Here is a 144179-nt window from a genome sequence, read left to right as displayed (position 1 = left end):
TGATAACAATTTAGCCAAACTTGAACCCCAGTTTGAACTTACCAGTGCAAAAATTACCATAAAAGATTTACACATATCATTCAGAGGACAGACACATTAGATTACACACTGCAATGACTGCATTAACAAGGTAAACAGACAAATGACAAATGACAAATGACAATTGCAGAATTCCAACCAAAAGCTATTAGATCAACTGAAATTTTAAGAAATCAAACGCATAATGCATTTGGGAGATGGAGCACTCCTGCATGTATGTGCTAATCTAGACTCAAATGGGCCTAGATGTTTTGCACATGCTCCACAGTTCCTGTCCAGGAGAAGAAAAAGCCATTAACAACAAAGAAAAACGACTAGAGACAGTGAGTATCTTTTTGTAAAAACAGTAAAGTGTAAGTGTCAATACCGTAAAATTCTGGTCTAATTCGCATAGTTTTTCTTTCTTTTGTACAACAGCTGAACCTGTCAGAATGTGCAACTGTAAATCAATTATGTGTCAGCTTATAGTCACTTAAAACATTTACATTGTTGCTTTATTCTAATAAAATTCAGATTTTTCAACCACGAGATCTGAAAAAATGACCATCAAGTAACTCACAGACATCCATGCAGTTAATTCAGCTACACTTGTACATTGATCTCACACAGAGAAAGTTAGAAGCAACAGAATGTCTTGAGTGTTATTTTTTAACACAGTCCACAGAGTCGTGGTGTCAGACACACTTAAGTCAAACCGAATACGCTCAAGGACAAGGACAGAGGTCCAATTAAATGATCAAGCTGAGCTGTAGCTATAGCTTGACACAGCTGTACATGTTGCCATGCTGACTGAAATCTATGTCACCAAAAGACTGGTGGTTACAGCTCATATGTGCAAGGTTTTCAAGTATATTTCAGACCGAAATAGTCCCTTTAAGGCCCTTATACGCCAAACTGGTAACCGGCTGTTGCTAACATCTGGTTTTCCCTTAGCATGTACACAGTAAATATCAAAGCCTTATTAATATTTCAGATAAGTGGAGTGCAACTGAGTTACATATTTGACAGCAGATGCAAGTTGTTTTTAAAAGCTGACGACCTCTATGGATGGGGTCATCCACCCTGCCATTTACTAATATAAGAAACTAAGCTTTAACATCCAGACTGAACAGCTGGGTGAGATCCTGGTTCGTGTGTGTTTTCTGTTGGTCTGCATTTGTTGAAAAGTAACATACAGAAATTAGCAAAAAAACTCTTTGTTGTAATAGAGCATGGTAATTCATATTCAGAACTGAGGCACAACTACAGGATTTCATTGTGAATGATTTCATGGCACAATTAGTGCGGAGTGAAATAATTTACGCTTAATCTGAATAAATAAGGAAGTCATCTGTTTCTGTGCAAATATGCATATTTAAGATGACCTAGAAATGAAAAAGAAGAGTGTGTTTTGGCAACAGGTTGACAACATTTCTTTTGTTGTAATGAGCAAACATTTCAGGTCAACGACAACAAACAAAAGATTTAAGTCTTTTTTTTCCTTAATTTATTTGTATTACTTATTTGTATCATAGGTTGCCAAAGAGGTGCAGCTTACTTTGCCCCAATGCTTTAACTGACTGGTTATTGATAGTCAATGATTTATGTGGAGGGGTCCATTGGTATCACTAGATGCTTTTTACTGGGGCACATGCCTGAGCATTGGTCAGTTGTGGCCCAGTAAAATCTCCCAAAGCTGACAGTGTTATTTTTGGAAATGATACAAACTGAGAAAGAACAGTTCATTTATTCCCTTTCCACAATGTCAAACAATGCAGTTGAACTCAAAATACAAGATAAAGTTGGCACAAAGCTCTCTGTCCCATGGAGTTTCATGCCACGTGCATGCCAATGTGCACGTTGCTGCTGCACACAGAAGTCCAGTTCACTGGTGCACTGCATAAAACACACAACAGGGGTGTGGAAGAGACAGACTGTTCGGATGCAGTGTTTGATAGATCATGTTTGATCACTGACGCAATGGCAAGGCCTCATGACTAGAGTAAGTAGGTAACGAGGCTAATGGTTAAGGTCAGAGGGAGTGGATGGGTATTGTTGTCCCTCTGCTTTGCACGCTTGTCATCTAAACAAACTGATGAGCTTTATTATTTTAGTATAAGTTGACTCAATGTGGGTTGTTCTGCTAGAGTTTGACTTTTTTGTATATTCGATGTACAAAAAGTACACGATTTGAAGTAATGACTTAAACCTTTAATCTCTTGACAAGGAGAGGCATTTCTAAACACCGGTCCCAATAATTCACTTTATCCTCCTCTAATATACTCTTAAAAATAAGAAATAGGGGCGACCTTGTCCCAAATGGCCCCCAAAGTCTCAGTTCAAGGAATAGATGTCCACTAATCCTTTATCTCCTAAAAGGAGAGTGTGAGCAATTGTATGAGGTTTTTCTTTTTCCTTTTCTTTTAAGGAATGAGAGAGTAAGGTCAAAGTGATATTACCAGACTGCATTTCAAGGAGCAATTACCACAGTAAAATAGAAGTGTGCTACTTTTTTTTGCCCGAATGGTTTGTCATGTGTTGTATGTGGAAATATGTAAAAAAAATACTGAAATACCAACCTATTTTTTTTTTTACCTTTAACATTTGTTTTAGTTTCAGTTGCAGTTTTAAGATATTAGCATTAATTGTAGACCTAGCAAAGGTCGTTCATGTAACATTTCATACACATGCAAGCCTCAGCAGTAAGAATTTGATGTGAGCGCATGTGTCCCAGTAGAGCCTTATATATCAGCTTTAATGTTTCAGGGCTCTTGTACACCATGTCACGAACCAGCTGTGACAGCAGGGCCCCTTGCTGTGTGTTCACACATCACCAGTGCTTGGGGGGGATTGCATTTGAATGGAGCAGGAGTTTATACATTATTCGATAAGGAAAAAGAAGTAAACAAAACAATCTTTGTGTAAAGTCAGGTCTTTATTGGTTTAATTTTTAGTATCCAGTATTAGGGGTGTTTTTTAATGTGTTTTCCTCAAAAGGCCGTGCTTCAGTTTAAACTCACACATTATATGTATGCTTTTATTAAGCATTTGGCCTCATGCATTGACAGACAACAGTTGCTGTCACATGAACCAACTATAGAGTTCATTCACTACTCTACCAATTCACTGATAGACAGAAAAGGCATTGAGCAGTCACACTGAGCCATTGATGCATCACAATGATGCGTTTACAATGAAAAGACATAGACAATCCCTCGCATTGCAGATCATTTCAAAGCATGATTTTCATCGGTACACGAAGGCCCTAAAACGGACTATTTCTGTCTGAAATATACTTTAAAATCTTACAGATATGAGCTGTTTCCACCAATCTTTTGGTGACATGGATTTTAGAGCTACAGTTACAGCTCAGCTTGGCCATTTAATTGAACCACTTTCCTTGTCCTAGTACACATGTACAGGAGCAGAACTGAACTGTCTAAAGCCAGTCTGATACTGTGACGCTTTGGAGTGTTTATAAAAAATGTTCGAGACATTCTGCCTCTTCCATCGTTCTCTGTGGCAGAGTATCGTACATGTAACTGCATGTAGCTGCATATACTGCACAAGTTACTTGAATGGTGATTTTGTTGGATGATGATGCTATTACAAAATCAAAATTTTATTGGAGACAGCCTGAAAATGGTTTACGCCAACGCTAGTTGACATATGGTCTTAATGCGCTGATTTTCAATCACAACATCTGATGAGTTTCACCATCTGACAAAAGAAACAAAAAAACGTGAATGAGAGCAGGCTGCTGGAAATTAAACTTGACTGATATGAATTACATTTAGAAAATGTAACTTGACAATGCAAAAAGATAGAGCTTCAGAGCATGTACAGAGTAGCGAGGCCTATTTGAGTCGAGTTGATCATGCAGGAGTGACTGAATTCCCAACTATGTTATCTTTGTTTGTTCGGAGCGGAGCTTGATTTTGTACGATATTGATCAGACTAACATGTTTAAATGTTTTTTTAAAAGTCCTTATACAATAATATGATTCTGTTCCAGAGATATGTAAATTTACTCAGTATGATCATTTCTATGTTTATTTATTGTGATTTTGATCAATTTGAAAATGTCTCAGAAACATGTAAATGTGTGCCTGTTTTTGATGTGGTGAACAAGTAAAAAATACACTTTTAAAACAAAAAAGAATGTACAATATATATATTTTTTTCAATCTACATTAAGGATAAAAGCTAAATCAAGAAACCATAGATAAACCTCAACTTAATTCTTAAATGTGGGATTCTAACCAGTGCATGTCACGATTTGTAAACTGGGAGTTCGGTGAGGCAGCCAAAATGCCTTTGAGCTTTTTAATTAAAAATGTCCAGACCTCAAAAGGCCTGAGTCTCCATCTGATTTTCAGGTACAGCAAAGCAAGCACACAACATTCAAGAACACAACAGCCATCCAGCAAACATCATGGTATAAACCCCATTCCTAATAGGGTTATTAATAATAAAAAGGGCATAGTCATGCCAGGCTTTCACAAAGCAGATATGGCGAAAACAACAACCAACTAAATTGAATTGGGATTACGTAACTCCCCAAATGAACAAGGGCTGTACCTCCAAGTGGTTTTGTATTTTAGGCTGTGATGTAACAGAAGGGCCACAGACAACCACGGATGTTTTTTTTCTTCTGGATTCTTTTTAAAGTTGTTTAAGTCAAGCTGCTTTTGTCTGGTAACTTTATCAGACTTAATCCACCGTGGGCCTGATCTCCGAGGGCCCCTGGTTCTGAGCAGCCGTAATCCTGGAGCAGCTCATATCACACAGAAGCAGGAGCAGCAGGTCCAGGGTCAGTGCTCAGGCCCATCAACCCCTATCTCATTCATCCTCTCTGCAGAGAGTCAGGACCAAAATATAAAGTTGCTTCAAACCAAGAGGAAAGTAATCCTCCTTAAAGGCCTGGCCAACGTTTTCTACTTCTGAAGGAAGTGTGTCCTGTCCAACTTCTCTGTTACAATCCCTATTTCCAGGAAATTTGGGATGTTTTCCAAAGTGCAACAAAACCTTAAAGCTGTACTTATTTTGTTTTAACTTTCAGTTATATTCATCTTCACTGACCAACACCATCGTACTTTTAACATGAATTGATTAAATAAAAACTGAATTGAATTTTAAAAACAAATCTATAACTTTATGTCAGCAATTCACTGAAGAGTGGATGTTAGCTGTCATTATGAGACGCCACATCAGTGACATTATCACAAGTCAACACGTGATCGCTAGTGTGTCGAAACACCAATTTACGTATTTCTCATTTTGTGGTGAGATTATGCTGATGAAAGGTCAAACGTTTCACCTAAGACAGCCCAAAGTCCAGCTGTTTCCTGTGTTTCAGTTTCCTGACACTGTTTATTCATCTCCAAATTGTGAGGGTGCATGGTTGTCTTTCTCTGTAGGTTAAAACCCTGTGATGGACTGAAGACTTGTCTACAACATACCTAACATTTCACCCCTATATCAGCAGGGAAATGCTCCAGATGGATTGTTTGTTTAGTTCTAGGTGGGGGAGAGGTAGAGCGGTTGGCACCCTGGTAAATTTTCTTATCTCTCTCCTCGTCCTCTGGGCATTGTAACAATGTTGCTGGTTATTAGCTTGTGTGTTATGCTGTTAATATAACACTTGTCTTTAAATAAGGCCAGTGCTCAGTGTTTTCATCTGGGCGATATGTTTGTGGGTGAAAAATACCTTTTTATTGGTTTATTGTGTGAGTGGCTGCATCAGTGTGTATTTTGACGAAAACATTTGTTGCTCCCCTTCAAATATTGATAGGAGGTTGTTTAGTCACATTGATGCTCTGGAAGCATGAAGCAGTACAATAATTTCTCATCAGCCTGCTTAACTTGGCAGAAGTGAGAGGAAAAGAAGAGAGAAAAAAGAAGGGAATAAGAGAATGAAGGCTGACATGCAGACAGAGACACTGGAAGGAAATAGTTTACATTTTTGACAGCCAAAACATCTGAAATGGCTAAATATTTCAGGATGAATATTTCAAATATATCAACTTTGAGCAGAGTTCAACAGAAGTGCATCATTTCTGAAAGGACATACCGAGCAAGTTTATCTAAAGTCATTCATCTATTTGCTGTACTGTTGTAAAGTCATGATGAAAGATAAAATTCCCTTTGAGTAATGCAAAATCAAAGTCAATGCACAGATACATTGCCTTTGAACATGTTATCACTCATGCACGTATTCTTATGGTTCTGCAGCACACAGTTCATACCGACTGTCAATGCTAAATGCAAGGACTTTATGTCAATTATGTGGTGAGATTTGGAAGAAAGAAAAAGAGTACAGAGGTCAGAAAGGCAGATGATCACAAAGAGTTTCTAACTCCTAAAAGTTGCCTCCTTGACATTATATATCTAAAGTGCCAAACGTTGAAGCTATTAAAATTCATACATTTAGATCAACCAGAAGATAAACTGTGTGGTGTGAAAAGTATCTGAATGACAGACCGGCAGCTGAGGTCACAGCACCCTGAAATACATGTTTCAGCAATAACCTCCAGTCACTGAGTTTCGAGGAGGATTACTATTGGATTTAAATTTACCAGCTGAACAGGACCACAACTCCAGTTGAATAATAATTCACAATTCATGATATAAGGTGGGTAATATTGTGTAATTTCAATGTAATGGTTTAAACAGTGTATACAGCTGTACAACAAATTTGACACAGCTAATATGATGATTTAACCGCAAACTGCCCATCAATAGTCACAAGATGAATAAATGATCTATTAATGCATTTTTTTTAGTGTACATCCTGTCACGCAATTTAGCTTAATACATGAATTCTAATTAATTATTTTTTCTTATTGAAAAAAGGAGGCTTTATGCCCAGGACTATAACCTCCGTTTGGCATTTGGCAGTGTGGTTCTCAGGAATGCTTGGCTGTGGTGTTAGTTACATCATAATACAAGGAGCCCACTGTGAGGGATTTAACACTGATGGCCCAATGCTCACTCTGAGAAATATACAGCAAAAGATACTTAAATCAATCAACACTGCATTTGCAATCTAATCTGCAAAGCCCCTGTGCATTGGGAAAAAGCCCCCATTAACACACTTACAGTACACTAATGGCCAGATGTGAGCACTTATACATACACATGTGCGAATGTCCACACATGGGCTGCACTCATCTGACCAGAGCTTTTAGTTTGAATCGCTAAAACAGCATCTGAATGTGAGATATGCAGGCCCCTTGACTCGATGAAGGATTAAAAGAAACAGGACTTCTCTCAGGTCGTCAGGAAAAGTATAGGTTGATTCAACCCAAACTCAGTCTGTGAGTTTGCAACTTGATAAACGTAATATGAATATATCTGTCTGTGGGTTTTTGTTATGCTTTATGTTCTGTTTTAGTGTTACTTTGTCATTCTGATTTCCATGTTTTCTTTGTTACGTTAATGTTGGGTTTCTGTTTGTTTTATGACTTGTATTCTTGTTTACTGTAATCAGTCTGTTTGTTGGGTCTCGGTCTTGCTTTCTGCTCTCCCTGAACACCTTGATTCCGTTATCTAATGACCACACCTGTCCTTTGTAATTTGCTCTCTCTGTATAAATACTCCCTGGCTTCCTTTGTTCAGTGCCAGGTCCACATTGTAGCTCTCTTACGCCAATTAGTGTTGTGTGCTGACCTCTGCTCAGTTTCTTGGTTTTTGCTGCCTCTGCAGTTCCTTTGGTTTGTTTTGATAAAGTTTTGACGCATCACTTGCTTGCCACCTGTCTATGAAGTCCAGCATTTGGTTCCTCAGTCACCACAGAGCATGACAATTTGATCCAATCAAATCAAATGTTGCTGGAAAGCAATAAATTTTTGGAGCCAAGCTTTTTTCGTGTCCTGACTAGAAAATAGCGTGCAAACTGACAGCTTGGTCAACAAAAGCTGGATATTATAACAACTCTCCCGTCTTTAAGTTGAATTGTGGTAGTTTTTAATTTCCAATAAATAGAGGAGATATCACTTCACACAGATAATGTGTGTGTCTATGTCTGTGTGTGTTCTGTTGGAGCTCATTTAGTAGGAAGGTCACCTTTTCTTTCTTATGCTACAGTTTATGTGGACCTCTGAGAATCACAATATATTGTGTCATACTCAGGAACTTCTGAATTTACCAAGAACCTCTAACCTGCTGAAACCACAAACACAGACGTTTTTTTTTTTCTGGAAACTAATGCTGCCTCATACTTCCGTGAAAGTCAGTAATTGCTGTGGGTCTTCTGACCTTTCCATTATAGTTATGTATCTGTTTCAGGATGTTGCCCAACACTATACCAACTTAAAACTGTAGCTAATGTGAGAGGTGGATGTCATTATTCCAATTACTTCACCTGGGGAACACATAACAAACTTTGTGTTTTCCACTTTGTGGATAAGGGCCTGACATCCTCTCTGAATGTATATGGGTCAGAAATATGTCTGCACCAGATTTAGCAAACTCCTGCTACTGTTTATATATATACAGACAGGATGAGAAGTGATTGAGTGGAGCTTGTTAGAAAGCTTGATGTCTGTGAAGCTCCAGCAAAGTCTTTTGTAAGTCAGAGAGGAGCTTCTCTATAGGAAAAAAAGAAAAAAGAAATGATGATCCTCTCTATTGTTCAAGGACATTGTGGTGTTTACTGCTCCTCGGCAGTTCATTGGACGTACTGTAATTCTGCAAGCTTTCAGTGGGGGTCATATTAACACAGGGTGACAACCATGTCTAATTATTTTTCAGCTTCCTATTGTTAGCAAGCTAATGAGTCTGTATTACACAAAGCTAAATTACACAGTTCTCACAATGATAAGTGGAGGAGAAACAAAGTTTAGAGCAGACTAACAGTTGGGAAGGAGGGTCAACCTTCAGTTAGTCACAATGAATATCCTTCAGTCAGTGATAATGGTGATGAATTATCAACTGAGATCTGGCACGAAAAGCAACATTCTGCAAATCAGGGTTAGGGAGGCCATAAAAACAAAACCCAGTGAAAAAAACAGTTCCAATAAACTTGAAATGATACAGTGATAATCAAAACCCTGAATTGGTTGTGTCTTTGTCTATAGTGTTGGCTCCAACTCAAAGTGGTATTTGCCATTCATGCATAGTGTTATACAATCACCACTAGTATTGCTTAAAAAGACAAAAAAAGAAAATACTTCAGCAAAACTATCTCACCTTTGGCTTCATGAAACAGTCATTCCTCAGCAAGAAATTTAAAACCATCAAACCGTCATTAAGATATTTGCCTGCAGCTGTCAGAGGGAGATTGATAATATCACCCTCAGTTAGTCACTGATACGACAAGAGAACGATTCATCCTCCCACCTGTTTCATCATACTTAAAAGTCCACAATTAAAAATATAGTACCTTTTCCCTTTTTAAATCTTCCTCCTCATATCACAGTGTTGTCACCACTCCCAGTTATATTCTAAAACATGACTCCCTCAGTGGAAACTTTTCAAGGATTTTGCCTCCTTGGCAGCCAAGTCCACCATTGTCCTCTGAACTCAAAACATCTGGTTTATAAAAATACTCTTTTTAATGTCATGTTATTCTTGTTTGGAGCGCATGCTCGATTCAAGGATGATTACTTGGAGTCACAGATAGAAAGATTAGCCTCATATTAAACAATGTATTTTTGTTTTCTGCTGATCTTTTAGGTTACAGTTATAATAATTTTGATTTGATGTGAACGTTAACATTTTTATGTGTGTGAATGAGTGTAAGGGTAAACAGCTAAAACTGACCCCTTTCTAACAATATGCTTAACCAAATGGAGCTAACTCTTTTTGGTCTATATTTATAGGGTAATCCATAATGTTTTTATTCTTTGAAAAGGTGAACAATTATTAATTCATCATTCCTCCCCAAGACGATTTGTGCTCATATGACACGTACTTCCTCCTGTAGTTTCTAGGGGAGTTTCTTTACAGGACTTAGTTATGGGTCGTATTCGAGGGGATGAAGAAAGACCCTAATGGATGTTTAATTGGAGGATTTTATGTGCAAATATCATGGCAGATATTTGAGCTTCAAAAATGATGTGATTCATTAATGTGGTATTTTTGGATATAATTTGATTGACTGTATTGTAGTTTTAATATTACACACAATCATTTCACCCACAAAAGAACATCTTAAAAAAGGTGCCTGTTGTTTTCAACACGAATAAACTGGTGACACTTCATACTGACACCACAATTATACACTTTTCATACTAAAATGACCTTGTTTAAACTATTTATTTTTTAAAAAAGGCTAGCTTGTTAAAAACAAGCCAATGAAATCCTTTTCTACAGTGTGTGGTAGCAAGTTTAGTGTTGTGAGGGCTACAAGTTATCAGTCCCGTACCTTTACCTCCTAGAAGACAGGCGTGCCGCTACAGCAACACGACGGGATCACATTACACTGTATCCTACGGGCTGTTTTATTGAAAATCATGACTCTGAGATAATCAGGCTAGTTTACTAGCTGGTCTACTGCTGACATCAGCCCCACACACCGTAAACTACCTCCTGTCTTGACAACAAGTTTGAAAAAAAAATCAATCAATTAATTGATCAATCTCATCTCTCCTTGTCAGAAAATTGTTGCTGTCAGTTTCAGAGCTTCCATGTGAAACCCTATGGTTATTCAATCATTTTGTGAACGAAAAAAGGGAATTGTACCCCTTTTTCTTGTCTCAACCGCACCATCCTCAGTGAAAATTACCATGAATCCGTTTGCAGATCATATTGGTACCATGCCCAGCTGGAGCCAATAAAAACCTCTGACTACAGCAGAGTTGTTTGACACAGGACTGACTGCTGATTAAACACTTTCACACTTGGCCTAAATAGCCAGATGCTAGCTTTTTTCTAAAAAAAAAAATAAATAATTTTTACCCTTAAATGGGCTGAAGCAGTTTGTTGAAGGGAAAGATTTGGAGAAAGCCTATGACCGTGTCCCTCGCGGTCTCCTGTGGGAGGTGCTCTGGGAGTATGGGATATTGGGCCTGCCTTTACGGGTCATTCAGTCCCTGATTGTATCATCATTACACCGTAGTTGTGAAATACTAATACTAATTCAAATTATGGTGCCACTGAGAGTAACAACACTAACATGCTCCCATTGTTTGTCCCTGTGTATCTCTCTGATGCATGTTTTCATATCTTCACCCACACTCGTCAACAAACCTTAAATAAGCTTTAAATAACTTGACTTGTCCTAAACTGAACAGTGCATTTGTGTTGCAGATTGTGTTGGGGAAATAAATGGCATCAATCAGACTTAACAAGAGCATAATTAATGTTTGGTTACATAACGATCCCTGTTTATTGTGTAAAAACTCAATGGGAAATGATCACAATACTTCTAAAGAAATGCGTTCCTTTGAATTTGAATTACATGTTCTGCAGAAAACAAGTTGATAGACTAATTTGCTTCCATATGTGGTCCCTTAACTTTTGTAGTCTTTTTACATTGTTTTTTTAAAAAAAACACAGCCACAGCTTAATACCTGCTGTGAGGTAGTCTGCACAGAATACTGTTGGTTTAGCAAGGATTAACATCATGCACTCTTATTCGCAGTGGAATGCCTGAAGTTTGTGCAATGAGGAAAATCCAACGCAATTATTAGAGGTTGATTCATAGTCTCATTGTTCTTAGTCTCTCTTAGTTCTAGGGTACATTCACAAAATATGTTAAATTTGCTTTAGTCTTTTTAAAGTGATCTATCTTGTATGAGACTAATCAAATGCAGTAATGCAGCCATGTCTAAAATCTCAGCATCAGTGGCCTAAAACTCCAGAGAATCAACAACTCATTATCAGTTAATTCAAAGAAAATAAATGTGTGTGGCACCCCCATGATTTCTGTCAGAAGACCAGACATGCCATAACATAGTGGATCTGAATGTTACAGAGATGATCTTTTATTATACCTTCTGTGATTATTCATGAACAGTGAGTATTCAACTATGTTCACACTCAATTAGATATTTTTCACCCTAGACTTTCAAAAAAATGTATATGCATTTTTTGTCAGTGTAACACACATAGCTCATGACTCAAATAAGATTATAGAAATAAGGAGACAAGGTTGGTGTAATGAGGGTTCTAGTCAAAGGCCATCCAGAAATCTCCATTTATCCTCATTTTAAGGAGCTTCAGGACAAGTTCAGGGGCTCATTATCTCAGCTGGTGTTGTTGGATGCTGGCTGTGCAACTGGAGATAATGGACGGTGTAACACTGAAAATGTGTAAGTTGCAGCTACAAGCGAGAAATCTCTTTCTGAACTGCTGTTGCACTCTGGATCCACCTTAAAAAATGTTACGTGTTAAAATCAAATTTCGGTGGGATGTGGGACAATAATGACATTTCCTCTCTCACCGTATATTAGGCTTACATTGATTTTGAAGAATGTATGTTTGTTTCCACTCTAATAAAGCCTGAAACATGAACAAATTGTCTGAATGAATGAGACAGCTCATGGTGTTCCAGTCAAAATGGTATGTGCTCAGTGAGTTGTGATGTCAAATCCACATCTAGGTCAAATGCTGTGAGATTTTAACTGAATGTGCTATGTTTTCATGGTATGTTGCCAATGGTAAACAGGCCCCGATGATGTCACCTTTTCTCTGAGAAAACTTTATCAGTGAGGTCAGGTTGAATATCATGTTTGCTGTTTTCCGTCCCAGCTGTCTTTTTCACAGACTTTCAAACACAAAAAATACACAGACCGATGGTCATATCTTTCACTGCTACAGTCCACTTCACAATCTGTGAATGCATTATCATCTTAATCTCGTTGTGAGGATTTTTTTTATTATTGTCCACCCATATGTATCTGAAAATGAATAAAAATAAGGTGGAAAGTAGTGGGAACATTTCAGAAAGCCCCGACCTGAAGATGGTTTATGGGCAGAGTCTCATCTTAGGCTCACCTGGTCAGACATATTATATAAGATGGTGGCAGTCAGGCCCTCTGTCTTCCACTTTATTTGTTGTTGTACTGTTTTTAAATTAAAGGAAACGCACGCTTTGTTTTATCACCATTGACAATATGAGACTGCTTGATAATAACACAAACAAGGCAATGGATGTTGTGAGAAATTTTAATAATATCATCTTTAATAGCATCATTCATCTTTTAGTCACAACTACCCAAACAACCGTGAATATCTCCAGTGCCATCAATTGCATTTGGACAATTTAGCATAACAAAAAATAAGAAAAGAGAAAGTTGAACTGCAGCTTTTCAACAATGCAGGGTGCCTCATTAGCAACATTACTAGGAGAGAAGTTTTCTTCATCCTGTTCTAAATATCTAGGAAGCAACACCATCCACTGCATAACTACGAAACTCCAGACTCTACATTGCAGTGCTTTTCTTGATATCTTCTGTATGTGCTTTTTTATTTCTTTGAAAACCTTGAAAACTTCAGGTATTGTTGAACAAATATTTCAAAGTGAAGTAATTAAAAGAAACAAAACTGTAAATCCTAATTAGTAGTTCTGATTTACAACTCATGTACAGCATGCCTTTCTTTTTCCCCTCCTTGTAACAAAAATATTTAGACTAGTTCCGTTGTATTAATGCAGGCACATGCTAAAGATGGATTTCCAAATGCTAACACAGGCCAGGTGCGAAGTGTTCAACAGCTGAGAACAACTTTAGTTTTTATGTTGCTGGATGCACATAATCCAAGTGGTGCTGCTCGTTAGAAGCTAAAGTGAAGAACTGTGTAAAGTGACATAGCGGTAAGTTAGGCAAGTAAAATTGGCATATGTGGTGACTAATACATAATGATTTCTTTTTTTAAAATGTCCACTATTTTAATGTATCTGCAATATTAACCAGCGAGCAAAATACACGCCAGGAAAAGCGGATGAGACACACACTCTCTTTTTGTGTATTCTTTCAGGATTATCTGTTGTGTTCACAAATGACACACTTGGCATTTTTTCCAGACTTTTTCAGACTATGAATCTGACTGGAAATCTGAAAGTCACATGGTCTGGAGCAAATGTTTGAAGCCATTTGTATTCTCGCATCCAGCCCCTCTGGGGAAGGTTTAGAAAACTTTATGGCTGCAGTGCATGTGTGAAAACAGCTAAAACAAGAAATGTGACTCATTTGCACAAAATAGTCGAATGATATTTAGAAATAAGAAAACAAAAGGAAAAAAGAAACGGCTACATCGAGGCTGCATGTGACCTCTGTAAACTGTAAATTCTTTGGACCATGAAATAAGTGTATTGGATCTTACAGCTACTGGAAATATCAGGCAGTCGATGAACGTGAACAATGATTTTCAGATCTTAATTAATTCTTTCCATCAAATAACGATGAAATGTCTATTTTGTCAGAGCAGGTGTGTGGAGACCCTGTTTTGCTTCAGCAATTTTCAATTTTTTTTCAAGATTTAAATCTAACATTTTATACTGAAAAATAGTGCATGATTGTTTAGCTGTTTTTTAATTAAATTTTTCAAATGAAATACTATTAGTAACCGTGTTTATGGTAGCTCAGAGAAGTGACAAGAAATAAAAATGGTCAACTAAGACCTGAGAATGCAACTTTATTAAAAATAAAATGCTTAAAAACCTCTAGCTTGAGCGGTTTCTTCTCTAAAAGTTACTCCGCTCTGCAGTACTGACAGAAGAGAAATTGACTCCATCTGTCTTCCTCTTCAGTCAACTTTTCTTTCACACCTGCAGTTTTCTGCATCTTATAGCATAGGACAGTACAGCACTTCTATCGTTCAGGAGTTAAATTCCCTTTGGCCTGAGATGCACCTAAACTGCGAATAATATAAAATCACCCCCCCCTCTACATGATCTCATACAGGCCTCTCGTTGGGCCAACCTGAAATTATTTGATCCTCCATATCAAGGCTCTTCAGGCAATCCACTTGAGCTATTTCCACCTTAATAAGGTTCATCTTGCAGCTGTAGCTTTCTTCGGACGGCTGAGAGGTAATCTGACTCTGAGTGATAGAACTGCTCACACTCTGCAGAAGTTCACTTTCATGTTATTATCTCTCTTGGGTAATTTCAGAAGTCAAAAGTTTGTCGGGAAATCCAAAAGTAATGGATGCTCTTCATGAGCAGATATTACTGTAGATCGAGGAGCTCTGTGTGTAACACAGACTCGTGAAGCGTCTGCATGTCAGGAGTTAAGTCAGATTTGGAAATGATACAGTTTAGTTGTGTATTGTAGAATATAAATATTTTTTCTCTTTTCTCACTGAAGATAATTTAATAGAAGAAAACAAAACTGTTGGTGCATTTAAGAAAGAGCCATTTTCAGACTGCCAGGCCAAACACATCATAAATATCAGAGATATACTGAAGAACATCAAACAGCCAAATGAACAAGAGGAAATCACGCCACGTGGACTTTTTCATTAATACTTTTTCATGCTTTGAACATTATAGATCATAAAGCTTACTGCAGCAAAAACTTTATTAAATCATTCTCTCAGACCCTCGACTGACGCTTACAGAGCAACGTGCCAAGCGGATGTTGCTGAGGCTGCTCTCTGTGTAATCAGCTTCCAGCCTATATTCTTCGCAGCTGTCTCATTTACTCACGCCACATCGCGATTGCCATTAGCAGGCTACCTGCCACGTGAAAATGCCATCAGTGGCATTGAAAGGAACGCTCATAGCAACGTGCCGCCTCTAAACGTCTGTAATACCGTTTCCTGCTGTGATGGAACATTGTGTAGCCACAAAATGTACAAGGATAAAGATTAGATGTTCTGTGTCAGACACTTTATCAGTGGAATGGATTTAGACGGTGTGCTAATATCCTTGATTAAAAACATCCCATGTCACTAATTAGACTGAGTGATGCACTGCGTTTTTCCTATCTTGTAAAAGAGTGCTGTTGTCTCAAGAATAGTCATGTTTGCTCGACCTGACTGTGTGTTCATTTGTGTGTGAGTAATCTAAACGGCAGCCGTGATTAAGATGGTGAATGTTGCAATGTACACATTTCATCACGCTGCATTTACCACAACAAAGAATATACATAACCTGTCCTCCTCCTACAGCCTTGAAATTTTGTCCTTTTCCATAAACTATAGAGAGTGCAGAGGTCCTTGAAAAGGAATAAGGTTTAAATCTGCCAAGGGCCAAACACTCAGTGGATGAATGGTGCAGTTACAGAACCGGCCCCAGTCTAGGATTTTTTTTCCCCACTTTTATGTGCCGGGTGACCTTGTCTGTTCCTGAAATCCTGCAGCACCTGATCACTGCCACTGGCATCCAGATCACACTGTCTGGTCACTGTGAGCTTACTGAGACATGCGGTATTGACCCAGAGTGTAATCATTATGAAATTGATTTCTCTTCCTGGGTTTCCAATTTGAGTTAATGTTGATGGAGCCTTTGTGAACGACATGAAACCAAATATCTGTCTTACTGAAAAAATGCACTGTAGCCTCCAGACCGGACACTACAAAAGCAGATACAAACGTTTCAAATAAAGCATTGATGCTTTGACAACAAACCACATCATTACAGTAAAAAAGGAGCTTGATGAAATAATTCATTCATCAAAACATACAGCTATAATGCGATGCAAGACTGCTTATATTCATCTTCTTCAGCCTCATTGGTATTTATGTGCAAATAATAATAATAATAATAATATTCTTAATGAGTCAGTTGTTTTTGTTTTGTTGTATGAGAAAATGATTGTTTCACATCATTCTGTATCAAGCCTGAATATTTGGTTTACTACATGGCTAAAAAGAATGAAAAAAATGTAATCATTGGATTTGAATCTGTAAGAATCTGTAAGAAGTTTTTCAGATTGACTGATTATCAAACGTGTTTTAGATTTATCATCTGTTGATCAGTTCATTTCAGCTCGAGTGCCACAAGGACTTTAGCGTAGCACAGGCGGACGGAACTCACCACTGTATCTGCAGGCGAGTTAGATTTCAAATCATTGATACTGTCACGATGACCTTTACAGCATCACAAATTAGTACAGCCTGGAATAGAAGTGACATAAAGCTCTGCTTGCGGAGATGGTTGGGAGGAAATGGTCATTACCAGATGACTTACTCAAAAAATACTTACGGCTTTCAACCCAAATAATATTTTCAGTCAACCAGCTCACTTTCAGTAAGTCAGTGACTCAAATGGCGACAATCTAACAGCAGGGAATATTCCACTTAGCGTACAGAAAAAAGGACGTTAAAGCAGCAAGCCAAACAATAAGAGATGTCAGCACTGCTGAAGGTAAAACTCATGCTTACGGTCTCTTCTCTCATCTGATTTGACACTGATAGTCGTCTTTTTGACAGTTGTTACAAATGTTAAAGATTCTCTGTGGAACCTGGAAATTGTTTTTAGTACCACCTGTGGTCATTAAAAAAAGAAACTGTAGACAGAATGACAGTATTTACACCAAGAGCTTAGATTTGGAGGTGTAAGGCTGGAGGGAAATAATTTGTGGCAGTTGTAACAAAGAGTATTTACAGCTGTACAAAACAAGATGATACAGGACAAGAAATCAAAACTCTCACCTGGTAAGCTGTCTGTCAGTAGATCGTAACACAAGCAAAAACAGCTGCAACAAACCAGATAAATACAGGGATGTTGAAGATTTTTTCCAACCACAATTCTGCAACTTAGCTTGGTCAAATGCAATTCTATTTGCTTTAGTATATCAGATTATTTAAGATTCTCATAGACATACTTGAAACCAGGAGGAAGGTGAATTACCTTTTCAAAGCACTGTAATGTAGGCGTAACCTTGTGTTTGTTTGCCATTGAATGGGGAAGATATGTAGGCCACAGGAGGATGGGAGCAGTGGTGAATAGATGGGCTGGGGGCATGAAAGAGCTGCTGTATGTGCTGCTCTCTACACACTTCTGTCAGCCTTTATTAGAGTTGACAACTGAAGCAGATGTTGAAATCAGAGGAAGTAATAACTTTTCTCTGTTCCTCTCTCTGTTGAATTAGATCTTTTGGTGTGTTCATTTGGGTAATAGTTACCTGTAGCTTGAGCTTTTCACACGTAAAGTAGATTTAATCACCTGCATATGAGTCAGCCTTGAGTAATGAAGAACACAGTTTGTCCATAGAGCAATATGCTGCATTGGGGCAATAAGAAGCAAACCATTTCATTCCTTTGAAAGGTTTGCATTCATTCCAGTGATCATACAGAATATAAAAAGTGAGAGTGATCTGTCCTTCAGCTGTTCTTTTCTGTTATTTTTCCATTCTTCATCCCCTGTATGTTTTGTCAAATTTGACAAAAAAAGAAGAGTGTCATGCAGTACATTTGATTTCTGCTCATAAAGTATGAAGAGATATTTTCTCTGCCCTGACCCATATTTTTTATTATACTTGGAAACATTACATCAATGTTTTATTATCTATCTAATCTCATTTCCAAAGCAGTTGCCGGTACCTGCACAAGAAATGCATTTAGGAGTTACCCTTATCAACAAACAAGAAAAACAATTTAATTATTTCAACTGTATTTAAACAGATAGCTTTTGTTTGAAAAGGTAACTAAATTGCGATGATGCGCCTGCACGGTTAAATGTGATCTGCTTTTAACTCCCAGGCATTTCTCCTGGTCATTTTATTAAGGCTGGGATTCTCACCTGTTGTAAACTCTTGATGATTCATCTGGAGCTGCGTGCACCATAAATTCAATAACATTTAACATCAAGGACGACATTTATCCCCTCAGTACTCACAGTGAGGCCAAGGCATAGCCAGAAAATGAACGCTGCTGCTAAGGCTAAGTGGGGCAGCCTGACATTAACTCAACAGACGCAGTGACTGACCCTGAGGATAGCAGGTCTGGTGACGTCTATCTGATCTGCTCAGAAGAGAGATGTGTGGCCACTTTGAAGAAGAGAACCTAGTTTATAAGTTAAAAAGATTCACACAGCTGCACGTTTTATTATTCAATTTTAGTATAGTAGTTTTAGTATAAAACACTTCATTTATTATCATACGGCAACACTTAAACATCACTGAACAAATGTGCAATTAATTTGACGAGTTAAACAATAGACTGTGTGTCCTTAATCTTTTACACGTGTTGAAATATTTTTTTCTTTTTTCCAGTGTCATTTGTTTACCAGCCTCAACATCACTGTTATTATGTGAGTCTGTTTGACAGTGTGTGCGTGTCGTGGTACACTGTGCTCTCAGTGGCATTCACATTCGCAGAGACAGTTTTCTGGGTTTTAGCAAGATCACAGAAACACCTACACACTAAAACATCTGCCCTCGTGTCTGCTGCTAGATTTTAAAGACAAATTAGTGGCACAACTGTGCAAGATGCAAAATAGTCCCAAACCTTCTCAGGAGTGTAGTTCAAAATCAAGGTGTTCAAACGTGGGGGTCATCTCCACTGTAATTGCTAAATACTCTTGCATCCAAATTCTTTTGTATTTCTAACTGTAATTTTAACTCGTGAGTAAACAGTGTTGTAAAGGATTGGTGCTGTCTGAGCAGAATTGCCCTCTGGCTGTTGTGATCCCATCACAAAATGGTCTAAAGTTGTTTGTATGTCAAACCAACAACATTCCATCATAAATAAAAACTATCAGATTGAAAATAATAAATTAAATAATTATTTTATATAATGAACAGAAAATGTGGTCCACGGCAGCCAGCATGTTGTTGTATCTTGTTGAGCAGCTTGTGGCTCTCTGAACACTGAACACTACTCCTGTTCTGTGTCAGCCCTTTGTTGGAGCCATCTGCCTGATTAGGATAAAAGAACTACAAGTGGCAATGGGACAAAAAATAATCAGCTTGTTTTAGTTGGCATAACTATCGTTAAAGTACCTGTTCAGACACGCTGCTTTTAGTGTTAAAACAGTATGAGAGAATGCTTTGCTTTGCTTTCCTGAGCTAGATGTGATGAAAAGGAAAAATCCATTTTCTTTCTCAGTTTATTTATCAGTTAACCAATTAAATATAATAAACTCTTTATAAATATGAGCATTACCCATGGTAGATGATGCCATCTTTAATATCCCTTGTAGAAACCTTGTAGATTAAATACAGTTCAAAGACTTTTCACTGGAAGCACTGTGTCCAACAAGGATTGAAAGAAAAAAAAAAGGTATTTTTTATGAGTCAACCGCCATGTGCGGAAATTCCGCTTCATGCTGCTGAGTCTCTCTGCAGATGTTTCCTCTCTCTGTTGTTGTTGTTCTCCCTCAGCACACTGGGGTCCTTGTGGTCAGGCTACCATCTTTTTTTATTTTTTAAAGGAACACAGGTGGTCATGACAAACATAATATACACATAAAGTTGTTCCCTAACATGGTAATGGGAAAGCAACCATCCTCCTCACGCCCCCACAGTACAGGAAGTTACTATCTCGGCATTCCTGGTGGTTCCCTAAAATGTATCAGTAACTTTGTTGCTTATCAAGGAGGTCAAATTTTGGTAACAGAAATGAGGCCAGTCGGTCACCTATCAGCAGGCTCTGATTGGTTACAATCGTTATCTGCCCCGGCGGGTTTTGTGCAGCGTAAAGTAGGTTATCAGAAAAGCATTTTGACAATTATATAAACGAATCAACATTGAAACATTCAAAAACCTTTTTTCCTGCTTTGTTTAACCGCAGGCTAAGTGCAGTTTCACCATGAATATTAGCTGACAGCAAGGTTGTGAAAAAAGTCACTTGATTTTGAATAATGGCTTTGATGGAAAACATGCAAAAAATACCTGATATGAGCGTTCGACCTTCATCTCCTGTTACCGTCTATTCCCTGCAGCAACAAGTCACGTTATGTAAATTCTTGTGTGCACATGTACAAAAGTGATGCATGCTTTGGTGGAGAGGACATGTTGCCCTTTTCCTGCCTCACCTTTCTCTGATTCTTACTATCACGTGGATGGAGCACACAGACGGAAGATAGTCTCGTGCCTAACTGGGCTATGGAAACCAGGATCTGTTTTTAAACTAGGATTCTACGTCTTTGTGGAGGCAAATATACACCAGCTTCAAGTATTTATAGGCGTAATGAATGATTTTCTCCTGAAGCAGCGAGATCACAGGAACACGTGGTTCTAAAGATAGGGTACTCCTACTGTGTTTAACGAGGTGTCCTGATTTCCACCCAGAATAGAAACAGGGACACTCTAAGTGACACCTCAAATGTGTAGAAATTACTGGGATAGGGATATTCTCAAATAACTTTTTCGTTGAAGTAGAAATTATTGAATTTATTTGTCAAACTCATTTCTATTTATATGTATATCACAAGTAGAGAATGAAAAGAATTCTGCATTCACAAAAAAAAAAAGTCAGATGCAAAGCTTCTTGATAAAAGCTTGTTTCAGTTAAATCTTCTTCGTAACAGATGATCGCACTGTGACCAGGAATGAAGACTAATCTTCATTAAATCTTTTAAACTTAATTTGTCAATACAAAAACAATCCATCAGAAGAGGAAAGAAGGAGTTAAGATTAAAGTCTTCACAAGGCAGTAGCTTGAAAATCAAAAGCAATTCATAAAACATATAAAAAAACACAGAGACACATCTGAAAACTCATCTGATCAAGCTGACTTTGATGCATCATTTCCAAATAACTCCTGGTATGCTCTGAGAATAAGAGAGAGTGATCAAATACTTATCCATTTTAGCTTAGTGTTCAGCTAAGTGGACAAATCCAGGCTGAAAAAGCTTCAATTAAATAACAGCTTGCCATTTATGGGTTTGGTATGTTTGGACTTGTGTGTGTTGTGTGTGTGTGTGTGTGTGTGTAGCTTGTCTTGACACAGCAGGGAGTGAGCAGATCAATAAATTCATCACATGATTTCTGAGATGCTCGACACATGCAGCAACACAAATTTTTCATGTCAGATACTAAAATTCCACTGGGGGCAGTGTATTGACTAGCTATAATATACCATAAAGTACAATCAAAATGGCACTGGGGGACTGCAGTTCTTCACCAAACCTAGTGTGCTCTCATGCAGTTCATAGGCATTCTTGTTTTGCCTTTGCTTCACTTCTCCATGAAGTTTCATGAACTTCAGTCCGGTAGTTTTCAGTTATCACACAGACAACAAACCGATTAACCACGGTCACTGTAAACTTCACGAGCCACGTGCTTCCTAGCCCTAGTATTTAGCCTTGGTGGTGGAAAATAGCATGAACTTCAAAGGTGGGGCAACGGAAGCTGTGACAAAGAGGCTGTATGGAAATCCAAAGTTTCAAGTGGTGAAATAAACAAGTCAGCAAACAAACATGCGACCTTAAAACCCACGACACCAGAAGTGGGAATTAGTAAGACTAGTGTTAGTCACAGCTATATCACACCTGTAAAGTTGCTCTATTCTTAAATGACCTAGTTTTTTTTTTGTTTTTTTTTTAAATGCCAGTGTAATTGTGAAAATGTACACGTGTTCCTGTGAATGTGTGCGAGTACCGGTTGAACACTACATGTCAGTTTGCTTGAGCTTCTGTTTGTGTGTCGAAAGATTACGTAACCGTGGTATTTAGCTGATCTTGGCCTCAGGCCCTATTGGTGAAACCTCAAGAAAAGATTCTCTGAGACTAAACCGCACGGTGCGCTTCACTCTGTGGACAGTTGTGACAGTTTGTATTAGACAAAGTCATGTTCATGCAGCACGAATTCCTCCACCCTCAACCTGCACCTTAGAGGCGGAAGTTGCCAAGAGATTAGAGAAGTGACTTGTTTGCCAATAAAGGTCCTTCAACAAAAACCTGGCAGGGAAAGTTTCATACCACAAGTATTTGAATATTTAATCTGCCTGCCAGGGACCAATGATGGGGATTGTTTTTTTTTTTTTTTTTTTATTTCTGCCAACCCATACAGGGAATAAAAGCAGAGCCTATCAAGCAATCACAACTCAGACGTAGCTATTACATTTTTCCCAGAAGACATTTTGACATGTCACTGTAAAAAGTACAGGTCCATAAGTAAAATGGAATGACAGTTAGATTCCATTTATCTGCTTATGTTTGATGGCGTTGTTGTTGTGCATGTGTGCATGACAGCTCAGTTACAGTGTTGATGTTGTAAATGCTATTATTCACAGATGAGTGTGTCTTGTGACAGGTCAAAATGTCAGCGTTGAAGCATAACTGATGCCACTAACCCTAACCCACACACTGCTTCCATTTTGTACACATGACATGAATTTCAAATGTTTAAAACTAATGCGAATGTTTCTGTTGCATAATAACAGGCCTGTATGGAAAGGGACTGTCGCCACATGTGTCCTTAATTTATGACAAGATCCAGATTCACAGTGAAAATATATTTCATAATTCTCATATTTTCATAAATGCTTTCAGAACCTTATGTCTAAAGCTGCTACAATATGAAGCTCTCAGACAAAGCCCACTATTTAAAGGCTGTCTTCTTAATGATGTCCTCCTCTGTCTACATTTACTGGCTTTTCATGTGTTTGAAATAAAGTGATTATAGAGAGTACTTCAAATCCAGCTCTTGAAAAGATGCTTGCCTGGATAAGTCTGTTTGATATATGCTCAAAATTAGTTACTGATACTGACACTTTTTCACGGAGAGCTTTCAGCTCTGTCATAGAATTATAAAAGTGTTGATGTCTTAAATAAGCAAGATGTTGTGGTTGTACAGCAGTCTCAGACGTCTGCGATTTAACCTTGATATAATTTTTTTGTTTACAGTCTAGATCATCTATAACAAGTCGTTTGATTTTTCATGGACGGGTTAGCTGTGTTGTGCACAGTTTGAGTTCTGGCTTACTAGAAGACGTCCTACAGAGTTTGGCTATTTTGCCGCTCAGTATGTTTCCATTGTTTATTTTTGGCTTTGATGTCAGTTCAGAACTGAACTCAGATCAGTGGTCGCACTCATTACAGCAGGGCAAAGATAAACACTGCCAGGGGACTTCTGTGTCATTAAAGTCTCAACAGATGTTTTGATAGCAGATCCTGAACTGGGCTCAGTTTTATTATCCAGTATTCTCTCACAGATGCTGGCTGTGACCTTTCCTACTGTGCTGAGATCTAAAATGGAGCTTTGCTAAGTTAGAAATAGAAAATTACAAATAAGGAGAATTTTTACGGTCATCATTCTCTCCTGCATGCTTTTCATTTTAACCTCAAGTCTTCTCTTCTCAGTCTTCTCTAAGTGTATAATAAGAGCTTTGCTTGGAAGAGGGCTTGAAAACACTATGCCATATGGAGAACAGACCATTCCAAATTTGTTTAAGCCCTATTCTGTCTTTCAGGTTCATCTCAGATTAAATTGAACAAATTTTAGTGTATCACTGTCTTACTTCTGTCCCTCTGGGGCGTTTCTGTGCAGAAAGTGCTTCAGTCACAGGCTGGTTATAGTTAAAGTCTCAGTGGCGGGCATGGTCGGGGGTAAATGAACCCTTAACTGTGTGATTTTAGTGACCTGGGAGAGAAAATTTATTTTCTTCTTTGTATGCTCAACTATTATTGGTCTTAATTATTTTGTTGTTGCTGTGTTTGATTAAAATTTGATTAAAATTAAAATTGTTTGATTCACTTCTTTGTGTGATATTGTCCTTGTATCCCAAAATCTGTGTCTTCTATCAATTTAGCAAGTGATTTTATGATTGAACTTTTCATGTGTTTTGTATCATAGCCTGAGTATTATTAACTGGAGATTGTGCAATGACTGAATAATTCAGGAATGCTTAGACTCCACAATATTTAGAAAATTTAAAGGCTCTCAGCAAAAAGAAATTTTAAAAAGAACTGCTCGGTGCATTATATCAACCTACTGATAAATATTTAATCTATACTGTATCGACTTCCTCAAAAATATACCCATTCCTCTTTTTGGTTCCCATTACTGGACCTGCTGGCTTCCTCAGGTGCAGTTAGTTGATTTCAGCAGATTACATCAGCCAATGCATGGGAGAGGATTTGTATGTGTGGTGTGTTGTACAGGTGGCAGGTACATCCTCAGTGGGTCTTGCAGGCCCATTGCAGATGCTACAATCTGAGGAGTGTGAAACCGTCAGCTAAACAATATTTTTTCTGTCTTCTTCAGTAGCATCCAGATGATGAGGAACCACAGTGCACCCTTTACTCCTTTAATTCGTTTTAACAATAATATGCAGTGTGAGACTAATTTACTGTCAACACCACAATTTCAAGAGTTATTATAACCCTGTGAAGCTGCACACTCTATGTCTCCTTTGCCGTTTCTACACCGTAAGAAGATAAACAGGTTTTGTACTGTTTGTGTTTGCGCACGTTTGTGTGCAATTTGTCATTTTCTTTGCTGCATGTCTTTGTCATGTTAGTCTTCACTTCCCCTCAGGATTAATATTGCCAAGTCTCCCATCTTCGCACCCATTTCCTTGTATCATATATTCGTCCTTGAAGCTTGTTTAGCTTAATGTTTTGTTTTTTTCTTTTGTTCTACCTGCCTCTGTCTTTTGGATCATTTTTGGATTGAGTTTTGGCCCGTGGCATTTGTGCTCACAAGCCCCTTTGATTAACTTGATTTTTCATTAGAATAATTTTTTTGCCCTCTGCCTGGCTTCATGTCAGAAATGAAAGGCAAAAAATTCTATAGCTCCAGAGGTATTATGGTCAAGACTTTTGATTCAGTCCCTAACTTCTCCACTCTGAATGTATCGAACCCTTTGGTAAGATACTGAACATTGCTCCTTGTGTGTTCCTCAGTCATAAATTGCTTGGAAAGAAATTTTAATTTGCTAAATTAATATAATGAAATCCTACAACACTTAAACACAACAAAAAAGGTTTTAGTTATGGTGAACACTGATGCACTTTCTTTGCACAAAATAATTAAGTGAAAGCTGTGAAACAAACATTAAAACATACTAAAAAACTGCTTTCCATTGTTCAGCTGCTATGTTGTGGTTCTCCTATCGCACATAGCTCCTCCATGTCAACAGAATATGCACAGATTAAATACAAGGTTTGTATTTTCTCAATTTATTTTTCTACAAATTTATTCCAATTTGGAAGATGTGAGCCTTAATTCCACATAAAATAGATATTTTTTGGTCTGTTAGATAGTGATTACAATGCAGAAATGTCAGACTCTAGTGAGAATCAAGCTTTAGGCTTGTTAATGTGTTCGTATGAATCTATGATTATAACTGAAAGTCAGGAAAAGTAACTATTTAGACTGAAAAAGTCTCCTTCCCCTGTGTGAGTGATTATTTTAAGGAGGAAATAACAATGATTTCTCTCGGTAAGTATAAACATCTGCTGGATGTTGTGAATGATGCGATTATCAACGTCGCCTAAAATACAATATCATCTGAGTTCATCCACTCAGTTGAAAATTTGGCATTTACATTTTTTATCACTTATATAATTAGTTTATAAATGTTATCATTACTTAAGTTTTCTTTAAATAATAATATTCTACTTCCACTATTTCAGCAGCTATTCTAAAATAGATGACAGATTCTGTGTTGCAAATGATGATTTCAGCACTGACTTCATCATTTCTCACTCTGTTGATTAATTTACTATTTAACTCACTTCTATTTTTATCATTTCTTTTTCGTAACATCTGACCTTCATACATTTTGCCATTTCTAATTTCTGGAACTCCGTAGTTTACAAATGAAGCAGGCGGTAATCCTCACCTGGCTCAAAAACCACAACCTCTTAGAATTTAGTGTCGTTACAGCCAAATCTCACAACAAGACGGTAATACAATGCGTACATTGTCTAAAACGCAGTCGTATCACAACAAGGAACGGAAAATATTAGATGGTAACCATTTATTTTTCCTGTTGTGTATGACAGGGTAGTAGCCTTCTTAGACAAAACTGTGTTGGATGAGGCTCAAATTCTGTTTTCCTGGATTTTTGTATTGCTGTTCCAACTCTGAAAACAGCATAGGCGTGTTCAGTGTTTTTGTTGAAAGGTTTTGTGATGTAAGCACGAACGTGACCACACAGAGTCAGAGACACATGACAGACCGATTCCTGAAAAGGTCTTTCCGTCCTCAGAGAGAAGGCACCACTTCTCATAATATGGCTCATTATTACCCGAAAGTGACATCATTTCTTTGTAAAGCCTGGGGATAAACAGTTGAGAAGTACCAATAAATCTCTCCTCAAGCAATTAAAGGGCTTTTCTTTAAAACCCAATGAAACAGATAGTTAATGCAATTTTCCCCCTGTGTTATAAAATTATACGTGACTGAGTGGACACTAGCAAGGAGAGAAGTTCACATTCTGGATACTAATTAAATTGTTTTCAGGAAAGCAAGCTATTTTTGAAGATTAAATATTATTTTGAGAGCTATTAGCAATCAACAGATGCTTTAATTTTTTCATGTCAAAGAAAGTTTTTGCATTTCCCTCTGATGAAATAATGCACCAAGTGAGAAAAGAACAGACATTATTCACACATAGACTAACAATGTTAAACAGTGTTTGCTCTATCAAAGCTGCAGGCTGCTGTTGTATTCTCTGAATGTACTTGTCCTGTCTCTCCTGTGTGTGTGTGTCTTCTGTTTGATTAGGTGTACAGGTGTAAGACTGACAGCAGTTTCCCATCTCTAATCTCGTCCTCTGCATTGCAGCCAGATCATTGATTGGCTACAAGTTAGTTTTGGTCAAGCTAGAAATTTGCTGTTTTCTTATTGTCTGCCGGTTACTGACTTACTGTTATATTTGCCTTCACTTTTCACTGGCTTTTCACTTCTCCTGCCTCTGTACTTCCTGGAAACCATTCGGAATCTGCTCTGTTTTCCCGTCAGCTCAGCGTGGCTCCTGGCTCCCCTCCGGAGACTGCTCAGCTTGGTAACTTGTTTTGACCTCTGCCATGGCTTACACATTCTTAAACTTTATCATAAACACTCTTCCTTAATCCTTCGCTCCCTGTGTCCTGCGTCTGGGTTCACAAACCTCCACCTTGACTGCTGCAAACTAGCACAATTTTGTTGTTTATGGAAATATACTTCCTGTCCAGTTGCCACATCTGAATAGTTCAGTTTTAACAAAGACACTCATTTAACTTTTTAAGCCTATTGGAACTACGACCCATGATTTCAAGTGTATAGATTCACTTGTGTATATAGAGTCGCACACAACCCCGTCATTTTATTCATTTATTCATGTTCATCCATCCATTTTGTATACCCACTTAATCCAATTCAGTGTCACAGGTAGGATACACCCTGGACAGGTCAACAGTCCATCACATGGCCACACAGAGAGAAAAAACTACGCACACTCACATTCACTCTGACTCATAGGGTCAATTTAGAGTCACCAATTGACATGAAAACCATGTTTTGGACAAGGGGAAGAAGCCAGAGTACCTGGAGAGAACCCATGCATGCACAGGAAGAACATGTAAGCAGCACACAGAAAGGCCTCTGCCGGGATTTAAACCAGAAATGCCCTTACTATGAAACGACAGTGCTAACCACACATAACCGTCCACCCCTTTCTTAATTTATTTATCTATTCTTAAACATTTATTCAAATCATGTCTTAACTACGAAGTCTTAACTCAAATACACAATCCAAAATGAGCAGGTGAAATTAGCCATAATTCAATCAGGCAAAGTTGGCACGTGGGAGAAGAAAAGGGTATCAAAATCAGACAAAAGCTATAAAAAAAACACGAGTGGCCATGAGAGACTCCCAGAGTTCTTGTTGCAAAGAACAAAGAACTGGCACAAGGGGCGAGGAGTTACCTGTTAGGGTAGACAAAGGGGAACAGGTGATGGAGACAAAAGGGAGAGGAAGTAAAGTAACAGAGACAACCTTTTATGTCAAAAGAGAACACAAAATAACCATGAATAAAGCGAACATATCAAAATGTACTTCGCTTTGTTATGTTTATTGATCGGTTAGGACTCATCAGTTCAGAAGGTTAAACTCTCTGATTTGTGGTTCATGTTTTTGAAGGATTTATAATAAACCAGAAGGTGATATTTCATTTTAAATGTAGAGGTTTAAATGGCTCAACTTTACAAAGTGTTTTTGGTGCCAAAATCCAACAGAACACATAAGAATTAGACTAAACAAAATAAAAGAATAAAGAACACATCCTAGGTTTTCTTACTAAAAGCTGATAGTATTATTCCACTACCACTCGTATTTTCCTAAAGATGGGCTGACTAGGTGCTTGTTCTAAAATATCCAAGAGATTGTGCAGCTTGAAGACATTTCTGGAAGTTAATGCTGACTGATCGTAATAACTTGTTCAAAGCTTCCAGATCTCATGAAAAACTGCATGCTTCCTGGTCTTTACAACAGCGTCCACAAAAGAAATTCTGGTCAGTGGAACAATAACATGATGTGTTACAGAGGTATCATGACTACCTGTGTTAATCCAGTTTTAAAGATAAACCATTGATGGCTGAAAACCATTTATTCTCTTGTAAAGTCTATGTCGACATTACGTCCATGAAGCATGTATGAAAATGTTCTATTCTAATGATCTAATTCTGTTAATGACGTTAAGAAATTTGTCGCCTAACCAGATCATTTTTTTGGCCTTAAAATTTTTACTTTCTCTTAAGTTTCAAAGTGCTGTTACAAATGTAACAACAAAAACCATCAAAATTGGCCTTAAAATTTTTACTTTCTCTTAAGTTTCAAAGTGCTGTTACAAATGTAACAACAAAAACTATTAAAATGCTAATTATCTCAGCTTAGCATGAGAAAATGGGATTTATCAATAATATCACATGGACACAAACCAGTCTCGAAATCATGAAACTGTGGTCACAGGTGTTCACGATACACTACATTCAATCCAAAAGCAGTAAAACAGAATCAAATCGTCAACTCGACCTACTTAAAAATCATTTTGAGGAAACTTTGCACAACTAGTGTGAAAGAGAAGTGATTATGTCAGCAGTGATACGTGACTGCAAGTGCAAGAAATATCACTTCAGCCTGAAGGGGCTTGACATACTGCTGTAGGTGTCAACAGGTAATTTATGAAGTCACTGATCATTCTTTTTTCTCTGATTCACTGCCTGTAAGCTGAATGTGCTGGAAACAAGTGTGATATTCATGAGTGCAGTGAAAAGAGAGATGAAATTCTGTTCCTGTATTTGCCACTTCCCCTTGGGTCACACGGGGGTGACTTCACATCCGAGAATAGACATGCCCAGACACACAGTGCGGTTGAGATTACGCATTAGATTTACTAGAAAATCGGGAAGCATACAGATAGAAAGCTAGTTGGGATTTGCAGAAGATACTTACTCAGTGTAAAAAAGCAGTGACTAATGTCATTTCCAAAAATTAAACGGCTCCCCTTAAAATCTATTACATGACTTCTGCAGTGTGTATCAGTGCTTGTGTACAAATTTCTGGACCCTTGATTCCAGTAACTGGATTGCGAGGAATGCTATGCAAGCCAAATAACTTCCATTGTCATTGTGCGCCAGTGTGTGTTGCTGTGCAGGAAACATGCAGCACCCTGCGAGTCAGCTGGCAGAGGATCAAGCCGGTAACACTGATTACGGACCCCAAATTGTTTTCTTACAGTCAGCAGAATGCCATGCTAACCATTAAAATCTCACATGGAAACTGCGTTGAGTCAATGCTGCCAAAACATTTAATTTTAAAACAGTCACAGCAGCAAAGCATTGGTGTTATTCCACATGCAGAAAAAGGATGACTGAAATGGAACAATACGGATTGTCTCTTACCACTTCATAAGAACAACAGATGAGCAGGGCGTAGATGATACAGATATCAGGGTTGTGTTTGTTAGTTATTTTTCTTGTGGTTGTGTGCCTCTAAGACCAAAAAGAAACAGCAAATTGATTATGAATTCAGTGGTTGACAACCCTTATGTTTAGAAAAGGGACTCTATGACATACTGATACAATCTTACAGCCTGAAGTCTTTCTCAAGGCATTGATTCAACTCTTAAAAGTTTATTATTATACCATATTAAGACTTTTTTCTTTTCAGTTAAAAGATTCATTTAGTATTTTGAGATCTCCAAATACTCAAATTAGCTTTGTATCTCTTTCCTGCTGCTTGCTGTCACCCTTAAGTGAAGCTTCTTGAAGGATGATTTTATATGGCAGACAGTGAGACTTTCCTTTTAAAAAAAAAAGACAGTGGTCAGTTTGTAAATCACAACTCTGCAAGTTAAAATTTAAAGTTAAGATTGGCCCATGTGAAGGTGCCTTCTAAAGAGCTAGTGCTGCACAAATATTGAAAGTTTTAATTCCAGGTGCAGAATCTAAGACTGGTGAAACCTGTCCACCCCAGAAAGAGCATTTGAATTGAACTAAACCAGTTGAAGAAGTAAGCCCTGAATGATGAATCTCATTCTCATTTAGTTGGGAGTTGGGACCAGGATGATTGCAGGATGCAGTGGGAAATGTTCTACTGGGACTCCTGCAGACCACAGGCATCCCTTAACAACAACAATATTTCCTCATGCCAGTGGCCTCTTTGAAAAGGATAATACACTCTGACACACTCTGACACCCTCTGACGAAGACTTTTCCTAAGTTGTTTAAGATACATGACAGGGAGCTAGAGGTCTGAGATTGGGTTCAGAATTCCCCAGATCTAAATCCCTTTGAGCATATGTGTACTGGAACACCTCAAATTTAATCAGCTCATTTTAATGGACATTATCACTTGTTATCACATTCAGAGATATGGATTGATGATCCTCTCCTTTTCACTGTGAAAGGAAAAGTAGGATGCCACGATCCATTTTGAACTGTGAAAATACTCAGCCCAGATATTGCAAGCAATGCATTATATACAACCAAATCCACTGTTGTTAGTGTGGGAAAGACACTTTAAAAAGAATTTTCTATTTATTGTTAAAAGCAAAGTTTAGCTGGGTCCAGATTTTTTTTAAATCCACCCAATGTCCACCCTCACTTCAGAGAATGATTTCTGGATAGAAAACAAAATCAAATTAATTGTCAAGCTTTGCACCAGGACAGGGATATCCGAAAGGGTGTGTACTCACCTTTTTTGGGCACTCCTTGAAATGACTTCCGGACTCACAAATGAAAGGAAAATGCTAAACTGTTCTTCTTAAAGCTTCAGCAGGCAATAAAATCAGGCTTAAAATTGGATCTTTATTGATAGTGTTAGGGAAAATCGAACACAATTTTTTGTGTAGTTAGTTTAATAAGTGACATGTCAACTTTAAAAGATCACAACCAGATTCCATGCTGAAAGTATAATTCAAATAAAGTATTTGTAACCTGAACCCAAACAGTATCTGAGAGAAAAATTGTAAAAATTTCCTATGAGAGAAAACGCAAGCTCAAACTTGAGCTAACTGACTTATGCCCCCAGCAGTCACTGACATAATAGTTCCTATGCCTCTTGGGAAGAGGAGAAGCCTGAAGTAATGACAGGTGAAGCTCTTGATGGTGTTATAGCTTTTTACTCAGGTGGCTGGAAAAAGAAGTTTGAGACAAAATTTATACACTAAACAGCCAAAAGGCAAGAGCGTTTTTTTTTACATCACATGATCGCAGTTTGATGAACAATAGATCCACTTTCAGGGTATAGACACAGGTGACATAATTTAATATGAAACAGGGATCACACCTCTGGTAAATGATGACTGTCATACTTAGAAATGATCTGACTCCACGTCATACTGTAATTCACCACCTGATTTATGACAGCAATACATGCCTCTACTCTTGTGCCATATCATTAAAAAGTAACAGGGTATCCTAGTAGCCTGACTCATTTGCAAGTATGCCCTGGGTGTCATTTACCACCACCTGCTTTCTCTCTCATGGTCACACTGATAACCATCAGCTGTGTTCCTATGATATGTTTGTGAAAAAAACTGTATGTTGAATTTAAATCACCTTACCAACAAGGTCTGTCATAAGGGCAGAGCTTTGGAGCAGAAGAAGTCGGGCCCCTGTGATTATCTTTTACTTAGTCCTCTACTTAAACTGAGCTGCTGCTAAGAATACTATGTTTAGACTCCACAGACTCTACCTGGAGACACACCCTGATAGCTGCTACGCATATTCACACGTGATTAAAAGTGGATTCTTGAGAACTTGTTAGCAACTGTAAGCAAAACCACTAATAACAGCAGCAGAAAAATGTTGACATGATGCAGGGGTTATGTGTTCTGCCAGATCAGGGTAATGACAAGGTTGAGCTATTAAGAGAAAATAGGGGTGTGGCAGGGGAGAAGAAATGCTCCTCACACATGATGACACCTGCTGATGTGTGCTGATTTACTGTGTAAATGTTAGACAGAGCAGACTTGCCCTGTTTTATAATACATTGTACTACAAAATGACCATGAAGCTTAATCTACAGTTTAGTTCAATCTGAAAATAAAAGTGAAAAAAGCGTTAGGGTACACCTTATTGAAACTTTCTGTACTTCCCTACTGATTAGACATAAAAAGGTGCTGAGTCAGCTGTACTGCCACTTAGCACAACATCCTGTAACATCAAGGCCTCTTTGTGTTGAATTTGATCAAACAGAACAATCAATTACTTTACACTTTCAAACAAACCTCTGGGCTTCGCCACCAGGTCTTCAGCTTTAAACACCTCAAAGGGGCCTTTTTCCGGAGCCACAGAGGACACGAGCAAGATCCTGGGGTAGAGTGGGAGTCAGGATCTTCTGCTTTCTTTCAGCTGGCTCTGGACTGCATCCTGAGGCCGTGCAGGCGGCGGCTGGAAATAGCCCAGACATGCAGGCCAAGTTGGAGCTGAGCACCAGTGCTGTCGTCTCCTGTAAGACTTCCTCAACTATGCTGCTAATCAGCAGAGACACAGGAGGATACAGGACTGGAGCCAGACACAGATCAAGCTCTGTTGGGTGGGGTAGGCAACAGGCATGTGTGGTGTGTGCATGTATGCTTTATACACGTTTGTACACGAAGAGAGAAAACAAGGGAGATGCAAATTTTAACTTGGATCCTTTCATTTCCACATACAGGTGGAATAAACACACATTAAGCACAATTTTAAGGAATTCTTCCGCACTGTATTTCACGTAGATATATTGTACATCCATTTTTAAAAGCACCATATGCATAAAAATAGGTTTATGCTGATTCTTACTTTTACAATTGACACTTTTCAAACTAAATCAACTTGCTTTTGGAGGCTTGCCTGGCAATTGTTTTCTCTTCGAATCAAAATGAGAATTCTTATTACTGACTTAACACAAACCTCAGATGAGCTTGGGAAAAAAACATTTCTTTATATTAGCAGTGACATTTTGAACACTTTTAATACTTTAAGTATATGTGCCATCACCTCCATTAGCTTCTTCAAAATTCAGTATGAACTGACTTTCTTACTAAGCCAGATACTCATTTTAGCCTGTAAAAGCGATCCACAAGTGATGTTACACTTTGCTCTTTTCATAATTTTAATATTTATTAGATTAGATAAATTATATTAGATTAGTGCCTCCCATTGGCCTGGGATCGTCTCAGGATCCCCTAGATGGAGTTGGAGAGTGTCACAGGAGAGAGGAATGCCAGGATTTCCCTCTTGGACCTGTTGCCTCCACAAACCCGACCTCAGATAAGTCGAAGATGAATGGATGTGTGTCGCCCCACTATTAGTGATGCAGTACAAATTTCTTCTTGCAGCACCATTAAACTGAGGTGCAATGGTGCTAAGATGTCAGAGGTGATTAGGTTTTTAGATCAAGTTCATTCCTTATTATACTATGTAATTGTTCTTTAGTTAATTGTAAAGTTTAAAACACACACTTACACATGGCGTCTACATATAAAAATGAAGCTCCTTCTCACTTTGCTCCACAAATCCAGCCAGTGCAGTTCTCAACAACCCAACCATGCAGTATGACCTTTTATCTTTGACACCCTTCATCTTCAACCTATCATGAAACTTAAAGGCATTGAGCATTGAGCATTTCTTGGCTTTGAGTTATAAGTTAAGCTACTTTCGACAGATGACTGTACAGTGTTTTCATGCTTGGTATTTTTGCTTGTAGTTTTGCCCCAAGGAGAAATATTTACAGCAGTATCAGGTTCCTGCTCTGTGACAAGTAAGTCAAAGGAGGACTATGCAAAAAATAATTCTGTGATTTCGAGTGGATATTTGGGTGTCTGCAAACGAAATTGTAGACATTGTAAACATCCTGTGCCTCTTTTTCCAAATGAAAGCAACTTTGTGGCCTCCTATTCTATAGAATATGTGGATTAAAAGTCTACATTGTGATTTCTAGTTCGAAAGTAACACTAGATTAATCTCGGACTTTCTCACAATATAAATTTTACCAAAATATGATTGATTGTGGCATTTTGGCACTGTACTTTCAGAATATCTCTAATTAGCTCAAGCATTCAGGGAGGGCTGCATCATCCGTTGATTGTTTGTCTGCGTGTCAGATATTTATGCACTAAAGCTTATTCCACTACTGCATTCATTTAAGTCACCATGGACTGTCATCTGAGTGATTACATGCAAATTCTAACTGTGAGGGCCAGTGTTTACAGTCTTCCACACTTCCTTCTTGGCTGCAATCCAGGATTCTCAACTCTGCTGTTCCATTTGAGCAAATATTTCCAAAAGCATTTTTGGTAATAACATTGGACATCGGTCAATCATCTCCCATAGCCATTGTCTCATCTTGTTGACTGTACCAAGTCAGTTCGGCTGAATGTGTGAGTGGAAGTTAACGTTTTGAATTTTTGAACAATTGTTCACCACCTCCAGCTGACGCTACAGTCATGTGTGAGTGAGGGTTGACCCTACAGACCGAGGGAGGCAGACACATACATAGTCAGACACAAACACATGTTTGATGTATTTCTGTTGTTTACACAAAATGAGAAAAGTGATTGAGAAAGGGAGAGCTGGCAGATGACAGGAAGTCAGAGGAAAACACACATTCATTTGAAACACAGTGCATACTCCAAACCTCTGTCCTGTTTCCTGTTTACGGTGTACTGCTCGCTATTTTGGTCCACAAGATACATGAAGCGAGGCCTTCAACTTCAACAATAGAGCGCGGTGTTGAGAGCTGCAGTTCAGACACACAAAGTCACACGTGTTGGCCATTTCTTTCTTGAGTCCTTCAGGATTCATTTTCACTCCTCATCTCATTTAGCGCATTCATCAAAAACTTTTTTATTAATATCAATGGCATTGTACTGGAACTTTTTAAAGTTTCAGTACAAAAAAATAAGAAGTACATTTTTCCTACAGTGCCACTCTCAACAGTTTCTTGTTTTTTCTTGTAACATCTCATATGCTCTTGTTTCATCTTACAGTATGTACTGCCTGATATTAATACTGCTCAGTAAATTGAGATTCAGATTGAGTCTTCCTCTGGATTTTTTGTGACAAGATTTGAAAACAGAAGAAGGAAAATGTCCTCGTGCTAAATTTGGAGGCAGGTCAATGGTCACACAGGAGGTTCGAAGAGCGCAGGTCACTGGATGAAGGAAAACATCTCAGTGCAGCAATCTGCTCTGGCCCCACTGCCATCCGCCATGACGCCTGTTTATCCATTACACTTCCTGTCCGTGAAAGCCAAAATGTGCGTCTGTGTGTGGTGTTAAAGAATTAATGTGTTTGTGAACACGTTGCTCTGTCTTTAGTTGTTTTTAATGTCCCCTTATTTCTCAGGCACACACCCGCACACGTATTCCAGCAGTTTTGTGAAAGTGACAGTTCAGACCCGCAAGGCTGTTGTCAGTGTTCGAACATCTCTGTGGAGTACAAACAACAAATGGACGAAAACAAGGGACACGAACACACATGGTAACAATACATAGACAAACGCTAACCTGCAACCAGGCATTGGAGAACAGGAAATGTGAAAGCATACATTTTAATCTGCTTGGATGATAATATATTTACTCATAGAATATTCACCCTTTTTATAAAATTCCAAGTAGGACACCAATAATCCAATCCTATCCAATCCAGCTTTATTTATAAAGCACTTTACATTACCACAGGGACCAAAGTGCTGTACAGAATACATAAAAACATTAAAATCGCAAATGTCATTACACAGACATTACACAAAACATAGAATACTAAAAATAACCCAAAATACTGTAAAACACATGGAACCAGCCATGCAATAAAAATTTTTATTAAAATAAGCACAAACTGAAATCAACATCTTACATGGTGTCAAAAACCAAGGCAAAGTGATGAGTTTTAAGACGTGATTTAACAGACAGTGATGCAGCATGTCTGATGTTCAGTGATGAGTCATTCCACATTTTAGGAGCTGCCGCAACAAAAGCACTGCCCTCCCTGAGCTTAAGTTTTGTTTTGAGCACATTGAGGAGCAGCTGGTCAGCTGACCTGAGTGAGCGGGAGGGTGTATAATGGTGCAGCAGCTCACACAGGTAGGAAGGGACAAGGCCATGGAGAGCTTTAAAAACAAACAAAAGCGCTTTAGAATTATTCCTGAAATGTATAGGAAACTCTGGAGTGAAGCTAAAATGGGAGAAATGTGCTCATATTTTCATTTGTCAGATAAAAGACGTGCTGCAGCATTGTGGCAAGGAACCACTAACCTCCCCATAAAGTGCATTACAGTAATCCAGCCGAGTAGTTATGAAGGCAGGGATTACTCAAAGTCTCAAAGTGCTTCCTGAGGAGAATTGGTTTTATGCCTTAATTGATAAAAACTTGACAATTAAATGATTATTATTTGCTCTTCTACATCCTTCCTACACATTTTGTATTTTACATTGTTACCAATTTACAAAATCCAACATCAACAGTTGTTCTTTTCACCTTTTGTTGCATTCTGTACATGCAAAAAGATTTTGGTTCTGAGCTCAGTAAGCTGTGTCGAAAGACGTGTGTGAGTGTTTTCAATGATTCAGATATGCATCTATTCTGGCTTGTTCCTTTATTAGTAGAAAGGGAAGAAAATGCTCACATGCTGTAGGTTTAAAAAAAAAAAACTCTGACTAACTGACAGTAGCTCAGAGGCAGGCAGCTCTGGCAGCTCTGGCAGCTCTGAGTTGCCGTGGGCGTTCTCTGTTAGAAATGTTTGAAGAGTCGTGACCCGATGAGAAATCATATCTACGATGTGAGTAAAAGGTTCTCAGCTCCTGCCTAAATTTTCTAGGAGTGACGGGTCCTCCTCTTCCTGCTTACACCACAACCTGAAGTAAAAACTAATTTTTGGATTTCACTGGAAAAAGGGACAATTTGATTGTTTTTTTTTTTAGTTATTCTATTTTGTCTTACATTATCTTGTTTCACTGGTTCATTTGAGTCCTATATTATCAAACTCCAATGTCCTGTTGTGAAACAAAACCATGATCAGATGTGTAGCTTCTGTCAAGCCCATTTAAATATTGAACCACCAATACAGACACTGAAAGACAGAAAGAGTTTGATGTGCATGTGAATACATCCTAAAGTTCAAACTCACTCCAGAGCATAAAAGTCCATTTTTAAAGTTTCTGTAACACACTGCAGAAAAAAATGTACATAGGCATTGTGACATACTGCTGTAGTTTGTGACGAACTGCTCTGACGCTTTGAATATGTCATTTGGTCATTGCCATCGTGAGTTTTTTGCAGCCAGATGTGCAGAGATGGAATGTGACTAAGAACAAAAAGACAGGTGGTGTGTCCATTGGGTGGCAATGTCTGGCATTTAATCTAGTTCGCTCAAGAATTATATAGCCAATGTACTTTTTTGGGAACTGAAATGACTTTTTATTTTGTTTGTTTGCTTGTTTTTTATTTCTGAACACAGCTGATTTTGACCAGGTAATTAAATTTCTAAACTTAAGCATCTGACTTTTGTGCATATACATAACCAAAGAATACCCAAGGCCTACAGCAGAGTTTAACAGTGATATCCAAGGTAAAACAAGAGGACCAGAATGAACTTAAGTTTCTCAGGTTAAAATATGTTCCCTACCACCTCTTCTTCTATAGGTGTAGACTGTACCTTTAAATTAAATTTGGTACTGACAATCAAAATGTTATTTGACAGCAGTTTATTTGCCACAGTTTGATTCTTTAATTCCAAATTACAAACAACACAACTGAGCAATTTGATGCAGTTGAATAAATACAGTGAAGAAAATGCATCATGGGCAAATGCAAGATGAGCCTTTGGAGATCATTTAAGAGCTAAAAGAGCACAGTGCAGGCAGAGTGATGACTGGGCAGAAAGGTACTTGTGACCTGCCTGACTACTTGCCTGCCTGAACTGCAAGGCTCGATGAGTGTGTTATGCAGTCGAACTCTGGGGTATTGAATGACACTGAAGAAGAAGCAGAGACCAAGAAAACTCTAGGGGGATGACCCTCACACCCATGCCAAACTCCTCCAAACCCAAACCCTCAGCCCCTCCTTCTTTTCTCACACAGCAGCTAAAAAGGCAGAAGCTCAGGGGCGAGCTGTTCCGCTTCAGACACCCTGTTGGGTGTTTATTTTTAACCACCATGCTTGTGCACTGGGCAGAGTCAGCTTTGTGTGTAACTTAGCACTGAGCTCTGGCTTTGGCAAAACAAATGCAGCAAACCCGCGTTTACCATCCAGCTGTGGAGATAAGAGGGTTTCTGCTGTCCTGGAGAACAACAATGAGCCCTGCTGAAGGCACGCATGCGAGACTGACACACACTTCCTCAAATATATTCTATCTCTCCCTCTGTAAACATGTGCATCTTTTTCTCACAAACATAAAGAAATGAACAGCTTGTAATGTTCACTCAAAGCTTGAGCTATTATGGTTTGAGTAGAGTTACTGTATTTCAAATGGGATCATTCAGGAAAACGAATTTGAAGAATTTTCCTAACAATGTTTAAATTAGTCAGTCAAATTACAGTGGAAAATACACAGTCTTCTTCAGTTAAAATTCAAACAGGCTGGCAATCCATCACATCAGTATACACTCGTAAAGGGAGACACATCAGCATGAATATTACATGAGTACGTGGAAGCTGATGCTTATACTCTAGAGACACGAGTTAAAATCCTCTCTTGCAGGCACACGTGCTCGTCATCTCTTTGTCTCTTCATTCTTCACACCCTAAAATGTTTATTAAAGGTGAGGCAGATGACAGCAGAGAAGGTACAACAGTGAAAACATTTGTTTGAATGTCAGGACTTCCCTCATATCTGACAATTAGTCCTATTTCCACCACGTTGTTGTTTGTCATCTGTAGTGCAGCTGCAGCTGTTTTTTAAATTGTGTTTCTGCACATGCAAGACTTTACATAGAAAGGGTTTTCTGACCTACTTTCACCCTCTGTATAGTTTTATTCATTTCTGGCGCTCGTTCTTCCTTTTCAGATTAGATGATAGGAAGCAGTCAGAGGGAGAATGTGGGGAATTTGGAAAATGACTCAAACTGTGAATAACAATCAAAGAAAACAAAGTCAAGCCACGTCTGTGTCACAAGACTGTGTTGGATGTTAGGGGACTTGCCCTGGGAGCTTGTGAATTAATGTGTCAAACTGCTCCTGATGTATTTGAAAAGTAATGCAAGCTTTACAACCCATTTTGCTTGTTAACCATTGTTTTCAACGCCATTGTTCGGCTGAAAGAAATACCAGTGATTTCCCATGGAATCCTCTTAAGTCTGCAATGCACAGATTATTTAGGTAGAGGATTATGGAGACTTATTTTATCAGTTAGTCTGATTTAAAGCCTCTTGTCCACCATCTAGCCTGTGCGTCTGCTGTGGCTTCCGAACACAGCCTCAAGTGTTTCATACTAACAGCCAAAACTGTAACTGTCAAACAGGACATTGGTTAACTGACCCATCACAATTTAAAGTTGGGGCAACAACTAAGGGAAGTTTTTGAAAAGAGGAATTATTTATAGGAAGGATTAAGGCTGATTAAATCCCCCACCCTTCTATTAAACACTAACCTGCTTTACCTCTAAGGAGCAGCTTTCCACTTCTTTTTTTTCAACGTCAACATTGCATGATTTATATTTATGACTCTGCGTGGGTTGTGTTTGGTGTAACAAGTCTCAACTTCTCGAGACAAACTCACTAGATGTCGACAGCTGATACGATTTGGATTCTGCCTTTGCCTCTCCTTCAGTTATCTGCATTAAAAATTGTATCTGCTACAGAAAACAGTGACGTCTAATCTGCAATCTGTATGCCAAAATTTATATTTTTTTTACAACAGCTAGGATTGTGCATTTCATATTGTCATTACATACTAAGTACTACAAACAAATCAGGTATTATCAACATGCTACATCTACACCAAGAGTGAGACTATGACAGCCCTGACAAGCTCTTGCTCCCCTGTTGGACCGTCTCCTCACACTCTTTGAACTTTTTTGTCAATTTTTTCCTCTTTCATCTCTCTCTGTCTCTAAAGTTATTTGAAGAACGCAAAAATCCTCAGAAAGGTCACGAGCAGCTTTACATTCCAGCCGGCACGTGATTCCCCTGGGGACAGACGGGAAAAAGACCCAGAGCAATCCAGCTCTGCTCCCAAAACCTCCAAACCTTGCTTGCCTCTGTTTGACACGCACCAGAGATGTTCTGGGTGAAAATGGGTTTTAATAGCCACAGATGAAATACAGTCCCGTGTCATTACAAGAATCTTGACCAGCAGCATTCCTCTCACACAGAGTTTTTATAATTGGCCTATTACAGCAAATAATGGTATCTGTCAATTTCATTTTCAGAAGCTGCATGGTTGAAAAGCTTATCCTCTATATCCAGTTCAAAGTGCTGCATTTCCTCTGCTTTCCCACGTCTGATAGTTAACGAAAGTTGACGATGGTGAAACAGTTTTCTGGCACAGTGAAAATTGTTGTATGTAATATAACCCCAGAGGATTGTTCTCGTTACAGTTGAGATGCACTGCTGAAGCTTAGGGCTTCTCTCGGCTGGCCCATTGTCACCATGGTGCCGCTGCTCACATGACAGAGCGTGCTCTCAGGTATTATTGCCAGATGAACCTCTGTTCAGAGCTGCTCTGATTACCCACTGCACCTGAAAGTCTACATTACTATGTCACATTTAAGTGTTTACCGATTCATTGGTGGGAACTCAGTGACTCTACCTGATAAATTATTAGTTACACACAAATAGACACAAATGTGCACAATATGCATAAATTAATACATATCTTCAATATGTTTATGTCTATTTATCTTAGGCATTCTTAAAAAACAGCTATGACACTCAAATACACAAGAAAGTACAAGTACACACACAGACACACACAGAATTCCAACACCATTTAATGCATTTGCTTCAGGGATTGCTATTGCTTTGTTTTTGACAGATGCACCTGCATTGCCTTTGTCTGTTTTTGTGCGTTCATTCAAAAATATTTGCATATACATTTTTGTGAGGTTGTTTGTGAGGTGTCAGGGATTCTTTAAGGCATTTCCACTGGAGGAAAAGGGGGCAGTTTGCAGTAGAAGACCGCAGAATGAAATGAAGGAAACGGGAAGGAAATGACAAAGGCTTGCTCTGTGAGACTGCAAAACTGCCACTCTTTTTTTTTTCCATCCTGTATGGAAACCTGGACTCACATAAAGACACACACATACACAGCCTGTTGTTGTTGACTGTGATAAGAAGAAAAAAGAAAGCAGGATCTGAGACACAGGATGATAAACACTAAGCTTAGGGAATAAAGACAGAGACAGAGGACACATACAGAGAGAAAAAAGTCAGGCTGAAATACAAAAGACAGATTGAGAAAGAGGTTGGCTGATTAAAAAAAGAAGAACTACTCCAAATAAAGTTTGATGTTCACTTGTTGTAATCACCAGACTTTTGCTACTAATAAGATATTTTCAGAGTAGTTTTTCTTTAATTCAGTGATCATTTCGTCAGTCAGCATCCCACTATTCAAACATTTGTTACATCCATATACAAGTAAACTCTTGAAGATATTTCTGAGCAAGATCATGTGCAAATAAAAAAAAGATTACTGTATTTTTTGACAGCTGAGCAGACGCCAAGTAAAGCATTTCTGCACATTAGCTTAGAAAGAGAGCATGCATAGGAAGCCAGTTATTCCACACTGATAACCCACAGATCAGCAAGTCAGGGTGGCGACAAAAACATCTCTGTTGCCGCCACAACACGACAAGCATGCCTCAAACAGGACCTGGGCATGTTTCCCTTTGTTTGGTTTAACCAGCCAGTAACACCAGATCAGCAGCATTTCTGATATAAATCAAAGAAATGCCTCAAGAGTATTTTTCTTTGACTTCGCCATTCAAGAGAAACATGATTCATCTGCGGAGGCCAACACAAAATTAAACAAGGACCGTCAAGCTTTCAATGGTATGTTTGTTATCACACGCACATAATCGTGCATAGATCCCTCTATTTGTGGGCACACACAGTTGCATACCAATGTTGTTTTGATTGATTTTGTCTACCTCATGTGAATTTTCTGCATTTGTTTTACTGAGGAAATCTACAGGATCGTTCCATCATTTGGGCTTATGATTCAAAGGATCTTTTTCAGTTTATGATGTATGTGCATGTGTGCGTGCGTGTGTGTGTGTGTGCATGCGTGTGTATCTATGTTCACTTTTTGTGGTTGCAGGTATTTTGGTGCAGGAACTGTGTTCATAAGTGCTATTCTCCTGGTGTCCTCACATCTTTTGTTTTGTTTTATTTAAAACATTTATTCTTTGGGTGTGGCGAAAATACAGTACATTTCATTCTCTTTAGCAGTAGCAACACTACTTGTGCTTCATGGACATTTGACACCAGATAAAATTCCATGACTTATGACCTTAAGGTAACTCAAAACATTTTCTTCCATTTAGTAAAAGTATTAACAACACATTTTTAAGTTTTGTTTCAGGCAGAAATGGGACAATTAGAAAATGTTGGTCTTCGAGGGATAATATGTTCTTAATTATGGGATTATTTTCATATGGCACTGTAGCAAACTGGTCAGATATTCGATGTTTAACCACAGAAGTTTAAGCTTTTTTGATTAGGAGTCTGAGGATGTTTTTTTAAGCTATAGTGAGCATTAGTGAGCATTAACCCTTCTGCACTGGCTTCTCTTTTGAAATGCAATAATTAGTTCAGCTTTTATATAAAAGTATATGCTTACTATAACAAATAAAAGTTTCAAATTAAATAGGCTTTCACAAATTTTTGGAATTACAGATTTTTCTGGAATAAAAATCCTTGTGACTTTTATTCTATAGCATTTTCTATTATTATGATATCATTACTCATGCATTATTGTTGTTACAGTAGGATTTTTCTATAGCAATCAGTCAAGGTGGAGCTTATAAAGGCAAGAAGGCAACAAGATTTTCAGTGTACTTGGATCATTCTGTTGTTTGCACTACATGTTGTGACTGGGAGTAATTAAGCCTTGGTGTGTTCACACCACATAAATAATCTGCTGCAGGAGGTCACAGACTGCAAGATTTTTCACTAGATGTTGTCAATGAAGTTGCGCCAAAACAAGTAGCTCCAGGAGGATCAATCTGTTTTGCTCATCAGGTTGTTCAAGAAACTGTCAATTCCTCCACACACCCTCTCTCTCATTGAATCTGTCATGATATTGCACCCTGAAAACAACAAAGAGATATCGGTGCTCCCAACAACACCTCACCAGATACCGCTCAGTTCCCTCGCCCCATCTCTTGCACTCTTATTGGCTGTAGCTCTTCTTTCATTAACTCCTCCCCTGCCGACTGCTTCAGTAAATGAAACACGTAAAAATGTTTTTATGCATTTGAAGTCTGGAATGAAACTGCAAACCTAACAAACAGTGCCTCTAAAGCATTGATAAATAGCGACTAATGAGTGCTGATCAAACTTGGGTGTGCCTCAAATCTGGACCATTTTACTGTGACTGCAAACTTTTGTCTACAACGTGGAAACTGAGCTTGAAATCTTGCACTGTGAACAAATCATCATTGTTTCTATTGAAAATGAATTTGTTGACTGATTTCTCCGTTGTTTGGTTTGTTAATCTTCTTCTAAAAGGGATTAATACCATCAAAATATTCTGACCAGATTTTCTGGTAACTAGCTAATTGATCAATCGACTAATTGTCTTGGCTATACTAACAGTTATAAAATATCAGGATAGTTTCTAAATATATATTCTGTGCGCAAAAATCTTCATTCATACAGATGATAGCAACTAAAATTCTCAAATAAATGTGGTGAAGTACCTGTTCTTCACCACATTTCAGTAACTAAATGTATTAAGTTATATTCCATCTTTTGCCCACGGATAAACTTATACACTGTAGAAATGCCTGATGGTAACTGCTGTGTTTGTCCTCCAACACTGTTGCTCATTAAAGAGAAATTTGCCTCCCGCTGTAAGTTAATAAAAGACAAAGTCCAGCCTTTATAAGAAAACTTGCTGGTCTAAGCATATGATGTCAGGTTGTTCTTTTACATGAAAACCCCCTGCTGAATGGAAAAGGAGAGGTTTTATGTTCTTAGCTCCTGCAACAGGAGGATGAAACGAAGAACGACTTTTTAGCTCGGATAACATGCAGTAACAACAATGACGGCCAATATCTCTGAGAAAACATAGAAAGTGCAGCAATGATGTATAGTGAAGACAGTGTTTAAGACCAACATACCTAGAGGTCACATTCATGTACTGCCACATTAGGCCTCACCCTCGGGTAAACCAATGGACAAAGTGAGCACAGCAACAGTCAAGGACACTGCGTGTTTCCTAGACTGTGTATGGCTCATGAGACCAGATGACATGCTAATTCCATGGAGACAGCATTGTGCACAGAGCGGGTTGAGATTACGGTCTGGCCATGGAAGTGTAGCAAGGTTGCTCTGTTGTCTGCTGCAGCTCATGCCCTGTGTCTTAAGAGGCTTTAACAGGCTTGGAAGAGATGAGCTGCCATCTGGCTAAATCCTCAGCAGCCAGTCACACATGTTTGGATGGGAATATATTGACACCACTGATGTGTTGTGATGCTTCCTGAGGATGTTTAATCTGTTTCAGCTTTGAGAATGACGGCTCTTTAGTTTAAATTATGTGCGCACTTGGATAAGCTGCACCCAAACTGCACCCAAACTGCACCCAAACCGTCGGTCTTGCAGGAAGAAATCTGGAAGGGGGAATCCTTCTCTGATCTCTAGGGAGATCTTATTATTTATGTTCAACTGCAATGTTAAATAACGATATTCTTGTGCAGTTTAAACAGAATCAGCTTTGAATCGTGTATCTGCATCATATTTTCACACTACTATTGTTTTCATTTTTGTGTGACTCTGTGGAGTGTTTCAGACACAGCAACAACAGACAAACATTGCTGGGATTTCTGTGAACAAAGGACTCTGTTTTGTTTACATTCCCCATGCAGAGAGACCCATGGTTTAAAGTGCTGAAAGCTGAGAACAGGGTGAACTGGTCAGTGCGTATCAACAACCTCATCCTAATGAGCATGTGACAGTGAACTGAAAGGGCAGTCACTTGGAAAGTGCACATTAGTAAGTCACTTAGCCCACAGTAGGGATATTCTGCGGTCAACAAATGCTTGCACGTTTCACGACTCTTAACTATTGCTGTACTCTGAGCAGTAGGTAAATTGTCTCAGGCCCATACATACAAAGATATCTGATTCCCAGCACCCTTGAGAGATTTTGTAGAGATTAGTAGATTTAGTAGATAGTGTTAGATTATATTTTACATTCAGCCTAGTTTTTCCGATTTTAAGGTGACTTTTAAGTTAAGAAGTAATGACAGATCTGAAATTATAAACTGAAAAATAACAAATCGAGGACTTTTCATTTAAATTTCATCAATATCATTATTATTATATTGCATCATGTCAGAAGGTAAGGTCCTTTAGACCACTATCAGTGGCCAGATTTTCAATTGATTAGCTCTAAGGTGAGCTGTTTAAAAAATGTATTTTCGCAAAATGTTATCAACAAGCAGCAAGCCAGAGCAATGACCATGATCAGATCTCCCAGCAGCAATCTGTCATGCCAGTGCACAATGCCCTGCATTGAACTCATCGAAATAGAGAGGTCAGGATGTAACTATCAGTGACAGCATTTGTCTGTTACAGGTCATGGATTCAATGGAAAATTTAGTCTAATCAATGTGCTCTGAGCTCTCCAAGTGTTTCGGAAAATACATCCCTGTGCACAAAACCAAAGCACTGATGTAAAAGACTAATGATGTTTAAGAGCAGTTTATGTGGGGCTAAAAGCACAAAGTGCAGCCCTTTGCAATTTTGATTAAGAAATGTTGTGTTGAGATGATTATTTCTGAAATAGCACTGAGGACTTTTAATAGTAGCTGAAACAGTTATTTCATGATATTGATTCATTTGTTTATTCATATATGATATCCGAAGCTTCTTGTGCACGAGCCACACCATTTGCATAAGTCATGAGAACACTCAGACTCAGGCATGCTCAAATTAAAACGAGTCCATCGAAGGTGTTGAAACTGAGAACTGAACTGTTGGGCAGTTCATCTGCTTCCTGTTTATCCATGAAAACAGAAAAATTACAAATGTCTATTCATATATAGTTTTCTTGTATTTGGCCAGATCTGAAAAAGTAGGCCACAGTTCAATAAAGCTTCTCAAAACCCACTCAGTTTACACTTTACTCAGTACTGATGGGTAAAGTAATTTTGGATTCGGCTTTCTGCTCAGACAGTCTGTCTGTCTTAGGGTTACTCCATGATTTTGTCTCACTCCTCTGTTATTATTCCATTTCCTGCCAGAGAATGGAAAGACCAAAATAACCCTGCTGAAATCTATGGCTCTCCGGGGGCAAAGCTTTTGTGTCAGAGCAAGTGAAAAACAAGAGCAGCGGTGGCTGAATGGGACACTGCGAGATCTAGAGTTTCAAGGCCTCATGGGACTCAGCCCATGGATACAGACACAGCTCATTATACGATCAGCAAGTGTCATGGGAGACTTTCCGCATCTATGATTCACAGAGGAAATAGTACGCAATCTTGTCTGATACTGAATGATGGGTCCACTTATAAGATACTCTGCAAAGTGCATGTGGTGGACTGAAGATGTTGAGGTTTAGTTTCTGACTCAAGGAAACTGTTGGATCTCACGGATTTTTTACAGTCTGGTTTTATAGAAATATATTGCATCACCATGACCTCTTTATATTAATGGTTATGAAAAGTAATGGACAGAAATTGGAAATTGTGCTCTTGCACCACAAACATCTTAGCTGTCAGAGTGAAATATGGTTATGAAACTGAGATTTTTCAGCTCATGTTCAAGAGCATCGCCACACCTCAAAAATTCCCCTCTTATTGTATTTGCATTGTATAAATGCCCACCACTCCTGCACGCTTGTTCATTCTTGTTTTCTCTGCCCACTCTTCTCTTCCTGCTTCTTCTTCCTCTCTTCTACCTGTCTCTTCTTTTTTAGATTAAATTTCCAAGCCTGCAAGCCGTACTGATCCCCACAGATCACTGAAGGTGCAATACTTTATAGGATGTTGTGTGTCATGCTAATTAGCAAAGCATGCTAAACCAAGGTTAAAAAAAAAAAACATACCTGTAAACATCAGTATTTATGCATTCTCCACTGTTTGCATCCACATTCTCACAGTTTGGCAATCAACCTTTAGTTTTATTATATTTCTGTTTTTCATCGAGCCTGATTTTTTTTCCTTTTAGGTCTCATAAGGTCCAGCATGCAAGCCACCAGTACATAATAATCACTGACATGTATCTGAATGATTTACAGGCACTCATTGATGGATACACTGTCTTAATAATTATTCAAAGCATTTAGCATTTTCTTGTCTCGACCTTCAAATGCCTAGGAGAACTGAAGTAGTCCTTCTGGACAGTTCACATCTTTCTATGCACGGTGACACTCACACAGGACAGCTGTCATACTCAAACTTATGATGACTCTCCCTTTCCCTTTCTGTCTGTCTTCTCTCACACACTCAGCTGTCATCCTGGAAATGTCGTCGGCAGACACCAGCACCGTGTGACGCTGTGTGACGCTGTCTGCCTGTGAAGGCCACAGTCATAGCACATCACCAAGCCTAAAACAGATCGACAAAGTCCACCGCAATTCTGCCTTGAAGTTCTGCTGCAGTTAATTCTATGTTGTGTGTAAATGACCTTCAGTGGTGGTTTCTGTAATTGAGGAGTGTGTTAATTACACGTTTTTGAGCCACGAAATAAGTAGTCTGCTGCATCCAGATCCCTCTCACCTGCTTTCCGTTCAGGGGGTACATACACTATCTAATTATGAACTGGGGGCATGCTGGGACACGTTCAACGCTACTATTGCATGAGATTCAGATATAACTTTCCATCATCAAGAGAAGGTCACAATACGTCTGTGCTCTGACGTCTCTCATGCTGTTGGTGTAATCAGATATGGGAACACACTGTCAGCTCTTGTGCTTACCCAGCTCCTCTCATGCATTATAGACAAAGAGATTTAATGCCTCAAAATTAAACTGTGTGGCTGCCTGGCACTAGCTATAATCTGGTACAGCGATGGCCTGTGGTGCCATTTAACTGGTAGATAATTAGGAAGCTCTGCTCCTCTGCCTCTGTGTTAGGCCAGACTCTGACTTTGACTCTGAGTGTCAGACCCAATGACTGTTTTTCTGGGAATAGCTGAGTTTAACTGTTTTTGTTGCCACTTATTCAATAAATTGGAACTCTGTTTACTTTGATGATGTCCCATTATGGGTTGATATTGGAACTTATTACATAGCAACAGTATTTGCTCCAACCGAGTTTCATAACAAAATGTGCAAAAGTTACTTTGGTCCACAGAACAAATTGTTACAGTTTCATGGTGAGGGCTTAAAAATGGCTAATGACTATCATTACTTCATTTATTTGCCTAAAACCCATCACACGTCACATTTCTCACCATCCTTTCACTTTCCTACTTGCTTAAAACAAAATGCATATTTCTTCAATGATGATGATGATTTCCCACAGAGAAAAAAATCAGTCATCCAGTCAATCCTTAATATATTTTTTGCTTTAAACAGCTTGGCTTCTGTACTGGACAGACAACGATCATCTCGAACATGTGACGTTTTGCTTGAGACTCACATGTCTGACAGTAGGCCAAGCAAACACCTGAGTATTTGTTCAAGAAAAAGTGAACGTGACCAGTGAATGTCAAAAAGCCTCTGTAAATAAACTTTTATCGGTCAGGAACTTTGCTTTCTTCCTCGACAGCTTGAAAACGTGTTCTGCAAACACTTTCAAGCCTTTAGTTGAATGAATGGGCTGGCTGCACGAGTGGCTGACAGCCAGTTAACCCTGACAGATTGCGAGACCTCAGCTGTTGATGCTGAGGTGGGACACAAGAAAAGATGTACGAGAATGTAGGTCAGGGCGAGACATCCACCTAGAAAAGCACTGAATGGCCCTAAAAGGCAGCAACAGCACACGAATAGCCTGTTGTTCAATTGTTATGTTAATGTGGATGCTGATTATGCCATGTTGTCTTTGTAGTATAAGGGATAGCTTCAAGAAGCTGCAGCTGATGTAGATATGGTATCACACCACAAAAGGAAGAGAAGTTACTTGCATGGATTTCTGTGCTCTGTTCTCATTTTAGCTCAGCATCTCAGCATGTTTGACAAGCCATAAATAAGCCAGTTTCTATTCATAGTGTGTGTTTGTGTGGGTGTGTGCGTGTGTTTGTGTGTGTGTGCACCTGAAGGCACATCAATTCATAATGAGCTACATTGGAGCTTTTTATAGGACACACCAACCACTGGCTGAAATACATTAACCCCATCCTTCTCCATCTTATTTTAAATCTATCGCAGGAGTGCTTTTGATTTGAAGGAATACCTCACCATTTCCGATGAAGCTGTATGAAATACACAATCCGCCTATATCCCTCTATAGCAAGAGTGTTTCATCCCCTTTCGTGCCTTATTCTGTCCTGTTAGCTCAGAAACAGGACTATCGAGGTCAATATGAAAGCCATAAAGATATCGCTATCTCATCCAAATAAATTTAGAGAACTGTTCAGAATGCGTGTTTACTTGGAGCTGTCTGTGAAAGGGAAGTGGTAAGTTCTCCACATTTAGAGCTGCAGAAGTGATGTCACTGCCACCAAGTCACATCCGTCACTGATCACAGGGCACATGAGGCGGCATGAGATGTGACAGTGTCTGTTTGCCTCTGTGGGCATATCACATATCAATTATGATATGGGGACATCTAATAGACAACAGATCTTATCTTCCATTTGTAGAGGTGATCTTTAGTGAAGTCAAAGTGACAGATAGCATAATGAACGCAGATGTTCTGATTTAAAAAAACAGAGTGAATATGGGTAAAAGATACCTGCAGGTTGAAGTGAATGAATGCATGCATCCAGAGCTGCAGCATCCAGAGCTGCAGCAATGTTTTGAATCTCAAATGATTTGTGACATCTTTCTGAGTGAGGACAAACAAAACAACATTGTGAAATGGTGTCTGTTGCAACTTCTGCCGTGTCATTAAAGTATCTGTGTGATGTTCCATCAGCCACTTCTTGTGTTGACATCCTTGTGTGGCCTGCCTTCCCTGTGGCCAGTCAGAATGAATAGGCCCTTAGTACCTTGACTAAATATCTCACATTCTGTTCCCTGAAAGCTATTTGGTTAAAAAAAAAGGATATTTGAGAGACTAGTCAATTAATTACACATTCAAAACACAGACTCTGGTGGCAACCTCTTTAAACCTGTGAAAGATACATTGTTCTCTGTTTTGTCTCTTTATGACTTTGGAGGCTCTCCATGTAAATCATATTTAGTGAGAAAAAATGTTCAACGGAAGCATTCAACAACTTTATGACATTTTTTATTGATCTTTCTAGAGGTTCACATATCAAACCACATTTTTATATTTCTTAAAAAATAGCATATTCATAATTAAAACATCTTGCTTTACATCTTAATACATGAAGGTATTTTTCCTTTTGCACAGCAAAGATATGACATTTATGTTTCAGACAACATACCCACAAACATATATATGAAGTGAACACGACAGTGCAAAAATAAAACTAAAGAACAATCTGTCACAGAAGCGCCCTGACAGGGGAATTAAGGGAGCGTTTTTAGACCCACCGAAACACTTAAGAACAAAACGTGCTTTTAAAACGGAATGCTGCTTTTGGATCGACATGAGCATAATTCAACAGAAAAATGCAGCTTCAAGTTAGAAACAAAAAAAGTTAGGTAAACAAGCTTGCAGCTACAACAATCCTCTTAAATAGAGGATATGGAATTACTGCTGTGAGTCCTGAGGCGCACCCGGATTTTGTTTTTGTCGTCGAATCGGCCATCTCTCAAATGTGCACTTGTTTTTTTTCCCCACTTTTTTGTGTTAACATAATAAAGTATCATTCAGTAGCCTAACTGTCTGTCCCAGAAGCTCAAGTGGTCGTTTCTGGATTCCCTCCATTAGTCGTAGAGGCACAGATCTGACCAGCACTCTCCGACTCGGTTGATGAAAACTTGCTTGTGGAGACTCTGTGACTCAAAGGAATGTGCACAGAATTGCATTAATTCAGGCAATTCCGAGCACCTTTACCTCTTCAAGCCCATTGCTGAGTGGAGGGGGCTCGTGGTTGCTTTCTATGGAGGATTCACTCCCCGTGCTCTCCCCAGAGAGAAGTCTGGTGACTCTGAGGTCAGCTTTTAGAGTCTGCACGTCGTTTCCTATGCTCATCTCTCCTAAATCATTAATGATCTGAGTTAACTCATGTTTACCGTTAGAAACGCAACCACGGTCCGTGTCCAGAATGTCCTCACACTCAAAGTGCATCGCTTTCTCCTCCTCTTCCTCCCCGACTAAGTCCTCTGTGATGGAGCCCAGTTTGGGCGCGCTCCGGCTGCGCTCCACCGGAGGTTTGTAGTAACATTGTCCGTTCAGCAGCTTCCTGAGAGGGACCAACGGGATGGTCTGCTCGCCTATGAGCTGCTGCTGCTGGTGCCTGGCATCGTCCCTCCGTTTTAGTCTTTTGAACTCGGCCAGGGCTGTAGCCGAGGTCTGGTACAGAAGCAGTGCCATGGCCTTTGCCTTCTCGGGCTTGGACACCAGCACTGCGTGGCAGCGCAGCATCACAGCTTTGTGCTTCATCTCGTGCCTGTAAATCCAAGCGAAAATCTTGGGTAGCCGCGGATCCGCGACGCAGTAGGTTATCCGGTGCAGCAAGTACAAGTGTCCCGGCCTCCTGGCCTTGTCATCCACATGCACCATCCGGATGCCCTGCGAGCTGATGGTCAGCCTCATCTTGGTGCCGTTCTTGCCCATGTCGCTTTTGCCCCAGATCTTGCTCACAGCAACGTCCGTGCAGCCGTCTCCCTTGGACTGGATTGTGGTGGCATTCCCCAGGTAGAGCACTGTGTATGTGGGGTCCTCGTTGGTGATTTTCACCTTTTTCCTCTTTGACTTGAACATGCTGCCCACCCTGTTGAGTGCGCTTTCAGGGCAGGACTTGGCGAAAGAGGTGAGCGCAGAGTAGTTGAGACTCACCGCATAGCCCTTCTGCTTGGACTGCTTGTCTTCCTCGATCAGATCGAACTTGTTCTTCTTCCAAGGCAGCATTGTATTGCTGTTTACACTCAACAGCAACACTGAGAGAGAAAGAAAAAACTTTATTACTAAATCCTAGAAGCGTTTAATGCCTGTCAGGTCATTTATATGCTACTATTTGGGAACTAAACGCTAAGACACCGTACTTTATCTGTCCATCCTCTTAAGTTCTCTGTTCATCGCAAGGCTTCCGATCATACATTGCAGTGCGGAGTATAATCTTATGTGGAGGTGTGGGCTGCACTATATATATATACAGGAAGAAACCATTTCAGCCTGACTGTAGGGTGGGCTGAACCAACGTTTGATTTCTGTATCCGTATGCATCTGAATTCAGATATCTTTTTATTCAGATTAATGCCATTCAAATGACTGCAAAATGTCCGAATTCACAAACATGTAATATTCTGTCCAGGATAAATGTAACAATTGATGACAAAATCGTACAAGAGGAATCTGGAAATTGACATTTTCATATTGCTTAAATATTGCTAAAAACCTGCATTCCTGTTGTCTTCTATGCTGAGTGATAAAGAGACACAGACTTTATGATTATTATATAGCAGTTTAATATACACCGAAAACCCCTTATATTTTAATATTATATATATTTTAATATTAATATTATATTTTATATTTTATAATAAAATAGTACAGTTTCTTGCTATTTTTAAAATTCTAAAACTTTTTTTTATTACCATTCTTTTTATATTAGACTTTTCGTAAATATTTCAATTGAAATTAGACATTATTGGAGTTTTATGAATGAAAACCAAATCAACATTCAATAATCTTAAACCACCACAACAATAAATAGCGTAAATCAGCAGGACGTAGACCAACTTGGCTGTAGCCACATGATGATTTATGCTGCCATCGTCTGGTTGTTGGTTGAAGCGCGTTTGTTACGTTAGGATGAGGACGTTTAGAGGAAAAAGCAAACTACTTTCAAGCAAACTGACCCAAACAATTGTTGTAATGATCATATTAGTGTCTGCTTGCACTCATCAACATCTGAGGTTCCTATTTACATGAAAATGTTGTGCATTAGGAACGCTCCTCTTCATTTCCCCGTTTCGTCAGAGCACATTTAATAGCTGTACACATAAGTGGAATGTACCACAGTAGTTACTCTGCCTACAATACGTTTAGTTAATAAAATACCTAAGGAAAATTAGGAATACTTACCATGACGTTATTTTCAATTGATTAACTATCTGTTTATTAATCTAATGTTCCATTAATATCTTACGCAGTCGGGATACAATTAACCCGGATGTGTGATTTGAGTGGTTTGTTCCCACTTCCGTCTCTTACGACAACAACGCTGTGCACATGGAATACACTTGTTAGCGACGGAGAGCTTAGTTTTTACACCCTTCAGTGTAGTATTTTTGTGGTGTTTTGCCGTAGCCTCAGAGGTGGTTATGGGGAAGAAGAAAGCCGGCGGTGGTGGAGGAGGAGGACTGGGCAGATCTCTGATAAAGGAGAGACTCCAGGCTGGCCGAGGAGCCAAGAGGAACGACTCATGGGTATGACACGGCACTAACTACTAGTTTAAAGTCAACATAGAGCGCTGCTTGTGCCAGACCGTTTTAAGAAGATTATCTATAGGCAGTGTTTGTCATATAGTCATAAAACATTTTGAAGAACAGGCGCTGAGCTCGTTATTATTGCTCACGCAGTGTTTGAAATGAAACTATTAATGGGAATAAACAACCAGAACACCTACTTGCTGTCAAAGAAACACAGTATGTCTCTTTGAGAGTTAGTTTTCTTCCGGAGAGACTTTTCCGGCGGAAAACACTGCAGACCACACTAATGTTTCATTAGTCAGTGGTGCAGACCTCACCTGACATTTGTATCGCCTCTCCAGCTCCACACCAGTGAACTGAATGACGGCTATGACTGGGGACGGCTGAACCTGCAGTCAGTGACAGAACAAAATTCTATGGATGACTTTCTTGCAACTGCTGAACTGGCAGGAACAGAGTTTGTTGCAGGTAAGAAAAATTAGTTGATAGATTAGTTTTTGTGATATGTGCACGTGGATTATGACGAATAATTGTGTTTCACTTACCATGAAGTGCTATATTAATGCTGTATTCAAAGCATAGACGTGTGTGTATTTTTGTAGCTCAACGTACTACAATCTCGATTGTGAAGTGCAACTGTTATACATCTATGGACTCCTATATCCCGGACGTGAATCCAAATGGAGGTCTTTTTCTCGCACAGCTTCCCTCTCTCTGTTCAAATGTGTGACTGGTTTGTTGTTTCTTTGTGCCCTTAGAGAAACTCAACATCAAGTTTGTGCCAGCTGAAGCCAGAGCAGGCTTATTGACAGCTGAGGAGAAAACCAGGTTGAAGCAGCTTCATGAAGACAACAAGCATTTTCTCAGAATACCACGACGGTATGTTGATCAGATCTATTCGATATGACAACAATTAAGTATGCTTGGCATCCTAAAGTGTTGTCTTTCTTTGTGTTTCAAGTCCCCACTGGGATGAAAGCACCAGTCCAGATGCACTTCAGCAGGCAGAAAAGGACAGCTTCTTGCAGTGGAGACGAGAGCTTGCACAGTATGTAAAGCTCAGATCATCTTAGCTTTGCAACTAAGAGGCAAAAAGCCAATGCACACATTTCTATTATATGTTAAGGAACAAACGTTTTGTGCACAATGGGAGATTTGGTACATTTTCCAATGTGTGGCTTATCTGTCAGTAATCTAACGGTTTTATTTCCAAAGACTGGAAGAGGAGCAGAAGTTGATTCTAACCCCGTTTGAGAGGAACCTTGAATTCTGGAGACAGCTGTGGAGAGTGATCGAAAGGAGGTAAAAAATAAAAAGATAAAAATAAAAAAGGCTTTACTGTGCTGTCAGTTTACGTCTGTTCTTAATTGAGGATTGTGTTATTTTTCTGAGATGCTAAAAGCAAAACCATTGTTTGTTTGTCTGTTTCCTCAGTGATGTCGTCGCTCAGATTGTTGATGCCAGAAATCCTTTGCTGTTCAGATGTATTGATCTGGTAAGTTAATATTTTCTATGGAAACAAACTGCCTTTTCTCGTGTTACACGGTGACAGACAGGCCTGCAATGGGTTTCAGGTTTGTGTTCTTTGATGCCCTTATTTTTCATTTTGAGTTGTTTTTTTTTTCTAACATCCGTGAGTATAACTGTAGCTGAATAAGTAAAATAATCATTTCAAAGAACTTTAATTGATAAACATCCTTTCATTGTGAGTGAATTGCTGCCTGTAACCAAATGAAATTGCTTTCAATTTATGTTCCAGTGAATGTAATAGTTCTCTCCTGTCTTTTGCCACCAGGAGGCATATGTGAAAGAGGTCTCACCGAATAAGGTGAACATGATTTTGGTGAATAAGGCAGACCTGCTCACCAGGGAGCAGAGACGACTCTGGGCCAGGTACTTTGAGAAAGAGGGGCTGAGGGCAGTTTTCTGGTCTGCCCTGGCTGAGAGCAACAGGCTGGATGCAGAGGACAAGGTGAGGACGTGGAGGCTTGTTGAGCTGTATAATGATGAATAATGTTTGTGACATCCGCTGAAACAGGTGGATGTCATCAGACTGTTATCAATGATATGACTTGCCACTGCTTTTAAACCCAGCAGCCAAAGTGTGAAACATTTCTTCCTGCAGGGCATGGAAGTGGATGACCCAGAATCTGGTCCGTCCTCCTCCGATCCAGAAGACGGCTCCCCGCGTAATGATCGCAACGAAGACACGAGCCAGAAGGGGGTGGATGGAGGGAAAACGCTCGAGGAGAAGGAAGAAGGAGAAGAGAGCGATGGAGAGGAGGAGCAGCAGATAACTGTTGATGAGGAGGACTGGCACACTTGTTCAGAAGATGAGGAGGAAGCAGAGGGAGGCAGTGCCGGCTCATCCAGTAAATCCTTCCACAACTCCAGCCGGCTGCTGCACAAAGATGAGCTGCTGAATATGTTTAAGGCTGTACATAATGGAACCAAGTGTAAAGAAGACCAGCTGACAGTGGGGCTGGTGGGTAAAAACTTCAGTTCATGCAGTGATACAGTCACACTGTGAGGTTTTTAACAATCAGTTTGTTCATTCATATTGAGTGATAACACAGGAGTCAGTTGGTCCTGAGAGGCTAATCTACTTCAGGAGTTGCACACTTTGTACAGAAATGAAAAGGAATTTCTTCCTCTTTGTATTCAACAGGTTGGGTATCCAAATGTGGGAAAGAGCTCCACCATTAACACTATTATGAGGAACAAGAAGGTGTCTGTTTCAGCCACTCCTGGACACACGAAGCACTTTCAGGTAGACCTCCACTTGCCACATAAATTCAGCTCGTAAGATTCCATCAGAAAAAAAAGCTTAAAGTGTTGTTTTTGACCTTTTCTTGACATGTATCACAGACTCTCTATGTGGAGCCAGGCCTGTGTCTTTGCGACTGTCCGGGTCTGGTCATGCCCTCGTTTGTTTCTACCAAAGCTGAGATGATTTGCTCAGGAATTCTCCCCATTGACCAGATGAGAGATCATGTACCTGCAGTGTCCCTTATATCCTTTTTTTTTTTTAAAACATAAAAACTGGAGTGTACTTGTGTTATTTTTAATCTAAATTACACCAGAGGGTACTTTGACAAAGATGGCCTTAGGTCCTTAATGAATAAGTTACATTTGCCAGACAATCCCTCGACTTGTATTGGAAGGCACATACGGCATCAACATCATCAGACCACGAGAAGATGAAGACCCTGACAGGCCCCCCACCTCTGAAGAGTTCCTGATGGCGTATGGATGTGAGGCTGCCAAGCATTTGTAGAGATAAACAGAAAAAAAAAACAATTTCTTCTTCTTTTTTTAAAAAATATTGTTTCCTCCCAATATTATTTTGTTCTTTTAAATATTTTTGTGATTGCAAAGAGTTTTGTTCAACCTATAAAGAAGTATGGAGAAGAGCTGCAGAAAGTTGATTGTTCTGTCTTTCCGTCTGTTTCAGACATGAGAGGTTTCATGACATCACACGGCCAGCCTGATCAGCCCAGATCATCCCGGTACATCCTGAAGGATTATGTCTGTGTAAGTTTTTACAACCCGTGTGGCGATTGTCGCAGTAGGTGCCACAATGTCAGACAGGGCTTCAGGGCCTCTGCACGCAATACCTAACTGCTGAGGAAATCTCTTTAAGTTGAATGATAAGACATTTCTGTCATGAACAGATGAAATAAGTAAGAACAAAAGGGATTTTTATCCTCTCGCAAATCTGCAACGTTACACAACAGTGCAGTTGTGTATCATTTTGGTCCATGCATGAAGTGTAATTCTTCTGCAGTTTATGTTGTATTATGTAAAATGTCCATTTGGGAACATTAACTAATTTTATTGTTAAACAAAATGAAGATATAAAGAAGTTGAGAGAAAGACTCCGCCTTTAAGATAATTTTTCTTTTATTTAAAGTTAATTTTGAAAGCGTGTTAGATTTCACCTGGATAGATAAAACAAAATGCCGAAATTGTGACTGGTTTTTGTACTATTCTTGGCACGTGGTCTCTAACATTTACCTAAAGCAGCACATTAATTAGCCTTTATTACTGCATAACTTGACGAATGGACGAAACATTACGTGCATGAATCACAGCACAGTGTTCATCCTCAAGCAGCCATTTCTTCAGCCATTTGGATGAATGACAGAATTAAGACTGCATGACAGTTCTGAATTATTTACATTACATTAAAATCATTTGCATTTTTCTTGTAAATCATAGCTTCAAAATGTTTAACATTTACTTTGAGGATGAGCAGTCCAGCCCTTGAACGCCTTATTTACATTTTTTTGTACAAATTTAAACACACTCCTAGAAAATATCACTATAAATCAGACAGAGGTCTTTAACCAAAGAGAAGTGATTGACTATGAGCCAGCGGTCTTCAAACCACAAACATTCTTTTATGCGTCTCCTCACTGTGAATTGTTTGTGGTGGAAAACAGGTATTGATTGCAGAAAGGGGCCCCAGATGTTCATATATTAAGGTCATTGAGACTATATGATGCAAGTAGCCAGAACATGCTTATGTTCTACCAGGCAGTCTGAGGCAGCATTAAAGTGTATAACTGCTGCATTGTTTGGCAACTTAACGGTGCAACTGAAAAGCAGGCTTGCATGTGAATGGAATAAGAATTAAAGGAAACTAATCCATATTTGGAAAAAATGCTCCACACTCTTTAAAATCCCCTCTTCTCTGACTACCTCAAGCATCAACACAATGTAAAATGCTAAATAAACAGCTGGAAGCTGGTTGTTCCAAGTGTCATTAACTTGCACAGCTCCAACACTTAAAAACTAGGGCAGTTTCTTCTCTTGAATAGCTGAATATATCCTCCTCTTCCTTCAATATGGTTCTGTGGAAATCAACAGACTGCAGCTGTAAGCACCAAACTGACTTGACCTCAGGGGCTGTAAAGTTTACCCAACATTTTCTGCCTTACCCACTCTCCAAATGTTTACTCCTTACAGGGCAAACTTCTCTACTGCCATCCTCCCCCACACATTAACGCTGAAGACTTCCAGCCGCAGCACAGCAAGTTCCTGAAAAGAGACTCGGACAACGCGGAACATTCCGGAGTGGCAAATAAAAAACAGAAAATCAAAAGAATCGAAAATGTTGTTGACAAGAACTTCTTCCATCAGGTAAGATACATCCCCGGATCTCTTGTTCATCAGAAAAAAAGGCCTGAATATCATTTACAAGTCGGCACAAAGGCATCATATGTAAGCGGGACTGCAGGAGAGGGGCACTTTCTGATTGAATTAACTGTTGGTGGACTTTTCTTTGTAGGAGAACGTGCGGGCGCTCACCAAAGGAGTTCAGTCAGTCATGGGCTACAAACTCGGCAGTGGACCAGTCGGCCCCGGCAACTCTCAGACAGACACGGTCGCAGGAAAACCCTGGAAAAAACACAGCAACCAGAACAAGAAGGAGAAATTACGCCGGATTACCAAACATCTGGATGCATGACAATGTTCTGAAATCTCCGCTTTATAAATCAGATTGCATCAGATGGAAGGAAGAAGCTGAAAGTGCAGCTCATATGTGATTCCAAGGGAATTGTTGCCGAGTTGTAGCGTAGGAGGATGAAGGCCCTTTAATACTGCGAGTACGGAGAGGTCTATATTTTAACTAATGAGTTGCAGTATCGATCATATAATGCGCTGGTTTGAAAATTATACCGGTGCAAAGCATTCCATCAGGTGGACCTTCATGACAGCGGCTGACCTACTCAACATCCAGAATGTGTGAAATTTACAGCGGTTAGAAATAAAGTTTCAAGCCACCAAATTGGGTTACAAAATCAAACAAATGTTGTCATGTCGGTGTTTAACTTCTTTTCCACATTTTTATTGTCTTAGTAACGCGTCACATTTGAGAGAGAAAAGTATATGTTTGCAAATCATTTTGAACTTTTAGGGGACGTTCACTCTATAAGTGGAAATAAAGTGAAAGTGCAATGATACAAAATAACTGCCGAGATCCTTTTATAATCAGAAAAAAATGAGTTGTTCTTTCCTTCTACAGCCATCGTATTAAAAAAAGCAACTTGACCCCCAGTGTCAAAACCACCTCTTTTTTTTGCATCATCTTTTGAAAGCTTTAACATTTGAAATGGGATGCTAGTACTTGTAGTGATTCTGAGCATTGAATCCAAACGACTCCCCCTCGTGGAAAGTGATAAACCCGGCTGTGGAGCCAAGAGGTGCTATCTGTAACTATATTGTACAATCTAACCATATCAAATAATGGTGAAGTGTCTTGGTAAGATAAGCATGTAGGCTACTAATATTGTATAATTGGAATTACATCTAGTCATAATGTTTGCTCTGCTTGTTTTCTTTTAAAAACCGCATTCAGTAATGATGCTATATTACAGCTCATTCTCCAACCGGGAAATGATTTGAAGCAATTCAAGTATTTGATATTTTAAAAAATAAGTATACAAACTGTGTAATGGTCGTTTCTACAACTCCATTTCCTTAAAAGTTGTGATACTTTGTAGAATATTAATAAAAAGGTTTGCAATAATTCTCAGATCTCATAAGCCAATTTTTTTTAACACAATAGAACATAGAAAACATAACAAATGTTGAAAGAGAGACGTTTTGATATTTCTTGGAAAAAGTCGTTCTTGATTTTGATGGCAGCGTTGTGTCTCAAAAAAGATTGGACGTTGGCATCAAAAGACTGGAAAAGTGACTTGTACTAAAAAGAAACATCAAGAGGAACATGCTGCAACTATTTACGGTAATTGGCAACAGCTTAACGACATGATTGGGTGTAAAAAAAAAGAGCACTGTTGAGAGGCAGAGTCTCCAAGAAGTAAAGAACTGTGTTTAAGAATTGGACTCAATATTCCAAAAATAAAACATCGGTTTGAGATTTGCAAATCCTTGTATTCTCTGTTTAATTTAGGTTGTTTCTCAGTATTCGTTCCTTTATGTTTCTGTTGAATAATAAGACCTGTATGATTCAGATTATGATATTTTTCAAACTGTTGGTTGGTGCACTTTGAAGAGCCGTGGAAATAAGCAGCTCATCGATACATATGTGCGTGTATGAATGAATTATACTCAAATGACCTCATATAGTACCTGTCAAACTAGCCAAGCGTCATTCAAAGTGCTTTGCAAGCGACTGACAAACGCAGGGGATATGAAAACGAATTTGTAAGACGTACGCACTCAGAAAAAGTTTGGCAGAGAGGTAACATTGGGATGAAAGAGCCAACATAATATAGGCAATAATAATAAATAACATTTACATTTGAGTTACATTTGAACTCGTACAATTTTCAAAATTAAATCCAGCAAGTCGAATTGCTGCGGATATACAAATAAGTGAGCACCTGCAGCGCAGGTAAATAAGCCCCTCCCCACATTTACGCAGGTCATTCCTGTGCGTCAGGAGGCGCACGTCAACTTCTTCTCACTTTCACGTAATACAAAAGTATTTGCGAAAATGGATGGCAGTATAATAATCGCGGATGGTGACATCAAAGTAAGCTCCGACTATTTCCCCGCAAGTCTGGTTTCTTTTTGGGAAGCTTCGGTCACCACCTGTTTCTCTCATCACGCGGACAAACTTTGCGTCCCCGCTGGTCTCACCTTAATTTCTGCACTACTTTTACTGCTGTCGTGCCTTCTGTAAGTAAAGTCCGATTCTGAATTGACCCCTCCCGTAATTGAGATACGAAGGTCTCGCATCAAATCCGATGTATCTGTTTAAGGGTCGTCTATCAGAGAGGCAAATTCCCAGGCGAGTACACCGGAGAAACCGTCATAGTCCTCTACTGCCTCCTCGGTGACCTGTGCAGCACAGTGGGAGCCATTCTGTCCAAACAGCTGCATATACAGGTATTATGATTTGACTAAAGTAGTTTTTATCTGTTGCATGTAGTAGCCTAGTGTCATTTGTTTCTCTCGCTCTAGATTTTCATGAGTGCTTTTACTGCTGTGATGGATGTGGTGAATTGCCTCATGTGCTGCCTCCCAGTGTTCCTGTGCTGGAACTCAACAGCACGTAAGTTAGGAGCAAACGTTACAATCCCTTGACAATTCCACAACCTCTACTATGTAAGTGCAACAACTTAGCATATATGTATGTGTAAATATTGGCATCCAAGAGGCCAAACCCTTTAGGCAAAATAGAAAGTAAACTTATCAGAGAACCTCTACAGATAACCACACAAATGAACAGTGAATATGTTGTAACTCTGTCAAAGTTCAGCCATGTTCCCTGCTGTTCTCCCTCAGAAAGGAGACTGAGGATGATGAAGAAGCGCAGAAGGCAGCATCTCCTGGCTGTGGGTGTCTTGATGGTGGTTGCAGGAGGTTTCCTGAAGTCCAGAGTTGATGATATTCCACCAGTCGAGCCTGTCAGAGGGAGAAGACTGCTGCGAGTCCTTCTGCAAGTCTCCAGCTGGAGTCCTTTAATGGTGTGGTTGCACAGTGTTTAAAGATGTGCGATCTGTTGTTTTTACTGTTGACACACTGTATGCACATAAACTAAACTCATCATTTTCTACAGTGCTGAATAATGTTTCCTTTAGATGGTAAGATTTAAAGGCCCTGGTTTTGCAGTGTGGATACAGATTAGTTCTGATGTCCATATGTTATAGCACACATGATAACTCTACCCTGTTTTTTCTATAGGACAACAGCAAAATTCTTGGTTACACCCTCGGGCTGCTGTCCCTTTTCATTGCTTGTACTTCCAGGTTCCCTGCACTCTGTAAAGTGGTAAGTGACAAACAGCACACTGGAGTCGGAGCCACGAGAATCAAATTTCTATGGTGTCAAATCGAGAGTTGATTGCATTTACTTCCCTTTAGAGAAGAGGACAGAAGTTGGCCAAGGCCTACATTTCCTCCGGATTGCTGTGCTCACTGTCTGGTACCCTCTACACCATGGCCATTCTCCTTTATGACACTCATTTTGGGTTTCTTATGAGAGTTATGCCGTGGCTTCTGTCATCAATAGGCTGTGTCACCCTAGACCTGCTCGTATCCTTGCATGGAGCCGTATGATCACGTTTTATTCTCTCTGTTTGGAGAGTAGCTTGTCTAACTCCATTTTGTTCCAATCGATGGCAGCTCAGATGTATCTTAAACTATTAAATTCTCAAATGTTTAAATCAGACGTTATAAACAACAAATTGAGCAGGTGGAGGATAATGCAACGTCAGATGTAACCTAAATATTGTACTTTTTCTTTTAAAAAGCTGATTTCAGGGAAGCTCAATACACCAAACTGCCAGAGGACTAGAGTGAACTGTAACTTTGATGTGTTGTTTGAATGTAGAAAAATAGTTTGATAGGTTTGATGTGTTGGCTTTTAACCCAGCAATGTCAGATTTTAGTCATCCACTGGTGCAAGAGAAGAACCACGCAGCGGTCGATCAGACTTTCTCCGGACACAGAGAGCCTTTTGAATGGTTCAGGTGTCCAAACTGAGGAGCAACAGACGAAACAGCAAACACCATCATCAGCACAAACAAAAGTGAGTTTATTTTGCTGTTATTGCTGCTATCACTTCTTTAAGAAGCCTTGATATCTATGGAACTTCCAAACTAACTTAGTGACTTGTATGTACTGACAGTTAAGCCCAAAATTATTCATGAGGGAGTTTTCGCTTGACCAAAAGGATTCCTCTGTCTGGAAATTAGCTAAACGAGTGATAGTAAGACACGAGATGTTAATGACAGATTTTGCATATCTTTACTGAAGTGACAAAGAACTGGCATTCCATTCTTTTTTTTTACCCTACATGGTGAGGACCCTTGGACAGTTAAAAAATTAAAAGGACTACATTAAAACTGTAAGTGGATAACATCAGGTAGTGTGCAGTAAAACATGTCCTTCGTATTCCAATAAGACAATAATCTGAAACACCCAATCAATCAGTGGTTGACATCATCACCATGTTCCGGCTCAGCCTGAGTCCTGACCCAATTCATACAAAAAATCTGTGTAGAGAGTGAAAGATCAGAGTGATGGCAAGGAAACCCTCTAAGTTCAAAGACCTGGAGATAATTAATGGAGAGCGATGATCCCCAAATTGCAGTGAAGACATGTAAAAAGCTTGCTTTGTAATTATAAAAAACATTTGCTTGCAGTAAAAAGCAAATAAAGGCTTTACCACCGATTGCTGAGAAAGAGCAATAAACATGGTGAACTTGGGATTTTTGTAATAATTGTAACAAAAGTTGTTTGTTTTTTTTCTCTTATTTTATCACTAGACTTTTGTCTCTTATGCTCTTTCCAACCTGTAGAAACCTTCCATCAAACATTCTGGGCGTACCTGTATGTCATTTACACAAATCTGTGCTAATTTGATTTGTTCATTGTTTTTTTGTTTTTTTTTTACTCATGTCTTGGATTGAATATTATAGTATTCAACCTTTTCCTCAAAGACAAAAAATGCACAGAAGACGACTGAGATGGGCGACTACATGGATGTGAGTTTTCAAACTGCTAGAAAAGTAAGCTAATAGCGGCTTTTGCCACACACACAGCTAATGTAATCTGTATATGAAATCTTCCCCTCTAATGTTTTTAAAGTGCTTTTTTTTCCCCCTCCAAGCAAATGTCCCTTAAAGAAGTGACATTGTCTAAGGAAGGTGTGGATGACGGTAGTCTCCATAAGGTGGTGCGAGTGATCAGAGTGGACAGCCTCTGCTCCTCAGATATGTCCTGTGACTCGTCACCAGTCAGCTCTGATCTGGAGGTGGGTTGGACTGTGTTGTGGAAATTTCTTTCATATGAAATCAACTTAAGTGAACCAACATGTCGTAGCAGAAATGCAAATGGCATCTAAAACAAGATCTTGTCTTCGGAGCCAGTGAGTTATCAACCATGTGGAAGCAGAGCAGCAGAATTCATCTGAATTCATCTATCTGCTAAGTTTATTTTAAGTTTATTTTGCCAGCTGTCTTTGAATAATGTCATAACATTTTCACGAATAATATTGTCTTTGACAAATTTGATTGCTAAAAAATCTGTAAGATTTTAAGATTTCAAATTTGTAAGATTCAAGCAATAACTCCCAAGTCTATAAACAAATAAAGGCACAATGTGCACTTTTGACAAAATGCCACTAGGTGGAGACAGCATATGGAAATAAGAGAGCACGGCTGCTTCTGCTTGTGTCATGTAGTCACTTCCATTGAACTGTTGTGATGACTTTGTTCTGCACCATTTGTGTCCTTTTTATGAACCCTGAAGTTTATCATAAGGAGCAAGTCGGGTCTGATGCTGTTTAATGAATTTTAGACAAACTCGAGGGATTTGTTTTTATTCTGTGGTTGAGTTCCCCTTTAAGAATTAATCTTGTTTGAATTGTGGTCTCAAATGTATGTACTAAAAATGGGCATTGAGACTATTGCTTTAGTGCTGCTGGATTTCCTTATTATCATGATTATATATATTATGGGGGAATTGTATTAACTTGTCTGCCTCTTAAAAATATAGCCATGTAAAGAGCTCATAAGACAGAGTCACAGCGGGGTTTGTATGGTAGTCACAGACAGTGACTGCAGATCATACTCACTGTTTTTCACATGTGACTCTGGGGGGAAGTAAGTCAGAAGACAGCAGAGAGCAGTTTTTGTAAGAAAACAGTCAGCATGTTCTTGGTTGAATGATGCGACGTGTGCATGTGGGAAAAAGAGCAGAGTGGACCAGGGATTGTAATTTAACTTTCCCCCCACAGTGTGCAGTTGTGCCTAAAAATCAAATATTGGCAACACAGCAAAACGAGTCCTGTTTTAGACTGTTGGCATTTATATAATTTTCCCTCTTTAAAATGCATAGTTGGAGATTGCAAGGGGGAGTGAAATTCCAACTTTTTTTCCTTTTTCTTAAGGCCTTGAAGCTCACAAGCAGAAGAGAAACTCCCTTACTGTGCTTTAGTGGAAATCCAGTCTATGGAGGATGTCATTTAATCAGAAACAAAGGCAAATGGTGCAAGCACAAACAATTGCTGGTTGATATTGTTCACCAAACAGGAAAAAGCAATTGACCTGAATGCCCTTAGCTAGTTTTTGTTGTTAGAGAAGTAATAGGGATTTAACAAGTGCTCCAAATGAGCTGTGAGAATGTATTCTCAGCTGTGAATTTTCCTTTCTGAATTAATGTAATCTCAACTTTGATTGGGTGATCAAGATCTGTTAGCTCTGGCAACACAGCATTAGTTCCCAAATATTAGGTGTGTTGAGGGCAGATCAAGCCAAGCGTGTAAACTCATACCAGCAAGCTCTTGTGACCAATGTCGATCTTTAGTCAATAATTATTATTTTTAATCAGAGACCAGAATTCTAGGGTTAATTCCATCGCTAGGCCCTCCCTCTCCGACACCCGTTCTACTTGTTTGTCAGAATTAACAGACACTGTTCACTTGGTTATATAATAGAAAGATAGTTTCCTCACAAGTTGACTCTGTGTCTAATGTTTAATCTCCACCAAATGATATGTGAGACTGTTACTTTTTAATCTGGTTGCAGTGCATTTGTGACATGGAAGCCCAGAGGTTAACTAACCTGCTTGAAAGAAAACTGAGAACGAAGAGAAATGGGCCACAATGTTTCTACATCAAGTATGTGCCCACGTGTGCTGCCTTTGAAACTGAACGATCACTTTGGCCAGCAGCTTGAAATCTCTATTGTCCCGTGTGTGTCGTACACATTTCTGCTGAGTGCTCATTCTTGGCTGGGGTGAAGCTGAGGGGTACAGTGCTGGGTGGAATTGTTTAAGATTTGACATGTGGTCCAATTGTTCTTTTGTAAAAAAAAAAAATCTTTGATTAAAGACCATTGCTGGGCTGGGTCTGTCTGCCTAGGAAGTGGTGCAAAATGTTTGCCTTGTCTATAGGGGGACAGTGCTACCCCCTGCTATTTTGGGAGACGTTTATGGTCTCTTGTGTGATGCCTGCTGGCCAGGAATTCGAACTGTGTGTGAACAATACAAAACCTCTTGTATTGTACATGTTCAGTTAGAGCTCTCCGTGTAGTTCAACAAAACAGTTGAACATACTTTATGGATTTGTAACATTACAACTACCTTAGTGAAATGGTTTAAGGAGCAGGGCTTCAGAAAAGCCCTATTGTTTATCATTGTGCTCTGATAGAGAAGCGCTACCTGAGACATATTTGCGAAAGTGGCTGAGCAAACAACTGCTTAATAATGGACCAGCGTTACATAATGGAACAAGAGTTCCTTTCCAAACTGTTCCTACATGTGTCATTTTTTTGTGTGAACAAGGACACATATTGCAGAGGCTGTCCGTATTCCTGTCAAACATTTCACATTATTCTGCCGAGATGCATAAAGATGTCACATACCATGAAACGCAACAATATGGCAGAGCAGAAAGCGAGAAGGACTGACATGATGCAGGTTTTAAAAGGATTAATTCACACGCCATTTGTTTGATACATTCTGTCTGAAGTTATCTTTTTTTGGATGGTATACAAGATGTTTTAGATGAGTAATGCTACAGTCCTACTGAATTATTGGAGTGTATGGATTGTAAGGACATAATGTATAATATCTTCTGAATAAATGCAAATAATGCATTTTTATGTAACCATTTTTATGAGGATTTTCAATGTGTCCTGCAAAAATAATTATTGCCACCCTTTTGAGCTACCCAGCATCCCAAAATAGTTATTTTTTTAATTAAGAGAGTTGTCCATATCTATGTGGAAGACATTTGGAAATGTATTTTTCAAGATTATTGTCAAGAGGTTTCATAGATGTAACACTTTTAAGAAATCTGTGTGGGTTGAAAAAACAGTGAAAAGCTTCAGGCTGACTTGGAAATATCTGGGCTGGTTCGTTTCAGCCTGTATTGTGCACAGAACCAAGTAGGTTCCTGTATTTGAAAGCCAAGTTGAATACAACCGATGAAAGAAAGGAAAAAAAGAGGAAAGATTAGTGCTTGCAAAAGTCTTCCCAGATAAGCCTCAGTATTGCTGGGATAATGTTCGAGGGACAGAGGTTCAACAAACAGTAATGTGGCAGAAAGTACCAGCAGATGGCATGGCGCTTCTAGGAGTCTACAAAAACATTTATTTATGTATCTACTGATTTAATAATAGCCTGCTGTTTTTACCAAATGATGTGAAACCATGTCTGCATGTCTGATAACACAAAACTGTCTCATTTGTATTTATTTCTCAGGATATTGTGAACTCTGTATTTACTGTTCAGGGATGCCAAAAATTCTAACCAGGATTGTAGCTACTTATTACACCGCATATAAACTTAGACGACTACATTACATAACATCACCCTTCTACTGTAATTTTCCATTTTCTAGTGGGATTTTGGAGCAGCCATTTCACAATGGAGTAAACCTGCAGCAAAACCACAGGAGGGGGATGAGTTTCCCCTTCAAGACTGGCCAACAAACCCCAAACCCTTCAGCGTCTGCATGCGCTCCATGTCTGAACTCCCACAGAATACTCCGACTGCACCAAATGAGAGTGGCTCTGCTGTAAGCTGAACGCTCCTTCGACCACGTCTGGCCTTACAACTTGTGAATTAATAAAATTGCAAACATTGACCTGTTATTTGTCATTTTATTGCCTGTTTTACAGCACTGTTGCCTCAAATGACAAGTGTTGGTGAAATGATGCTGAAGGGTATTGGTCTGTAAGTGTATTGTGCTGATTTGTCTCCAGCTATTACAGTAAACAGTCCTGTGAAAACTATGATCTATTGCGAGGGTTTTACAGAAAAGATCTTCCCTAATAAAACACAATTACTCCCCCTGCGGCCATTTAAGGTTATTGGGTGATATCCTGTATTTTGCTAGTCATCCAGGGTTATCAGGGCTGGACTGGGAAAAGGGCCGGCAGAGCAGATAAGCACTAGACTAGACGACCAGGGCTTGCCCGTTCTCCCCATCATTCAGCGGACCTCTGTCCATCAGCTGGCTCTTTGGCTTTACGGGATGATGCTGGAACAACATAGCAGAGCATTTTTAACTGAACACACTTCCTAAAGCCTGATAACTAAACAATACACAGAATAGAGAAGAGATATGAACCGCACTGAACTCCTCCCTCTTACATTTCCTGAAATGACATATCTGTCTGAGAAAAATGACTGTGAAACAACTAATGACATGTAACAAAGCAATTGCTGATATCAGCAGTCCATATTAATGTACCTGAACACTTTGCTCTGCCTGTAAACATGACCCAGTGAGTCGGCCGGGAGATAATTCTATGCTGTTTGTTGAATATTGTGTGAGCCGATTTCATGCCATTCTTCAAATGTTTCCAAATAATTAAATCAACGATTTTGTGCCAGCTATAAAACTAGTAAATTAGGCAAATAAAGTTGGTGCCAAAAATATGAAGAATCAGGTGGCTTGTGTTTTGGGATGTTATGTATTGCCCTCATGTGTAGGAGGATCAATCATTACACAAAAACTGTCAGTTTCCTGGAGCATTTACTTCTAAACTATTTCAGTATTCAAACTATGACCCATCTTGAATGTTCCAAAACACAAGTTGCTGTTTGAAGGAGTCTGAGTCCAAATGACAAATGCTGAGTTAGCATTGCTCAATCTCTGGGCCTCATCTCTGTCCCTTCTGAGACCGTGCCAAAGAAAAACAAACTGAGTGTCACACAAAAACGTGGAATTCTGTTTGCAAAGGTGGAGAAGGGCCTGGATTAACACATCTAAAGCAGCAATGGGGAGCAGGCCTTTCTGTTTTTCTTGGCCCGTGCGTCAGAGCTCACTCCACTGCAGAGGACGTGGAAGATGCAGGACATTTTGTACACCTTGCAAGCTGGCCAGAAACGGAGGAGGGAGAAGGAAAGGTGTTCAGAACAAACACAATAGAGTAAATATGGTAAACCAGGAATAAATCAGAAACTAAACCTCTCATTAATCAATACATAGTTGTTACTAAATAACTTTCACTGGAATACAGGATTATGTAAAAGTGAGTTGTTTGACTGCTTTTAAAAAGACGGAGGATAATTTGACTTGTAAAGATCAGAAAAGTTTTCTCACCACATCAACACCATGCTGGTACAATATAATACTGTCAATGGCTCTGGAAGGCTCATACAATATCTTCTTTCATTTCTTTTCATTTTTTTTTTTTATAGAAAATACTTCTTTATGTGAATACAAAGGGAAGCTTTTGACAATAAAATGATTTAATGATAGCATCTTACCCGAATAACCTGCTCTTAATCAATTCTGAAACAGGCCCACAATAAACCAATAATATCTTTTAATGTTATTTTTTTCCAGGACAGCGTGTTTGCTTTATTATAACATCACCACTGCGTATTTTGAGGCGTAATTATATTCACTTGGGATGATGGTGTCGTTCTTCTTGGTCCTGCGTGATGTCACGACATGTCACTTCCTGCCGTCACACAGCCAGTTCAGGCCAGTTCACCGCTGCTGTAGTACTCAGTCTGTCTCAGTGAGCTGTCAACACACTGCTACTTTCCACTCCGGGTGTCTGCTCTGACAACATTTTTCTATTAAACTCTGTCCCGTTTTCTCTTCAGCGACGTTTTCCTTCAGATAACAGCTACTCTCTTCTCACTATGACTCGAAGGTGATCTTCAGAGTGTCCAGGTGGTTCTGGGTGAGTGTGTTACTCTGAGATATGTTCGCGGCTTGCCTTTATCGCTGTCATGATCACCCATGTGTCAATAGCTAACCAGCGCGGCTAAAGCAGTAACGTTAGCATTATAGGTGCGTGTGTGGACGTCAGTCTCCTTACTGTGGCTTTGCCAGGGAAAGTAGCCAGCGTTGGTATTAAAACACAGCTCGCTCCAACAGCGAATGGAATAGAAAGTAAGGGAAAGAATGGGAGACACATGGACTAAGTAGGGGGCTATTATTGTAGCCTAGCTAACATTAGCCAGCTAGCAAACACCCAGCGATGTCTTATAATCCACCCGACGAGGCACTTCCCTGGCTTACTGGGGTTTGTAACAATGATTCATGGTCAGCAATTCGGCTGCTAACACTGCATGGTGTTATCGTTTTTTTGCTAACACGAGCATATGGAAAAGAAACACAGGCAAGTGTGTGACCCGATGCAGTTTGAACCTCCCGTTGGGAGAAATCTGATTACGCACATGTCATTATTGTTACTGTTCTCGAAGATTTTTGAATGGTTTGATAAAGTTATCGTTTACTCTCCGAGTTTCCATTAATTCTGCCTTACAGTAATTGTTGCCACCAGTACGAAAACGTACGTGTGATGACTTGTGTCCATCGAGCACGACAAACCCCTTTTCTCGCAGCTTCTTGGCTCTTAAACACCTGCCACCCGGCGCTGGTCTCCACCTACCGAGTTTAATTAAACTGTTTGTAGTCCCAATCAATAATTAATAATAATAGTATGACTTTTTATTGACTGATTTACATAGGTTGTTAGTTGACAGCGTTTTCATTACATACAGCATTGTACAGTGAAACGCATGCAGCTTGGAGGCAAATGTACCAGTAAAGATGTAAAGGAATTAGATTTAAGTGCCTTGTTTACTTTATTCTGTGACAGCGTTGTTGTGATGGGGACGATAGGTTGCGGATAAGAAAGTGCTACCAGATTGTGTCTTCTGTTTGAATTTAATTGTATGATAATTGTGCAAAGTATTTAGAACAAATGTTATTTTGCTTGCATTAGAAAATCTAATCTTTACAAATTAGTTTCCTTAGTTATACCTTTAAGATACTATATAAAGTTGTTGATAAGCTTGGGAACCATACCTGCCCAGCAACTCTTTTTCCATTTCATATAGAAGATGTCATCTGACCATCCTCCTGTTCAAACATATTTTACATCTGGCCCTACCTAAGATGGGTCAATCACGGCCATCTATTTAATATGGAGCCTATTTGTTATGATAAGACAATAAGAGGGGCGCCATAGAGACGCGTTGCTCAGTGTAATGACCCATGTTTCGCTGCTTTGATTGTTGGTCTGTAGTTGTACATAACGTCTGTTTCAAATCAAAAATGAACTGAGAGGTAAAAGACTGTTTCATTTTTGAGCGTTTGCCTGGTGATGCTGGTCTGTTTTATAAGAGTGAGTCTTTAAGGGCCTCTGTTGTGCCAGATTACAAAATGCTTAAGGAAACCAAGCATCAACAAGGTATTTGGCTTCATAAAACCAACGCCATTCATTTAATGTCCTGGTTGAATTCCGATTCCTTTGTTTTGCAGAAATATGAATCGTACAGAGCAGTTGAGGACAAATGTATTCATTACTTATTCACTTTTCTTTTTAGCTGTTAACGGAGACAGCAGTGTTGGCTTGTATGCTTCATCTTGCATGTCCTTCATGCTGTGACAATGAGGCCTTCACGATAAATAGTTTTTGTAGCTTTTATGAGAAAATTACTTTGACTTAAAAAAGGATGACTTACACACACACACATAGTTTTTTTTCTCTCTCTCTGCAGTCCATATCCCTGTAGCGTTTCGCCCATTTTAGGATTCAGACGTGATATGTACAGGTCTGTTAGTCCTCTAAGTGGAAAAGTAATTTTAAGTCCAATTTCTGATCATCTCAAGCTGTGTGTGCGTATCATTTAGATATCCAGAGGTATGGATAGAGATATCCAGCTGGTAATTCAAGAAGTCCTTATATTTCATTTGGTATCGGCACACCAGGAAGTGTTTTTCAAAACTGAGTCAGTTAAAGCAACAACAGAAATCATTGATATTGGTATTTCTTAACTGACACAGAAAGTTTCATTCCCGGAACCAGGAAACTGAGAAGCTGAACATGCCCTTTTATATCTTTGAAGTACCTTCTTCTCTGTGAGAGCTTGTCGTCTTTTCAAATTGGCATTTGGAAGCGGTTTAGTCTCAGTAAAAGAGGTGTTGCGCTGATATTCCACCGGCCTTTGAGCCTCAAGATTTTTTTTACGTGTGAGCTCAAAGACATCAGCCTATGATGGAAGGCCTGCCAGTGTTGATTTAGAGTAGAGATGAGAAATATCCTGACATGGTAGAAGTCCTCTTGACTGCCCGGCTCTGTTTGATGTGGGAGCCCCAGAGCAGTGTGATAGAAAAACAGACCTCTGCAGTGCTGTTATAGCGCTTCGCCTCCAATAAGAGCAGGACGGCCCAGCGGGCCGCATCAGTGAAAGTGAGAACACTTTCAGTAAACATTTCAACAACTGTAAAATTTAACAGAGTAATGCAAACCTGAGAATAGAGATATCCCATGGATTTTAAGATTACAGCTACGGCTTTGGATAGCATGGCACCTAAAGGTCAAAGCTTTTAATTCCTACCTAACTAGCTTGCTGTTTCATAGTCAAGAACATGTTCGCTTCATCTGTTTTTTGTTTTTTTTTCACCTCTCATATTTGGTCTTCAGTCTCCATTTAGATTTTGGCTCTGGACGGTTGGACATGTTGAATTATTAAGTGTAGTCTGCAAGAGACAGCTCAGGGCCAAGCTCTTGATTGGTTCTTCCTTAAAACGGTGCTGCAGATTTAAATCGAGAAGGAGCCGCAGAGATCAGATAATATCAAAGCAGGCATTTTCCATTCCTCTTTTCCATACCTGGTTAAAATAAACTACCAACCAGATGACAACAGAACAGACGTCAGTGGCACCACTAACCTCCCTGGTATAATGACAGTAACTTTCATTCATACTCGCTGCATATTGCTTGCGTAATTGCTGAAGGTTTAACTCTAATTTTCTGTGGAGTTATGGAGCTCTGACTGGAGTGAAGTGACTTTTTGCTAATAACGTGGAATACTTCCAAATGCTTTATAAGCTTGTGTTATAATATCACTCCACCTCACCAGACGTTACCATCCCAAGGTTTACTCTGACTATGTCAGGTAAAAAAGACATATTTATCTCTTTAGTCACCAGGTTTTCAATAGCCAGCACTATTATATTTGCTTTGTCGCTGTATAACTAGATGCATTACACACTTTGTCTGCAATGTCCTCATTAAAGCTAAGCTAGACAAAATGTTCTTTGAAAAAAAAAAACAAAAAAAAAAAACTAAGCTTTCTTTGCACTTTTGTGCACGACACTGCTTGGGGAGAACATTTAGTAAACTTGCCTCAGTAACATCAGCTAACACTGATTAAGCGGGGCGTCCTGCAGACAATCTTCTTTTATTGTTGCTCAGTATCTTTAAACTGCATTTTACCGGTGTGACTAGACATATATCATGTAGAAGTGGCATCTCCTGTGGAATCTGTATCAGTGAGCAAAAAAAAAAAAAAATGGAAATGTGTTTTAATCTCTTTTACAGTGAAAAAAAAAGCAGTTTTTCATAGTTTGTTAAACAGTTCCCAGTTAATCCAAAAGCATGTGGTCAGACTTAAAGTTTGATCTGTGGGATTAAGGTTTTTTTTCCCAGCCCCGTTCCCCATGTTTCCTTCTCATAATATCCACATTGTAGGACTCTTCAACTTTCTGATCTCATCCATTTGAAGCTCTCCTCTTTCTCTAATTATACCGGTATGTCATTGGTGTAGTTTTCTGCCCTCAGCTGTTCATTTGGCTTGTTGTCGGTTAAGAAAAAACTGCCTCTAAAGGGTTCAATATGGCAAGAGCTCTCAGTCAGGGGTGTTCATATGCATCAAAGCCTCGAGAAAAAAAACCAACTAGGTTTTATCAATGTTTTCTCTGTATTGATTGAGTGCTGTCAGGGCAGGTGGTCAAAGATTTTTAAAGGAGGCCAGTAGCAACAATGATAAAAATCCCGACTTGACTGGCTCATGATGTGAAACAAAGCTTGGCCGTAATACCCCATGAGTAGGAGGGGAAGTGATAAAGAAAGCACATTGAGTGCAGAGTATGATGGCAACAAAACACTTTCCTCCAAATGCTTCCATGAATTATAGACTTCTGTCATTAGGTCATGGTTCATTGTTCACTTTTTCCTTTTTGTCTATGCGTTGAAGAAAAGGACCGAAGTGGAAAGGAGAATATGTCTGGTCTCTAATTAATTTATTGTTGTTGTTAATATATTCAGAACTTACAGCGCCGACAAATAAGTTGCTAATTGATTGTGTCAAGTTGTAATCCTGTCATGATGTATCCATCATTAGGCTGTGTGAAAGCTCTTGGACTCTAATAGTTTTAGTTAATGTCACCGCCTCTGCTGTGGTTTCATAGGCTCACATTCAGTGGGTTCCTTTTTTTAAAACGGACATGGTTTTCTTTCCTTTTTTTCTCTCTTTTTTTCCTGGAACAGTGATGATAATCTTGTTTAAAAAAAGATATTAACGGCTGCCTTGTTTTATTTTGTTTTTTTCATGCCAAGACTGCTTATGAATACAATAGCAGACTAATCAAATGAGAGACAACAATGTGGCCTTAGGCTGGGCTCGAGGTCTCTATAAATAACACTGAAGTCATGAGGACTCCTAGAGGCCCCAAACATGGTCCTCGATGTTCCTGTAAGAACACTGCTTTCTTCTGTTACTCTCAGTTTCCAAAATGTAGATTGTACACTTTGGGCGGTACAAAAATGTAACACAAAGCCTTGTGGAGGAATGAGAATCGGGGGGGAATCACCTGACTGTTTCTGCAATTATTTCAGTAGGAAGCTGGGCAAAGTTCTCGAGGCATTTCGTGTCATCTTGACAACTGCAGTAGTGTAAGGGTCTTTTGTCACTGTGGGAAATAATCACTGGGAATGAAGTGTAAAATTAACAGGGATTAGCAATGTCAGGAGTTAACGGGACCGTAGGTGAACTTTCATCAGTCCAGTCCATGAAATTCTGTTAAAAGACCGACAGTGGCACCGTCAGCTGTACTATTTCAGCTATTTTTTTTTTACTACAGTTGTAAAGACACCCAAAGTCTGGCATATAAAGTCAATAAGAGCAAAAATGAATGACATAAATGACCATAATGCTCTATTACAAGACTCTGATCTCATACTTTATTGTTGGATAAAATGAAAAGTCAACTAGGACGAGTGAAACATGGTTAGAAATTAATTAATTATTGATCCCGCTGATTCACTTTCAGCCTTAGAAGCATTGGCATTGCAGGAAGGCCGATTGAATTAAAGTTGAGTTGATTCATTCAGCGCTGTGGCCGAGAGATCAGTGCACAGAATGTCCAAGGTGAAAAAAGTCATGGAAGGACTATGCTGACACTGAAAAGACCAAGTTTACACACTCTTCCAATTCTTACCGAATTGTTTGTGATGCTTTTTATGCTCTTTTCACAGGGTTTCACAATCGGTGCACTGTTGTATATTTCATTATCCAAAGGATTTCTTGGGTTGGTTTACAATGAATTTAGATTGTGACTTTCATGAGAACTGTCAGGGTTGTGAGTCATCCGGACCAAATAAAGTGATGGGCAGAGGGTCCTACTTTGGATTTCCAGGAGCTGTTGAAGTTCTAGTCACAGTTTACAGCCAATCCAGGCATCGTCTCGACTCAGAAAAGGGATTCTATGCAGTGCTTGCAATCTAAAGAGCGTTTGATATGTTATTGTTTTTCTATTTTCTGCTTAGAAAACCTGGATCTCATCACACTTGAACCATTTTTACGTTTTTTCCATGGGAATGCTATGGCATTGTGCTGTGACGGTTAATTTCCAGTTTATAAATTTAGTCAAAGCCCCTGAAGCTTTGAAAGCTTGTGTTTGTAACATGAGCTGCGTTTTTTTCTCCTCCCAGGGTTCCAGGTTGGTGTTGTGAGAGAGCAAGCTACCTGTGGGGAGGTGGACCGCCTGGGGCATTGCGTCCCTGGCTCTCAAGGTAGGAAGGGGCTATATCCACATTAATCAGTCAGCTAATTATTAATCCCGGTGTTTGGCTGTTTTTGGATTATCGGATCTGCAAATGATTTGTTAATTCACGAAAGCAGCTGCAGTGAAATAATGTTTTTGACTACTATGTATCAAAAAAGAAAGAAGAAAACCTGTGGTTGGCATGAAGTATCCATCACGGAACACAATACTTTCTAAATATCGGCAACAAACATTGAAAAACACATGAAAGCTGACCTTAAGTAGGAGCACACACACTAACAAGAAATATGTCAGAAAAGTAAATTTTATGTTATTTCTGCATTAAACACATTTCTTTTACTTGTACTGTTGATTCAGTACCAGCCAGTACGATAACCATTAATCTTCACAGAACCTCCAGGCTTTTAAGTCAGTTCTTTGGGCACTGATCAACCTTGGGCTACTTATTCCCTTTGCCTCGTATGTTTAACCAACATTATTGATTTTTGTTATCCCGCGTGGCCTCGTCATCCGCAGAAACCCTCTTGAAATCGCTTAACAACGAGAACGTAAACCCTGAGCTGGTGATTCATTTCTTATTTTTAACCTTAATCTTGTGGTCTACAGCTTCTCCAGAAAGTCTTGCTCACTGTGCTATTTCAGGCCAAAGAACCTTTAAGCGATCAGTTCTTTAATTTTCACTTGTCCTCAGTGCCTTAAGATTTTTCTACTGGTTATGAAATACACAGTCATTTATGAACGTTTCCAATCCTGTGGATGACCTAAAGAAAACTGTACCTTCTGAGTTAACATCTAACATGTTGGAGCTGTAAACAGGGTTAATATGGCTCGCTTGGGACAGGCCTGTCAGACACATGGCTTTAACTTTGGCCCGTTGTGTGCTTGCAGTCTGTAATTACAAGCTCCAACCCTCTGTTATCTGAACAGGCTCCGTCTCAGCAACCACACTGAGCCCAGCTTGGTACTTTGAAATCCTTTTTATGAAAGATGCTTTAGCTGCATTTTTGTCTCAGCCATCTGCAATATTTCTAAACTGGAATAGTGACTCAGTCAGTAATACACTGATGTCTGCATTTCCAGTCATAGCACAAGTTTGGGAGGGAATGTTCTGGTTGCACGGTTCCTACTGCCTAGCGCCGGCCGAGGGAGGGGCGGTGGGGGGAGCTGCCATTGTAATATACAAGGAAGGGCTTGGTCCTAAGCAAAATATTCCACAATATGCCAGAGAAAAGGTTCTCCCGGGTGTAGCTTGCTGATAAGATCTTAGTGCGGGGGTAGTGACACAGGATCAGTGAGTGTTGAAGGGGCAGTGGGGGGGCAGCAGAGGGGTGGCACCATGCCCTGACACACCATGGCAGCATTTGTCAGCAATAACTGAGGTCAGGGTACCATAACTTCCCCACCCCGTGTCTTTATATTTTTTCTGGTCTGTGTATGTACTCCCTCTCTTTTTAATCATTAGTCATCTTTGACTTCTGCTTTTGGTCACCTGTAAAAGAAAACTTAACTTTTGGAGAATGGAAGTTGGAACACTAATCATTGGAAAAACCCTCTTGAAAGTGTGTGTGAGCACGCCGAGCTGAGACCAGCAGATGCTAGTTTGCTGAGTCCTCTGCTGAATTGAAATAAATTCTTTGCAGAAACAAATCTTCCAGTTCTTTGTTATTTTTTTTGCAGCCACAGAGATAGTCTGCAGCGTCACTAGTATTTCCAAGGATGTTTTTACACAGTTGCCCTTATCTGCTCATATTAAGGCAGAGGTGGCCCTGTTACAGCTATTGCCAAATAGCAGTTATTTGAGCTAATTATCATATCATTATCAATAATTATCAAGCATAATCATTAGAATCGTTCCTATGAATCTGTATCATAACAGAATCTCATTTCCATTACAATTTCCATGTCATTTTCCACTGTGTGTGTCTCCCTCTCTCGCTGTGGTGTAATGGCACCAACTGTTTTTCTCAAGGCACTTAAATTGTAATGTTCTCCTGAATGCATTTTGATGAGCTTCTATTGACATTAATCTCATAAACAAAAGCCAAACACCACAGTGTTGCCGTGGGAAAAATCTGAGCCTCAGATGGCACCATTAGTTGGGTTTGCAACAAAAAGATGGCAGCCAAAAACAGCTAATACTACTAATGTAAAACCTACAGTGACGTGGTATTCCTAAAGGGAAAAAGTCAGTATGATTCTAATCGCAATCAGTTGTAAAGTGAAATTTCATCACTGATAGCCAGTGCTATTCTGTGGTAAACAGCCAATGATGGAGGAAGCTAAATGATGAAAATGCTTTAAATTCCCTTTATTTTCTAACTAATATGCGTCTTCATAACTGATATCCCTGGAAAAGTATCTTGTGAGGCCCGTGTCTTGAACTTTGACCTTCTGATGTCTTGCCCTAGCTTTTCAAAGACTGTTAAGGCTGACACTTTGTTCTTTGTGCGTTCAGTGACTTAGGAAGGGGCTTGACAAACTGTTCTGCAACATGGAGAAGGGAGACGTGAAGGTCCTCAACAAGGGGGAGGAGGAGGAGATGGTATGACTTTTTTTTTTTTGTAATTTGCCGTCATTTGCGCTTTGACACATTCCTGTCTGACTGAGCACACCGTGATTCTGTTTCTTCTCACATCCTTAAGGAGCTGCAAGGCTACCGTCTGTGTCATTGGCGGTTGGCACTTGTGGGCTTCGGGGTACTGTGTACAGGGGGCTTCCTCCTCCTGCTGCTCTACTGGATGCCAGAATGGTGCGTCAAGTCCACCTGCACCCGTACCACAGCCCGTGATGCCGAAGTGGTGTTGCTGCGCTCCACGGTAGGTAGCAGCATGAGCCCGACTGATCCTGGCTGTCCTTTGGACGGCTGCAGCACTCTCTGCTCAGTCGTCACATGTACATTTGTTGCATGTATGGTAAACAGTGGAATTTACTGAACATCATGCCAGGATGCAGTTTATGAATTACCCCCAGAATATATTTATGAACAATGTTGTCAAACAAAAAGTGGCAAGTAGAGCATCAATATAACTTTAATTGGCCTATTAACAGTAATTAATTTGTACATAATTGATGAGTCATGTCAGACAAAGGGCATAATTAGAGTGTATTTATATGAGTCTACTGTCAGTGGCTTCCCACAGACCATAACTGAATGAGAATGTAGAAAAAAGCATATACAGGGCCGTGTTTCAGCTGAGATCTTTTCTATAAGTCTGCGTGTTATTGTCTACATGCATGCCACATTTCACGTTCAACCATTAAAAGCCCATAAAAGTAGCTGGATGGTAAAGAAGGGTTTATTCATAGAACTTCTCTGCAGGCCTGCAAAATGATATAGTTAGAATAGAACAGTATCAGCCGTTTAAACAGAACTATTCTTGTTACCTTTGTTTTTATTTTTCAATTAAATGATGTAATACTGTTGTTTCAAGGAGATTCTTCCATTATGTTGTGGAATTAAAATAATGGCAGGATTAATTTAGTCTCATTAAGTCAGTTTTATGCTGGAGATATGAATCTAAAGCTCGTGTTTAACAGCTTTGCATGAATACAGCTGAAGTATCACAGCAGCACAGTAAATGCATTTCGGCTGGTTTATTCATACGGTCTGAAGAAGGAACGCACAATAATAATATAATAATGCAATATATCAAACAGCTTTATGAAAACACAGCGTTTTCATAACGCTGTTTGATACCGTGTGTGTGTGTTTGTCTGTCCGTGTGTGTCTGCATTCCTTTCCCTCTTGGTTGATCTCGTGCTTGTGTTTTGTACTCCTAACTATTTCTGACCATCACAGTAAGAATTTGACATGTTTTCATGATGATTGAAGCATAATGAACAACCCACCTGCAGTTATGTTGAAAACATTTAGCTACTGTTCACTTTCCACAAAAGTTTGATCAGAAATGGGATTCAGTATTTATTAATTTTTGTGTTTCTTATTGGTTTTTGCATGTGTTTGATTGTGTTGCCATCATTTTCTGTGATACTGTAATGAAAGGTGCAATAGAATAAACGGAGCAGAGAGATGTGGCGTCTGAGGGTTGTCAGTTGGTGTGCATTAGATGCCAGGAAGTGCACCACCGGCTGACCTGCCAAATTACTTTACTCTTTAATATCCTTTCAATTCGGACCAACAAACGGACCAACATTCAGAAAGATGAACCCAGCTGATATGTGTTGCCCTTTAGCCTTAAACTTGATCTAAGGGTTCTTTAAAAAACATAAGTAGACCTACTTTGTTTGCGTGTGTGGTTGACCAGGATGAGTTCCGGCGCTGGTTCCTGGCCAGGGTGCAAGTGATGCTTGCTCCGGGGAGCAACCCCTTCCACAGCCTGGACACCCAGACCACCTCCCCCTCCTCCCCTTCCTCTCACTCCTGCTCCCTCTCCACCTCTGCCTCCCCACCTCTGGCCAACGGACACACTTCTTACCCCACCGATGGCAGCCCTGCTCAGGATTTGATTAGAAGATTTTCCTACTACCAGCCCACTCAGGTACACTTGGCACAGCACTTATTTCCACAAGATACTCAAAGTACTGTTAAAACAGAACACACGGATGTTGCTGACTGTCTGTCTTTGTTGGCTTTGGGGTTTTGATGCTGCAATAATTTGCAGTGATACTTTGTATTGCTTAATACACAAATCTAACCCTATCACACTTATTAAACATTTGGTTAGAATGCTGCCATGGCCCTGAGCCTTTTTTCAGTCGGGTGCACATGTGGGCGGTCTCCATTGACAGCCTTCATTGCATAACATCTTCTCCTATTTATGAACACAGTACAGATGATGACATTTTCACCTCAGGATCAAAGTTCTTGCCATTATTGACTGTTTCCTTCTATACTTGATTTAAACTTCATGGACACAAATTATTGAAACATTTCTCAAGTTCGTCAACTTTGACTTGAACTCTTTCTTTTGCCCTTTTCCTTTTCTGTTGCCCTCAGATTCGCTACTTTACCTTCCATAGCACAAAGTATTTTTGGAACGACGAGGTTCAGAACTTTGAGGTTTTAACGTAAGCACTCTTTAAATACTTGCAAAATATTCTTGCATAAGCTTCAGGCCAGTTCATGGTTGTAATCGCAACTAAGATTCAGTAACAAACAACTAAACAGTTTTTTTTTTTTTTTTTTTTTGTTGTTTTGCTTTGTTTTTCAGCGGCCTGGAAGATCTGCAGATGAGTTGCTCCACCCTCCACTCGGAGCACAGTGCAGGCCTGACCGGGAACCAGCAGGAGTACAGGTAACATCTGTTCAAAGGACAGCTCTCGCAATAAAATGTTGCAGTGCAGGGTTGGTGCAAAGGGCAAAAGGCCTTACAACTGTAAACCATTCATTCCTGGTGTAGCTGTTAGCAAAAGTCATGCTTTGGCATGTACTTCGGTTTTGACATCATAGGTTGATGTACCTTTCTTTAAAACAGCAACATAAATAAGAGCAAAACGAACAACAAAAAGCATGTGGAACTCTTTTGTTAAAAAAAACAAAACAAACTATGAATATATTTATACAGTGCAGTGCAGGAAGTCTGATTAAACTGACTGTCTTGTCTTGTCCACAGCATGAATACTTTCCTTTTCTGACAGTTATTTAGATTCCAGGCTGAGCTGAGGCAAGTCTCACTCTGAACCGAAGGCCAAGTTCCTGTTTGGCACACATGACGTTAAAAGGGATTCACAAAGGTCCCAGAGAAGTAATTCTAGACATGCTACACTGTACTTATTAAACACCCCTCAGAAAAAGAGGATTAAACAGTTAGTGCAAATTAATCAGCTGGTTTCAGAGTCCTTCTCCTACATAATGGTTAGCGGGTCGATCCCCGGTCCCTGGGAGCCACACATTCCCCCGATATGTTCCTCGATGTAAGATTGCAGAGAAAAAGCACTGCAGAACTGTATGTATCTGATAGTATTGTTGAGACACTTATAATCTTTGGTACGTTGTTGTGGAACTCTGCCATGTAGAGTGTGTGTGTGAGTTTGAATATGCAGGTGTGTTTTACACCACAAAACACAATGCTTTTGTTCTCTTGTCAGGAGACTGTTCTTCGGAGTGAATGAAATTGCAGTGAAAGTGCCTTCTGTTTTCAAGCTGCTTATCAAAGAGGTAGAGTCCAGTTTTCCATTAACATTGGCTGCATGGTCTTTTATTTACTCTGACTGTCCCTTCTGTGCTCATTTCATTGCGCATGCTTTCCTTCAGAACCCAGATCTCTACTTGTGTCCTACTGATTTTTATAGCTTTGAAAGAACCAATAGTTACTAGTGAAGAAAAAATAGATTTTTGTGTTCATCACTCTCTTTATAAGAAATCTGATCTAACCTTTAGTTCCGTCCAGCTAGTACATACAAAGACCTTTATTGTCTTATTTGAAGTGTCCTTCATGTCCTCCAGCAGACACCTATGTTTCCAAGCTCCTCCCTGTAATTACTACAGTAACTCCTCCTTTTCTCCTCTCGCAGGTCCTCAACCCTTTTTACATCTTCCAGCTCTTCAGTGTGATCCTGTGGAGTGCCGATGAGTATTACTACTATGCTGTGGCCATTGTTTTCATGTCGGTCATTTCCATAGCTACCTCTCTATACACCATCAAAAAGGTGAGAGCCACAATGTTTCCAGTCCTCCTAACTTTTAGCACTTCTATTTATGTGGCTGAAAATATAAAAGAGTTGCTGCACAGAGCTGTAAGTTTTGTTGTTTTTCTTTTTAAGTTGCTGTAATTAGGATTTTTGTGCAATGCATTTCTGTATAAATATGGACTCACACAAGTGCTCCCAATATTTAAAGATTAAAACATCCATACAATCAAGAATGAGTTCATGTATTGTAATAGTCATGGATTGACTTATGGATCCGATTGGCTTTATATGTGTAACATTTGAAGGCATACCAAAGGGAATTAATTCATTGCTCTTCCTCCCTCCCCTTTTGGAATTTACCCATTGCTACGTTTGTCACAGCAGCTGCACTAAATTAGAGCGATGACAGACACATTTGCTGCCCCAGTCGTGTCTAATCCAGTGTTTTCAGGCAACCAAAAAAAAAAAAAAAAAAAAAAGCTCTTCTCTGCACGTTCTGCTGCCCCGGCCTCAGCCAACTTACTCGGATGAAAACAGCCTTGCAGTCACTCAGGTGCTTATAGGAATTAATAAGCTCTCTCATCACTGTTTTTGTGTCTCTCCAGCAATACATCATGCTTCACGACATGGTGGCAGCTCACAGTATTGTCCGTGTGTCTATATGCCGAGCCAATAATGGTAGGCTTTATTATTTCTTTCTTTATTATCAGTAGTATTATTAACTGTTTTTCAGATTGTCATTAAAAGGTCTCACACAGCATGGATGGCTCTATTTACTTTGCTGCTTTTCTAAGGAGTTTGTTCCAACCAAACCTTACAGTAGGCATTTTTTCTGCCGCTGTACTGGGCCAGACTCGGGCACAGTGACCCTGATCTGGCTGTCATCCAGATGGCTGCTGCAGTGGGACACTGCAGAGTTGAGATATAACTCTGCACACCCTTCTGTATATTTTCTCATGTTTTCAAACTATGTTTGTTGATGTCTAAGTACTGACATTCTCAGCAAATTGTATCAGATCAATTCCAGTGAAGCATGACAGTTTGAAGCTCATACACTCCTTTAAAGCTGTCTCCACTCTCCTTTCTCAACTCATTTATCAATTGTTACTCTTGGCCTACAGTATTTTCAACTGTATTCACACTGCATTTAACGCACTAATTAACCTTCCGGACAGATATTGAAGAGATACTGTCAACTGATCTCGTGCCTGGGGATGTGATGGTCATCCCCGGCAATGGGACCATCATGCCATGTGATGCTGTCCTGGTCAGTGGCACCTGCATCGTCAATGAAAGCATGCTCACAGGTAAGAGGAGACCTCTGTAAACTCAGACGTAAACTTAGTTAGGTGAATTGTTCCTGTATACAGCGCCAGTAGCCGATCCTAACAAGTGTTCCCTCCATCAGGTGAGAGTGTTCCTGTAACAAAGACAAACCTCCCAAACCCAGTGCCAGGGGAGGAGGAGGAGGAGGCTGATAGTGCCTACAACACAGAGGAACATAAGAGACACACTCTCTTCTGTGGCACCAATGTCATCCAAACCCGCTTCTACACAGGCGAACTGGTCAAGGCTGTGGTGGTCCGCACTGGTCAGTCTGAGGGTCTGGACTTAAGAACTTTAGTGTTGGGATGATGTTGTTTTTATTTTGTGTAAAAATATCCTTTGAAAACACCCCTTGCAAATACATTGCTACTTTGACCGTGAGATACTGCATTTATTTCTCTAGCTCTATAAATCTCTGTTTATATCCTGCATACAGTTAAATCTCTTGCCATTGAGTCAGCTCAAAAAGCTTCCAAGCAGTAAAGTTGTTTACTACAAGAACAATGCAGCACCTCAGAACCTTTTTTACTCGGTCATCAAGCATTTTATGTGACCTACTAAAGCAGGTGTCAAAGATTTAGAAGTCTCGACTAACCTCTCTTCTTTGCCCAGGTTTCAGCACAGCCAAGGGCCAGCTGGTGCGCTCCATCCTTTATCCCAAACCCACCGACTTTAAGCTGTATCGTGATGCCTACCTCTTCCTGCTGTGTTTGGTGGCTGTGGCTGGAATCGGCTTTATATACTCCATTGTCCTCAGTATCATGAACAAGGTAATCCAGGAGAGGACAAGTGCAGCCTGAACACAGTACAGTGGGATGGAAATGAAACATCAAGGAACAATACTTGATTGCTAGTCTTAAATGTGCTCTTCAATCTGCTGTTTGACAGTAGAAGATATTTGTAAAACCTAAGTAAAAAGCAAGGTTACTAATGATCTATTTTAGTGACAACCTGTTTCACACCTTTAATGGTAAACGGCGAGACTTGGAAAATCGACCCAGTTTAGTCTGTTGACCTTTGACCAGCTTACTACGGTGGAGAGTTAAAACTGAATTAAGAGGTTTTTTTTTCTCCCTCTACTTGGTAGAATTACTTGAAAACAAGCTCACAGTTACAAAGTCCTTCATGTACTTACGCTGTTGTGTTTTTCCTTCATTCTGATGAATAAGTGTTATGCTTATCCGGTGTTTTGGCTCCGATTTTGTTTGCCTGCTCCTCAAAACACGATCAGTATTATTTTTTTACTTGATTCACTCATTTAATTTGGTCTCGGCAAGTACCACAAATCCAAAAAGACGATTTGGGGGTTTGTTCAAGCTTTTTCAAGAATGATTACATTTTCACAATCAGGTGATTTCCTTTTTTCAGTTCAAGTCTGTTCAGTAGTTAGTCTGTTGAAATGTTGAAAGCACGTCCTCGGTTGCACACTCAAGTAGAAATTCCCCCAACAACATTTAGTGCGGTTGTTAATTTCTGGATCTCTTTGTGCCTCCAGGAGTTTAGCAGCCACTTCAACAAATGAAAGTGAACCTTTGATAGCTTCTTCTTGTAGGAATGACGACCAAAGTCAAAGGCAGAGACTAATATGTTTTACCTTCCAGGTGCCAGCAAAGACCATCATCATTGAGTCCCTGGACATTATAACCATCACTGTGCCACCAGCACTGCCGGCAGCCATGACAGCGGGAATAGTGTACGCCCAGCGACGGCTCAAACATATTGGAATTTTCTGTATCAGCCCACAGAGGATTAATATTTGTGGTCAGATCAATCTGGTCTGCTTTGACAAAGTGAGTCTCTTGTACAGTTTCTAGAGAAATAGAGAAACAGCTGCATGAACAGTGCTTGGAATAGATTGTTTTAGGTGACTAAGGAACTTGAGTCATTGCTTGTGTTTATGTTTTTTATGCCACGTTTCTTCTTCAAGACTGGGACTCTGACAGAAGATGGATTAGACCTTTGGGGAGTTCAGAGAGTTGAGAATCGCTGGTGAGTTGGTTTGATTTATATGATTTGGAAATATCCTTGTGAGGGATTTTTTTGCTTCAGATCAAGTCATTTTATTGTATCCATTGCTAAGCCCTTCTGTCTCTGCCGATTACAGTTCAGTTTTTCCCTTATTGCACCTGTCACCCTCTTTTTGGATGAGTAAAGTGTTGTTGCCATTCCTCCTCCACCATCTGCTTCTCCCGCCTCTCCAGTTTTCACCTGTCAGAGAAAAATGCCTACAAGGAGAATCTTGTCAAGTCCCAGTTTGTGGCTTGCATGGCCACCTGCCACTCTCTTACCAAAATAGAAGGCCAGCTGTCTGGAGACCCGCTGGATCTGAAAATGTTTGAGGCTACAGGCTGGGTGAGTTATCCGTCCATAAGCATGGTGCAACGTTTGACTTGTTTGATCAACATGAGAAGTTGTACAGCACTGTACATTTTGTGGATCTGTAAGATCGAGGGAATCTGAATGACACTAGGTCACTAGATCCAATATCTCCACCCCTTTCAGACATCCTGCCCTCTCTGTTAATAACCAGGCTGGATATGTTTCCATGGAAGTCACAACAGCTGTCCTACTTTATTGGATGAGGTTACATTGCTGTGTAACTTCCAACATGAATCTAAGTCTCTCAGAATGTAGGGATAGGACAGATAGGAGAGGTGGCATCTCATTTGGTATTGAGATAACTTTGGGGCTCAAAGGAACTTTAACCAGATTGTAAGGGTTATACTGTCTTGACTTCTATGTTCTATGCCTAATATTATATTTCTTTTTTTTTTTTCTGCAGATCCTGGAGGAGGCCACTGAGGAGGAAACATCCCTCCACAATCGCATCATGCCCACTGTAGTTCGCCCCCCAAAGCAGCTGTTGCCACCAGAGCCCGCTCTGTCACCAGAACAGGACATGGTATGTACAGCAACCCAGTTGTTAAGCCGTCTTGAGGAAAGTGTAGAATTATAGAAATGCATCAAATCTGGCATTTTCTTGCACATCATAACATATTTTTGCTATGAATGACTGGTTTATGTTTTCAAATGTTTTGTTTCTGTTCTATTTTACAGGAACTCTATGAGCTTTCAGTAAGTAATCTGTATCTTTTTGATGATTAAATGCATCCTGACCCGAATGTAAACTAACAATAAACATTTTCCTTTGTTTAGACTTCAGGCATTTGTATATTTTAAGGGGCTGACATGTTTGAATATGTAAAAACTTAACTGTTAAGTATATGGGAAATAGGTGCAGGTTTTTTTTTGCCAACAAAGAGCTCGGTTTAACAAATATTCAACCTTTCGTGTACATTATTAATTTGCATTTAGATTATGTACATATTTGATATATTTTCTGTTTACAGTAACTCAAGAGTTTTCTTTTGCCTCTGTGTGTGTGTGAATGTGCAGTCAGCATACGAGATAGGTATCGTGCGGCAGTTTCCTTTTTCCTCGGCACTTCAGAGAATGACTGTGGTGGCGCGTCTACTGGGAGAGAAACGTATGGACGCCTACATGAAGGGGGCACCAGAGGTGGTGGCTAGTCTCTGCAAGAAAGAAACAGGTGAGGTGTCCTGAAACTGTAGCTGATGTGAGGACCACTGAAATACACATCTAAGTTCATTTCACTGTCCTGATAAATGCATGCAAATTGTAATCTGTCCTATTGATTTGGAGTAAAGATTATGGGGAAAAAATCTAAATGTTGCTCAGTTTTGGTTTAGTTTCTTTTTCGAATTCCCAAAAATGAGAAAAGGAGGCACAGTAATTCTAAAATGAATCATCTGCGTTGTATATCAAAGGAACATGGCTGTCTCCTTAACTTGCTGGCTAACGGTATGTATTTAATTTGCAGTGCCAGAAAACTTTGCAGAAGTTTTGGAGAGTTACACCAAGCAGGGCTTCAGAGTGATCGCTCTGGCTCATCGTCGACTCGAATCCAAACTCACGTGGCACAAAGTCCAGAACATCAACAGGTGGTTTTATGTATAATATTCAACTCTGTTTGGAAAATGTTTGCGTAGAAAGTTAAACAGAAAGCAGTAACTTGGCAACAAATGTGCACCTTTTATGCATTTGAAAATATGTTCTTTTTGACTTTCACTTGTATGTGATTACTATTAATCTTTTTACCTGTTCAAGAAAACGATGCTAAGGTCCATCCTGCTAGCAAAGATCGCTTCTGTACTCCCATTTTTGTGAAGGAAAGTAATTAACCTGGTTTTATTCTGCCTTATATTTGAAACGATGTGTGTTTCTCTTTGAACTAGGGATCACATCGAGGCAAACATGGAGTTTCTGGGTCTCATCATAATGCAGAACAAGCTGAAGGAGGAAACCCCAGGAGTGCTGCAGGACCTTCATCAAGCCAACATCCGCACTGTTATGGTTACAGGTGCGGACAAACCAGTCAACGTTTTAGAAGCTCCGTGCTTATCTCCTGCCTCTTCAGTCCTCAGACCTTTGGGTGGCTTTGGGGTTTAATTTCAGTTCACCATCAACTATCAATTCACAAAAAGCTCAACTCTGATGCAATGATAACAGTAAAAATGATATTTATTTATTCTTTTTATTATTTCTTTTAATGTGCCAGGAGAGCATTGTGGATTGCTCTGAGGTGACAGATTTGAGCTTTTTGGTGAACTGTTGATTGCTAATGGGAAACCATAATGAGAATACGTTGTGTATTATTCCACCATCCTCTGTCAAGGTGACAACATGCTGACAGCAATCTCGGTGGCTCGTGACTGTGGAATGATCCCTCCTGAGGATACGGTCATCATTGCTGACGCCCTACCTCCCCATGACGGACAAGCCGCTAAGATCTCATGGAGATACGCTGACAAACCCAGCAAGGCGACTCGAATTGAGGTGAAGCGATGTTAATGTTAGATCTTGCTCAAGCTATTTCGACAGTTAGGCCTTTTTTTAAATTTTATTTGAACCACGGGAGCCAGACCTGCACAATTGGACTGAATACGCTGCCAGCTGCTGTGGAGACCTGTAAAACGGATCAATTACATCACATATAACTGCATAATTACATATAAACAGACATATAACTCTGTTTTTGAACGCTTTGGTCTCTATACGAATGTTTAAAAAAAAGGAAAAAGGAGCGTTGTAGTCACTCCTTGTCGGTATGAAAAGGCCTATTGTGAGGCAGCAACACTCAAGACACACAATGTGACAATTTCAACATTAAGGCTGGGTTCATGGTTGTGAACCTGGCTTAATCCATGTTTATTTTGGACACTAACACTGGGTGCACCACTTTTCTTTTATTCCGATACTTCTCTTCATAAGAGACCATTTCAAACACGTTAGTTTGGCAGCTTGATATGTGGACTGAAAGTCACTTTTGTCTAAGAATTGTGCTTTAAACTTACACCAAAATCTACGCTTAGTTATCTGTTATCTGTGCTTGTAGTCGTATAAAATGTATTTGTTTATTGATGAGGTTGAAATTTACATCCGTCTAGAATTTCTGTCTCAATTAAAATATTTCTCAGTGTATAGAACTAAAAGAAAGTTTAAGTAGAATACAGCAGCGGCTCTATAGTAAGAAATGTAGTTACAAACATCGAACATCTGTATCTTCCAGTGTGTTAAATTCTGTCTGTACTTCAATGCTTCAACAGGAAATAAACATAAGCCTAGAGGATGTGTGTCACGTAGATGAGCCCAAAACCCAGGAATTGTACCACTTTGCTATGAACGGAAAATCATTTGCAGTGATCGAAGAGCATTTCCCAGATATGCTCCAGAAGGTAGGAAGTGTCTTAAATTAAACTGAAAGTCATTCTGAGAGGTTTTCTGTGATTAGAGAAGAAATGCTACAACCATTCTGAGGGTTTTTTACGACTGCGTCTCTGCCTTACAGCTCGTGCTGCACGGGACAGTGTTTGCCAGGATGGCGCCCGACCAGAAAACCCAGCTGATTGAGGCTCTGCAGGGAGTGGAGTGAGTATCGAAGTAAAACACATGAAGCTGCTCTGAAAGCGTTTTCTGACAATTCCACAAAAGGCTTTTGTATCTCCGGTTTTGACCTGCTCGATACTGTGAGCCATTTAATCATGAGGTGTAGAGTCGCCCCTCAGCTGGCACCAGAAAAATGATGAACAAGTAGATCGACAATGATCATTTTTCATTTGTTCGCAGCTACTTTGTGGGGATGTGCGGAGACGGAGCAAATGACTGTGGGGTACGTACAGCTGTATATTGATAGTAGTGTTGCTATAACTCCTTACGATGGTCATAGTCTGGATGTAAACGCAGTTTTCTGTCCTCCCTCTCCCAGGCTCTGAAGAGGGCGCACGGTGGGATCTCTCTGTCAGAACTCGAAGCCTCAGTTGCCTCTCCTTTCACCTCGAAGACCCCCAACATCTCATGTGTCCCTAGCCTCATCAGGTTGTCTTTCATTCTCTCTTACATACTGTACCATGAATAAGTAAATTAACTAAAGGAGTACATTTCCAAGGATTTAGATTAAAATGAGCTTTTAATTAAGCAGATGTACTGTAGTATTTTTTTGTTGGAATATAGGATTAATGCTCTTTTGAGTAAACATTAGGTTTCCTCTCTGCTGCTGGGTTAGAAAAATAGAACATTATCAGCTTATTAGAGGGCCGATGGTTTGGGTCTACGATAGTGTACCGTTATATATCCACAGACAAATATGTCACACTTTTAAATGATATGTTGGTTAGAGACATGAAAGAGTTTTTGCTTCTCTTTACAGGGAGGGACGTGCTGCTCTTATCACATCCTTCTGTGTGTTCAAGTTTATGGCTCTCTACAGTATCATCCAGTACATAAGTGTCACTCTCCTGTACTCGGTACGGAATGTGGCCTCGTCAGTCAATATCAGCTGTGAAGTCGATGAGAAATCAAGTGTATTTACAAATCTGTTCTGTTGTTTTTCTGTCTTAGATTCTAAGTAACCTCGGAGACTTCCAGTTCCTCTTCATCGACATTGCTATCATTCTCCTTATTGTCTTTACCAGTAAGTACAGCCAAACTGACAAAGATCAGGTCATGCTTTTGTTTCTTAAATGAAATGATGTGTTTAGTCTCATGCTTTTACTTTTCTAAACTGATGCTGGATCTGTTTTCTGCCCATCCTCCTCATTTCGCCTGCTCCTCTCCAGTGAGTCTGAACCCAGCGTGGAAAGAATTGGTGCCGCGTCGTCCCCCATCAGGACTGATCTCAGGGCCTCTGCTGTTCTCTGTGCTGACCCAGATCCTCATCTGCTTGGGCTTCCAGACCATCACATTCCTTTGGGTTCAACAGCAGCCCTGGTACACCATCTGGACACCTCTTACAGAGTGAGCACCTACTATTATCCTCTATAATGTCCAGCAGCTGACACACAAAAACATCACAACGCTATGTTTTTGTCGTGATTTGATATTACATCTGAAAAACGCGCAAAGTTAGGTTTCTTTCCCAGGACTATCCCTGAATCAAACTTTGTCTTCATTCAGTGTCTGCAACCGCACATCACACCTGAATATGTCTGACCTCAACGAGACGGAAGTGGACGACCACAACATCCAAAACTTCCAGAATACCAGCCTCTTCTATGTCTCCTCCTTCCAGTATCTCATTGTTGCCATCGTTTTCTCCAAAGGCAAACCTTTCAGACAGCCTAGCTACAAGAATTGTAAGACACCCTCTTCTGAACCTTGATAGATGCTGAAATGGTGACTATTTGTGTTGTAATGTTTGCGGTTGGGCTGTCTCCTCAGGGCCGTTTGTGCTGTCTGCTCTGAGTCTGTATGTTTTCCTGCTGTTCATCATGTTTCACCCCGTTGAAAGCATCGATGAGTTTCTAGAGGTAGGTCAATATATTCCATTACTGCATCATTTCTGCCGTAGACTTGTTTTACCATATAAGAGATTGTTATGTTAATAATGTTTTATATGAAGGCAGAGTCTGCTGTTTCAGGAAGGCTTGAATTATTACAGTGTTGCATAAAGCCTTACATAAAGCCTTAAAGCAAATTGTGTCTCAGTCATAGTTTGACTTGATGAATTTCTCTTGTCAGCTCAGTGATTCGCTTTTCTTGGTCTGTACAGATTGTCTGTGTCCCTTTTGATTGGAGGGTAAAGCTCTTCTTGATCATCCTTGTCAATGCCGCTGTGTCTGTTCTGGTGGAGGTAAGACGAACACGACGACATTTGCAGTAACAGTCGATGTTTTTGTCACGTTCACTTTTTTTTTTCCTTTATTTCATGCAATGTGCTCATCTTTGTCTCGTTTAGCCGGACAGCTGGATAAGTCCTGTGTTAGGAGAAGGAAATACGTTTCCTTTTTAAGATGTGGCATTTTCAACAGTTAACAGCAGAAAAATGTGACTTAGCTTTTTTTTTTTGGTGAATTGTGTGCATTTGTGGGGCTTCCAAAATTTTCTCAAAATGACACATTTTTGAACAGACACATGCTTTTTAAGAATGTACAGTAGTTTTTCCTGTGTAGCTGTAGTAATGGATAGTTTATCCTGACCTGCTACACCCGGCGGCACAGCATCACTATCTCCACCTTCCTTTTTCGATGGCTGCCCTCACGTACACGCCCTGCTTAGCGTACACCTCAGATGTTGCTTTTTTCCTGAGCTACCAGAGCAAATTTTACTAATCTTTAAAAGTGAATGAACTACTTCAGCTGAACCTGTTCTGCATAATCAAAGATGTTCAGTATTCTACGAGTGTCCACATGCATTCTTCTTACTAATTTGTTTTCTACCTCACATTTTATGAATAACACACAGTTTTAACAGAAGAAGAAGTTGCCTTACATGATCTCCTAAAGCTTTGATACAGTTTGGCTCAAAAATCAGCTGAAAAAGAAGAAAGAGAAAAGAAAATACCAGGAGCAATGTGAAATCAAATGAGCCTGTCTGTAATTCTTTCCCCTGCCCACTGCGCTATTCCATAGACCATCATCCTTGACATCGTCTTATGGAAGCTTGTGTTCAGCAGAGACAAACAGGGCAACTTTGGCGTCACCCCTGCTGGCCCGACACCACAGGTTGGGAAAATCTGACACCTTCTTCACTAGCCCTCTCCGTCTCGTGTGTGGTGTTCTTCCTCTCTGTCCTTACTTCTACCTTTAATGCTACGGAGCACACCTTTCTAATGCTACTGCTTATTAGGCCATGCATGTGAGACCAAAGTCTCATCCTTATCTGTACTCCCTTTCTTGTACACCTCTGATTCAGGGCTTGATAAGTTCAACTTTTACTCAAAGGCAAGGGTTTTACTCATTGAGGTCTGTGAAACAGAACAGTTCGATCTTATGATGGGCACCGCGGGGCATTTGCAAAGTCCAAATTTTGTTGTCAGTTTTTGCCTTTTTGAAATTTCTCTCCTTAAGTTGACGGTCACACAGCAGAAGGACATGGAGCAGTTTAAGGGCAATGGGGTGAAACCGTGCAAATAATTGCACAATTTATTTTCAAGCCATCTCCCACACAAATGAGAGGCAGCAGGAGAAATTTCCAAGCATGATGGCCTGTAAAGCATCCTCAGCCTTCTCTTTGTGAAATTAACCCTGCATTCTGGTGACTCCACTTATTGTAAGTGTAGCGTTGATGCCTAGTTTGAATATTTGCCTCCAACACTGTGCATTACTTGTTAATTAAGGATATGCTGCTATACAGATTTACACTACGCACTGCAGAAGAAATAATATAACTGCAAAAACACATCATTACAACCCCGTTTCCAAAAAAGCTGGGATGCTGTGTAAAAATGGAAATAAGAATAGATACCGTAAATTCCGGACGATAAGCTGCTACTTTTTGACCAGGCTTTGAGCACCACGGCTTTTTTTCATGATTCCAAAAACATTTTGCAGAGTAACATCAGACCAATAAAATGAACGAATAGTTCACAGTGGTCCAATGAAATTGTACGATAAATCAAACACGCTTACACTACTAAATTATTTTAAATCAGTCATTTGTACTCGCCCTCAACATGGAAAACAAACGAAGAAACGCATATGATGCGGTGGGTGACGAAGTTCTGAGGCTGTTCAATTCGGTCACTGAAGAAGATGACTTTGATGGTTTTAGTGCGCAGGAGGAAGATGAAGAAGGTGATCAGTGACTTTTCATGGTAGGCTACTGTCTTTTTTTTTTTTTCTTACCAGCCTGTTACAGGCACTGTTTGGAAAAAAAAAAAAGCATTTACGCCATATTTGTGCGTTACGATAGGTGTTTAAGTTAAAATCATCAGTGTTACAGGCACTGTTCGGAAAAAAAGCATTTGCAGCATGTATTTGTTTATGTCACCATATGCATTAAATTAAAAGTTTAAAAATCCTCACATGTAAATATCTCGTATTAAATGTAGACACCCACGGTTTATAATCCGGAGCGGCCTATACAAGCACAAAATGGATTTTCTTTTTAAAATGAGAGGGTGCGGCTCATATTCTGGTGCGCTCTATAGTCCGGAATTTACGGTAGTTTTTGTAAATGAAACTCACAAAGGGCCCAGTAACTCAGAATAATGTTATTCAACATAAATTGTCTTAAGAATGTGAGATTTTCGTCATCTGTCATACGTGGGAGCGTTAAAACATTCTGAGAATGCAGAAAAATCTGTGAATGCAAGCGACAAAACCAGTAGAGCATGATAATGACGGTGATAACAGTTTTTCTAGTGGAAATCTTTCCATGGTTTTGAACCCTCCTAATTGTCGTGTGAATACAGTTCATCGCTGCATCCATCAATGTAGGTGAAAATGTACTTTGAATTTTGATTCACTGGAGATGCAGAGTTCATTTTGGAAATCAGACTCTGCATCCTCTGGGCTTGAGAAGGACCGAGCAGGCTTTAAATCCTGTTGGGATTCATTACTGCACATGTCAAAAACAACTTTTAACTTGCTCGCCTTGTACTATTTGCTGTTGAACTTTGGCTTTAAATGATTTCCCACTGACAGCGTTCTGTTTTTTTTACACTCCGCATCCAAACTTTCTTTGTAAACAGGGCTGCCTTATCTTGTGTTAGCCTTTGATATCTTCTGTTGCTTGCTACTCTTCCTCCTCTGTCTTCTGTGCCTCCACTTTCCACTCTGAAAGTGTCCGTTTTCTGCGCTTAGCTTTTAGTTCCTCTGTTGGGTCACTCGCCACTATCAGCATTTCCCATCGAGGACATTTTGATTAAAATTGAGCCTCACCTTAAATGTTTTCAGAGTTGAAGGGTTAGTAAAGAAAAAATCTCCCCATTTTCTTCTCTTTTTTTTTTCTCCAGTCTGTGAAGCTCTATTGTGGAATCCTTTGTTTGTTTGATCTTTGACTCCATGAGCTTGTTTTTAAGGAGTAGGCTCACTGTTTAAACTGTTATCATGCTGAATTTTGACTTGAATGACTTGCATGCAGGAAACATGCCTGTGTATCACCCAACTGGGTCCTCTTATTATTTGCATGCAACAGATGTAGCAGCATGCAAATGCCTGGTTTGTCGTGAAGTTTTAGAAATCCTGACCAAAGTATGAAAGCACCTCTCCCCCTTGTTCCTTTTTTTTTTTTTTCTTCTAGTTATTCTATTAATTGTGTTCACTTTTTACCACCATGATATTTTCAGGGGGGGATTGACCTGCGAGCATACAAGTGTCTGTCCTGGCTGTGCTGCCCTCGCAAGATGACACCCAAAGCACGCTATATGCATTTGGCCCAGGAGCTCAGTGTGGACCCCGACTGGCCCCCAAAGCCAACTACCACCACTGAGGCCAAGCCCCGCCCAGAAAATGGCTCTACTAATCAAATCATAATCAACTCCTAGCACCCCCACTGTCAAATCTCCATGTTTCATACAGGATGTAGATGGAGGAGGTTTGTTAAGTGGAAAATATTCACGCTAGTCAAATTCTGTAAAGATAATTGCTCGTCTCAATGGTTTGTACGTCCAAAACTACAAAATGTTTAGGATTACATGCAGATACCAAATGAAATAGCATTTTAGCTTTCTCAGTACTATTTCTCTGTGTGGCACAGCCCCCCCACCAAAGCTCTCAGGTCTCATTTGCTTATGGTTACTTTTCATTTAAACACAATTAACATTTAAGTGGACAAAGGACAAAGTTGTGCATTGACTCGATCAATGCAGGTTCAAAATCCGCTCATTTTATCTGAAAGAGGTCGTAACGGAGAATCCAAGAACATTTCAGAGATACGCTCTCAGACACGCCTTCGGTTAGAAAATGCGTAGAGGGCATTGAATGCTACAGGTAAATATTTTTATATGATTGTCGCAAAATGACAATACAAAGTAATCTGATGTTTTTACCCTCCTGTTAGTCTTTAAGAGAGCACTGAAACGCAACACAAAGAAGTGCAGCTTGGGATAGAAGACATTCTAACCGAGAAAAAAAAAAAGAAGAGTTTTGTATTTTCGGCCCTGTCTGACGAAAGATAGGCGTAAAGATTGGTTGATTATAAAAGTCTGGAGGACTTTGAGGTAAGGAAAAGCGGTTGCACTTTAAAGCAGAATGCTGTTGATGGATGGAATAATGGATAGATGGCTCAAACTGCAGTAAAACTGTCCACTCTGTGTTTCTGAATGACGTCTCCATCTCTTTGCTGATGTGAGTAATTCAGGTTCTGATTGCTACCGTGTAGTGGTCTTATACAACTAATATGCATCGAGTCGTGTTGAGGTTTGAGCTTAGCCGCCTGGTACGTCCTCAGAGAACACAGAGAGCTGGACAAAATGCAGTTTTAAAGATGATCACGATGGCCGTGGGAAGCATAAAATGACCCATCTGAGACCAGCATTCAGTCCGTGGTTGCAGGTTTAGAGTCTTATCATGTCTGGTGGCGGCGTCTTGTTCAGTCGCACGCCCAAGGGAGAAGTGCATCATCACACTTTGAGGTAAACACCAAAATATGCATATCCTGTTGTCTATTAAAGGCAATGAACAGGTTCTGAGAGGGTTAGAAATGGCACCATTCTTCTGTGAGAATTCATGTCTTTGTTTTGTTTTTCTTTTGGTTAGAGCTGATGAAGCCTGTTTAAAGTATTTGTACATCTGATCATGCAGACAATTCTTTGTTGTAAGTAGGCTAAGTAGGTCTGGGGAAAGTAGATTTTTAAAATGGCATGACTTTATCACAAAATGCTCTGTCACATCACTAATCATCACAGATTGACAACCATACAAAAGATGGCATTTTTCACTATGATTGAGTTAGAACGTTAACAGGCGTAAAGTCTGATATACATGCTCTACTGCTTATGACCGTGAGGTAGACAAATCTACTGGTGCACTTTGATCCCAGTCTCTCTGTGGCAGGGTCCCTAGAAATAAATAGACTCATTTCCACTAAGTGTTTTTTTTTTTTTTTTTGCCACACTGGATTTGTTGGCCAATTTAATGGAAAATGATGAATACTTCATATATCACCGTGAAATTTAGGACGAACATGATTCAAGAACATAGTCTTCTGAATATTTTATACATATATTTAGACATATATATTTGTTTTGTTTTCATAACCTGATACCTCTTTAGCAAACGACTGAATCCTCAAACAGTAGCGGCATTAATGCCCGTATATAATGTTGACACATTAAATGTTCTCATCATGCTGAGAAGCCTGGCGGGCACAACTCATTCCTTTTACCTGCACCTCACCTTTGTCTATATTTTATAAAAGGCCAACTTGGCTTAAACTTTAAGTTTATCAGAAAATATCTTCTTGCCTGTAATGAACTTCTCCGCACTCATTTGCATTTATTTATGTTCTCGTTTTTCTTTGCACCAATGAGCCGCCTTCTGTCGGCAGAAAACACACAGACTTGCATGAAGCTAGCTGCCTATCGTCAAGTTCTGGAAACCCAATGATTGTAATCCTAGGATTATTCTACGACGTTACTGTCGGACTAAGAAACATTTCCATTGAGGTTAGTTTGCCCCACAAACAGCATGCATCAGCAACCGTTAACCACACGCATGACACTGTATTAATCATAGCATCGTACGTCTTTAGAGTCTTTTCAGATTGGCTGCAGAACGTCATTACTGATTGAATTAGCTCTTTTCTTTAAAGCAAGATTGCTTCCTGTGGAAGAATTATTAAAAGTGTAATACTGTAGTGAGGACCTGGAATTCTGCATCTCATCTGCTTGGAGCTCTTGGCTTTTCCAGAATATTTATGAAAGATGGATGCTGATAATAAAGCTGTAATTATGTTTTATCCATATCCGACTTGTGTAGAGCTAAGGGCTTAGTTTTAAGTGTACCGCTCTTTGGCTTTTAAAGTGAAACTACCTGTAATCTATTCCTGAACACTCACCCTGAAGAGACTCACATGACTCTTAGAACAGCTGCAGAAGTTGTGGTTTCTTTCTTAAAGAGAAAAAAAAACTGATGTGATTCATTCATTCATCTAAAAAGCTTCTACTTTCTGATACATTGAGCAAACTGTTGTACAGCAGAGACACGGTTTCATTTGCACTATGAGCCATTTGAACTAAGACTACGGCAAACTCACACGGCAACATTTAAAGCCATCCCAGTTGGTGTTAAACATTGAAAAGGAGATTCGAAATGACACGTTACTTTAAAAACAAAGCTGACGTTCAAGAGCCTGATTGCATAGCAGCCTGCCTTTCATGGATTTTAAAGTTTTAAATATTTTCTGCCCAGGTTTAGGTCGTAGTGTCACCATGTGTAAAAAAAACAAACAAAACAAAACAAAAACTGTCAAGCTCAATATAACGCTTCTCATTCTCTCGCAAAATTGGACAAATAAGTTCAAACGTCCGGCATCGATACTATACTATCTGACACGATCATGTACGAGGCCCAGCGGCATGTTTATCTCGTCCATTTATTATCAATCATTTCATATAGAAAAAAAAACATAATCACAACAGATTATTTTATATCATATTAGTAATGGCCAGAGTTTAAGGTTCCTTGCTTATAACAAGAACATCATTGTCTCTGCGTCATTTGATAAATGAGTCGGTAAAAGTGCTCAAATGTGATTCACTTTTCATTGTTGCATTGTGTGTTTTTTTTGTTTTTTTTTCTATTTTGTTGGTTATTTCTGGTGTTCGGAACAGAAATGTTGACGTGTTGCATAATTGACATGTACAGTTGACTAACAGAGTGACTCTCTCGCAGCATGGTGTCAAGATTTACTTGTGTTTGATTTCTACACTGTTGCCGATGAGGGGCATCGTGTTCCAGTGACGCTCGTTTTTTGTTCTTTTTTTTCTTTTTCGCTAGATATATACCTACTGAGGCTAAGATTGAATGTGTTGTTCTGATGAAATTTGATGCGATGCAATACTATGATTATTGATTTGATTCCCAAAGACATTTCATCACATTTGGACAGGTTGTTTGAAAATAAGAAAATAAAAAAAAGAAAAAGTGGAAAAAAAGAAGAAAAAGAAAAGGTGAAAGTAAATGTTAGATTTTTTTTTTTTTGGCGTATGTTCATATCTGCTACAGATTGGACATGTTAGAGGTGGATATTAAGTGGTGTTAATAATATTCAAGGTTAAATCTGTATATTAGAGATGTACATTTCTAGTGTGTGCATAAAATTCTGACGATTTAGCTATAAAAATGTATTGTTTTTGAATTATCAAAGGGCTGGCGCGTCTTTTTCTACTGTTTTGGTACTGCTACAATCAGCTGTCTACTTTTGATTTATTTCTTCTTCTTTTTTTCTTTTATTTTTTTACTGTCTTTTTGATTTATTTGTACTTTTGCTTTCACGATGGCGTTGCATAATCTTTGTTCTTTATTTGGACACGAATTGTAGGCATTCGTGTCAGATTAAATCGGTCCTTGCAAAGTCTGGCTGACATACTTGGGTAAACAACACACAGCCAATGTCTGTTTCAGTCATGGAATTACGGTTGATTTTAAGCACCCTCGACTCAAAAGACTTTCCTCTTGGAGTTCCAAGTTCTGAGCTATCCATTTTTATTTTTGACACAAGAAGGGAATTCAGCCATCATAAGTTCGACACCACCATTTGGTACATTCAGAATTTGTCTTATTACCCACTGTATGTCTTGTGTTGACAGGATTTTCCTTTCATTTTCAAATGTAATCGGGAGGCAAATGTGTGTCGCTGTTCAGCATCAGTGGGCTATTATAGAAATGATTATATTGCTGCTCTGAACAAAACTCGTATGCATCTCCAAGCAGAAAAAAAACAACAACTAAAAGATGTGCAACATGTAAATATACTATTGCTTTTCTTCAACAAATGCTACAAATCTGCCTTTTATTATGACACAGCTTTGTCAAAGCAATGGATTTTTATGAAACCTCTGCGCTCCTCTACAGGTACAGCAGACTGTGTACACAGACTGTTCACAGTCAGCATCGGCCTCGTCCTCACGTGACGTATTTTAAACAAACTGTTGCATGGCATTCAGATTGAATCCGCCTCTGGGTAAATGACTCGTGGATGTTGTTTCCTCAGGGAACCGTTTCCTTTTGTAAAGACAAATAAACAAAAGTTGAAAGCCAAACTGAATGCAAAATATACCATTCACCTATCATCATTGATATTATTAGTACTGTTAAAGTCCACCTGCAATTCAGCTCAGTTTATTTGGCGTGCTTCTTTTTCTGCACCTAAGCAAGAGGCTCACCTGATGTGTGTGTTTTCTTTTTATTGGCAGAGATGTACATTTTTCTGAAAATTTTTGTACTTTATAATTTATTTTTTATTTATTTTTATTTCTTTTTTTTTTCTCTGAGGATTGTATTATAGCTTTATTTTTGATTTATTTTCAATAAATGTCCTTAAAGCAGCCCGCTGCATGTCTTCAAGTCATTTCCTACCATCGTGATAACGATGCAGCAAAAGCCCCATAAGAGTGAAACATTGATCGATACAGGAAGTCTCAAGTTGCCTATATTTCACACACATTCAAGGTATATTGCTGATAGTGTTCACCTGTTCAAAGAGTTTAAGTCCTTGCAGCACCTGGTAAATGTCAAGTGGTCAGAAAATGCAAGATGACAGCGACTACTTAAGTTTAACATACAAAAAGTATTGTGGAATATGTACACTTGGGGTGATGAACCAATTCTTATGAACTTGGATCAGTTGTATCCAAAGCAGCAACAGATACCTAACATTAATAGGGTAACACATCAGGGATTTGTCACAAAGGGATTGGAAAGCAATTTCATCACAGATACAACATAAAGGAAGCAAGATTCCCAATGGGATGACCGTGAGAGAGAAATATGGTAAAGTATCAAACCTACAATGAAATGTGAGGAGGAATAAGGGTGTTTTGCTTGTTCTGGAGTTCCACAGGTGCCCTGAAATGACTCCACCTTGAACAAAGAGACGTAGCACTTCATTGTTGTTGCTGAGCAACACCCTGTGGGTTGCATCTTAGTGGAGAGGGATTCATACTGCACAGAATGATGAGATCAAGTGCATCAAAGCTTTGAAGACCAATGAGTGCTGACTGTTGTGGACTTTCTTCCACGGTCACGTGACCTCAACAACCTCTGAAGATTAGTGAAGGCACTTAAAGACCAAGGGAGCCAAGCATTTCTGACATCACAAGAAAGTCACTGGAACATGGCAGAATAATGAGTGATCAGTTATTGGTTTTACACAAACAATTCAACTCCATTCAGCTTGAATGCTGCTGTCAAATAAGTAAAAGGGACTGAAAATCAACTTTTTGTAGTATTAATCATTTAAAGTACTCATTTCCAATTTCAGTGGAGTAGTGAAACTACTCAATACATTAAGTGAATTGAGTAGCTGTCTCAGACTATTGGCCTACATATGCCCTTAGTGTTCTGAGCCAGTTTAACCATTGGACCAAATGAATCGTCTACATAAATGGATCTGGATCATCATGGAGTCATCTTGAGTAGCACAAACTCTGTTAGTTTTAAACCCCATCTTCACTGCAGTTTGCTTTTACAACCTTTGAACTACACCCGTTTTATTCAAATTGCTCTTATCAGTTATCTTATCTATGTCGTCCATTTAAATGCCCAGCCTGCAGGAAGCACTCTTGACCGTTTTTACTTTTCTCCGTTTTCACTCCCCCTATGTTTACAAAGATGCAAACTTTGCTTGCGGGAATTTGATATAAGTCATGACATTTTGGAAAAAATCCATTTTTTCATTCGAAATTTGCAGCAATTAGTTGTTCTTTGATACAGTGTAATTGCAGTGTTATTTTATTAACATCTGAAGACGTCACAAAGTATGTCTCCAGGGTAGTAAAGTTGTATCATAGTATCAAGTGATGTGCTCTATAAGCATTTAGAACTAAACTTTTAATTTATTTACTTACTTGCTTAATAAAAGGACAGATTCACTTCCAATAACCTACGATTAAAAATGTTGAGGATGACTCGGATGAAGAGAAAATGTTTTCTAGAACAAAGTTTACGCTACAGTTAATGTACGGCGCTCAACAAATGTCGCAATACACTGGAATCAATTTATGGAAGCGTTTTCTATCAGGACTGATTTGAATGTAGTACTTTTCACCGGAAGTGGACTGTCATTCTGGCTGTGTCCTTGTTAGCTAGCATTCTAGTTAGCTGCCATAACAGGCAAGCAAATGTGTACCATTTGGAAAGATGAATTAAACTGTGCCTGAAGAGTGAATTTGTAAGAGATTGACCCACTGTTAACAACACCATGTTGCGTGTCGGGAGCAAAGCTGCCTGGTGAGTTTCTCTTTGCTGAAGGTAATGGTAACGAAGCTAGTGCTAACTGTAGTGTAAGGAAAGCATAAGTAGCGGATCCTTATGTCAGCTGAGGACAACTAGCTCTGTGTTGATATCGTTAGCTGCTGATCTAGAGAGCAAATACACATATTTTAGATATTTATGTTAAGAGTATGCTTTGTCATTGACATTTTTCTTTTTAATGCTGTTGATGTTTCCATTTGTGCTGGTGTGGAAGTTGACGTGACTACTAGCCAGCTAACTGACCTGCTAAGTAGCTAATCTAGATGTTTTGTCAGTGTGTTCTTGTTAAATCTAGACGTGGTAATCAAGTATTACTTGAAACCAAGCTGACTTGCTCTCAGATTTCTGTAATTACGTGACTTTTGTTAAACGTTAGTGTACGCGCAGCGAAGTGTTTGGTTGTGTGTAATGGATGTCAACGTCACTAGCTGACATGCAGTGTTATCCCAAGCTCAAACTATGTTCCGTTTTCTCTTTGCCTGCGTTGCAGCTACTCTTTGCTAATGAGTGCCTGCAGTGTGTAACTGATGGCTTCACTTAGGTGTGACAGACTGATAGCTCGTTATACTTATAGCTTCTGATATTTGTCTTCTTCTTTCTGTGTCCGTAAGAAGGTTAATTCTTCACCCAGTGATAAAGTCACAGACCAGAAAATATGAAATCTTCCATTTGGACAATATGTCAAGTGTAAATAAAAATAATTTTAAAAAAGCAACGACATGCTAATCATCTTAAAAAACACATTTATTGGACTTAGTTCGATGTTAACCAAGTTTTGAAACTCAGAAATTTTAATCATTTTAATATTGATTGCCGTAACGATTAAAAAAAAAAAAAAAAGTTGGAGCCTCTGTATAGAATCACCTCTTAATTAAAGCACATAAAGCAATAAAAGGAAGCTAAATACTGTAGTTTTCAAAAAATGTTTTACCATTGTTGATTGACAGTCTGAGGCCTCATTTATTGTTATTTTTCATTTTTAAGTATTTCACTATGGAACCGTCCCATTTTAATCTTTGGTTTGGTACCTTACTGGAACGAGCAAGGCCTTTCCTGACAATAAAAAAGCCATGTCCACTAATGAGGCCCTATACCTTTGTGAATGCTGGCTTTTGAACCGTGCGGTAATGCTCACTGCCACTGGTTTTCTAAATTGTTTGTCTGAAGAACTCTACAGTGCTGTTGTTCAGCCTCACACTCTGTGTACAGAGATATCTCTATAGTGTCTCAATGTTTGAAGTACATTATGCACCTTATGAAGTATTTCTTCTTTTTTTTTTTTGCCCATGCATAGCACAAAATGGCAAACCCTTCCCCATCTCCATTTCTGAAAGACTCTGCCTCACTTGGATGCTCTTTTTGTGTCCCTAATAGTATTATTCTAAAACTATTCTAATCTTCCTTGCTCCTGTCCCACTTTTCGACTACAGTTTATCCTCCTTTGTTTTATCAGCGCTATACGCCTTACATTTCTCCCTTATTTCAGCATGGCCTGTAGGAACCTGGTCTCTACCAATATGGGGATAAGATTTCGAGTGCCGCTGCAGAAGCTTCACCCTCTGTCCCGTGCCATCCATCATCGCTACTCGGGAAACGCTAACCCCCAGCGAACTCCTCATCGTACAGCAGCCCGATATTATACCTCTATGTCTCGGTTGCCCATGCGACCTCCAAAGCCCCCTCCGGGTTCAGGTGGCCGTAGCTACCAACAGAAACGCAACTTCTGGATGGTGCGCCTTGCAGCTCGTCTACTAAAGCTCAGATACATTCTGCTGGGCTCAGCGGTGGGAGGAGGCTACACCGCTAAGAAGGTCAGTGTTAAGTAACAATATTTTATTGTTGCACACTCTCTTAAGTTAAACTGAATTCTACGCTGGGTATGTTCTCTCCATCAATGGTTGCAATGCAGTGATGTGACATTTTAGCTGTGATTGTACACTGGTGCTTACCAGAAATGGGCTACAAATACCAAAAATGTGTTATATTATCCTATCCGCAGACCTATGATGAGTGGAAGGATATGCTGCCTGATTTTAGTGAATACAACTGGGTTATTCCTGATTTTGTCTGGGAACTGAGTGAACAAATTGATCTTGGTAAGTGTTTTTTCCATTTTCGTTATTAATTGGCTATATTTCCAATAAATGTGCTCATACCCTACTTTGTCGTCCTCCAGCCGTGTCATAAGATACAACTCCTGACTATTAGTCTTCTTTCTTTGACCCCCTATCTAATTTCACTTACAGATAAACTGGCCAAAGCTCTACCAGAGATAGAAGAAATTGCCAAACTGCTCCCTGATTTCGACAAGATAGGAGAGAACTTCACTTTCCTTAAAAGCCTCCTCACCCCTGGTGAGTAAACAAAGTATCAATAGTGCCTTCATAACTGTATGTTGGATAAAACAAACGTGTTTCTAGGTCTTTATAAGAGTAAGGATTGCCTTTTTTACACTAAATGAAACCCAACCTCTACCTTCATACCTTTACCATTATCTGAGTACTGTATGTTTTTGGTCTCTTCTGCCACTTAGTGACTTCAGGATTAAATATAAACTCAGAGCTGCAAAAAGATATGCAGAAGTAGCCTGCTTCATTTTTGTTTCTGCTTTGCTTATGGCCTCTTGCCTTTTGGTTGTGGTTATTATCTGCAAAACTCAAACATTTCATTTTGTGTGCACTGGCTTTTGTAGCATGGTGTCACAAAGAGTTGTTATTTCAGATGGGATCGAATGAATGTTGCTGCTGCTGTTCTTGATGGACTGATACCAAATCAGATATTTCAATGTTCGTTATTTCACCACATTCGAAATTGCTTTGTGTCTCCTATAATAAGTCATTTTGCCACAGTACAGTTCTGTACACCACAAGAAATTGTTTGGTCATCTTACTCCAAGTGTTCTTTATCAGTTCACAGCAGAACTGGTGATCTGGGACGTTTTGGCACATTGGCAAACTGATGAAATAATAGATATCAGATACTTCAGTCCACAAATCTCTGGGCATTCAACAACAAGTTTTTAATCAGAGTAAATCCTGATTTGCCGGTCATGACTAAATGAGAATTTACGGTCTCATTGAGGGTCTGTTTACATCTTTTCTCATTAACTGACCACTTCACTTGAAGCTGTGGCACAGCAGCAGCTTTTTAACAATTCTCATCATTGAGCCATGTTCCTGCTTTGACCACCATCCCTCTGCCTCTGTCTTTTATGAGTTTTATCTTGTGTTATTCTTCCTGTCTCCCCCTCCCCCTCCTGTCCTCCTTCACATTCTTCACAGGTGTGAGTTTGGGTAGTGAAGTCAAAGGAGCCTCTGGTCTGCATCTGTTGTTAGGTGTGTAAACCTCGCATTTAGTAGCGCTGCCCACTCCCCTCTTTTCCTTCTCTCTCTCTGTTTGACCACTTTGCCGTTGGTAGGGTTGACACGCTAAGTCTCTGAAGGTGGCACTGGTCCATCTGTACAGGTTGCAGATGAATGCTGTCGTCAGCAGTGACCTCGTTCATGCAGATTCTTTACTCAGTTGAATGTTTGTAGAAGGTTAAAGCGTCTCATCTGGAACTTAGTTATTTTAGGAGTACGCTTATTTAAGCAGACGTCAGTTTTTACAACTTCTTTGCTGACTTCTGTTTACTAAGTCAAAATTCTTAAACCTCGAAGGGTTATGATTTTTTTTATTCTTGTGTTCATTTCAAAGCACAAAAGCTTCAAAGAGAGTTCTAAAAGGTTTCTCGAGAGAGTGCTTTGATGCAGGAAGTCGTTGTTTGCCTGTAGTATGCTCCCCCTTTTCCTTTTCTCTGATTTTTTTTAACCTGACTGTCTTTGGCTGTATATTTTCCTATCTGTGTGGTTTTTGCCTCCTTTGACTTCCTCCCTTTCTCTCATCTGACCGGTATGGGTTTCTGTTTTCTCTAATTACAGTCTCATTGCTAACCTTTCTCTGCCTCTGGTCATTAACACACAAATGTTTGGAAAATGTACACAAAATACAGTTGGAAACCCTTAACTGCTTGCTTGGCCTGATGGGACCACGGCTCGGCTGTGAGTCATAAAAACGGCAAAGGAGCACCCACGGTTCTTTTTGCTTTCTTAACTTTCTTTGTACCTTTTCATGGCTTCAGGAAAGTATTTTTCCATTACTGTGAGCGGATTTTTAAACAAAATATATATATCCTACTTGCCATAGATATTATATTTGGCAGTGTAAACACTTCATAAAGACCTGCCTCATTTACAGCGAAGCAGACTTCCATGCTGACAGCAGTGACAGCGTGTTAACTGAATAGAATTTAAGTTGGTCACTTTTGACAGTGTTGCTAAAAAAATGATTCAGTTAAAAACCTTTGGCTGTGTGTGTCATTTCAGCTTCAGTGTGTGTTCATCACCCTGCACTAAATGTGATTCTAATCCATGAAAATGTATTTATTTAAGTAACAATAACCAGTAAAGATGTAAAGAACATGTAGATGAACCTTTATTGCATGCTTCTGAAGCTACCAATCCCAGCTGGATTATATATGTGACACTTTTGGAGATTATATTTCTGGATATTTCTTTGTTCTCTGCTCAACTTTATTAGTTGTGACCAAAAAAAAATGTTGCAGTCAAAAGAAAACGAGTCCATTGCTTTTGTCAGTTCATGAAAGAATTTGATATCCTGACTGGATTGCTTTGGATCTGCCCCTGAGATGTACATTTAGCCCATGTAATGGCTTTCTTGGGTTTCCTATAGACTCATTTTCCAAACATTTGAATTTTATCACTGTGGTGTTTGTTTTGCTTATCGTAGGCATGCTTTACTGAAGACTCACCCGACATCTCCGACATGCATCATTTTCTCCTAACCTCATATTATATGGGACATATTTATTCTTTAATAACGCTTTGTTTTCGGGTTGTCATGTCTCCGCTGACAGACACTCCAAGTGATCCTGCACTAAAAGCTTCCGATTCTTCAACTTCAGCCTCTCCTGATGCCAGTGACAAGCAATACAAAAAGGCAAGTTTATGCAAACCGTCGACACTTCTCAGCTTTTTTTTTTTTTTTTTTTTTTTTTGCTCTCTGCGCCACAACAACGGTGTCATTCAGCTCATTTTTTGGCAGTTTGGCTACTTTTTCACCTCATGAAACTGCAGTTAGTTGAATCAAAATGTCCTCAATTATACATTTATGGCTCCTGAAGCACCAAGCTTCAAAGATAAAGTTTTTCTCCTTAAGTTTCACCCTTATTTAAGAGTCATATAAATGCATGTACTCGCAGGATATTGAATACAAGTGAAAAATAATGAGTATTTTGGGGTGAATTTTGATTCAACCAGCTCTCCTGAATGTGAAATATTTCACATAGGCTGACAGCCAGTTCTATAGGGAAGCGTCTTAGTCAAGGCAATGTTATAGTGGGAAATGTTATTTTAAAATTTGGGAAAGGTTAAATATATGGTCAAATTTGATGTGAGTATTAAATTAGACTTTAATACTAAGACTTTGATATAAAGTAAGACGATATGCTTTACCATTGCCTCAACTGTGCCGTACTGCTTATCATGCCTCTGTTTTTTTTCTCTAAAAGGTGTTAATTCATAGATGCGATCCCTTCTTTTTAGTTTTATATTATGTGTCCATCTCTGACGAAGCACTTGATATTTCCATTTGTTCAGTTTTTTCTTTCTTTCGTTCAGTCTTCATTTTGTCTTTCATCCCGAACAGTTTCAGTTTCTCCATGTTTCAGTTTTTTATGTCTTTTAAATGTTTTTGTCACAGTACAACCTTTAGACAAAGGAAATGTTAAAAGTGTCCCGTTGAAAATCAAGAAAAAAAAGGTGCTTTTAAATAAACAGCCTCCCCTTCCCTGCTTTTTAGCCTGCAATCATGGTCTCCAACATGTACATAACGACTTTTGCAAGTTGGTGTTTCTCGTCAGTTTACTTTTAATTGCTAACCATTCTTACAATTCAGCGAGTTAAAAAGCAAAAAGAAAGCACAGAATTAGACACCCATGTCATGTTGGGGACCTCTGAACTAAGGCAAATTTCACCTGCTTCGCTTTGATAGATCAGTATTCCATTGCTTGCTTCGCTTGTTGAATCCTCATCTTCGGCATCATCAGGCCAGTTGTTGAGAGCCATCTAACATTGTGCCGCAAAACATTAAAAGATTCTGCTCAGAACTTCTCCTGCAGCTACAGTACAACGTGAACTTCACTTGTAGCCTGTATGTTATATGTATTGTCAGAAGTGACCTGAGTCATGGTGGGTGAGCGTACGGTCATGAAATCGCCCAAGATGGTGACGAAAGGCAAGTTGCCACTTGCTAAGAGGCTCTGGTTGTGGTATTAGTTGCCTCTTCTGCCTTCAGTCTGGCAAAGTTTGTGTTTAAGAGATACTGACTTTTTTTGGGTTGCACTGATGATGATGGCAAGATTACCAAAAAGAAAGATCTTGGTTCTTTCAAACGTAAATCTTGTCAGAATGACCTTTCCACTTGAATAACACCAGTGCCAGTTTCCCAGGCCAGGTTTCCTGTGTTGGGATGCAGCATTGGCCTGCATGGCTGACCGGCCCAGTGGCCCGTTGTTGTTTTTTTTTTTTTTTTGCTCCTCCTTCCTCTTTCTCACTATGACGTACCCCAGCAGGGTCTGCTCGGAGAGCTCATTCTTATTCAGCAGCAGATCCAGCAGCACGAGGAGGAGGTCCGGCGGGCCGCTGCAGCCAATAGTGCGCGTCCCCCACCGCCAGAGCCTGCTCCCAGTCCGCCTCCGGACCCCAGACCCCCTCAACAGAAACGCAAGGTGAAGGTCCCACCCCACTTAGATCCGCCCCATCCCACCAGCGACTCCCAAAACACTGCAGCTAAAAACGTAGAGCAAGACTTTATGTTGTAGGACAGTTTGATTTCTGCTTCATCACTGTAGCAGGGGGAGATGTTAACCCGGTGAAGTGACATGATTTTCAGCTGGTGGAAAGTTTTATAGTTTTTTTTTGTTAATATTTCAGTAGAATTACTCTATGATTAAATTATGTGTGATTTGCATTTTATTAGATGTTCTTTGTTTACTGTTATGAGTAAACAAATACATGTTTTATGTCTAACCAACATACAGAGATAGGCGAAACAACTACAAACGGCCTCAAAATGACCCATGAACAGTTTTTCCACTGCTTTGGCCACATGCTTAATGCGGCCTGTTTTACATCTAAAGTGATTAATTCCTTCCACATAAAAAGAGCAAAAAGATCTAAAACTAGAACTGAAAGCACATTATTCAACTAACTTTTGACCGTTTGTTGGATTGCACATACATTCGATTGCGTTCCATTTTTTGTGTTCCAGGACTTGTGTCTTGAACGCTGATTAAGGATATTGAGTGGCTTTTGAAGCTTATTTTTTTGTTTGAAAGTTGCACAGATTTAATGGCCAGTCAGTTTACTTTTGTCACTTCCTGACAATTCCCCACATGGCCTACACGCATCACCCAGTAGCTTCTCTGGCTGCATTAAGATTTGCCAGTGGTCTGTAGAGGGACGTGCATCGACCTTTTACAGCTTAGTTTCAGGAAAAACAGCAACCAGCTGGACTTCACTCTGTCATATTAGTGGCTGGATGATCATCAGCAGTTGTCAGTTAATGTATGGAAGCATAGCATGGAGTTGAGTGCCAACCCGCTGCATGATGTGAGCTGCACATTTTGAAACTAACGTGAATGAACCTAACTTTAACCAAAGGTAGAAGCCTTAAGGTCTTTGCAAGCAGTTTTGTGTTGCCTTTCTAAGTATTTCCATTTTAGAGCTGTAAAAATGTTAATTTCTTATCGGCTACATTTACATTGAAAGCACAATCCTTGTCTTAGTCTTAGAAATAGTTTTGGTGCTGTAGTTTGGTGTCTGTCAGTTGTAATTCCTTTTTATGCTGTCAATCCCATTTGTTCTTGAATGCCGTTTCCTGCTTTCTGTCCTGTCCTTTCATCCTGACATGGTGGAATTGTATGAAATATATTGATAATCACATTGATTTGCCCAGTCATTCAAAAGCATCTTGTACTGGCTGAATCATTTTGTGAGTAATTTCAGTCGATTGTTCAGGGCACAATCTGTGATTCGTGCCCGTTTGGGAGTCATTGAGATTAAATCTGAGTGATACCAGAATGAGCGCAGTCTGCCTGAAATGTTTTGTTTCTCTCTTTCTGCATTAACTTGACTTTCTACTCTGGTTCTCTCTGTAATACAGTTTGCATGCACTGAACCTTTGTGGTGCTGGTGGGAGTTTTTTGAAGCTGCACTGTGAGATTAACTGGAAACCCATTATTCAAAAGCAGGACAGAAGCATTAACACTACATGCTGCTGTTCTTCTTCTTTGTGTCTACTTTGACTTTTAGTCCTCAGACAAAGAAAGGCTAGACCAGCTTCAGGAGGAGTTGCTCCGTACTCAGGTACTCTCTCTTACTTTCTATCTCCTGAAAGCTGAATTTCTTTGTAGCAAATCTTGTTCAAGAATAAGTTTTAGACTTTGTGCTCAATTCATTGTGACAGAATTCGCCCTTAAAAATGTTCAAAGAATCTTAAAATTTGCACCTCTGGGGAAAAAAACCTGTCACCAGGTTTTCTGCAAAAAAAACAGAATGTTTAAAAAGTGGGACTGGTGCTGATAGGGTCCTGATGTTTATGCCCTAGCTAAAATACCAGCGCATGCTGGAGAGACTGGAGAAGGAAAACAAGGAGCTGAGGAAAGTGGTGCTGCAAAAAGATGACAAGGGGATTCATCAAAGGAAGGTGAAGGTGAGTTACGCGTTAAAGACGGTGCTGTAACGCATTTTAATTCGACCATTGTTAACATCGATGTTCATGACAATTGTGTCTTCTTGTGCAGAAATCCCTTATTGACCTTTATTCCGAAGTCCTCGACATCTTATCCGACTATGATGCCAACTATAACACCCAGGACCACTTGCCCAGGGTAAGGAGTGAGTTTAAGCCCCTTTCACGCATGCCATGCTTTCCATTAATCTACTGGCAACCAAACATGTTGTGTAACACTTTAGCGGAATCCAACAGGTTGTGATATCGGATGACTGTTTTTTTTTTTTTTTGTGGCACAGCTTGTCTTACAAACAGCGGTGATACTATGGAGAAGGTCGCCTTGTGAAATAAACATCACTTTCTTGTTATATTTCTACAGTTAAACCTTCACATTGTAATGTTCAACATGTCAAGAAAGGGACACTTTCAGCTGCTGCCATCCCTCGCTGTTTTGTTTCATACAACAATGAAGCCATTAACGTGATGCATCTCATGTGTGAAAGGGCTGTAGTTATGTTACTCATTGAACATAATGATTAATATTACTGAAGCCTTTTTAGGGAACACTGTAGTGTTCTGTGAATTAATGTTTGATGGTAAATTGGACATTTCAGTTTGTATAACTGAAGCAAAGACTTTCTAAACACGTTATCTATTCGTTAATCTGATGATACTGAAACCGTGACAACATAGTGCCCCCGTGTTTCCTTTTCTGCTGACCTTACGCCACTGAGTGTTGCATTTCTCTCATCTCATCTTTTCATTCCTCTCTTTGCGTCCCATTTTCTTGGTCTCACCCATTTTCTCTTGTGCGTTTCAGGTGGTTGTGGTTGGCGATCAGAGTGCTGGAAAGACCAGCGTGCTGGAGATGATTGCCCAGGCCAGGATCTTCCCCAGGGGCTCAGGAGAAATGATGACACGCTCTCCTGTCAAGGTGAGTTTTGACTGAATGGCTTCCATTTGACAGGACAGAAAAAGAGATTTTCTCTTGTAAATTTACCCAACGCAACGAGATGTGGTCATTAAAGACCACAATAAACATTTAGCTCAATCGGAGCAGACACTGGTTCTGTTGACTACCGTTAGCAAAGCGATACTTTAGGAACACACATAAATTCTAGATTAACCTGGTATTAATAGATTTTTCTTCAATATTCTCTGAACATATAAACTTTGAATCTTCTTGCAGGTCACTTTAAGCGAAGGCCCCCACCACGTCGCCATGTTCAAAGACAGTGGCCGAGAGTTTGACCTCACTAAGGAAGAAGATGTAAGTCTCTAGACGATTGATGCATCCGTCTGTTTGGAATTAGACCTTTAACCGATTGGCCTCATTACACCATTTCTTTGTGGTCTTTGTTCCAATGTGTCCTGCAGCTGGCTGCACTGAGGCATGAGATTGAGCTGAGGATGAGGAAGAGTGTGAAGGAGGGCCAGACGGTCAGCTCCGAGGTTGGACACAGTTTCAGTCAGATCTCAGATTAAGCTTTACTTCCTGATTTACTCCTGTTAGGTTTCATGAAATAATGTTTCTTTTTTTTTTTTTTTTTTTTTTTTTTGCACGTTAGACCATATCCTTGAGTGTTAAAGGCCCAGGCATCCAGAGGATGGTACTCGTTGACTTACCAGGTGTCATCAGTGTGAGTATATATTGTTGAATTAATAAGGAGATGAGTATTTACATAGTTCTTTCAACTTTCACTGGTGTTGTTGTTTTTTTTCTCCCAGTGCACTATTTTAGTTTTAGGAATGAGTTTAGTGTTTGTGCCTAAAACCTTAATGTATCTCTTTTGCAGACGGTAACAGCAGGCATGGCATCAGATACTAAGGAAACCATCTTCAGCATTAGCAAGGCCTACATGCAAAACCCCAATGCAATCATTCTTTGTATCCAGGGTGAGTTTTATGCTATCTATCCACATTCATATGAGCAGACGGCAGGAAAGGTAACGAGCAGGGAGATAATCTGTCATACTACTGCCTTTCAGGACCTCACACACTAAGCAAAGAACCAAATCCTGGTCTTTGATTATTTTCACATCCACCCTGACCTTGTTTCTCTTCATCCAGATGGCAGTGTGGATGCAGAGCGGAGCATCGTAACAGACTTGGTCAGCCAGATGGACCCTCAGGGGAAAAGGACCATCTTTGTCCTGACCAAAGTGGACTTGGCTGAGAAGAATCTGGCCAGCCCGAGCAGGGTAAGGGAGCCGGACTGTCCCAGCAAATTATTCAAAAGGGCTCTTTTATATGTAAAGAGTTTACGCTGACTAATGATGGTGGAGAATCTGTTAAAAGTAAATAAACACCCCAGCAGTGCCGCTTTCACAGTTTGTGAATTTATTGTTGAAAGCGATTAAATCTAATTTTTATCATTAGAATTCCTTTTTAAATTGAAGATGCAGTGATGGAAATGTTTGTGAAGTTGACTTCTATCAATAAATCTTCTACATTTGAATGATTTTTTTCAGTCTACTAAAGCTATTTGCACCTACTCCACAAGAGGGAGCTCAGTCCTTTTCAGTTAACCTTATGGTTCCACTGTAACCAGGTTTCACTGTTTTTTGAAGACTCACACTGTTAAAAAGAGAATTTGAGTCCTTTCTATGACATCTTCTGTTTCAGATCCAGCAAATAGTGGAAGGAAAGTTGTTTCCCATGAAAGCCCTGGGCTACTTTGCTGTAGTTACAGGAAAAGGTAACACCTATTCCCGAGTTATCCAGCATGCTGCATTTACTTCCATGCCATTTGATGTTGACTTTTGAAAATGAATTCTAATGTAAAGGGAGCACCGGTGAAAGCATTGACTCCATCAAAGACTATGAGGAGGACTTTTTCCAGAACTCAAGATTACTGCGGTAAGTTGAGCAACGTTTAATACTTTCAAAAGTAAATAATTTCGTAGTTAAGAATAAGTTGTGTGTCACTAGGGATGGCATGCTGAAGGCTCATCAGGTGACCACAAAGAACTTGAGTCTGGCCGTCTCTGACTGTTTCTGGAAGATGGTTCGAGAGTCTGTAGAACAGCAAGCCGATGTCTTTAAAGGTACGACCTCCTCTTCAGGACTAACGTTAGTCCCACAGAGGGCTGATTGGTTTGCATGTCTAGCTATTTATAACTATTTAGTAAATGGTCATGTCCAAACTTACTTGTATTGGTACATCCTTTAATAATGCCAATAGGAATAGGATTTTAACTGTTGAAAGTGACGTGAGCAGGCAGTGCTGCTCGACTAGTGACTTTTGAGTCTTCCTCAGCCCACCTCGCCACACTTTTCCACCCCCTCCGTCCTGCTTTCGAACTACAATTAGTCTAGACAATCACAAGCCATTGCTAACAGCAGTGGAGATTTATGGCTATGAGACCACAGTTCCCATAGGTCCATTGTGTTGTGTATTGATCTATATCCCATCAAATCACGCGCAGCCGGCTTCTATCCTCTGTTCTTGGCGCCAGCAAAAGCTTCACAAACCAGCAATTAGACTAATCTCCACTGTGGATAGGGAGTTGAGGAAAAAGGCTGCAACCTTTGTGTGTTTGTGTGTATTATCTCTCTCCTTGTGTGCATATGTGAGAGCTAAAACTCTGACTTTTGATAAAGAATGTGTTATTGGAACCATGGCTTCACCTCCTGAGGGACCAGTTAAGAGAGTAAGTGTGGAAAGTGTCCGCAGCCACTGTTATTAAATGATGGAGACCATTAGCAATCTGAGAGCAGCCTTTATATCACAGCAGGCTCTGTCTGTGTTGGATTGTTGCCTGTGGATTATGGAAAATTACCTTTTGATGCTTAACATAAGAGATGAGAAAGCAATGACCAAACGTTTGAGATGAGTTTTTATCCAACAATGACCTTGAAGTCGAGCTAAAATTTCTTCCATTCATTTAGAATTTGCCCGGTGATTTCAAATGTAGAATTGAGGACTGTTCCCAATAAGTTCGAAGACGAATCGAATGTTCTTCACGACCTCTTCTTTCTGCAGCATCACGGTTCAACCTGGAGACAGAATGGAAAAACAACTACCCTCGTCTGAGAGAACTGGACAGGGTAAGAACAAAAGAAAAAAAAAGGTTTATTATTGAAATGTCTGAACTGTTGCATGTCAGAAATTGCCTCCAAATGCATTTAGTATTGATGGAGGTAGCACAACATTAATATAACGTTATTTTGTCTGTTTACAGAATGAACTTTTTGAAAAGGCCAAAAATGAAATTTTGGATGAAGTCATTAGCTTGAGTCAAGTGACCCCACAACACTGGTAAGTTTATGATATGAGGGCTTTATTACTGCATTTTCTGTCACTGCAGTTTTACTATTGCTAGTGTTTCATTTGTTGAATGTTGTTCTTAATGAGATGCCTCCTTAAGGGGACTGCACAGTCTACAGATGTATGTGTGGGCTTTACCTGCTGGCTGGTTTGCTCCCACTCCACCACTCTATGCATGAGTGCAAAGGTCTTTTTTTAAAACAAACTCCTGATCTTTGTTATTGTGCATTTATCTGACTGAGAATGTATAGTTATACCTCACCCACACTGAGGAAAAAAAAACTTTACTTAAATTAGATGTATTTATGGTTTTGTGGCCATCCCCTGTGTGCGTGCCTTCAACTTTCCCTGATCAATAGTCTGATGAATGGCCCAGGGACAGGAGCAGGGGTGGCCCTGTTAGCCAACCAACCAGCCAGCCCAACACTATTGGAGAAAGTGTTTATTGACAGTGAGGAGAGCTAGCTTGAACAAAAGGGGGCTAAATGAAATATGAGCGTGTGCTTATGATAAATGAGAGAGGTGTGGTTTGTGCAGGAGCAGTACTTCGGATGACAAAAGTAAAAGCGTGTCAGCCAAGAACAATCCCCTCCACAGCCATTGTTTTTCCGTCCCGGCGGATCACTTAACTGAGCTCTGTTGGACACCTAAGGAAATCTTCTTTTCAGACAGTGCTGTTTGTTGGATCCATTTCGCAAACACAAGTAAAAAATGACAGCCCAAATCTCGAAGATCTTCTTAATAACTATCTAAGTTAAGGTTAGGTTGTCGCTCCTTTTGAAGTGTTAGTGGAAAACTGAGATTGGAGCGGCCGGTTATAGAGTGCAATACAAATGCAATGCTTCTTCTTTTTTTTAAATTTCCCCTCACAGGGAGTCTATTCTGCAGAAGAAGCTGTGGGAACGCGTTTCCACCCATGTTATTGAAAACATCTACCTCCCTGCTGCCCAAACGATGGACTCTGGCACCTTTAACACCACTGTAGACATCAAGCTCAAGCAGTGGACAGACAAGCAGCTTCCACACAAAGCACTTGAGGTAAAAAAGAAAAAAAAAGACCATTTTTACAAACACTACTATCATAATTCAGTTTGTTAAGATGAGAAGGTTATAATTGCATAAAATAAAGTCTGTTTATTTCTTTAGTTTCTTTTTGAACTTGAGCTAGTTGGAGGGCATTTGGTGATTTAATAGTGAATTCGATTTAGAAATGAATGAATTCCTTTCAAAATGTAGCCGTTTATGACTGGCACAGCTCTCTTGAAAGAACTTATGTCAGTTGTTGAATTGAGCCCTCCCTTTTAATCTATTACCTTGGTAACCTTCAGATTGCCTGGGAGACATTGCAGGAGGAGTTTGCGCGCTTCATGGCTGAATACAAAGGCAAAGACCAAGATGACATTTTTGACAAGCTGAAGGAGGCTGTGAAGGATGAGAGCATCAAGAGGCACAAGTGGAACGAGAGGGCCATGGACGGCCTGGTAAACACAAAAAATCCACTCATCCTTGGTGCAAGGATACGGAGAGCACACACACACACATGTTGATTTGATTTCTCACATTGGAAACAATTTTCTGACAATCTGCATCAAACACAAAGAGACCAGTCTTGCTAAATTGATGCAAAAAGGTTTTTGTTCTGCCATCAGTGCAACCACATTGCAACCTAACTGTTAATGTAATTGTTCTACTTAACTCTGCGTATGTTAGAGGGTGATCCAGCACAATGCCCTGGAAGACCGTTCCATCACAGACAAACCTCAGTGGGATGCAGCAATCCAGTTCATGGAGGAAACCTTGCAGTCACGCCTGAAAGACAGTAGGTCCACTGATCACTGGCTGCTACTTATCTGTGATTTTAAAGTTACTTTACAATTAATACTGCTTCACAGATGTTCAGATCAGTTGGAGAATTTTAAGTATTAAAAACATAAACATTTTATGCTCCAAAGACAATGCTCTCTTCAGACTTTGCAGTCACGTGACTGTCCTAACCACTTGTGATATGCTAATGGTTGCTGATTGAGAAATTTCACGATAATCTCCACTCGCATGTTGTTTCCTGTACAGCTGTCCAGAACAGGACCTAATGAATACCCTCAACTACTGCAGAGTTATTTGATGGAAGGTTTAAAGCAAACCGTACCCTTTTCCATTAAAGAAAAAAGACAGTTGTTAGTGAATGTTGTGGGGTTTTTATCCAGAAAAAAGGAGCTTTATTGGCCCTGCTTTTGTATTGTCCAAGTAACAAAATGACTGCTGTACGCAAAGCACTTGTAATAAGGATTGGTATCTCCTTTGTTTCTCTTGTCAATGTTTTAATGTTCTTTTACCCGCTGCTTCTCCTTTAGCTGAATCAGTAATCAGAGACATGGTTGGTCCAGACTGGAAGCAGAGGTGGCTCAACTGGAAGAACCGTACACCTGATCAGGTCAGAGTCACAGTGTTTCCTCTGATTGTGGTGATGTGGTCCCTCAAGTAGAGCTGAAACTGTAAGGTGCACAGTCATAAAGATATTACATCAGCCGTAACGCATTAGATATTTCACCATGTCTAAAATAGGATTTTGCTGTCGTAATAAGATAGTCCTTTATTAGTCCCACAGTGGGGAAATTCACAATGTTGCAGCATTAAGGACAGTAAGATAGGAAAGCCAGTATATATACAAACGGAATAAGTATGGATTTATATTTACAATTTATTTACTGTGTCCCACTGATTGTACATGGAGATATGTCCATGTTGGGGATGAAACTGCACATTGTCCCGTTTTTAACGTTTAAGCTTTACATGTAGCCTTTGGTCTACTGAGAACAGTGCTAACGGCTGCAGGGAGGAAGGACCTGCGATTACCACTCCTTCAGACATTTTGGGTGTTTCAGCCTGCTGCTGAAGGAGCTTCCCAATGACAGTCCTCTCTCGCTTCTCTCTGACCCTGTAGCACATTCGTAATGAAACAAAAAATGAGCTGGAGCGCTTGCTGAAGCTACTCGATGACCACACTGCTTACTTGGCCAATGATGAGGTCACCACAGTCAGGAAGAACCTGGAGGGACGAGGGGTAGAAGTCGATCCAGTACTGGTGAGATCAGAAGTCCTGAGGGATTATTGTGCAAATCTTTGTTTCCCATTTTAGTTATTTTTTGCTCGTTAAATTCACAGAGGATTCTGAGAGCCATTTCTTCTCCCATTCTGTTTCTATTAACTGCTGAATTTCTTCATACCTGGACAGATTAAGGACACGTGGCATCAGCTGTATCGTCGGCACTTCTTACAGAAAGCACTATCCCACTGCAACCTCTGCAAGAGGGGTTTCTATTACTATCAAAGACACTTTGTTGATTCCGAGGTATGTGGAGAGTATTAATGATCAAACGCTTGCCTTCTTTTTCGGCTGTGTCAAACCTGCATTCAAGTTCATCTTCGTTCCTGAACGTTGCAGCTGGAGTGCAATGATGTGGTTCTGTTTTGGAGGATCCAGAGGATGCTGGTCATCACAGCCAACACTCTCCGCCAGCAGCTAACCAACACTGAGGGTAAGGATGGACACTTAGAATAGAGGACCATTCTAAAAACTCTGAGTTTTTGTGGTATATCTAAGTGAAATGATGTTGGTTGTTTTTCACTGGTGCTTACATTGCAAAGTGTTTTAGAACTCAGGTGATCTGTTTTTCTCTGATTGAGTAAATACTTCCATTAGGGGCATTTTTATTTAATTTTTTTTACTGGTGGAAGTTTTCATAGCTTTGTAACAAACCCAGTCATGATGATAATTAGCAGCCATTTGAAAACAGACAGAAGTGGTAAAGCTTTGTTTGACCCAACCTTTACTTCAGGCTCAAGGTTTGTGATATGATTTACTCAGATCCTTAATATGTATTCAATGGTAAAATTGATCTCACAGCTAATCTGCTCAGAAAATGCCCATTGTTAAAAACAGGCAGCTCTTTTCCATCAATTTATTGATGGCAAAATGTTTCGATGACATAATTCAAACAGAACGCCCACAGATCAATTCAGTGTATTGTCACTAATTTAGCTGATTTTTTTCTTGTGTGTGTGTGTGGTTTGTTTATTCCTCTCAGTGCGCCGGTTGGAGAAAAATGTAAAAGAGGTCTTGGATGACTTTGGGGAAGATACGGAGAGGAAGACGCAGCTCATCACCGGCCGCAGAGTCCAGCTAGCTGAGGATCTCAGTAAGACGCACACACCTTTTCTTTTTTCTGTTTTTTACACCGCAAAATCACACAGGGTATACTCAGAGTCTACAATTAAAAATATTAAGGAAGCAGATTGATCCTTTTCATCATTACACTGACTGATTATGTGGCATTCATTCTACCTGCTTACAAACTTCCATGCATTCTAATATGATCACTCAGCTCATTATATAGCTCGTTTCCTTAGGTTCATGGTTATGTTTGAGGAAATCTCTCATTTGTCAGTAGGTGGCAGCAGTGCTTCAGAAATCTGTATTGACTGATTGAGGTCTGCTTTCGTTAATGCATCAAGATGATCGTACAGGCAGGCTGTAATAAGCGATGATGCCAACTGTATTTGGAGAGTCTTATAAAGAGGGATTCACTTTTCAGTTCCCCTAAAACTCTCTGCAGTTCTTTATATTTAAGCCCCAATCCCCCCATGTTGTAAATGTTGTGCAAATGGCAAACAAGTGTAGCACTTTTAATGAGCTCAGCCTACATAGGGACTATATGTATTTAATTGTATCTAGGCAGACTTTGAATATCCGTCTGTGATGAGATCCTTTATATGTATAACACTGAATTTTTACTCTATATTTGTAGACTTGTGGGTTAACATAACCATGCTCTTAAAAACGCAGAATTCCCATATTATTAAGAGGCAACCCTAGAATCTCTCTTTCTCTCAGACCCTTGGGACTCACGTAGAAATATCAGAATGCTGTGACTGCATTTTATTCTGTGACAGTGCATGTGTTGCAATGACATTACCAGATGTTGTGAATATAGTTAATTAGCTTGAGCCACTTCAAAATGCTCCAGTAACTTTAGGTAGTTTTGCATGTGTCCAAAGTGTTGGCACACATTTTTGGAAAAGGACTTTGTTGTTGGTTAGTGCAAAAGCTATGTTGAGTTACGTTGATGTTAAAACGTAAATAAATAGTAGGAAAAAAAAGGGATTAAGTCACTGAATCATGATTTTAAAGAATCTTTTTGTTGGCAAAGGTCATGAACCAGACCCAAACCTATGTTTCAAGAAAACGTTGCATTTGTCGTGTGTGGCTGTGATGAGTCAGAGCATCAGTAATCCTGTGGTCTCAGGTTGAGCCCAGTGTTAATGGTAACCAGAGATGGATGTTGAAGGTTTCTAAGCTTCTCATGATTTTTCATGCGGACACACTCACACGCCACTAACTATTCCTCTAGTTGTCGAGTGTTATTCTTGGACTGTGCGGAGGTAAGACGTGAACTGAGCTAAGTGGATATAATTTGGTGTTTCCATGGATATCTAAATCTTGACAGACGGTTGCCCAAAAACCCCACACAGCAGGAGTTGGGAGTATTATTTTTGCTTGAGTTTCCCCCAAAAGATTAGCAAAGTTATCAATACAGGTGACTCATCTTCTCATTTCTTCCCAGTGGGATGTGTGAAACTCATGCTTACTTGTCGAAGCACACTGTTTTATGCTGTTTGCATAAAAGATTTCAAGTTCAGTGCAGTAGCCTTTTCCTTTTTTTTAACCTTTGTTAAGCAAGCCTTGAGCTATCGACTGTTTTTGCTCATGGATTGTATCTGCTCTTGTTTGAAAGCTTCCATTGATGGGGGGTGGTCAAATATATTTGGCAGTTTTTACATCTCCGCTTTCTTCGTGTCCCTAACTTTTTGAGGCTTTCAACAAATGCGCACAATCTCTTTTGACTCCCCTGTTCAGTTACTGATTGGGTACTTCTGTTGTCAAGGAAGGCAAACCTTTCCCCTTATAGTATCAGACACATGAAGACTTAAACTCATCATCTAAGAACAAGATCCATCCTGTGATGTGCATTTAAGTGGACAAACAGTTTGAGACCATTCCAGTGGGCTCATACGCAGTCCAACTGCCAGACTTTTCATTTTCACTTTGTTTGCAGAGAACTTAGGTTTTCTGTGACACCAGCTTAGGGTAGAGGAGTAAAAATACACACACACACAGTCTGTCTCCATGCCACACACTGTCTGAAAATCCCTAAACCTGCCTGGCCTTGCAAATTCCATGAGGCAAGTCAATCCCAAACTTTTCCAAACAAGCGTAACATTTCCACTTCCCGACACCAAAGCCTCCCTTCACTCATGGATGTGGTTTGAATCTGTCACGGGATCTTATAGGGTAGAACCACACCTGTGCATACACACTGTAACCTCTTGTAGGCTTATGGGCTGCATGGGAATTTTGCTGGCTGGTAAATCTCATCCGTCGAACCCACTTAGTAGTTTTCTGAAGTTATGACAACACCAGCACAGTCTTTTTTTTTTAGGGATTCTTTTATTCGTGTCACAGAATAGGTGTTTCCTGTCTCCACTGTATGTTAAATTTAGCCCTAATTTTCTGCTCGGGTCAGAAATTTCTTGTCTGCCTACTGAGACGAATGTATGTTCCAGAGTTTTGGTTTGTTGGTCAGTCGGGTTGAGTTTGTGTGTGACTGCAGGGTCTGGGTTATTAGCTGTCTGACACTTTGCACAGTGCTCCGTGTGGTGCATCCCAGTGTGTGGGCATGGGTATGTGGGTTCATCAGTCTAGACTAGCCTGCATGGCTGATGGGGCTGACTTGGTGACTGGTCTGAAATCATAAAGTGAAGTAGGTTGTATTCCAACTTCTGGTTGTTGTCAAACTTATTTAATGGTCTTTTTGTTTGGCTTAGTTATGTATTAATGTTATGTTCACATTGAGATGTCCAGAGGCTACCTTTAATTGGAAGTATATGGGGTTAGATTTAGCAGTTTTAGAGATATTTCAGCTGTTAGCATTAATTAAAAACTGTTAAACCTGCCCTCAGAGGAGTCTGCTTAGCAGAAATAACTCTTCACCACAGTTGTTTTCAGCGTGGTTATTTTAATCTGGGGTTAAGAACACTTGACAGGAGTTGCACACACCTCTTTCTTGGGGATCTTTGCCCTACAGGAATTGGGATTTTGTCAGTTTCTGTCTGTGAAGCAACCTTACTCCTGCTATTATGAAATCATCCTCCCTCAGGGATGTTAATCCTTCTTCTGTGACAGCTGGTCACATTGCCTTAGGCACAAACTATGACCTGAACCCACAGGTCAGCCACTACTAGACTACTTTTTTTTAGTGCTTTTTTAACTTCACAGTCTCCCTGATTTTTTTCTGCCCTTGTTTCAGTGCCTCCCATCAAATTCTGTCCAGGTCAACTCACTCTTTCGCCTCGACAGAGGGAATGAGAAAGGAGCGGAAATCAGAGAGGAGACCTTTACCTGACATCCCCTTCTATTAGAAAATGAGGGAGGAGAGGAGGGAAAAGAGGGAGAGATAAGAGACAGGGAAAGGATAAACACACTTAACAAAGGCAGAAATGTGCTCCCAGGGGCAGTCTGCTGTTAAGCTCCATTTGCCCCTACTTGCAGACAGGCTCAACATTGCTCAGGTTACAAATAGAGGTCAGGTGCGTGTGTCAGTGAGTGAGAGTGTGAAAGCACCTTTAATGAATGGTACAGTGTACACTGCAAAAAGGTGTGTGTGTGTGTGTGTCAGCGTGTGCCAGACCAGCTGTATGGCACAGTGCCATCTCTGGAGCAAGGTCCAGGCCTAATGTGTGAGCAGAGCAGAGGCCACTGGGCTGAGGCCACTGGGCTGTCACCTCTTCACTGGCCTACATGGAAATTGTGCTTTGTGTGTGTAATGTCTTGCACTGGAAAAGGTATTATATTCTCTTATTTGAGAAAATACAGAACACCGTATTGTTTCCAGAGTCCTGGCAGTTTTTATGACATGTTGAGTGTTCTGTTTAATATTATGAGCTTCTAAACACGACCCAGGCTCATGGACACAAATCCCCACTTCACCATTTTGCTGCGTAAATGATTTCTTCCAAGACAAATCTGATTAACATCAATTCATTTAGGAATTCTTGAAATCCTCGTTGACAGTACGAGATTTCTTCTCCACTTGGAATTGTGCATTTTGTCACCCAGGAATCGGGTCTGTAAGTGTCACAGTTTGTTTGTTCGCACATTGTTGCAGGAGCGAGCTGATTCACATGAACACCTGGCTGCTTCACGGCGTCTAACAATAACTCCATAATCTTCAGTGGAGGCTTCTTGCTGATGAATGCAATAACGTGTGGAAAATTGATGGATTTCAGCTTTTGTGTTGCGAGGTTACCTGAGGGGTGAGGAATCAGAGGTGTCAACAGAAGGTCCTCAGAAAATCGTGAGAATGTGTTAATTGTTTGCATGTTTGCGCATGCAGTCACTTTCTCCTTTTTCTGGTGGAAGTAGAGTACAATAAAGCTCGGGTTGTCGAGGCTTGCTCACGGGAATGCCCTCTCAGCCTCACGCTCACTTTGTTTCCTTTCATCTCCTCCCCCTTGTCCTCCTTTGAGCAGCTTCCTTCAGAGTGATTAGTGAGGGCTCAATGAGAAGTGCTCCTCTGCCCCCCCCCCCCCCCACCTCCTGTATGGCATGACGTATCATCTTAAGGTGCTCTGTGCACGTGTGACTGCATTCAGGAGAGACGGTGACAGCGAGCGTTGTTGATTGCTCAAACTTCTCAGCGAGTTCACACTTTCCATGAGGGCATGTTTGATAAGGCATGGAAAGTGTTTCTTTGTAGTTTTATTGTTTTCGCTTTGCAGTCCCAATGCAGCGAGCTTCTAGATACTCCTCCATTGAATAACCCATGTTCTTAACCCACAAAAAAAGCCTTAAATACAGAGAGGGATGAGACTTGGAAATGGAGAAATCTTCAAGTGGTTCCGAAATAGGATATTCTGCTATATTGTGACATCTAGTTGTTATCTGAGTTTCTATGTTGCACATTTATCAATAATACGTCAGTTCTAGAATGACATTTATTGGATTTATCCTCAAGGAGCCTTATTTCGTAAGCTATGGCAGTATCACTCTTTGCACAATATGCCTTTGTTGGATGTTGCTGTTCTGTTTTAAGGTGTGGGGCGGACTTGAGAGGGTTAAAGTTTATGCACCCCTGAGCCGGTAACAGAGGCAGACGCAGAGGGAAACTGGTGTGTATGTGTTAAATGAGTGAAACCATGTTGTAGCACACCATTTTCACCAACAAGGCTGCTGTGACAGCTGATTCAACACGCTCAGCTTGCTGTCTTTGCAAAGTGAGCAGGAAATAAAGTGGAACATTATTTTGCTTGTATTATTTCTATCTCATTGCACTTTAATTTTGTTTTATTTGTTTATAGATCAGAGCTACTACTAATGAACCTGCTAACTAAATCTGATCATAAAATGAATATGTCAAATCACAGCATGCACACATTTTTAATACCACTATAGAGTGTTGGTAAACTGAACTAACTGATGGTAATCAGCTGATTATTATGATGGGGTTAAGGTTTGGACTGTGTGGTGGCCAGTCTGCGTTTGAAGATAAAAATGTCTCCTGCTCCCCAAACCACTTTTTCACCATCTGAACCTGATGGATTGTGATCGTGGAAGTTGACCCTTCCCTCAGGGAAAAAACCTCGCATTCAGGTAGTCAACTGACCTCTTCTTTTGTACACATATAGACCTGACCAACAGAAGCAAACCTAGATCATTTGCTTAGTTAGATCCAGGTAGTTAGTAGAAATATGGACTGATCAAAGTTCTGCTTTCCCTTAAAAGGATTTTGAACCCAATATGTCCAGTCTTGCTGTTTACACACAACATATAATTCTGGAGTAAGAGGGAGTTTTTCTGCTCTTTGGCACTTCCTTCAGTATGACCTTTACCAACTGGTCTCATCTGTTGATTTGTATCTACTCTCAGTTGGCTGTTGCCGCTGTCTCCATCACACGCTGTTGCACACTGTCTTGCTTTTGTATTTCTCTCATGAACCTTTTGCTCCTTCTACCTGTCATTGTCTTTTTGTATGACACATCCCCCACTGTAAATCATTCTCTGAATTAAATCTACACTGCCTCGGAGTGTAGTTCTGAGCAGGCTTAGTTTTATTACAATATAAATGTTTTCCACAGAGGAGTAAACCTCAGGCTGCTGCCAAATGATCCATTTTCTCCTTGGGTGCATCACACACAATAACAGTAGATTCAGAGTTGTCATAACACTGGCAGAGATTTGGCATATATTTGATTTTCTTGAACAGCTTTTCAGTGCAAGAGCCTCTCTTTCACTTTTTTTTCTCCTTCTGTTCTCCTCTTACTCTCCTTCTCTTCATCAAAGCTCCAACAAACCAGCTGCCACCATTTACCAAAGTCATGACCTGCTTCTCTTTCCACTTTCCCATCATCTGTCTTTTCCCCTTTATTCCCTCACGACTTCTCACTTCCTCCCTGCACTCCAATCCATCCATCCATCCTTCCTCTTATGTCAAGAACTCGGAACGTCTTTCTTTTGTACACACACACACACACACACACACACACACACACACACACACACACACACACAGAGTCAGCTGTCCAGCACCTGATTGCCAAGCTCTGACAACACAGCTGCTGGTCATGATAATAAATGCTTTTGCAGGGAGAAAAAAAAAAAGGTTGAAATGATCAAATTGTAGATTTGAAACGCTCTGAAAGTAACTTTATTATTTCGTGTAAAAAGTTGCTGAAAGATTGTGCTTCTGAGTGCCCACCCCCTCACCCTCCCAGAAAGAGACTTAGCAAATAGATGCAGTGGATGTGGGAAGCGAATGGTTAACCTATTAAAGGGTGCTGATGGAAGCGGTGATAACGAAATAAAACCATACAGGAGATTGTGAGGCCGTCTCTCATCCGGCTCAGGGAAAGAGAGGGTGCTTGTGTGGGAAAATGGGACGGGCAGAGATGTGCGGTGATCGGAGGGGAAGTTCAGCAGGACTTCTGTTCACATGTTCCCAGCACAGTTGGGCCACCAGGGACCCATTTCCACCCATCATCCCGTCACTCACACTCACTCACACACACATGCGCACGCAAATATCTGACATCAGGTGCTGGTTAAGATGAGCTAATAGAAAAACCACATATCCCTTCTTCTTAACAATTGTAAACTGCAAACTTTAGCGGCCACTGCGTTCATGTTATAGCCCCACTGACCTAACCCCTCTACCCCCCTTCATAGTGGTCTGGTTTGGAAGCATAAAATGTGGAGCTCGTTTTTTCAGACAGTTTTGTGGCTGTTCGGAAGGGACAGACTGTTTTGTGTGTGCAGTTATCAGCATAATGCAAAACCTACTTGGAGAAAACTAAAAGAGAAATAATTTTGCTGTAATCCCCATTTTGCAATGATGCTCCGGTTCTGTCTCACCCTTTTAAAGTGATGTGATCAGAGACTTTGGTCAGCAAAAACAATCATCAAAAGCAATTCTGGAGACACATTTGTCTCAGAGTGGGTGTTCAGTTTAAAGAAAGACTTGATTTTGACATTTTGAATTGCTATAGAACACTTTTACAATTTTTAGAACGCGTTCGTACAACCTTCTCAGACTTTGCAAGTGAACCACCTGCAGTCCAGTAAGTACAGCCTATGGGCCTGAACAGGCGTCTCCCAGTGGCTCAAAGGGTTTCCAGGTGTGTTTGCCATCTTCTCAGTTTTTTTATGGATGAGAAGGTGTCTGGAGTCGAGAGCAGCTGGGAACACCCGAGGGTAACAGGAGGATGAGGCCAGCTGACCTGTCTTATCTTTCTCTGGCCCTTTTCAAACACATGATTCATGATAGTATTTGCTTCACCAGTCTGCTGTTGCTGCAGCAGCTTTCAATTATTGAGCCGCGTGTCACTTTTATTTTGATGTTTGTCTCTGCGTACTCCATGTTTGTGTACTCTGCGGTGCACATGCAATGTTTGCCCTTACATTAGCTGAGGTCACAGGTGCTTGAGCTCGCAGTTTTTCCCACCGCAGCGCGTCATAGCGCAATGAAAAATGCACTGTGGTTGTTTACTGGTGGTGGATGGGAGTGGCTGAAATGGCTGATTTTCAACCAATTTTTAGGTTGTCCAACGAGCAATTTGATAAAGGACTCTAAAAGGTGTCATCTACAGGAAAACATTACCTGCTGGTTGTCAGGAAATGATGTTAACATCGCAGTGTCTTATTCAGAATCAGGTTTTAACCGGGTTAATGTTTCTGTGTGAGTGCACATATCCAATGTAATCCAACCTGGTGGCTGTCACTACATTGACAGAGAAGCACTCATGATACACATTGAGATGTGGAGCCAACACGTTCAGTTTTTATCAGAAAACAAAAAAACGAATGTTTGATAAGCTTGCCTGGGGTCAATTTTCAGAAAAATGGAGTTGTTGTCAGGCCTAGATGTGTTTTCAAACATGCGGTAGAGCTCACTTGTATGTGCTTCCTATGAAGTTCATCAGCTGTTAACCTCTCTGTACACCTGTGGGAAGCGGAGGGGAGTTTCTCTGAGGGATCATGAGACGATCTCACTTTAAAACAGACTTGTGAGCATCAAATATTCAGGCTCATGTGGATTCTCAAGATGGATTACCATTTAGCCTCAGTACATGCCTACACTGGAGTGCAAAAGGTGACTCTTACAAAACTTCAGACTTCTGACTTACCATGATTTATACTGTGAGCAACAGGCAGATTAAATGTCTGATACCTTTTTTTTTTTTTTTTCTTTTAAAGAGTAGATATAGAAAGTGATGCCAACTGTTTCCTCATACATTTTCATGAGTTTTAAGTCACGGTTAATTTGTGTTAAATTGAGTTTTGTTTCGAACTATTTCATCAGCACAGAGAGGGAGATGCCGGGCTGCTCGGTTGTTGGCCGTTTTGTACAGAATCAACAAAACGAATGAAAACAATTCAACTATAGGATTTTACACCTTATTATTTATTGCCTCTTTCTCCAAAAGCGCAGTAGACATGTGTTGCTTTAACTGCTGGAGAAAATGAATGATCACTGCAGTGAGGGAGAAGGGAAAAAAAAAAAAAGAAAAAGTCTTCAAACACAACATCAGCAAAAGTTAAATCTGCGAAGCCTTCTGGTGAACCCGCTCTCTTCTAAATGTTCGTGCCGCTATCTTCATCTTTACAACCTCCTGCCCTAAAATTTTAATGTCTGGCTCTTCAAAGGCGCAAGCAGTGCTCGTCAATAAAACCTGGGCCACAGAGCGCAACAGCAGTCGTCACCTGGCTCTTTTCAAAGATTTTACTACCTGCATTTTGCCCCCTTTTTTTTTTTTTGTTTGTTTTGTTTTGTTTAGTCTAGTCTGCCCTCGGGCTGATCCCAGGCTTTGACCCGTTCACACCCGTGTACGTCTCTCTCCAGATTGTGCTGCTTTTTCCCAGGCATCTGTTTTCTAGATAAAAAAAAAAAACCAACCCATGAGTGCGAGCTCTGATTCATTAATCTGTCACTGACGTGCTGTTTGCGCCGTCGACATGCTCCCTCTCCCTGCGACCGGGGCTCCCCTGGCTGAGATTTTATAGCACAACGATCCAGATTCAGTGACAAATCAAACAGCACGCTGAGGGAAAGGGCTTTTCTGTTTGTTACATTAAGAGATTGACTTTCAAAGGCAGAAGAAGCCGAGCATTTAAACGTTCACTGTCCCCACCTACACTGCACCCTTGGCAGTCATGAGATATAAAGAGTGTCTTTATGAATGATGACAGCTTGAGAGATGGACCAAACCACTCCCCACACACTCTGGAGATCATGCTGTGAACTGCTGCTTTCTCGTTAGGAAAACCTTTCAGAGCAGCCTGCTAAAGCTTCAACCTTGGCTTTATGTTGCCATTTTTCCACAACAGCCACCCATTCTTCCCGGTTGCTTCCTTTCCCATCCTGTGAAGAAGAGTAGCCATCTATAGTAAGACTTGAATTAGTTTGCAGGCCTTCTTGCCCTCTCCCTCACATCTTTTTCTCCTCTCTATTCTCCCTCTCTCTGTGTTGGTTACTTGTCCAGCAGGGCCATGCAGTCTAATTACAGATCAATTAAAGGCTTTCTGGCTCAGTCCTCCCTCTGCCAATGCTCTGGCCATAGCAGACTTAGGGGGACTCTACAGAGTGCCAGTGAATGAGATATCATTTCATGTGGAGATCAGCCGAAAGAAGGGCTTGAATGAGGGGATTTGGGGGGGGGTCTGGGAGTTTCCCTCTCTTTCTATCAGTCTGCCAGAGTCCCTCCACCCTCAGCAACTCACACAGCACCAAGCATCTTAAAGAAGGGGCCTCTGGGGTAGAGGCCTAGAGGATTATGGGAATATTCATGACCAGATAAAGGGGTGAGCGGTTGAATGACTGTGTTTTGGGGCTCATCTCTAAGGTAAACAGGAGCCTAAATGGAGTTTTAAATCGCTACTCCCTCTGCACAGGGAGGAACAGGCTGTGGTGACTCTGTCCACTGTTTTTTGTTGCATTTCCACAGGATGGTGAAAAGAAAGCCTTGTCATGGCCTTTTCTTTATCATGCTGTGGTCTATGGTAGCAAACAGATGGTGCAGGAGGAAATAAATACCTTTTTCTCACAGTTTGTATCCCAGAATATTGGCTGCTCTGAAAGACGCCATTCACACATACCCGTGGCCTCCTGGGCTCATGAAAGCTGCCGAGGGCTCATTTTTAGAGTCATTAAGCATCTTGCTGTCAGGGAATAGTTAATGGATTTTGCTGTTCTTATGTATGCCATCTTATCTTCAAAATATCATGGCAGGCATTTAATTAGTGTGTTGTCTGGCCCAGGGTTTATAACCGGGCATTTTAGCCCATCCTACAAGGAAATTAGAGCAAAGGACTGCACCAAATGCATGTGCAGTGATTCGACAGAGGTCAGAATCTCTGCCCACAGCTGGCAGGTGGCTCAGTGTTTTTTTTTTTTTTTTTTAAGTGGTATATATTAGAAACCCTGTAAGCACCATGTGTGTCATCAGCTACATCTAAACCCGTGAGAAACTTTGAAGCTTGAGCCAGGGGTTTTCCCATGTTTTTTGATGATCTGACAGCCACTGCCCTCCTTTCCCCGCTCCAACCTAACCTCCCACCCACTCATACTTCACATCTCTTTCTTCAGGTCAGACAGATGTTGATAACCCTGCTCTGATTGGCTCGGATTGAGCTGTGTTGTCTCGTGGTCAGAGCATGTAGCCTAATCTGTTTGCTGCCGTTGAGCTGTGCCCTGCGGCGGGCTGCGTGTTGCGATGGCGTACCGCAGGGTCATGTTTCATTCAACCCCACACCTGCTGCAGTGACATGTCAGTGTTTCCCCTCGACAGGCCCCTTTATAATGCTGCCATTAGGTGTAGTAATCTCCCCCTCACGCCCTACCATTTTGTCCGAGTGTGTTAACAGAGTATCAAAGGCTGGGAATTTTTTTTTCCTGCCCACCTGCCAGTGTGGAGCATGTAGTAGGTGAAATGAGGTGGAAGTGGCATGACTGTACAGCTCTTGTCAGATTTCAATACACGAGGATGAATGTGTGTCTGTAGCTTTCACAGCCAAGCTTTCTGGCTCAAAGTCAGTTTTTCCCAGCTCTCCATACTTTTGTTTTATAGTTTTTCTTGTATTATGCAGCTCTTCTTAGCTTTGCCAGTTTAGCAGGGTGCAAGTGGGGGTGCGGCTAAAAAAAAAAAAAGGATACCTCAACAGCAGTACTCCCATCAAAGGGGCTTACACAAGCCCTCTGAGTACAATATTAAGTTTCAGTCCAAAGCACACACAGTTATCACCTTTGTGCTGATGTGAAATGGACACTTAGGAGACTGGTGCTATGAGGTCCAAACCAAAATGATTTATCTTCCTGAAAAAGTCTTTGAAAAGCTGTGTTTTTAGTTGGCCTCCTCGTAGGAAAACAATCATCAATAGTTCCCCTCGGGATCTCGTGTTGCTGATTGATCAAGATAGAGCAGTGTTAGTTTGTTCTTCAGAGCTGCTGTTTGAGTTTGTGCTTGGGAGAGATCCAGACAGATTAGCGAGGGTGACACGGAAGCTGAAGAGGCAGCCAGGCCCTGAGGTGCAGCTGGCATGGCAAGCCACGGCTTCTTTTCCTCTGTCTTGGCCCACAGACTTGCTTCAGCCTCTGTTTAATCAGCGATTAAGACTGCTTTAGATGGCTCGTTCGTCTCGTGTGACGGTACATGTTGAGTGGAAGGATTGCTCATCGTATGCAGTCTCTGGACAATGGGAGTTTGATCATGAAAATGAGTGAGTGACTGTTTTTCCAGCAGATTCTTTCCCAATTGTTGTGATGGTGTCTTCTTCTGTCCATGAGCAATGTGCCCAGGAGGTACACACTAAAAAAAAAAAGGGAACGGTGAGAGCTTTGATGTGGGTACAAAAGCCTTCATCATCAGATGTGTGAAGGAGGTCTGCCTTGAGGTTTGGCTGTCACTGTCAGAGGGGACCATCTGGTGTTTTGGTCAAAAGTGTGGGGGGGATTTCTACCTGCAGATACCAAAAAGGATGAGAATTAGGTTTGAGTTAGAATTATATACAGGTATAGATCAAAATCATCATTTATAAGATTAAATATACTCTTTGTTAATGAGCATGTTTATAAGCAGCTACCCATCTTAGTGTAAGTTAATTTAGCCCCTGCAGTCAAGTGAAACAGAACTGTGCATATCAGGACATAAAAAAAGATAAACATAGAAATAAAGAAAAGAATATCAGGTCTTAAAATTCAGTAACAACAAATACAGCACGGCATGACATATATTACACAATGTCATTATATATGAAATGTGTGATATGACTGAGAACACCACACAAGAATCTGCTTAAGCAGAAATAACTTGAAATAATAATTTTCTGTATGAAATGATCAGGCTTTTCACATCAATTATGACTCACTCTATCCGTCCATCCATTTTCTATACCCACTTCATCCAATGCAGGGTCTTATGGGGGCGGGGCCTGTACCTGCCACCGTAGGGCAAAAGCCAGGGTACACTCTGGATTGCTCGCCAGACAGGGCCACACAGAGACAGATTACACAAACAACACACCCCACAATTTAGAGTCACCAATTAACCTCACATGTACGTTTTTGGACAATGGGAGGAAGCCGGAGCACCCATCCACGGAGAGAAGATTTTCCACTTGTGACCCATCTTTCTCTCTGTAGAAAGATAAACTCCAACTTGTTTGGGTAAAGCCTTGTAACCCTTCCCAGATTGATGGATAGCAACAGTTGCTTCTCCAAGATCTTTGCTGATGTCTTTCCTCCTTGGCATTGTGTTAACAAATGCCTGAATCCTCCAGATGAACTCCAGCAAACTGCTAGAACGTCTCCTTTTATATCGGTGCTCACACTTACTGATTATCAGTTAATCAGCTGCATCTGATTGGCAGTACCTGACATCTACTTATCATTTTAATTCTAATGGAAGCATTTGTGGCGCGATTAGTTTTTCACTCACAATTTCTGCATTTTTTTCAAATTTTTTTGCTCAGTAATTAGTGTTTTGTTTCATCTGATAAATTTTATTGCTTTTTTAAAATAAAATAAAAAAATTATGTCCTGATCAAAACATGATAAGTAACAACCTTAGTAATTAAAATCCATGACTGTATGTTTAAGTCTCTGTTTAACCACAAAAGCTGCAAAAAAAACCCCCTCAAAAGTGGATATTCACATTCAGCCTGGATGATGACCATTTTCAAAGACTGTCAGTTACTCTTTTTTTGTTTAAAATTAGAACAGAGTAACTGTTTGATCGACACAGTGTATTAAAAATGTTTTACATCGCGCTCATTACTCATCGCAATACCAATAGGCGCAAACATCGGTATTGTAAAAGACTGCGTTTTCCTTCCAGGCAGTTCTGTTTGTGCGCACGTTCTACAACTAACCAGCATCCACAGGTGAAGGTCTGAATGCATAGTCTTACTGTTCATCACTGTCTACATGACCAAGACATTTTGTTTTGGGCCGCAACAAACAATTCTCTTTAAAGCTGGCGCATCTAAAATGATACAGTCAATTAATCCATTTGTATTTTTAAGCTTGAAGATGATAGTTGGCCATTTCAAAGGTTAATATGACATCTTTACAGTGTTGTTTTGCCCCAAAACAATCCAAAACCAAAAGATATTTGCAGATTGAAAGCAACAAGAAAAAAACAACTTTAGAGTTCTTGGTATCATTTCATGTTTTTTCTTTTATTTCTGCCCAAAAGATGTTTTTGAATTTGCTTGTGATACACCAACCCACTTCCTCTCTTCTTTGCAGAGAAAGTTCGGGAGATCCAGGAGAAACTTGAAGCTTTTATAGAAGCTCTTCACAAGGAAAAATAACAGACCCAGGTATTTGTCTGTGTGATTACCCCGATGCTGTGCTTTGAATGATTACTCTGTTGGTCCTTCCTCTTAATAATTCTGTTGCCGAAACATTTTTTGGATCACAGCTGAGGAATGCACTGAACAAAGAAAACACATCTGTAAATGACCGTCAACGCCCCGTGGCCCTGCCTCATCACTCATCTGATTTTACCATCCACTACTTGGCTTCCCGTTCACTCTTGGACACTGAAGGAGGGGTTGACCTAAAACAGAAGCATAAGATGGAGGAACCGCTTCCAGGCTTTCTCTTTGATTTCTAATTTCTCCTGTTTCTTTGGGACAAGAGGGGGACTTCTGCACAGAAACTCGAACCCAGTCAGATCAGAAGGAAATGACGAAGCTTGCAGTGTGTTGTCAGAACCACTTGTTTTCAATAAATGAAGATTGTGTACATGTTTTATCTCCAGCTTTCTTAATTTTGTTTGGCTTGCTTTGTGTTTTCTTTGTGCATAGGTGACTATACGCATTTGTGTGTTCACTGATCTGTGTACAGAGCCACCACTGGCACCTCATGGGATACATAGCCTTGAATTTCATAACTTTTTCTTGCCTGGTGCTCTGGAAATCTGCCAGGTTACCTGGCTGGTACACACAGTATCTTACAGTTAACGCGTGACATTGCTATAGTTGCACTTAGTGGTAACTTAGCACTTCAGTTACCCCTCCAACATTTCAGTGTAATCTCAGTTTGCTCTGTATTGACGGAAATTGGAGCAAAAGACTTCCCAGTGCAATACTCAGCTCTACAACCATAAACACTCGCGACTGTATCGCCACAAAAATGCTAATTAACAAGATTAACAGAATAGGATCAGCTGTCGTTGTGCTGGAAGTAATTTGCTGTATTAATTCTATTTATTTTTCAATTGGTTTATTAGACGGAACATTAAGTTTCTACGTCGGCCAAATTCACAGAATGTCCTGGTCATGCTTCTTGCTGTTCTTTTTTTCCCTGTGAATCTGCCTGCTCTGTCATTGTGTATCAACATGTCATTCATATGCTGCAGTGTTAACGCATCCTCTCTTCAGACTGAAAGTTAAATGAAACACAAATTTAAGATGTTTGAGAATCGCTGAGTCCGGTAACATATTCTGAAGTGTAATTTTATAAAAATGACATCAGTAAAAATATTTGTCATTAAGGTTTTGAAACTCTTCTCAGCCAGTTTGCAGATGCATTTATCTTGATTTTTCTGAAACTGTCACATGAAACTGGAGCTGGTCTAGTTTTCAGTTTCACATACGTCAGGAGTTTGTCTTCATGTTTTTCCGAGTCTGACCCTCTTTGTCACTGATGTTTTGTCTCTCTTTGCCCAAACACAGATGCACTTGTATGCATCCTTTTTTCTGTCTGCGGCTGGTTATTAAGCTCTTCTGTGGCAAAACTAGGGGATAAAAAGTTATCTCACTTTGTCCTCAAAAGTCAAGAAAAATGTCCAACGTGCAAGTGAAAACGTGTGCTTCTGTCAACTCCCCAAAATTCTCCTTCCATTCACTGTTCATAGCCAAACGTTCACAAGTGGTCCCACGAAATTCATCTCCTTCAGCGTTCTCATCTTAAAGCCTCTCGCATCCACACACTCTGCACCTTATTCATTTGGACCATTCTGACTCTTCCCATCTCCCACATAGGCTCATTCTTCCTATCTTGAAAATGATTAGATATATTCAACTAAATGGGGTGAGATTATGTTACCTCTAATCATTCATTCATATGTGTATATGGGTAAATATATAAAACATGATGTGCATTCTGCACTGCTAGTGTTTATGGGGAGTCATGGAGCTACTGTCATGTACAGCACGAGAATGCAGAGTGAGCCGCTTGTGTATCACAAAGTTGGTCAGGTGGCTCAGAAACATGTTTTATGTTGTAGAAAGTAATATGTGCATGGTGTACCCCATCAGGTGTGCTTTATTTATTTGATTTGTGTTTAAAAGAAAATTGGAAATAAAGTTGACATAAATAAAAAAAAATGAGAGATTTTCTTTTCTTTGTCGTCGTCGGTTTGTCCCACCAACGTTAGACAAAGGTATGAAGGAGGTTGCTTTCCTGCTGACATATCGCCTGAGATCATGATGTTTGTTGGCATGGTAACATGTTAACCCTAGAGTGGTAAACGATGCTGGTGCAGCATCTACATGTGTGAAACCTGGCAATAAATGATGGAATCGCCAAACTTGGAGTATGTTTAGTCAGTTTTTTTTTTCGTTTTGACAAAAACTAAAGATATCTATTATTTGAAACGATTTTGTGAAACACCTCAAGAAATTGTCATTTTGTACTCTTTTATGACAGAGGAGCTGTAATCAGTAATTAAGTCTGTTGAAACTTCTAACACATTTAATTACTCACATTGCAGTTTTTGAATAGTAAACTGTTTTGCTTTAAGTGTACATGGGCTCTTCCTCATTTTTGTTACCTCACAGGGACCTTTTCCAAGACCAAGTGTGTTTCTTATAAAATATCATTGTTTGGGTTAGAAGGAAGTTTAAAAAATTAAATTACACCTACCACAAATATCAGAAGTCAATGCAAAAAATGTTAATGAAAGTAAGATGCTCATTCTCATCCCGTATGCTTTCTATGTACACGCATACCACTGTGGGAAAAGCTATATACATGTATTTTAAAAAAAAATATTTTAAAATAAAAATTTTTTTTTTTTTTATGAGTGCTCATCGTTTATACATCTCTGCCCAGTTGTGGAGGAAAACCTTGCGGTAACTATTTACAGAACTGTTACCAAGCAGCATGATCAGACATTTATGTATGTTTTACCTATCTATATTTTGCTGAAAAAACAACTACAACTAAAGCATTATGTCAAATATTTGACTTGAATGTCCCTTTACAGTTTCACTGTTGCCTGGAACATATTTTAGCTCTTTTTACCTGAAACCTTCTGGAGTTTAAACTTGTAATATGGAAGGGGAAGAGGCACTTTACAGAGAATCTCCTTTGATGCATTGTTTCACTTTCAACCCTGGAGACCTGTGTCGTACATACAGTATGTTTGTATATGTATGTATAGTTTACTGTTATCTTACAGCTGGTTGCTGCTGGATGCAGTGACCTTTGTGCTGATGAGCTGCCTGCGCTCCAGGTCTGTGCAAACCCTCAGAGTATTTACCTCTGCAGGCTGTTATCTCATCCCAGAGCCGGCTGAAGGTACGCCGCTGCCTCAGGCTGCAATGAGAGGCAGGCAGCTGAGGGTCTGACTGATTAATCAGTCAGAGTCCAGAGGTCCTCCACTCCCGGGCATCATCTCTCATTTCACAAGGGCCTGGCTGTTACTGCATCTCCACCTTACTCAAAGGGCTGCTGGAGGTGGGGGACGGGCCTCATCCTCATCACCTGAGGCCTTACATATGAATATGTCTGCTTTTTTGTCAAATTGTTGCTTTCTGTGCTTGTATTATTTTCTTAAATTTTCTTAAAAATAGAGTGAAAAAAAGGCCTAATGACTTTGTAGCAGCCATGAAAAGAAAGGGGGAAAAGTCAACCTCCAGCAGAAGGCCTTTGTGCTATCAGATAGCCACGCTCTGCGAGGAGGGAGGCCGGCCAGGACACACTATAAGCCATTAGCATCTGTAAAGGCCGTCACGTTGACTAATAGCCAGCACCACAACGGCACAGTGGCTCAGTTTGTGTTTTCCTTCAATCCCTTTTATTCTGGTGACACAAAGGCAGCTGGGCCAAACCTGTCAAATGTGCCACAGAAGAGGATGTGCACAAAGCGTCATTTCTAGTCTTTCTGAAGAAAAAGAAAGAGCCGGTCTTGTTGCTTAATTTTTTTAAAATCCCCCCTCATCTAAATATACAGACACATTCATGGTCTTTTGGAAGGGGTGTGGTGGGTCAGTAGATGATGAAAACCTTGAATACGTCTTAGAAAAGGGCAATAAGTTGTGGGGATGGGCGTTTTCTGGCAGGAAGAGCAGTGTTAGCATTTGTTTGCCTTCTTGTTGGTGCCATTGCCTTTGTTGTCTTCTGTCTCTCCCCTCTGTTAAAGAGTTAAAGATCGTTGGAAGTTGCGGGATAGGCAGAAATCCAGGCAGCAGGCAGATGTACGCGGCTGCAACATGATTAGATCTTGACAAACATAGAGCTGCTTTAAGCAAACACTGATGGATAGGGCTTTAAGAAGTGAATGATTAAGACTGCTAAATTGATTGCTGCTGATTGGTTTTAGGGAATAAAATCTTGCAGGATACTTTTGGAAGTTAAGAAAATAGAGAAACTTAGATCAGATTTTGTGTGACAATCATTTGCATTTAAAACGGAGCTGATTCTTGTTGGTGCACTTGAGCACATTTTTTATTGGCAGCTCTTAGCATCCTGGTGACATTAACTATCACTATCTTCCATCACTTATCATAATGCTGTACAGACACTTCTGAAGTAAAGATCGGGGCTGTTGGGAGGTTTTGTTATGTGCTGCAGTTTTGGGGTGAAACACCTTCCTAATGGTGTAGGGAACAGGGACACAAACCCATGTGCCACACATTTCAAGATTTCCGTATTTTGAAGAGATCGGAGTAAAACGTATTCTGTCACATCTGCAGCTCTTTTAATACAGCCATTTTAATATAGCATTTAAAAAAGAAATCTTACTAAAAGCTGTGAATTATTTTTCCTCAATCAGCTTTTCTTTGTGAGCAAATGAGTTCAACAATAATACAACATTTTCTGCCAAAGTTTAGACGATTTAGGTTATTTCACATTAGATTTACTTATTTGTTCTTAAGATGAGCTTTTCGTGCTGGTTTGAGTGAGCTGGACTCAATGTTTAGGCCTACATTATTACTTTTAAAGATACTTTTGCTGCTTTTTTAGACTTCTATTTGAACAAAATACAATGGAAGATAATGGAGACAGGTAAGTCTGGGTACATGATGCACACACTCTCTCTACCAAGCACCCCAAACTACATTATTTCTGTTCATCAATTCTAACAGTGCAACTGGGGAAAGAGATTATATTCCAAACTTAACTTAAAAAAAGTATATCGTATCATGGCAATGATGTTACCTTTGGCCAGATTTGAATTGACTATGGCAAAGACTTTTTCCTGCACTTTTTTTGTAATTCCATGTGCTATTATTTCTTGTTTAATGTGACCAAAAATCATTCTTGTACTAGTGTTGTATTTCATTCATAGATAGAGCAATCAGTTCCGGGATTGCTGACTTCAGTTCACTGATCATAACAAGTACTGACAACACGTTAGAAACTCTGACTATCAGTTCATGACAAATACCATAATACCAACAGTAAAAGGCTCTAATTTGGCTAATGAGAGTCACTTATCAGCACTTCAGTCTACAAGTGCAGATAGATACAGTGGATGTAACTCTGACACTTTGTGCCCCAGGGATAAAGTTCCACTGTTGGGTCACCACTGATTAATCTTATCAGAGGCTTGTTGAAGCAACAGGCTTCCTTCTCCGTTTCAGCCGACAAAACCCTCTACTGTCCCCGGGGCCTGACGCTTTCTACCCTGCAGAGAATAGCTTCACAATTGGCCTTTGTGCTCATTATGTTGGAGCCATCTTCCCATTGCGCTGTGGGGTCCATTCCAATGGTGAACTAGGCCCATGGGGATTTTAGCCAAGTCACCAAGGTCAGCGACCTTCCCTGTCATACCCACAACACACACACATATAGAGCTGTGTTCTTACTCTTTGAGAGCTATAAATTATCACAGTGCTTAAATTTTAGGAACCGAAGGAGAGTAAAGCGTGTGAATCCTGTGGTGGTCCTGTATCTTCCTGTTTGAGTGTGTGTGTGTGTGTGTGTGTGTGGCATGGCAGAGGAACGCTGCTTGTTCTCACCATTCAAGTCTGACATTTACCCTGAACGCATCCATAAAGTGACCTCATCATCCCACACCACAGGACGTCATCAGTCAATCAGGCTATTGTGGAGGAAAACTGCCTCTGCCTCTGGTAAATCCCTGATGGTCAATCTATGTTTTCTTACTCTGCTAACAAACAAGATCACACATGCGACAGAACAAAACAGCTCATCACTGGTGATAATAAGCTGAATAGCCCATCTCCTCTTTAGCCCAGGCTTTTTTTTTACCACTTGGCTTAGCCTTAGCCCATCACAAGTGAGCTCAGACTCAGAGAAGGTGGCAGGTTTCTGGCTGTTGTTTATGTTTTCTTCTTTGCATATAGGAGTTTTAGCCTCTGTTTAAACAATATTCTTTAATCATTGACTTATTCACTCACACAAGGTTTTTATATTGTGACAAAACCCTTTCCCATCTTTCATTTTCAGAGACTTGCCCTCGCTGAATTCCTTTCAAACCCAAACATGTTGCTAGTGTGTTGCCAGTTAGGCGAACTGGGAGATGCTCCAGCAGGAGTGTGATTTTGTTATTCCTTTTTAACCCAACTTTCCCCGTCTTTAGTTGCTACAGTCCCAATGAATGTGAAACAAATCGATGGCATCAAATAAAATATTTAAACCGAGGCCTTTCTGTGTGGCATTTGCATGTTCTCCCCATGTATGCGTGGGTTCTCTCTGGGTTCTCTGGCTTCCTCCTTCTGTCCAAAAACATGCATGTTAGGTTAATTGGTGTCTCTAAAATTGTCCTAGGAATGAGTGCGAGTGTGTGTGTGCGTGTGTGTGTGTGAGGCTGTGACAATGATATACTTACTAATGTGAGATCATTCAGATGCAAACCAGGATGTCATGCAAAGCGTCAAAGCACACTGAAACAAAGCCAAAGAGCTGATTTTATTTCAAGTTATTTCTAGGTCTCCGTTCTTGAAAACATATTGTTATATTCAGGTTTTTTTAATATTGTTTAAAAAGTGTCTACGTTAAGAATTGCTTTGAAAAACAATCGTAATTGGTGTACTTGTGAATAAGTTTGTCTGTACTGTTTGCCATTGGTTACATATCCTAACACTTGGTGGCAGGAAGGCTGTGGAAACAGAGGTAAAGAAACTGTGTGTATGTTTGTGTGTGTAACAGCAGAGGGGTGGGAACTTTCCTCTGCAGAATAGAGATATATGCAGAGTTGCCATGGAAAAAGTGATCATCACGAGAACTGTTTGTGAATCAAGTGGAGGTCTTGGTGTGAGGGAGGGATGTGGAGCTTTTAGCACAAGAAGCGGCTCTGGGCTTGCATGGACTTAGTGGGATTATGTGAGCTCTCATGGCAACCAGTGAGGCCAGCAGGTGAGGACTTGGTTCAGCTGCCTTTAGCCTTTAGGTAAACAGAGAGCAGGGTTGCCAGATCCTGGTTGTGTTGCCAGGCTGAAATTGTATCTGTCCACACTACTTACGTCAGTCAGGCTGATCTGCCTCCTCTTGCAGAGTGATGGTGATGGATGGAAAGGGGGCAGCACTTGTTGCTAGATTGGGGGGACGCTGAGGACCGGCTTTCATCATCTAAGTGCTGTAGTGAGGCCAGATGAAAAATGGTCGGGTGACATTACTTGACTGGCCATCAATAGTATCTTAGCGGGCACTAAAACCAAAAGCAAACACAAAACGACGACGAGTGTGAATGTTCGAGGCGAGGGTTCGAATCAGCAGTAGCATCACATGCTAAAGCAAAGCAGACATGACAACACAGTTGGTAAAAGTATTAAGCTTCTGAGCTTTTGTCTCTTCTCAGGAAGTCCTGATCTTATTTCCCTGAGCTTATAGTTTTAATTAGATTTGCATTTTCAAACAGGCCTGTTTTACATGTGTTCTGGGAGTTAAACAGTAAAACAAGCTTATGTCACATGAATGGCTCAGTGTGTTTTCCCAGAGCACTTGGACTTCAACCTGCCTGACATCACACCAGATTAAGACAAGAAAATTGCCACGTTACACACTCAGAGCTGTCAGGAATTCTTGCACTTTTGTTTCATGCAAACAAAAAAAGCTCCTAAGACTGTTTTTTCACATGACCTTTGCACAGATGAATAAGAGATAGGATTGTAGAGGACTAACTGAATGATGAACAGCGTATAAACATGTCTTTTATATGAGAATATTTTGTCCTGATTTTTTCTGTCACAGGCATAAAATCCAAAAAAAGAAATGAAACCGCGTGAGCGAATGAACACTTAAAAAACATTCTGGTTATGAATGTCTGTAACTTATTGGTCCTTTCCTCAGTATTTTATTTAATAATGTAAACTCAAAGCTTTTGTAGTGCTCTTTGTTCACCTGTAGACATGATAACACTGAGCGTTCTGACTGACATCTCCCTCTGGAC

At 40.0% G+C, this 144179-nt stretch overlaps 5 protein-coding genes across 7 annotated transcripts; 4 read left to right on the top strand and 1 right to left on the bottom strand.

The window, feature by feature from the left end:
- Positions 1 to 51752: 51752 nt before the first annotated feature.
- Positions 51753 to 53729, bottom strand: fam43a (family with sequence similarity 43 member A). Its single transcript, XM_072389377.1, has 2 exons — positions 53655 to 53729; positions 51753 to 53549 (listed from the first exon to the last, which is right to left on the bottom strand). Coding segments are annotated over exons 1-2 (1071 nt in total). The 5' UTR covers positions 53656 to 53729; the 3' UTR covers positions 51753 to 52479.
- A 1069-nt stretch (positions 53730 to 54798) lies between these two features.
- Positions 54799 to 61462, top strand: lsg1 (large 60S subunit nuclear export GTPase 1). Its single transcript, XM_072389376.1, has 14 exons — positions 54799 to 55040; positions 55385 to 55511; positions 55802 to 55922; positions 56005 to 56091; positions 56259 to 56345; positions 56478 to 56538; positions 56839 to 57015; positions 57169 to 57528; positions 57712 to 57813; positions 57912 to 58057; positions 58176 to 58297; positions 58498 to 58577; positions 60015 to 60188; positions 60337 to 61462. Exons 1-14 carry the CDS (start codon positions 54936 to 54938, stop codon positions 60514 to 60516), a joined length of 1929 nt encoding a protein of 642 aa, XP_072245477.1. The 5' UTR covers positions 54799 to 54935; the 3' UTR covers positions 60517 to 61462.
- Positions 61463 to 62463: 1001 nt separating this feature from the next.
- On the top strand, positions 62464 to 69614 carry tmem44 (transmembrane protein 44). The gene is made up of 10 exons (XM_072388682.1): positions 62464 to 62696; positions 62780 to 62906; positions 62982 to 63072; positions 63306 to 63487; positions 63705 to 63791; positions 63884 to 64054; positions 64404 to 64550; positions 65464 to 65532; positions 65634 to 65777; positions 69369 to 69614. The coding sequence occupies exons 1-10, from the start codon at positions 62512 to 62514 to the stop codon at positions 69552 to 69554; spliced, it is 1389 nt and encodes a 462-aa protein (XP_072244783.1). The 5' UTR covers positions 62464 to 62511; the 3' UTR covers positions 69555 to 69614.
- A 1854-nt stretch (positions 69615 to 71468) lies between these two features.
- atp13a3 (ATPase 13A3) lies at positions 71469 to 102495 on the top strand. The gene is made up of 34 exons (XM_072389375.1): positions 71469 to 71670; positions 77716 to 77796; positions 80245 to 80331; positions 80432 to 80605; positions 82055 to 82288; positions 82747 to 82817; positions 82961 to 83044; positions 83838 to 83907; positions 84264 to 84398; positions 84986 to 85058; positions 85556 to 85687; positions 85789 to 85971; positions 86319 to 86476; positions 87308 to 87496; positions 87634 to 87695; positions 87908 to 88058; positions 88489 to 88608; positions 88764 to 88781; positions 89103 to 89256; positions 89548 to 89668; positions 89963 to 90087; positions 90403 to 90563; positions 91334 to 91462; positions 91576 to 91655; positions 91854 to 91896; positions 91993 to 92102; positions 92434 to 92530; positions 92625 to 92697; positions 92843 to 93020; positions 93180 to 93358; positions 93444 to 93532; positions 93775 to 93855; positions 94634 to 94726; positions 97294 to 102495. Exons 3-34 carry the CDS (start codon positions 80281 to 80283, stop codon positions 97489 to 97491), a joined length of 3816 nt encoding a protein of 1271 aa, XP_072245476.1. The 5' UTR covers positions 71469 to 71670; positions 77716 to 77796; positions 80245 to 80280; the 3' UTR covers positions 97492 to 102495.
- A 1722-nt stretch (positions 102496 to 104217) lies between these two features.
- opa1 (OPA1 mitochondrial dynamin like GTPase) lies at positions 104218 to 136344 on the top strand. Of its 3 annotated transcripts, XM_072389371.1 has the most exons (31): positions 104218 to 104398; positions 105909 to 106233; positions 106422 to 106518; positions 106669 to 106776; positions 107704 to 107757; positions 109338 to 109420; positions 111054 to 111209; positions 112795 to 112848; positions 113090 to 113194; positions 113286 to 113372; positions 114036 to 114149; positions 114405 to 114485; positions 114593 to 114667; positions 114784 to 114855; positions 115012 to 115111; positions 115286 to 115416; positions 115841 to 115913; positions 116002 to 116074; positions 116147 to 116262; positions 117201 to 117265; positions 117400 to 117476; positions 118358 to 118523; positions 118814 to 118966; positions 119196 to 119304; positions 119837 to 119916; positions 120427 to 120567; positions 120718 to 120834; positions 120928 to 121021; positions 121571 to 121681; positions 135839 to 135912; positions 136014 to 136344. In XM_072389371.1, the coding sequence occupies exons 1-30, from the start codon at positions 104370 to 104372 to the stop codon at positions 135901 to 135903; spliced, it is 3111 nt and encodes a 1036-aa protein (XP_072245472.1). In that variant the 5' UTR covers positions 104218 to 104369; the 3' UTR covers positions 135904 to 135912; positions 136014 to 136344. The 3 variants fall into 3 exon arrangements, with proteins under 3 accessions (XP_072245472.1, XP_072245470.1, XP_072245471.1); XM_072389369.1 differs by lacking the exon at positions 111054 to 111209; XM_072389370.1 differs by lacking the exons at positions 107704 to 107757; positions 111054 to 111209.
- Positions 136345 to 144179: the final 7835 nt, after the last annotated feature.

Source organism: Leuresthes tenuis, unplaced genomic scaffold (genome assembly GCF_036924035.1).
Source record: "Leuresthes tenuis unplaced genomic scaffold, fLeuTen1.0.hap1 SCAF_7, whole genome shotgun sequence".
NCBI lineage: Eukaryota > Metazoa > Chordata > Actinopteri > Atheriniformes > Atherinopsidae > Leuresthes > Leuresthes tenuis.
Note: the sequence above shows the minus strand (reverse complement) of the source record. Positions and strands in the feature narration are given on the sequence as shown.

Excerpts from the sequence above, each read along its gene's own strand:
- lsg1 (XM_072389376.1), top strand. The coding sequence starts at position 54,936 with ATGGGGAAGAAGAAAGCCGGCGGTGGTGGAGGAGGAGGACTGGGCAGA. Across the intron at positions 55,512-55,801 it reads AGGAACAGAGTTTGTTGCAG|AGAAACTCAACATCAAGTTT; the intron begins GTAAGAAAAATT and ends TTGTGCCCTTAG. Across the intron at positions 58,298-58,497 it reads GTTCCTGATGGCGTATGGAT|ACATGAGAGGTTTCATGACA; the intron begins GTGAGGCTGCCA and ends CGTCTGTTTCAG.
- tmem44 (XM_072388682.1), top strand. The coding sequence starts at position 62,512 with ATGGATGGCAGTATAATAATCGCGGATGGTGACATCAAAGTAAGCTCC. Across the intron at positions 63,792-63,883 it reads TCCCTGCACTCTGTAAAGTG|AGAAGAGGACAGAAGTTGGC; the intron begins GTAAGTGACAAA and ends ACTTCCCTTTAG. Across the intron at positions 64,055-64,403 it reads GTGTCACCCTAGACCTGCTC|ATTTTAGTCATCCACTGGTG; the intron begins GTATCCTTGCAT and ends CAGCAATGTCAG.
- atp13a3 (XM_072389375.1), top strand. The coding sequence starts at position 80,281 with ATGGAGAAGGGAGACGTGAAGGTCCTCAACAAGGGGGAGGAGGAGGAG. Across the intron at positions 87,696-87,907 it reads CAGAGAGTTGAGAATCGCTG|TTTTCACCTGTCAGAGAAAA; the intron begins GTGAGTTGGTTT and ends CCGCCTCTCCAG. Across the intron at positions 92,531-92,624 it reads GTGTCACTCTCCTGTACTCG|ATTCTAAGTAACCTCGGAGA; the intron begins GTACGGAATGTG and ends TTTCTGTCTTAG.
- opa1 (XM_072389371.1), top strand. The coding sequence starts at position 104,370 with ATGTTGCGTGTCGGGAGCAAAGCTGCCTG. Across the intron at positions 106,519-106,668 it reads GAGTGAACAAATTGATCTTG|ATAAACTGGCCAAAGCTCTA; the intron begins GTAAGTGTTTTT and ends TTTCACTTACAG. Across the intron at positions 113,195-113,285 it reads TTCATCAAAGGAAGGTGAAG|AAATCCCTTATTGACCTTTA; the intron begins GTGAGTTACGCG and ends CTTCTTGTGCAG.